Source organism: Spermophilus citellus (genome assembly GCF_964194105.1).
Source record: "Spermophilus citellus genome assembly, chromosome: 11".
Lineage (NCBI taxonomy): Eukaryota > Metazoa > Chordata > Mammalia > Rodentia > Sciuridae > Spermophilus > Spermophilus citellus.
In genome coordinates, this window is record NC_138192.1 from 95598167 (window position 1) to 95742345 (window position 144179).

General features: G+C 33.9%; 1 long non-coding RNA gene across 1 annotated transcript; it reads right to left on the reverse strand.

Moving 5' to 3' along the window:
• Nucleotides 1–17571: 17571 nt before the first annotated feature.
• LOC308631112 lies at nt 17572–88183 on the reverse strand. Its single transcript, XR_014018110.1, has 4 exons — nt 88130–88183; nt 87097–87121; nt 64774–64941; nt 17572–17940 (listed from the first exon to the last, which is right to left on the reverse strand). It is a non-coding gene; the product is annotated as an uncharacterized lncRNA (long non-coding RNA).
• Nucleotides 88184–144179: the final 55996 nt, after the last annotated feature.

Below are 144179 nucleotides of genomic sequence, written 5' to 3' on the forward strand. Positions count from 1 at the left end.
TATGTAATTTTGTATACCAATGAGGGTCTCCCTTCATTTCAATGCAATTTCCCTTTTCTCTCCCTTTCCCTCCCATCTCATGTCTCTGTTTAATGTTAATCTTTTCTTCCTGCTCTTCCTCCCTGCTCTGTTCATAGTAGCTCTCATTATATCAAAGAAGACATTTGGTATTTGTTTTTTAGGGATTGGCTAGCTTCACTAAGCATAATCTGCTCTAGTGCCATCCGTTTCCCTGCAAATTCTATGATTTTGTCATTTTTTATTGCTGCATAGTACTCCATTGTGTATAGATGCCACATTTTTTTTTATCCATTCATCTATTGAAGGGCATCTGGGTTGGTTCCGCAGTCTAGCTATTGTGAATTGTGCTGCTATGAACATCGATGTGGCAGTATCCCTGTAGCATGCTCTTTTAAGGTCTTCAGGGAATAGTCCGAGAAGAGCAATAGCAGAGTCAAATGGTGGTTCCATTGCCAGCTTTCCCAGGAATCTCCATACTGCTTTCCAAATTGGCCGCACCAATTTGCAGTCCCACCAGCAATGTACAAGTGTACCCTTTTCTCCACATCCTCGCCAGCACTTGTTGTTGTTTGACTTCATAGTGGCTGCCAATCTTACTGGAGTGAGATGGTATCTTAGGGTGGTTTTGATTTGCATTTCTCTGACTGCTAGAGATGGAGAGCATTTTTTCATGTACTTGTTGATTTATTGGATATCCTCCTCTGAGAAGTGTCTGTTCAGGTCCTTGGCCCATTTGTTGATTGGGTTATTTGTTATCTTATTGTCTAATTTTTTGAGTTCTTTGTATACTCTGGATATTAGGGCTCTATCTGAAGTGTGTGGAGTAAAAATTTGTTCCCAGGATGTAGGCTCCCTATTTACCTCTCTTATTGTTTCTCTTGCTGAGGAAAAACTTTTAAGTTTAATTAAGTCCCATTTGTTGATTCTTGTTATTAACTCTTGTGCTATGGGTGTCCTATTAAGGAATTTGGAGCCCGACCCCACAATATGTAGATCGAAGCCAACTTTTTCTTCTATCAGGCGCCATGTCTCTGATTTGATATCAAGCTCCTTGATCCATTTTGAGTTAACTTTTGTGCATGGCGAGAGAAAGGGATTCAGTTTCATTTTGTTGCATATGGATTTCCAGTTTTCCCAACACCATTTGTTGAAGATGCTATCCTTCCTCCATTGCATGCTTTTAGCCCCTTTATCAAATATAACATAGTAGTAACTTTGTGGATTAGTCTCTGTGTCCTCTATTCTATACCATTGGTCCACCCGTCTGTTTTGGTACCAGTACCATGCTGTTTTTGTCACTATTGCTCTGTAATATAGTTTGAAATCTGGTATCGCTATACCGCCTGATTCACACTTCCTGCTTAGAATTGCTTTTGCTATTCTGGGTCTTTTATTTTTCCATATGAATTTCATGATTGCTTTATCTATTTCTACAAGAAATGCCATTGGGATTTTGATTGGCATTGCATTAAACCTATAGAGAACTTTTGGTAATATCGCCATTTTGATAATGTTAGTTCTGCCTATCCATGAACAGGGTATATTTTTCCATCTTCTATGATCTTCTTCTACTTCTCTCTTTAGGGTTCTGTAGTTTTCATTGTATAAATCTTTCACCTCTTTTGTTAGGTTGATTCCCAAGTATTTTATTTTATTTTTTTTTTGAGGATATTGTGAATGGAGTGTTTTTTCTCATTTCTGTTTCAGAAGTTTTGTCGCTGATATACATAAATGCCTTTGATTTATGCATGTTGATTTTATATCCTGCCACTTTGCTGAATTCATTTATTAGTTCTAGTAGTTTCTTTGTAGACCCTTTTGGGTCTTCTAGGTATAGAATCATGTCATCTGCAAATAGTGAAAATTTAAGTTCTTCTTCTCCTATTTTTATGCCTTTAATTTCTTCATCTGTCTAATTGCTCTGGCCAGTGGTTCGAGAACTATATTGAATAGAAGTGGTGATAGAGGGCATCCCTGTCTTGTTCCGGATTTTAGAGGGAATGCCTTTAACTTTTGTCCATTCAGAATGATGGTAGCCTGAGGCTTAGCATAGATAGCTTTTACAATGTCAAGGTAAGTTCCTGTTATCCCTAGTTTTTCTAATGTTTTGAACATAAAGGGATGCTGTACTTTGTCGAATGCTTTCTCTGCGTCTATCGAGATGATCATATGGTTCTTATCTTTAAGTCTATTGATGTGGTGAATAACATTTATTGATTTCTGTATATTGAACCATCCTTGCATCCCAGGGATGAATCCTACTTGATCATGGTGCACAATTTTTTTGATGTGTTTTTGTATTCGATTCACCAGAATTTTATTGAGGATTTTTGCATCTAGGTTCATTAGAGATATTGGTCTGTAGTTTTCTTTCTTTGAGGTGTCTTTATCTGGTTTCGGAATCCGGGTAATGTTGGCCTCATAGAATGAATTTGGAAGAGCTCCCTCTTTTTCTATTTCCTGAAATAACTTGAAAAGTATTGGTATTAATTTTTCTTTAAAGGTTTTGTAAAACTCCGCTGTATACCCATCCGGTCCTGGGCTTTTCTTGGTTGGTAGTCTTTTGATGGCTTCTTCAATTTCATCCATTGATATTGGTCTGTTCAAATTGTGTGTATCCTCCTGACTCAGTCTGAGCAAATCATATGACTTAAGAAATTTATCGATGTCTTCACTATCTTCTATTTTATTGGAATATAGGTTTTCAAAATAATTTCTAATTGTCTTCTGTATTTCTGTAGCATCTGTTGTGATATTGCCTTTTTCATCCCGTATGTTAGTAATTTGAGTTCTCTCTCTTCTTCTCTTCGTTAGCATGGCTAAAGGTCTGTCGATCTTATTTATTTTTTCGAAGAACCAACTTTTACTTTTGTTAATTTTTTCAATAGTTTCTTTTGTTTCGATTTCATTGATTTCCACTCTGATTTTAATTATTTCTTGCCTTCTGCTACATTTGCTGTTGTTTTGCTCTTCCTTTTCTAGGGCTTTGAGATGAAGTATGAGCTCATTTATTTGTTGTTTTTTTCTTTTTTTGAGGAATGACTACCAGGCGATGAATTTTCCTCTTAAAACTGCTTTCATTGTGTCCCATAGATTCCGATATGTTGTGTCTGTATTTTCATTTATCTCTAAGAATTTTTTGATTTCCTCCTTTATGTTTTCTGTAACCCATTGATCATTCAGTAACATATTGTTCATTTTCCATGTGATGTAGGATTTTTCCTTCCTGCTTTTATCATTGATTTCCAGTTTCATTCCATTATGATCAGATAAAATGTATGGTATTATCTCCACCCCTTTATATTTACTGAGGGTTGCCCTTTGGCATAATATATGGTCTATTTTTGAGAAGGATCCATGTGCTGCTGAGAAAAAAAATATATCCATTTGATGATGGTTGATATATTCTATATATGTCAGTTAAGTCTAGGTTATTGATTGTGATATTGAGTTCTATAGTTTCTTTATTCAACTTTTGTTTGGAGGATCTGTCCAATGGTGAGAGAGGTGTGTTGAAGTCACCCATAATTATTGTGTTGTGGTCTATTTGATTCTTGAACTTGGTCTATTTGATTCTTGAACTTGAGGAGAATTTCTTTTATGAATGTCGCAGCACCATTATTTGGTGCATAAATATTGATAATTGTTATGTCTTGTTGGTGAATGGTTCATTTTAACAGTATATAATGACCTTCTTTATCCCTTTAATTAACTTAGTCTTGAAGTCGATTTTATTCGATATGAGGATGGCCACCCCTGCTTGCTTACGAGGACCGTGTGCGTGGTATATTTTTTCCCATCTTTTCACCTTCAGCCTGTGTATGTCTTTTCCAATCTGATGTGTCTCCTGGAGGGAGCATATTGTTGGATTTGTTTTTTTAATCCATGATACCAGCCTATGTCGCTTTGTTGGAGAGTTTAAGCCATTAACATTCAGAGTTACTATTGATATATGGTTTGTACTTCCATCCATGTTTGATTATTTATCCTTTTTTAAAAAAAATTTAGTTTGTTTCTCCATGATTATCTTTCCCCTCGCCCTCTGTCTTTACTGAGGCACTTTCCACTGATGGTTTTGGTTATTGTTTTTCATTTCTTCCTCATGTAGTGTTTTGCTCAAAATGCTTTGCAATGCTGGTTTTCTGGCTGAAAATTCTTTTAACGTTTGTTTATCATGAAAGATTTTTATTTCGTTGTCATACCTGAAGCTTAATTTTGCTGGATACAGAATTCTTGGTTGGCATCCATTGTCTTTCAGTGTTTGAAATACATTGTTCCATGACCTTCTTGCTTTCAGTGTCTGTGATGAAATATCCGTTGTTAACCTTATTGGTTTACCCCTGAATGTAATCTGTCTCCTTTCTCTTGTAGCTTTTAATATTTTCTCTTTGTTCTGTATATTGGATATCTTCATAACAATGTGTCTTGGCGTTGGTCTACTGTGATTTTGTTTGCTCGGTGTCCTGTATGCATCTTCAATTTGTATATCTGTTTCCTTTTTTATTTCTGGAAAGTTTTCTGTAATTATTTCATTCAGCAGGTTACTCATTCCCTTGGTTTGATTCTCTGTACCTTCTTCTATCCCGATGACTCGTAAGTTTGGTTTTTTTATGTTATCCCATAACTCTTGGATGTTTTTCTCGTGATTTTTTACCAGCCTTCCTGAGTTGGCTAGACTCTTTTCAAGGTGATATATTTTGTCTTCATTATCTGACGTTCTGGCTTCTACTTGCTCCACTCTGTTAGTGATACTCTCAATTGAGTTTTTAATTTGGTTTATCGTTTCCTTCATTTCTAGAATTATTGTGTGATTATTTTTTATAATCTCTATCTCCTGATAAAGATGCTTAACTTCTTCTTTTATCTGTTTATGTAATTCATTCTCAATGTGTTCCTTTGCTGCTTGAATTTGCTGTCTTGTATCCTCTTTAAGGTTCCATTCCATCTGTCTAAGGTGTTCCTTGAGTTCTATATATCACCATTTTTCTGATGACTCTAGGTCCTCCTGAATATTTAGGCTGTCCTGCATTGTTTGTACTCCTTTTCTTCCTTGCTTTTGAAGGTGCTCATGTTACTTCTTGTTCTGTTTGACTGCTGAGTTACTGTTTACTCCTATAAATTTATTTGATGCTTGGGAGGAAAGGTATTAGAAGGGAAGGGAAGAAGTCACTAAAGAGAATGATAGTAAGCAGGTAGAATTCAAGGAAGGGGGGATGAGAGAAATGAAATGACAAAAGAAGAAAATAATAGGAAATAAAAAAATTAAAAAAAATTTTTTAAAAAATAAAAAAAATTTAAAAAACTAAAATTAAAATTAGAAGAAAAAAAAATTGTAAAAAAATTTTAAAAAAACAGCAAGAAAGAAAAATGAAAATGAAAGAAAAACTGAAATCAAAAAAAAAGAGAAAAGAAAAAAAGGAAAAAAAACTAATAAATGAAGTCTTAGAGTTTGATTAACTTCTCTTCTGGTAGGTGGCGCTGTGCCCACCAGGCCAAGTTTCTCCTGTCTATTCGCGGGAACCAATCACTGTGCAGCAGCTCCTCCCAGACTGGGCGAGTCTCCAATCCTGTTTGCCTAGGGCCTCCTCTCGTGTCTAGTCACTTCCCACTTTTCCTCTAGCCAGGCCCCTCTCACGGGTGCCGCTCACCACAATACTGGCTACATGCCAGGTCTGCTGATCCCGGGAGCCCTGTTTTCATGAACGACTGGGCACACTCTTCCAGTTTGCCATTCCCTCAGACCCTAAGTTTGTAGAGCTTGGGGCTGAGAATCCCCAGCGAATTTTACTTGCCCTCCGGTAGCCACGCCCCCGGTAGCTGGTGCAAGAGACCTCAGCAGTCAGCCCTGGAGGGAGTGCTAGTTCTGCGCCGTGGGTCCCGCACCACCTCTGATTCCCTCGGGCTGGCTATCCTCATGGGAGAGCTGGGAGGGTCCCTTACGGGAGAGCTGGGAAGGGCCCTTAAGGTTTCCCCCATGTGTGGAGAGGGAAGGCTAGGGAATTACACACCTGTAGCCGCAGGTTTCAATGAAGTTATCTCCTCCGCCGCAGTCTGATGACGTCAGTTCTCTGCCATGGTGGTGTCTCTTGCAAATGGCGACAGTTCGTTTCCCTTTGCTGGGTGACCAATGCAACGTGTGGGTCTTTACTGTCTCTCCCAAGCCCCGTTTCAAACCTGTGGCCACTACCTATGAAGGCTCGGTAGGCATTTACCTCCGTAGGATCAGAAGAGCTGACCAGTTGTTTCAGCCGCATGGATTAGTGCTGAGTCACAGCTGTTTGTCTGTGGGAAGCAGTCAAACGGGATCTTGAATTCAGCAGATCCGGGCTCAGTGTGTGTTCTGAGAGGCCCAGACTTTTCGCCCCAGATCCACGTCAGCTCAGTATATTGCCTAGTGATCCTGAGCAAACAGATTTAGGTTATTTATGACTCCCTATGCCCGCACAGCTGAAGAGGTCAGAGACTTGATCTCTCCGCGCCCGCCGCCATGTTGGAATCTCTCCAATGACTTCTTAATTTTAGCCAGCAGTCAGAAGATAGGTTGATGATATCAGAACAATAAAATCTGGGCTCAGTAACAGATCGGACCCGCGGTTGCGGCTGCCACTGCTCACGGACTTGGAGGGATCTTGCCCTCTGGAGGAGTTGAGGGGGGGACGGGGCAGGGGAAAAAGGGGGAAAGGAGGAGAAGGAAAAGAAAGAAGCGGAAGGGAAGAAAAGGCAGAGAGGATGCTGCTGCTGCTGCTGCTGCTGCCGCCGAGAGCTTATTTTAGAGCTTTTAAATCCTTTTACTTTATAATCTTTGAATAAAGAACTGTATTTTTGAGTTTAGGCCCAATGACTAAAGCTCTATTTTACTTTCCTTAGTAAACACACAGAAACATGTATTTGCCTCTAATGAGGAATCACGTGGGCCTCTATAACAAATCTTTAAAGAACAGTGTTTTTAGAGTGCCTGTGCTGACTAATCCAGCACAGGAAATGTTCACACTCCTGAGTTACAAATCCAGACAATAAAGTCCCCAACCCTTTAGCATCTTCAGAACTTTTTTGAAAATGTAGCATAAGAAGGCCAATGTTTTGATAGAATGAATTTATAATTTCTTTAATGTATACAAATCTTCCCCAGGTACCTCCAGTTTTATTACATAAAAATGTATTTCTTCTATTTATTTTTTAAAATTATTCTTTGAAGTTGTATCTCAGGAGTTAGTCTGGGAAAGAATATCATGAATTTCCTTTGTGTCCTCATATCTTGGGCAGAAATATTAATTCCATACCCAGTACCCTTCATATTTCATTCAATTTCTTCTAACCTTTCCACTCTCAATTACAGAATCACATAATTGTATACAGAATCTGTACACAGAATCACGTATCCTAAATTAATATAACTCTCAAGAATGATCATTTCTGGGATATGGTATTTATTTCAAGACTTCATCAGGCCCTTGCCTTCTGAAAAGTACATTCCTTAATTTATTCTTGACTTTGAAATTCTCTTTTAGTGAGCTTTTCATCACTATGACTAAAATACCTGACAACTCAGAGGAAAAAAAAAAAGATTTATTTTGACTCCTGGTTTCAGAGGCTTCATTCCAATGTTGGTCAGCTCCTTTACTTTGGGTCTGAGGTGTGGCAGAGCATCCTGGTGGAAGGGTGTGGCTGAGGAGAGTTGCACAGCTCCTGGCGGGGGAGGTGGTAGGGACAAGATATAGTCCTGAGGGCTGACCATCAGGGACCTACTCCTTCCAACCATGCCCCACCTGATTCCACTTTCCACTTCCTTCAAGTAGTCCATTCAAAGTATTAATGTATCAGATGGATTCATCTCTGATGAGGTTAGAGCCCTTTTTAATGAATTTCCAAAAGTCTTACCTCTGGACTTTGCTTCATTGGGAATCAAGATTTCAAGTACATGAACCATTGGGGGACATTTCTCAAAAGTAAGGCCAACACTTCCTTCTTGGTATGTTTACCCCAATTCTATTGTTCCCCAAAAAATGTGTAATAATTATTTTCTAGTCACTATGGGTGTTAATTATCTCATTTACCTTCCCTTACTTCCAAGTATTCATTACATTTATCTATTGTATAACTTCAAAAATACTAGTTACTAAATGTTTGTTGAATGAATGAATTTGCCCAAAATAAGTGAGGAAAAACAAGGTTTATATATTGGTTTCTCTTTATATGCCTTTCTGGTTTGACTGAGCTTTCTAAAAATTAAGCATTCAAACCCTAGACAGCTCTGAAGTCATTAAATTTTTAAAGAGCTCAAGGTGAAGAAATGTCCAATCCCATGTAGATATTTTTATTATTTATCTTTAGTCACAAACTATTTCAAATTTAATGAAGGTATTTCTTTTTTTAAAAAAAATGATTCCTCACTAGGGAAAAAATGGTTAATGCATAACACACAGAAGCTCTAGCATCCACATAGAATATGAGTATGAAATATTTAGGATCAGATTTAGATTTTAAAATTCTAAGGTCACTTGTTAACTGTGCTACTGTGTTTCTTGAAATGTGTGGCTGTCATTTCTAATCTTTTTTCTCTAACTGAAAAAGCACAAAATTAATTGGGAAAAGCTTAGAATAAAATAACACAAGCTGATATTGAACTTTAGTATGAATAACACAACCAGATAGTATGGTAAAAAGCTGTTTGGGGCATATTTGATTCATTTAACATTTTTTATATGAGTCTAGAAATGACTGAGTTTTCTAGTTGTTGTGAAAATGATGATGGTTTTGAAAATTGTTGCATAAAGAAGTAGTGAGGATTTGAAAATACTTTCCAGAATTATTTTCTGCAAATTGACACATGATGCAGCAGCAGAAATAAATATTTTAGTTATTTATTGCTTTTTTACTGTGGTTTTTCTTCATAATAATGCTAAGAAATATCTACTACTTAAAGAAACAAATGATTATGAAAAGTTTAATTTGGATGTATTCATTCTGATGTAACTCAAGAAACATTAAATATTTTATCATGTCATTTTTATTTATGTTCATATTTTATAAGGTTACATGCTAACAAACACTTGAGAGTATTACGACACTAATGTATTTATCACCTGAAAATTTGAATCCTTTAACTGTCCAGGTTTAAGATATATACAAACTTTATTTTTAATAAGATAATAAGATATATATATATATATATATATATATATATATATATATATATATATATATCACAAATATACATAAATTTAATAAAATTATATATATATATATATATATATATATATATATATATATATATATATATATTTAAAGTATTTTAAAATCTATTTGAAAGTGATAAAGGTCACTCACAAAGCTGTGGTCTGGTGGTTCACAAGAGCCATCTTTTCTTTTTCCTTTTTTGGGGAGGGAGTTGCCAGGGACTGAACTCAGGGGCATTCAACCACTGAGCCACCTCCCCTGCTCTATTTTGTATTTTATTTAGAGACAGGGTCTCACTGAGTTGCTTAGTGCCTTGCCATTGCTTAGGCTAGCTTCGAACTTAAAATCCTGCTCTCTCAGCCAAACCACAGGGATCACAGGTGTGTACCACCACACCCAGCTCTTTTTCTTATATTTGAAAAAGGGTAGTATAAGCACTTGATTTTTAAAATAGAGAAATTAAGAGTACCAATATTAATCATAATAGACTATCCACATGCCAAATAATTAAAATAAAACATTTTTAGATTCATTTAGTCTGCTTGCCAATTGTATGTTTTTGTATGAGACTAATGTGTAAGTTTTGTATGCATAAATTCTTCTAAGAATAGTTCATCACTATGTTAATATGTTTGCAAATGATATCAGTTAAAAACATTAGCGATCCAGATATCATTTTAAATGAACTTTTTTTGTGGTAAAGGCTTTACTTGAAAATAAACTAGGAATATAGTGAGAGAGATTATACTTCTCAGACTTGCAAATTAAAAATATAAAGGCAGGAGTTGGAAGATGGCGGCGAAGGGAGTGCATCACCCCCATGCACCACGTCACTGTGCGAGAGAAAGATGAGGTGAAACAGCTGAAGGCTGTCTTGTTGGGAAATTCCAGCGAAATTGAGGTGCTCCAGAAGCTAGTAGAGGGATTTCCATCACGCGAGGTTCGGCTGCGGGGGCTCGGACACGGGCGATTTCTCTGCACAGAGGGTCGCATTGCCTGATCGGCGGATAGCTCTGCGGCTGGAGTCTGCAGCGCGTGCTGGGAAGCGGCAAGGTGCTGGAGTGGGGGTGCAGCGATGCGGATTCTGGGGGCTCCTGCCAGCGGTGTAATGGCCGTGCTTAGTGCTGAGTTCTGGCTTTGAGACAGAGGAGAGAAGCGGTCCAGTTCGGTTCTCGACACCAGTCGGACCACGGAGAAGGACAGTGGCCGGAATCTTGGAGAGCCGATGGAATCATCCCTGTTTTCTACTGATCTCAGCTCATTCAGCTACTGAACATGTGATTTCAGGCTGGCATTTGCCTGCGTCTCGCAGACAGATCGCTCAGGCTCAGGGCTCGAGAACCTGTGGAGAATACTCCTTGGGGCTCGCTCCTAGCAAAGCGTGCTCCTAGCTCTGAGAGGCTGGGTTCTGGTTCCCGCAGCTGCTTTGGCCCAGGGCTGGGGAACCCGCGGAGACTGCGTATTGAAGCCAGCTCCTAGTAGAGCGTGCATGGAGCTCGAAGCGGCTGGGTTCTGACCCCCGGAACAGTTTTGGCCCAGGGCTGGGGAACACGCAAGGTCTGCGTCTTTGAGCCTGCTCCCAGCAGAGCATGCACCGAGCTCGGAGAGCTTGCAGCGGCCGGGCTCTGGCTCCCAGAGCTGCTTTGGCCTAGGGCTGGGGAACCCGCGGAGATCGCTCCTTGGAGCCTGCTCGTAGCAGAGCGTGCACCGGGCTCGGAGAGGCCGGGTTCTGGCTCCCGCAGCGGCTTTGGCCCAGGGACGGGGACCCCGCAGTAACTGCTTCTCGGTCCGGGTCCTGCTGGGTGCAGTGGGGGCCAGAGGGGCAGAGGGGAGCTGCCGCCTGCGCCCAGAACAGGCCAAGTGACCTGCCGGCGTGGTATCACGACACCCCAACTGCAGCTGGGGCCGAAGAGAGTAGCCGCCTACACCTGGAACAGGACCAGCGACCCGACGGCGCGGTAGCCAAGTCACCCCATTTGGAGTAGGGGCTGTGTAGAACTGCCGTCTGAGCCTGCAAGGTAGGCAGACCTGCGACCCACTGGCAGGACAGGCCCGGTAGCCTGCCAGCGTGGTGGACACGTAGCACCGAGGCAGTCACGTCACACTGGTTGGAGTGGGGGTGGAGCAGAGCCGCCGCCCGTGTCCGGAAAAGGCCCAGCAACTGGTTGGAGAGGCAGTCAGGTAGCCCCATTTGGAGTGGGGGCTGAGCAGAACTGCCGCCCGAGCCAGCAAGGCAGGCAGACCTGCAACCCACAGGCAGAACAGGCCTAGAGGCCTGCCAGCGTGGTAGACACGTCACACATCACCACAATTGGAGTGGGGGCAGAGCAGAGCTGCCACCCGCGCCCGCAGGGTGGGCAGACCTGCGACCGACCAGCGTGGTAGACAGATCACCCTAATTAGAGGAGGAGCACAGCCACTACCCGCCCTGCAAGGGAGATTTTCCAACTATACAACAGCAATATAAATAAATAGGGGGAAAATTTCAAAAACACAACAGTTTCACCAAGCAGAAAGAGAAGCGAGCAGTATGAAAAGACAAGGAAAGAAAGGACCACAAGCAATGCAGGTCAACTCAACTTTAGAAGAGGTAATAGCTGCAACAGATGGAATGTCAGATAAAGAGTTCAGGATATACATGCTTCAGATGATCTGGAGTCTCAAGGAAGACATGAGACAGCAAAATCAGACAATTAAAGATCACTTTGACAAGGAACTACATAAACAAATCCAGGAAGCAAAAGATCAATTACACAGGGAGATAGAGGTAATGAAAAACAAACAAATAGAAATCCTAGAAATGCAGGAAGCAATAAACCAACTTAAAAACTCAATTGAGAATACTATCAGCAGAGTAGATCACTTAGAAGATAGAACATCAGACAATGAAGACAAAGTATTTCAACTTGAAAAGAACATAGAGAGCTCAGCAAGACTGCTAAGAAACCATGAGGAGAACATCCAAGAAATATGGGATAACATGAAAACACCAAACTTAAGAGTCATTGGGATACAGGAAGGCACAGATCTCCAAACCAAAGGAATAAACAATCTATTCAATGAAATAAACAACTTCCCAGACTTGAAGAATGAGACAGAATCCCAAATCCTAGAAGCCTACAAGACGCCAAATGTGCAAAATCATAAGAGATCCACACCTAGACACATTATAATGAAGATGCCCAACATACAGAATAAGGAGAGAATTTTAAAAGCTACAAGAGAAAGGAAGCAGATTACATTTAGGGGTAAACCAATCAGGATAACAGCTGATCTCTCAACACAGACTGAAAGCTAGAAGATCCTGGAATAACATATTTCAAACAATGAAAGAAAATGGGTTCCAACCAAGAATCGTGTATCAGGCGAAATTAAGCTTCAGGATGGAAGATGAAATTAAAACCTTCCACGATAAACTAAAGTTAAAAGAATTTGCAGCTAGAAAACCATCTGTTCAAAAAATCCTTGAAATTTGAAAATGAAAACCAACAGTGGGAGGTAGGACAGTAAAGGGGGGAAAGTAATCAAAGAGGAAAACAAATCAGGTTTAGTAACATTAATAAACAAATATGGCTGGAGGAACAAACCATATCTCAATAATAAGCCTAAATGTTAATGGCTTAAACTCACCAATTAAGAGACACAGGCTAGTTGAATGGATCACAAAACAAGACCCAACAATATGCTGCCTACAGGAGATGCATTTGATAGGAAAAGATATACATAGACTGAAGGTGAAAGGTTGGGAAAAATCATATCACTCATATGGACTACGGAAACAAGCAGGAGTGTCCATACTCACATCTAATAAAATAGATTTCAAGCCAAAGTTAATCAAAAGGGATAAAGAGGGACACTACATACTGCTCAAGGGAACCATATACCAACAAGACATAACAATCATAAATATATATGCCCCAAACAATGGTGCAGCTATGTTCATCAAGCAAACTCTTCTCAAGTTCAAGAGTCTAATAGACCACCATACAATAATCATGGGAGACTTCAACACATCTCTCTCACCACTGGACAGATCTACCAAACAAAAGTTAAATAAGGAAACTATAGAACTCAATAACACAATTAATAACCTAGACTTAATTGACATATATAGAATACACCACCCAACATCAAGCAGTTACACTTTTTTTTTCAGTAGCACATGGATCCTTCTCAAAATTAGATCATATATTATGTCACAGGGCAACTCTTAGACAATATAAAGGAGTAGAGATAATACCATGCATCTTACCTGGTCATAATGGAATGAAACTGAAAATCAATGATAAAAGAAGGAAGGAAAAATCAGGCATCACTTGGAGAATGAACAATAGGTTACTGAATGATCAATGGGTTTTAGAAGACATCAAGGAGGAAATTAAAAACTTCTTAGAGTTAAATGAAAACATAGACACAACATATCGGAATCTATGGGACACATTGAAAGCAGTTCTAAGAGGAAAATTCATTGCTTGGAGTTCATTCCTTAAAAAAAGAAAAAAACAACAAATAAATGATCTCATACTTCATCTCAAAATCCTAGAAAAAGAAGAGCAAAACAACAGCAAAAGAAGTAGAAGGCAAGAAATAATTAAAACCAGAGCTGAAATTAATGAAATCGAAACAAAAGAAACAATTGAAAAAATTGACAAAACTAAAAGTTGGTTCTTTGAAAAAAATAAATAAAATCGACAGACCCTTAGCCATGCTAACGAAGAGAAGAGAGAGAACTCAAATTACTAACATACGGGATGAAAAATGCAATATCACAACAGACACTTCAGAAATACAGAAGATAATCAGAAATTATTTTGAATCCTTATACTCCAATAAAATAGAAGATAGTGAAGGCATAGATAAATTTCTTAAGTCATATGATCTGCCCAGATTGAGTCAGGAGGATATAGACAACCTAAACAGACCAATAACAATAGAGGAAATAGAAGAAACCATCAAAAGACTACCAACTAAGAAAAGCCCAGGACCGGATGGGTATACAGCAGAGTTTTACAAAACCTTTAAAGAGGAACTAACACCAATACTTTTCAAGCTATTTCAGGAAATAGAAAAAGAGGGAGAACTTCCAAATACATTCTACGAGGCCAACATCACCCTGATACCTAAACCAGACAAAGACACTTCAAAGAAAGAAAACTACAGACCAATATCTCTAATGAACCTAGATGCAAAAATCCTCAATAAAATTCTGGCGAATCAGATTCAAAAACATATCAAAAAAATTATACACCATGATCAAGTAGGATTCATCCCTGGGATGCAAGGCTGGTTCAATATACGGAAATCAATAAATGTTATTCACCACATCAATAGACTTAAAAATAAGAACCATATGATCATCTCGATAGATGCAGAAAAAGCATTCGACAAAGTACAGCATCCCTTTATGTTCAAAACTCTAGAAAAATTAGGGATAACAGCATCATACCTCAACATTGTAAAAGCAATCTATAAGCCACAGGCCAGCATCATTCTGAATGGAGAAAAATTGAAGGCATTCCTTCTAAAATCTGGAACAACACAGGGATGCCCTCTCTCACCACTTCTGTTCAACATAGTCCTCGAAACACTGGCCAGAGCAATTAGACAGACGAAAGAAATTAAAGGCATAAAAATAGGAAAAGAAGAACTTAAATTATCACTATTTGCAGATGACATGATTTTATACCTACCAGACCCAAAATGGTCTACAAAGAAACTATTAGAGCTAATAAATTAATTCAGCAAAGTGGCAGGATATAAAATCAACACACATAAATCAAATGCATTCCTGTATATCAGCGACAAATCCTCTGAAACGGAAACGAGGACAACTACTCCATTCACTATATCCCCCCAAAAAATAAAATACTTGGGAATCAACCTAACAAAAGAGGTGAAAGACTTATACAATGAAAACTACAGAACCCTAAAGAGAGATATAGAAGAAGACCTTAGAAGATGGAAAAATATACCCTGTTCATGGATAGGCAGAACTAACATCATCAAAATGGCGATATTACCAAAAGTTCTCTATAAGTTCAATGCAATGCCAATCAAAATCCCAACAGCATTTCTCGTAGAAATAGATAAAAAATCATGAAATTTATATGGAATAATAAAAGACCCAGAATAGCAAGAACAACGCTAAGCAGGAAGTGTGAATCAGGCGGTATAGTGATACCAGACTTCAAACTATACTACAGAGCAATAGTAACAAAAACAGCATGGTACTGGTACCAAAACAGGTGGGTGGACCAATGGTACACAATAGAGGACACAGAGACTAATCCAGAAAGCTACAACTATCTTATATTTGATAAAGGGGCTAAAAGCATGCAATGGAGGAAGGATAGCATCTTCAACAAATGGTGCTGGGAAAATTGGAAATCCATTTGCATCAAAATGAAACTGAATCCCTTTCTCTCGCCATGCACAAAAGTTAACTCAAAATGGATCAAGGAGCTTGATATCAAATCAGAGACATGGCGTCTGATAGAAGAAAAAGTTTGCTATGATCTACATACTGCGGGGTCGGGCTCCAAATTCCTCAATAAGACACACATAGCACAAGAGTTAACAACTAGAATCAACAAATGGGACTTACTCAAACTAAAATGTTTCTTCTCAGCAAAAGAAACAATAAGAGAGGTAAACAGGGAGCCTACATCCTGGGAACAAATCTTTACTCCACACACTTCAGATAGAGCCCTAATATCCAGAGTATACAAAGAACTCAAAAAATTAGACAATAAGATAACAAATAACCCAATCAACAAATGGGCCAAGGACCTGAACAGACACTTCTCAGAGGAGGATATACAATAAATCAACAAGTACATAAAAAAATGCTCTCCATCTCTAGCAGTCAGAGAAATGCAAATCAAAACCACCCTAAGATACCATCTCACTCCAGTAAGATTGGCAGCCATTATGAAGTCAAACAACAACAAGTGCTGGCGAGGATGTGGAGAAAAGGGTACACTTGTACATTGCTGGTGGGACTGCAAATTGGTGCGGCCAATTTGGAAAGCAGTTTGGAGATTCCTGGGAAATATGGGAATGGAACCACCATTTGACCCTGCTATTGCCCTTCTGGGACTATTCCCTGAAGACCTTAAAAGAGCATGCTACAGGGATACTGCCACATTGATGTTCATAGCAGCACAATCCACAATAGCAAGACTGTGGAACCAACCTAGATGCCCTTTAAGGGCTGGGGATGTGGCTCAAGTGGTAGCGCGCTCGCCTGGCATGCGTGCGGCCAGGGTTCGATCCTCAGCACCACATACAAACAAAGATGTTGTGCCCGCCGAAAAACTAAAAAATAAAGATTAAAAAAATTCTCTCTCTCTCTCTCTCTCTCTCTCTCTCTCTGTCTCTCACTCTCTCTTTAAAAAAAAAAAAAGATGCCCTTCAATAGATGAATGGATAAAAAATGTGGCATTTATACACAATGGAGATTTACTCTGCATTAAAAAATGACAAAATCATAGAATTTGGAGGGAAATGGATGGCATTAGAGCAGATTATGCTAAGTGAAGCTAGCCAATCCTTAAAAAACAAATGCCAAATGACTTCTTTGATATAAGGGGAGTAACCAAGAACAGGGTAGGGAGGAAGAGCTTGAGAAGAAGATTAACATTAAACAGGGATGAGAGGTGGGAGGGAAAGGGAGAGAGAAGGGAAATTGCATGGAAATGGAAGGTGATCCTCAGGGTTATACAAAATTACATATAAGAGGAAATGAGGGGTAAGAGAAGAATAATACAAGTTTAAGAAATGATTTACAGTAGAGGGGGTAGAGAGAGAAGAGGGGAGGGGAGGGGAGGGGAGGGGATGGGGGATAGTAGAGAATAGGATAGACAGCAGAATACATCAGACACTAGAATGGCAATATGTAAATCAATGGAAGTGTAACTGATGTGATACAGCAATCTGTATACGGGGTAAAAATGGGAGTTCATAACCCACTTGAATCAAACTGTGAAATATGATATATTAAGAACTATGTAATGTTTTGAACGACCAACAATAAAAATAAATAAATAAATAAAAATAAAAATATAAAGGCTAGGACCAGTCTAGAGCATATTGGTTTTTCAGTATTATTTATTTATGTATCTATTTTTATATATAATTTCCGAATATATAAGTCAGGATATATGCTGGTTATCCACATTAGTAGATATAGCTGCTGAAATTGCTTGATGTCCATTCCCAGGATTATGCTACTCTATTATGTGTTTATATGAGAAGTGGAAAGTAGAAAAGAGGCGAAAAAAGAGGAAAAGAGGAGAGAAGCAAAGACAGAGGATGTTTAAGAACAATTTTAATACAAGAAAAATAAGCACTTTATTATTAATATTTTTGAAATATGATGCCTTTTTGGCACTTGGAAGCCTAAAACCACAATCATAACTGTGCTTAAAATTCTACAGTTCAAGCTGAGCTCAACTCTGTGTTTTTCTCTGGTGGTGTTCCCTGAGGTCACTCACAGAGCTGTGGTCTGATGATTCCCAGAGCCACTTGGCTCACTATGGTCTCAGTCTCATTCATATGTCTCACCAGGGAATGATTTCTCATGGCTCTTGGCTGAAAAACCTCTTCTTTCTTCCATGTCTTCTCCACATCAGAATCGCCAGACCCAGTGGCATGGATCTAGGATGGCAGCAAGGACACTGCAGGTCTCTTCAAATGTATTGTTCAAAAGTGACATAAAAGGATTTTCATACTCTAGGCATTCTGTAAAACACAGCAAAAATTTCAAAGAAATTAGAGAAATGCAGAACAAGAGAAGATAAGACTTCTGATAACAAATCTTATATCACTTAAAATATGAAAATTAAAAAAAATTCATTTTGGTTTTTACTTTACTTTCATGAAAGTATAATATTTTTATACCACATCGATTAATCTATGATGTGGCCATGTAGAATCACAAGGAAGGAAGATTTAGTTTATTTCCTAATAGGACGGGGTATTCCTCAAGTGAAGCAACTTCAAAAATCAAATTAGTCAATCTCTTTGTGCAGCATCGGATGTACTGATTGTATTTTTATATTGGGGTTTGGTGTAGTTTTCTACCTGTGAAATACCCAGAGGTGAGTAGCAATAGATAATTCCAATTCATTATAAGGGCTACTATGAAAAAAAAAACTTTTTGAAATGTAAAATAACTGTGACACACATGGCCAGAAATAGGGCAGCCTGGTATTCTACAAATACAATCTTATACATGTGTGGATATGTTTAGCATTCAATGTAATATGTATCTCAATTGGAAGGTAGCACTCCTAATGTTCCATTCCTGTGAGATCAGAGATATTATTTTTAAGATGCACTGGGATTGTCTTTCAAGGGAGATATAGTTTAAGTTTCTTTTTTTTTTTTAAAGAGAGTGAGAGAGGAGAGAGAGAGAGAGAGAGAGAGAGAGAGAATTTTTAATATTTATTTCTTAGTTCTCGGCGGACACAACATCTTTGTTGGTATGTGGTGCTGAGGATCGAACCCAGGCCGCACGCATGCCAGGCGAGCGCGCTACCGCTTGAGCCACATCCCCAGCCCCTAGTTTAAGTTTCTTAAACCAGCTATTTTCTTTCTTAATTTCTCATGTTTAACTCTTTTAACTCTGTTAAATTTTGAATTTGGCTTCCACTCAAAATCTTCATTCTTGAATTGGCTGCATCAGGTTTTGCAGATTTGCCCTGTGAGGCCAGAGTTGAGGAGCAAAACTCATTAGCAAAGCCCATTCACACAGTTATGTTCTCTCAAGTCATTTACACAGCATTTCATGCTTGATATTCAAAGCATTCAGTATTATGCTGTGTAATTACATCATTAAACACAATAAAGGTCTATGCCATAATGATGAGGGCAGTCCATTTTCTCAACAGTTACATTCCATTTGCACTGTTAAAAACTTTACCCTTCCAATTTTTTACCATGGTCATATTTTATAGACTGCATCAAATTTTTTGTTATTTTCACCTACTTCTATTTATAATTGTACTAATAACCTTAGCCTCGGTATGAATCATCTGTAATGATGACCTCAGTGCTGTATGTGAGTTTCCCCATGACCATTTTAATTTTTATAGGATAATTATACACTGTGAGTGTCTTCTTTGTTGTCAAGGCACCCTATAATTCAATAACCACAAACACTGTGAGGATCATGTAAAAAAATTAGGGTAGAACATTTAATGAAAATTTTATGATATATGATATTAATGAATTATGTTTCTGATTGTTTGCAATGTATGTTTTAAATATATGAAATATGAAAATATAAAAATCATGAACATGTGATAGCTATGAATGTTTTGTTTTATTTCATATAAGTTTTCTATCCAGGGTAAAAAACAAACAAACAAATAAACTAATACTAGAAATACTAATAATAGATACCTTTTCATGAGAATTTTTATGTCTACCATTTTTATCAGTTATCTATGCATTTGTTCATTTAACTTCTACTGAGTTATTATGTGTCTTGTTTCATAGATAACAGCCAGAATATTTAAATACATCAACAAAAGTCACAGAATTATTTAGTAATCAAAATTCAAGCCAATATCTTTTTGACTCTCAAGCCAAATATGTAAATCACTGTTATATTAAACTAATGAAATAACTCATTATACAAATTATCATCATCATCATCATCATCATCATCATCATCATCATGCTGGGGATTGAACCCAGGGCCTTATACAAGCAAGGCAAGCACTCTATCAAAATAATGAAAAAAAAATTACAACAGGAGGAAAGAAAAGACAGCAAAGAATGCTGCTGTATGAAATTGGGGCTTGAATATGCTACAGAATTTATAGCAAATCCAACTGGCTGGATTGTCAATAAGATACAAGCTGGTGATCTATAAGAAATGTACTGCAGTGGAGAGCTATCTTTTCTTTAGCTCTTTCTGGTGATTTTGACATAAGACCTCAATATATAGGCATGTCATGCCCACTTCTACAGAAATATACACATGAGTGCTAGAAAGAATAATGCCCCTTTGCCCTGACAAATATATATATATTTTTTTCAAAGTTCCCAGTCTTAGATCCTATGACTCTTTCAGGATACACAGCAACGGTGAATTACGATTGCAGATAGAATTAGATGGCTAAACAGCTGACTTTAATATAGAGAAATTTTGCAAAATATCTATGTAGCCCAAGGTAATCACAAGGATTCTTATATGGAAGGAAGAGGAAGGCAACAGGGGAGAGAGCGAGAAAGAGAAAGAGGGAGATAAAGAGAGAGGGACTGACTGGACTGGACATTCATAGTTTTGGAAATAAAAGGAAGCTACAAGCCAAGGAATGCAAGCAATCTCTACAAGGTGGAAGAGGTAAAGGCTCACTTCTCCATTAGGGCCTCCAAAAGGAATTCTGCCTTGCCAACTCCTGATTCTAGACCTATGTCAGCCCCATTTTAGATTCTGACCTCTAAAAGTGTAATAGCACATATTTTTTTTTTTTCTTTTCTGTTTTAAGCCAATAAGTTAATTCAGGTCATCTGATAGAGCAACAACATGGAATGAATACATCCCTTGCCCCCGGGACCATCCTCTTTCTAATCATCTACCCATATTTCCTCCAGTTCTTTAGAGATAACCAAACCAATTAGCCAATTCACAAATGTAAATCTAACTTCAGATATAATTCCCTCCACATCAAGGAATTAACTATGTATATTACTCAATTTTTCCCATATATCACTGCTATTATGGACCACCCTTAAGTTGGAAAATAGTGAGAAAACAGTCCATTGTCAACTCAAAGTGTCATATGGTGCCAAGTCTCTATAAACTTCATATGATTTCTTTCTCTTTTTCTACCAATATGCCAATGAAAAATTCTCAATGAATTCATAGATTTGGGCTGAGAAAACAGTATCACTGCAACAGAAGTAGATGGCATGGGTAGGAGAAATACCTATTTGTATAATTTATATAAGTCCCTGGGCATGTTCAGGTCAAGCCCTAATTAAAACATTTTCATCATTTAATGTCCCATTTCTGAATTTTTCACTTGACTGATTTAAAAATATCTAATTCATGTGGGGCACAGTGGCACATGACTATAATCTCAGCAATTTAGGAGGCTGAGACAAGAGGATCATAAGTTCAAGGCTTGCCTCAGCAAGTTAGCAAGCCCCTGTCTCAAATTAAAAAATAATTTTAAAAAAGGACTGAAGGATGTAGTTTAGTGGCAAAGCACCCCTGGGTTCAGTACCCAGAACAATGTCCAGTTCATAATGGTTAATTTCTGTTATGTGTTCACTTGGTGTTCCATGGGTAACTATTCTCTTTACTGGAACCAAGTATCCTACCAGTAGAGATTTTTCTAACAGTTCCTGATGCTCAAGAAACTTGTCATCAACTTGATAAGAATCCTTATTGAGATCCATTAGATTATCATAGCCTGAGTGGAAACATAGCTAATGTGAGATACCCAGACTGCTACAGAAACCTCTCATCTATGGCTACCATGCAAAAATCCAAGTCTTTTATGCCATGAAATAGATGGCCTTTCTAATAATGATCCATGCTTATATGGTGAGTCCAAAATTCAAAGAGTTCTGTCAACCACTGAGCCCTCACTTTATCTCAGAAAAGACATTCCAAAATAATGTAGTTCAATTGATCATAAAAATGTCATAATTGGAAGATTTCTGAAACTTTTTCAGATTTCTATCTCAGATTTTGCAACTCATTTCCCTTCAAGGGCATATAAAAGTACCTGTGTTTTTCTGCACATCAGATTCAATAAGCACAATGTCATCAATAAAGTGATTCAGTGTGATTTTTGCAAATGTTTGCAGAATGTCAGGTCAATCAAGATCCCTTTGGACTAAATTGTAACAGAGAGCCGAATTAGCTTATCCCTAGGGTAAGCTAGTGAGTGTGAACTGCTGTCCTTCCCATGTGAATGCATATTATTTTGGTCACCTTTCCTGAATAGGATTGACAAAATGTAGTCACCAGATGCATAGTCACATATCAAATTACAGAGGCTGTGATAGTATTTTCTAGTGTAGACATTACATAAACACAACATTATAATTGGATTTATCACTTGGTTACATTTTTGGGAGCCATCTGTCATTTATTATCCATCCATATTTTTTAGTGGTTATACTGGTCAACATAGCAGTCTCTGATGAGGACCATCACCCCTTGTCAAGTATCAGTTCTCCCTGTGATTTTGGGCAGTATGCAGTACTACTTCTGATTAAACAGAACTCAAAGAAAGTGGAGGAAGGAGATTGCAGGTACTCTCAAAATGTTGCATTTGACTTTACAACTAAAGTACATTTTTGTCTATATTACAGAAAACTCTATAATGACAATAACTATAGGTGTGGTCATTGTAACCACTATATTATCAGTGAATAGTTTTATACAAGAAATCAATTGAGCATGATCTTCCTATATCTTTGGTTTCATTATTATTTCAAAGTGTATATTCAATAGCTCTGAAAAAAATCTGTATATCCCTTTCTCTTTTTTCTGCATTAACTGTAGTACTTTGCCATAGGTCAATTTGAAGAATTAGTAAGAAATATTTCTTGCATATTCTTGCAGTGACATTTCAGAACCCACCTTAAAGGATACAAATTTTTCTCTTCAATTTCTGGCATCTAGATCTCAAAACTGATCCAGGCAGGTGTGGAAATTAGAAGAGGATTTCTCCATTTTGGTAGTTTATATCAGTCTTCTGCCCACTGGCTTTTGATATATTTTGATGATATAAGTCAAAAAATAAATTTATATATTGCCAACATACACAGTATCTTTTTGAATTTTTTATTTTTTTTAGTTGTAGGACACAATACCTTTATTTTATTTATTTACATGGTGCTGAGGATTGAACCCAGTGCCTCATGCATGCAAGATAAGTGCTCTACCACTGAGCCACAACCCCAACCCATACCCTGTATCTTGAACATCATATTCTGCTAGCCATTGCTTCAGGTTGACACTGATGAACCCTCTGGAGTTACTGACCTGTGAGGTAATTTTATTATTTCCACCCTGTTCTGTTATTATATCAGTAATATCTGACTTGTAGTCTGTGTGGCCACAGTAACCTCAACACTATGTGTATTCACATATGTCAGTCATGTAATTAATCCTCTACTCTTATTCTTGTTTGCAACATGCACACTAGAAAAGTGTTGTAGCTTTTTGTTAAATAAGTCATTTGTTTCTTTTTTTTTTTTACCTGCAATGATTAATATTTTTTTTATTGATTATTTATCGCATTACATAGTTCATGATATATCATCTTTCATACATTAGACTCAAATTGTGCTTTGAACTCCCATTTTCACCCCAAATACAGATTGCAGAATCACATCTGTTACATATTCGCATTTTTACAAAATGGCATATTAGTGACTGTTGTATTCTGCTACCTTTCCTATCCCCTACTATCCCCCCTCCCCTCCCCTCCCCTCCCATCTTCCCTCTCTACCTCCCCTGCTGTTGTTCAATTCTCTCCCTTTTTTTTTTCCCTCCCCCTTGCCCCTCATAACCTCTTATAATTTTATGTATCCTTGAAGGTCTCCTACCATTTCCATATGCTTTCCCTTCTCTCTCCGTTTCTCTCCCCCCATTCGTCTTTGTTTACTGTAGTCTTTTCCTCATGCTCTTTCTTCCTGTTCTGTTCTTAGTTTTTCTCTTTATATCAAAGCAGACATTTGGCATTTGTTTTTTAGGGCTTGGCTAGCTTCGCTTAGCATAATCTGCTCTAATGCCATCCATTTCCCCGCAAATTCTATGATTTTGTCATTTCTTAGTGCTGCATAATACTCCATTGTGTATAGATGCCACATTTTTTTTTATCCATTCATCAATTGAAGGGCATCTAGGTTGGTTCCACAGTCTAGCTATTGTGAATTGTGCCGCTATAATCATTGATGCAGCCGTATCCCTATAGTGCGCTCTTTTAAGGTCCTCAGGGAATAGTCCGAGAAGTGCGATAGCTGGGTCAAATGGTGGTTCCATTCCCAGCTTTCCCAGGAATCTCCATACTGCTTTCCAAATTGGCCTCACCATTTTGCAGTCCCACCAGCAGTGTACAAGTGTACCCTTTTCCCCACATCCCCGCCAACACTTGTTGTTGTTTGACTTCATAATGGCTGCCAATCTTACTGGAGTGAGATGGTATCTTAGGGTGGTTTTGATTTGCATTTCTCTGATTGCTAGAGATGGTGAGCATTTTTTCATGTACTTGTTGACTGATTGTATGTCCTCCTCTGAGAAGTGTCTGTTGAGGTCCTTGGCCCATTTGTTAATTGGGTTATTTGTTATCTTATTGTTTAATTTTTTGAGTTCTTTGTACATTCTGGATATTAGGGCTCTATCGGAGGTGTGGGAGGTAAAGATTTGTTCCCAGGATGTAGGCTTTCTATTTACCTCTTTTATTGTTTCTCTTGCTGAGAAAAAACTTTTTAGTTTAATTAAGTCCCATTTGTTTATTCTTGTTGTTAACTCTTGGGCTATGGGTGTCCTATTGAGGAATTTGGAGCCTGACCCCACAATTTGTAGATCGTAGCCAACTTTTTCTTCTATCAGACGCAGTGTCTCTGATTTGATACCTAGCTCCCTGATCCATTTTGAGTTAATTTTTGTGGATGGCGAGAGAAAGGGATTCAATTTCATTTTGTTGCATATGGATTTCCAGTTTTCCCAACACCATTTGTTGAAAATGCTATCCTTCCTCCATTGCATGCTTTTAGCCCCTTTATCAAATATAAGATAGTTGTAACTTTGTGGATTAGTCTCTGTGTCTTCTATTCTGTACCATGATAAACAAAAGCTAAAAGAATTTGCAGCAAGAAAACCAGCTCTGCAAAGCATTTTGAACAAAACACTACAAGAAGAGGATTTGATAAATAGTGCCCAAAACTAACAGCAGGAGGTATCTCAGTAAAGGGGGAGGAAAACAACCAAAAAGCAAAACTAGCCAAACTAAAATAAATAAATAAAGAAGCATGACTGGAAATACAAATCATATCTCAATTGTAACCTTAAATGTTAATGGCCTAAATTCACCAATCAAGAGACATAGGCTAGTAACCTGGATCAAAAAAACAAATCCAACAATATGCTGCCTTCAGGAGACTCATATGATAGGAAAAGATATACACAGGCTGAAGGTAAAAGGTTGGGAAAAATCATACCACTCATATGGCCCTCGGAAGCAAGCAGGAGTGGCCATACTCATATCGAATAAAATCAACTTCAAACCTAAGTTAATCAAGAAGGATAAAGAAGGTCACTATATACTGTTAAAAGGAACCATCCACCAACAAGACATAACAATCATCAATTTGTATGCACCAAACAATGGAGCTGCAACGTTCATAAAACAAACTCTCCTCAAGTTCAAGAGTCAAATAGACCACAACACAATAATTATGGGTGACTTCAACACACCGCTCTCGCCATTAGACAGATCCTCTAGACAAAAGCTGAATAAAGAAACTATAGAACTCAACAGCACAATCAATAACCTAGACTTAACCGACATATATAGAATATATCAACCATCATCAAGTGGATACACGTTCTTCTCAGCAGCACATGGATCCTACTCAAAGATAGACCATATATTATGCCATAAGGCAACTCTTAGTAATTATAAGGGTCATTTGTTTCTATAGACATATCGAATATCTTCCCACACCTTGTAGTATATTTATGAGGGGATTGACTTTTATTCTAGGTGAGATGTGAAGGTATTGGTGCAATTTTGATAAAGAAATTACACAAACTGAAACATTCACATTTATTTGTAAAGACCAAATAATTATCCCAGTCATATATCTAATGGGTCACAAAAATAATTGTAGCTATAGAAGCCAATAAATCCTAAAAGAACCCTGGTCATTCTAATGGCTAGACTTCAGGAAGATGAAAAGAACCCAAGAAATATGGCAAAAAAAAGAAAAGGTAAGAAAAAATCTGGAGAGTTTGATATCTTTAACAACAAAGTAAAAGAGATTATTCAAAAAGAAAAAAAAAATACTCACATGGTGAAAAGTAGCAGATAAAACAAGTAAAATAAAGACATATTAAAAGCCCCCATCATCTTTCTGACCTGATCATTTATTATCTACACTGACTACCTATCCTTTGCTATTCCTCCCTCCAATTAAGGGAACTCTAACTTCTGTAAGAGAAAATGGGTGCTCACAGCTCTGGCTGCTTCAGCCTAAGAGGGTGTGATGTGGGGCATGCACTTTCCTTTTAGTAATGTTTTCCTTTTACTAATGTTCAGGGTCATTTGATGGGTTTGTGGTAAAAGTATGGTTCAGAAAGAACAGATTATAAAGACATCTGGGAGGTGGGTGCTTTCTTCTGAGAGAAACAAGAAGACGTGAGTATTGGGATGAGATTTAATACAAAGTCAATGAACATAATAATGATGTTGAAAGAGAGAGACCAACATTTTTTTTCCACCATGAAGTACAAGAGCTAAGAAATTGTTTCAAAGACAAGCCAGTGAGGATATGGCCTCTATTTGGGAATATAATTCTTTAAGGATATTAGTAACATTGTCAGAATTTTCAGGAATGTAAACACAACACTTAGTTTTTATAATGTCACAGATGCTCCCATAAATTGTAGTTAAGATATCTAATGTCATTTGATTTTTATAAAATACTTTTCTATTAGCATTACATCTGTGTTTAGTAGATATCCCTTTAATTCTGTCCCTTAGGGTTAGATAAGTATACTAGCAAATACAGATTAAGTCTGTCTATATAGGTGGTTAGGCAGATTTGCAGGTCTTAAATTGACTAAGAAAATTTCTGAATCTGATAGTCTCTTTTGATATTTAATAGGCACTCCTCTCTAAGAATACTTTCATAGCCTCCAGTCTTACTTACTCTGTGGGGCTGATGTAAGTGTACAGCTTAAATTACATTGAAAGATCTATTATCTTTCCTTTTAAATGACAGGCATGGTTGTGCTTTCATTATAAGTTTCTTGCCTGGTGTTTAACATCAAGCTGGTTAATTTCAACTTGTTCCTATCTATTGTTAAGAGTCAGCTGAGTTTCCTCAGGGTATCACTCTTAGGAACTTGGGAGAAGCTCTGAGCAACTTTAGGGCCAATTTTCAGGATAGGTCAGGTCAGGATCTATATGACAATGTGTGGATTCCCTTGAAAGCATTAGGGATTTTTCCTCTCCAATGACCCTCCCCTTTGCAGCATGTGCACTGGTTGGGTTTTTGTTCTCCAGGGTCTCTTGAATTCCTCTGATTGGAAGGTCATGTGACCCAGAGTTTCAAATCCTTTAGAGAAATCCCCTCATTCCCTTGGTTTGAGCTGACATAAAATTGCAGGAGCCGGATATTGGCTCTTTTCCAACTTGGCTCTTTTATTTTCTTAAATTTAGCATATAAGTTTTGGTTGTAAACATAAGCAACCAAGTTTCACCCATGTTAAATTAGTATTACTGAGTTTTAACTTTAATATCTATAAGTTTACAGTTATTTACCCATTCTGTTTAATTGGGGTCAATATTAGTATTGGAAGCTAGCCTTACATCCTGTCTGTCCTATAGGTGGTGGCCTATTGTCTCAAATTAACTCAGGTTGTTATATTAGAAGTTGTTCTTATTCAAGACATTAACAGGTAATAGTTATAAAGCTTACAAGGAAAATACAAAATTAAATTAACATGAGTAAGAATATATTTATTTCATATAATACCTATGAAGAAAGAAACATAATCTTTATAATTTCAAATCTTTACTTCAGACTTTAATTTGAAGAACACCAGTTTGGTAAAATGCTTTTCTAAACCTTATATTTTGAAGATATGTAAACTTGGAAGACATGAATACATCTAGTATACAAAGAAGTCAGTAACACTACTGCAGTTACATTGGTGTTTTGTATTAACCAAGTTTAGCTTGTAAAAAAAAAAAAATTGGAATCTGTAGTATAGTCTAATACTCTAAAATAACAGTTTTTTTAAAAAAAAAATCAGAGTTATACAAGCCTTAATTGTTTTAAGACTAGTTTCTCTAAACAATAAAACTTAACAGACATAAGGAATTATCTTGATAGAAAAGAGCAGATTATTATTCAATTTGTTAATTGTAGTCAACTTAGATACAATTTTTTTTAACTTTATTCTCCACAGACCTTGTGCAACTTACTTAGACATTCTACAACTTTTTACTTTACCACACAAAAGAATTTCTCTCCCAGAAACATTTTCCTTTCTTTCTAATTTCCATGTTAAAATATATTTCCATTTTAATACCTTCTTATAACTCTTTCTTAGGTGTTGACCCTCTTTTTATTTTTCCTGTTTTTGTCTTTAAGACATAATTTTTGTTTGTTTGTTTGTTTGTTTGTATATTTTTATTTGGTTTTGTATTGTTTTTCTTTCAAGTTTCTCTTTCTTTTCTTCTCCTGCTTATAGCCAAATTCTATTGTTCTCACTTTCTGTATACATTGTAAAATATTGTTTTTTTAAAGTATGGTATTATTCACTTCTGTTTTGTTTAATAATATTCTTTCTGATCTACCTACAAGGAGATTTAATATTAGACAATGATTAAAATATGCCAAAAATAGTAACAGTATAATTGTATGGAGTAAAAACAATTGAATTTTATAAAATCCAATATTAGTAACATACCTGAATAATTTTAAGTTGGTTTGAGGTTTAACTTTGCTTGTTATGCTGTATCGCTATCTAATACATAATAATACATAGACAATTAGACATAGAAAAAATAGATGTATAGATAGAAAATTAAATTATGATTTCTATAATTTTGTATGAAAGCATTCTATTAGTACTTTTATCTTTGCATCAATTTCATTGTTGGTATATTGTATACTCAAAGATAACTTCCAGTGTCATGTAAATAAAACATATGTTTATAATTCTTTCTGTAGAGCAATTATTAATACATACTTTATGTTTATGTATTTTAATTCAAGTTTAAGGGAAAAATTGTCAACTTTCACAGAAAATTTTAAAAGAGGATATATGAATCTGAGGTGAAATAAATGTTATCTATTTATCTCCTAGATCTTAGCAATACTGAATTTGTACTTTTGTCATTTTCTTTTCTTTTTTTTTTTTTTTTTTTTTGTAAGCAGCAAAGAGGTGTTCATTGCGAGCTAGCTTGGTCTTCCATGAGCACACAGCAACTGGTGACGCTGAGAGGCCCTGAGCCCAGGGTTTGCAGCAGTTTTATACACTCTTTGGGGAAGGCAGGGACTTCACATACATCACAGCATCTCTTAGCAAATCATCACACACTGCGGAAAAATCATAAAACAACTCTAAAACCTGATTAGCACATTCACTGGCGGGAGTAAGTTGGGTAAGGGTGATTGGCTAGTAAAAGAGGGTGATTCCTTTGAACTGATTGGTTTAAGCCATGAGGCAAGTACATGCTGAACTACATGGTTTCCCAACATGTTATCAACCAACATAAACTGGGAGGGTCATCTGGCATCCCAGGTATTTCCCTCTCTCATGCTGATTGGTGGCTGCTAGGGGGTTGCTATGGGTTCCCATCTAGCCTGACTGAGTCAGGGATACCTGGTGCAGCAGATCTCTCCTGTTTTTTGTAGATAAGCAACTCAGCAGGGTGGGTATGTGCCTAGGAGTGCTCTGTGGGTCTTTCCAAGGCCAAGATTCAAGCCCCCTTACTTGGACAGGCTTTGCTCTGAGGTAGAGACTGGTTTTTCATTCCCCCCTTTGTCTGGAAACTTGGGAACCAATCATGGTTCCCTCAGTTGGGGACCTATTTGGGCAGGCTCTACATCTTGGTAAACAGTAACCCTCAGGGGACAGTCTTCAACTTCCGAGACTCACTCAAAATTGGCCTCTTAGATCCAACCTGACTCAATTTACCTGTCTACACTATTTCTGGCTTCATTCTCCCCTAATTTTAGGAACTCTTTATTGCTGACTTTTGTCATTTTCTAAAAAGATACGATTATATAACATACTTGACATTAGTAGACAATTAAAATATTTTAAGATGCCATGAAAGATTTCATGAAATGACAATGACCTTGTTTATAAGCTCTTTTCTAATTTAATCTTTATATTTTTGTTAAGTAAAATGGCTAGGTAACACAAGAAAACTCTCAGAACAATTTATTTCCCTGTTCTATTGACAGATTGTATAACTAGAATTTAGAAAACATGAAACCAATTTTTTAAGTACATCTTCAAGGCAAGTACCTCTGTCATGTCTATGATAATAGGGCACAATCACATTGAGGTCTTGCTGTTTTGTAAAGTGAAAACTATTATCTCAGCACTGTAATTTCATCACCTTAAGCTTGTGTTTAATTTAATATTCTCCCTAATGATCTGCAAAGGAGATATGCAAGAAGGAAACATTTCACTCCAAATATTTATATTCAAGTACACAGATATAGTACTTTTTAAAAAAATACCATAATACCATGAATAATAATTTCAAATGGAAAAAAAAACCCACAAAATCTCTATAACCTGTTTTTTTTTAAATGAAGGAATATCACTCAATGATTTCAATTTATTCTGTGACAGTGAGTAGACTAAATTACTATTGTATTACTTCTCTCAACTACTTAATTAAAGTAGGTTCCTCACCAACTCATGATTACAAGCTAGTGTTATATTTAAATATGAATGAGCAAGAATATTTATACTATAGAAGTTGAATGCAGCCCAAAGACTTGAGATGTGTTTGTTTCCTTCTAAGAGACTCAAAAAAGAGTGGGCAAGATAGGATATTTAGAGAAACTTAAATCATTAAGAATCTCTTCATACCATATGACAGAAAAAAAAAACAGAAAAGAAAGAAAGTCTCAAATCTCTGATACTCCATCTGTAGAATACAAGAATTGGCTGTTAGGCCTTCTTTGTTGGATATATGACAGTTTTGATTTGTCACTGATATTGATTGATTATGCATGAGAATGATATGAAAATTGTAAACCTTAATGATGAACTTTGCTGCCATTAGTCAGAGAAAAAGTATATATGTATTTTTCCACTGGCCTCTCTCACCTACATCAGAAGATTGAACAGAGGTATTTTACTTTAATTCCTTAGTCTCTAACCAAAAAGTGAGTAATAAGGAAGAGTAGACATTTATTCTCATTCATGTAAAATAGCTCAGGTAATAACCCAGAGGAAAAGAAAATGGAATTGGGGATCGTGAATATGTGGGAAATTTGTTCAAGATCAAGGAGAAAACGGTCTACTCCATTTTGATTCACCTTAAATTGATTACAACTAAGTCACATATTTTCTGTCATTTACAAAGGAGACTGGGAAGCGTAGCTTTCTGTCAAGAAATGACAAGAAGTGGGTTTGGTATACAGTTACTTTCTACCTAAGAGGACTAAATTATATCTGTCTAGGACTTCATAGAACACCATGGAAAGAGTAAGTCTGATTATTAGTTGCTCCATTATTTCACTAAATATTAAGGAAATAAATTCAATAAATCAAAACTTTATTTCAACTTTATCATCATCTAATTATACTTATTTTAATTATTCTGAATCACATTATAATTATTACCTGTATGTCTCCTTATAACTTTGCTTACTTTTTTACAAGGTGAGACATACATAGATAACTATGTACTTCATAGAGCTCTCTGTGTGCTAGGCATAGATCTAAGTCTGACTTTGCCCATTTAATCATAACAATCCTTTGATGTAGAGACTGTAATCACCTTCTGAATATAGACAAGGGAATGAGCAACAGAGAATTTAAATGATACCTATTACATGGACAATCGTGGATTCAAAACAAGGATGTTTTGCTCAAGAGTCTAAACCCTTAACTACCTTACTATAAGTCCAGGAAACTACTCACTTTTTTCTTTTTTTTTTTTCTTTTCAACATCCAGGGTTAATAATTGTAAATAAAATGATAAGGAATACTCCTTTGAATATTAAGCTTGGTGTATTTTAAAGAGATTTTAAAGACAACATTAATTTTAAACAGTGCTGCTTGTTAAATATATTGAAATACAGATTTCCTTAATGTTTTTGAAACAAAGTGCAAACTTTTTGTATTGCTGTCTGACTTCATTACACAGTAGTACTTTGTTCTCTCTTAGAAGATAATATATTATCATCACAGCTGGGTGATCCTGGCAAGTTTTAAGAGCATGACCAATTTTAGCAGAATTTGCAGGGGTTGGGCAGCACAGCTGGCAGGGTTCTCTAGCCCTGGGAATGAACCCACACTTATCCATAATCAGGACCCCAGTCCTATCATCTCTCCAGTTCTCAGGAAAAGACATTTGGAAGAAGTGAGAGATGATTACATGTCTTTCCCTCAGGAGTCACCTAGGGACTTCTGTCAGGCTACTTGTCTTATAAGAAAGAAGTACCTTTTTCAACCTGTCTTGAATCATCAAATAAGTTTTCTCCAATTTATCTTGACAAATGCATTCCCTTGCTGGGCTTTTTTTTTTTCTATCTTCAATATGCCTGTAGCAAAGCTAATTATTTTGAAGTTATAAATTTAAAAGATTGGAAGTAGGCGAATAATGACTTGTCTGAAGTTTCTACTGATGAAATAGTTTATTTTAAATTTAGATTTATTATAAATTATTATATAGGTTGAATTATTTTATTAAAATGACAGTTTATTCACACCTATTTTATGACCTTGTGATTGTCTATCATTATAAGGTCAACAATAATAAAAACTATGAATAACAATCATATTTGTTGTTATTATATGTCATGCAGTGTGCTAAGATAATTTAAAATATAGATCCTTTATACTCATATAACTGCTAGTATAGTTCTGATGAAAAGTCGATTTTGCCTTTGTTTATTTTCACTTTCAAGTAGTTATACTCCAATGCTTTCAAATAATACAGTCTCTATAAGAAATAAGTTATGGAGATGAAAACAAGATGGAACAAATATTTCAAACATAGAGAATATTTTTCTTTTAACTAAGAAATATGTAAAACTTTATCTCTGATGTCTTTAAAATAAAAAAAAACACAAATTACTTTCCTCTGCATAGCAACTACTTGAAAATAACATAAGCCATTCATTTATTTAAAAATGGTAAGTTCCCATTATAATCTTAATTATGATTATTCCTTTTGGATACTAACCAGGCTGAAATTAAAAAAAAAATAAGGTTGATAAAAGTTGATCAAAAAACAACCTTCCATCTTTCATCTTCCCTTCCTATCACTTCTTATTTTATGTAGATAAGAAACTTAGTTGTTAGCATTGTGTGCAAAATAAGAATAAATAAAGATATGAATTGAAATTCGAGAAACTCTTTTATGACTATTTTGCATGAACTTTATTAGGCAGGTTTAGCCTATCTAATTGTGTAGAGAATTGAATTTCTTACAGGGACAGGCATTTACATAAATGAATGAAGCAATATTCAGTAAGTCAAAAAATTATGCTATCATTTTATTATAGCAAATGACGGTGTCTAATTAAAGTGCCTTTTTTTAAATATTTTCATGGCTTTGAAAAACAGCAAGCAAAAATCCACTAGTGGTCAATAATTTGCTAACTTGGAATAAATGATTTGCTTTATTTTGTCCCTTATATTATAGTAAAAGAAGTTGTCATAGACTACCTTTCAGGTAATTAGTTCAAAAGTTGGACTTTGAAGCCAAGCTCATTGTTTTAATTCTAGCTTCAACATTGCCTGATATGTGACATCCAGCAACTTTACTGATGTTGTATATTTGAACAAGTTTATAAAGATGTTGTACGTTTCCTACTTAATAATGAGAACTTTCAAAATATTTATATCTCCTTAAAGATATTAGTAGCAACAAACACATTTTGAAAGAAAAAAATCCCTATTAGTTATATTGTTTAATTGTATAAATCATAAATTGATCATTCTAATTTGAAAAAAAAACAATTTTCTTTACAGAAAAAGGGGATAACAAATCTAAGTAATTACCATAATTAATTAAGTATGTAAGTGTGTAACTACAAATGCCTTTCCATAGTAGCTATATGTGTTCCTGTAATTGTGTTTGGGTTGACAGAAGTTATTAGGCTTAAGAAATTGGTCAGAAAACAGAAAAGGGTAGATAATTATTTTCATAACAATCTATTTGGACAAAGCTCATAATTATGGATTTTTATTTCTTAAATTAAAACCAGAAAGAAAACAATCAGTGATTTCAACTTTCAACAAAGCCTATAATTTAAAAATATGAAAAAAATATTTTATTCAAAGCAGTTCATTGTCACTATAGTAAGTAAACTTGCACAAATAATGTAACTAATAGTTAAGACTGAAAATTTGAGGCTATTTTCTAGTGTGCGTGATGAAATCAAATCATTTGATTTTAAATATGAAAGAAGATATTTATATGATTTAGTGGAAAGGAAAGTGCTACAAGACTTACTCCAAACAATACTGCCTTCATACATTTCAGTATTTACTCATAATGAAGCCATTTCTATGGAAATGAGACCATCACTTAGTAGTCTGTGCAATTGATTCATTCATAATAGTTCTTTGAGATCAATGATAACATTTTAATGAAAATTTTCAGGAACTTTCTTTGTCATAAGACCCAAAGGCAGCATGAAAAATCTTTACAGAGATATAACTCATCATGTTCTCAAGCAATATTCATATTTTAAAATCACATTAGCAAAATTTAAAGATGAATTTTTATATAAGTATTAGAAGCATTAATAATTGTAGATACCTCTTGGGAATCAATGTGTTTCTGCAATAATATATATTATAATATATATATAGTATACTCTACATAGTTAGGGTTTCAAAATCAGAGCCATAAGAAGATATAGATGGTTATTATCCACTTCATACTTCAGTTTTAAAAAACTCATTTGAAATGAACTGAAGAAGAAGATGTTTTTCTTATATATATATATATATATATATATATATATATATATACATATATTAATTTTTTAAATATTAAACACTAAATGTTTATGCAAATGGGGTTTTGTCAGGGAGAATTGGGTTTGAACTTGGCTTTATCACCTCTTAACAGGAAAATATTTCAGATTTTATTTTTCCATATTAAACTTTGTTTCACATGTAAAATGGGTCTGATTAAATATTCCCAATAGATTTATGTTTGGACATATGGATCTGAGGATTAAATGAGATAATAAATACAAAGTGCATACTGGAGTACAGAAAATACTCAATAAATAATTATGGTCATTAATATTTTTCTAGAGTGAACTAGGATATATGCATAGTCTTTTCAATCCAGAAAAGCAAATTGTAAAAAGTAAGAAAATTGCCAGCTCAAATTATCTTTATCATTCTGTCATACATTTTCATTAAGAAAAAAAATATAAAAATCATCTAATTCTCCTGCTCATTCATACCAAATAAATAACTTAAGAAAACATGTCAGAAAAAATTGATTTAGCAAAATCCTGTAAGAGACATTTTAATATAGAACATTGCATTCTCAACATTTTATTCTCCATGTCCTTTAGTTATTACATGTTTCATAGACACAAAAATGTTAAGTGTAGTTCTGTGGTGGAGTACTTGTCTACCAAATGTGATCACTGGATTTGATCCCCATCACAATAGGAAGAAAAACAGAAAAAAAGGAAGAAAAAGAGTGATTCCAATGAACATATCAAGTCATTTCTCTTATTCTTTCTGTTAGCATTCAGCAATAAGAATATACAGTTTGTATTAATGCTCCACTCTAATAGTGTGATAGTTCCTTGTGTCCATGTGTGTCTATGTTTTCCATTACAGAACTATAATGTGTAAAAAATATGAAGCTCATTCGTTTGAAACTAGATTTCTCAACCTCAACACCACCGACAGTTTAACACTTTAGGCCTCATAATCATTTTTTAGGGGTGAATTGACTTATACATCTTAAACTGTGCATCAACATCTCCAGCTTTCAAAAATAGACGTGCTTTGCATCCCTCCTCTTTGGTTGTGACAAATGAAACCTTCTTCAGCTATTTTCTATGTCCCCTGGGTGTTAAAATCATCTCTGGCTGTGAACCACTAGTCTGAATCAGGATCTTTATGAAACCAATAAATTGCAATTAGTTGACAAGCTGCTTTGAAAACATAAATCTCTCCCTACCTTTTTATTTTTCTTTCTATATATTTGTTAATGAAACCACAGATTTAATTTGTAACATTCCCCACCATATGAAACTTTGCAGATGGTCTTCCTGTGATATGAGCACATTTCTTTGCTGCTTCTATTTCCGCACTACCACTTGAGCCACGTCCCCAGCCCCTGGAGATTCTTGATAAGATTCTGTGGCAATTTTTTGGCAGGAGCACTTCAGAGTCATCACTATGTACTTCCATCAGGCAGTACATGTCAGTTTATTTCTACTTGGATGATATTAGATCATTGCTCAGAACCGGCATGTCATTCATGGTTACCAAATTCAGAAAATTTGATGTTACCATTTCTTTTTAAAATATGTGACCTTAATGTACACTTCTATATAAATTAATTTTCTTTCATCAACATTTTGGTTATCTTGAAGTACAGTTAATTTTTAAGAATGCAGGTCAATGCTGAAATTTTAGATTTTATTTAAAGATTTTCAAAATAGAAAGTAGGTTTAATAATATCTTCTGAAGAGACTGTTGGGAGTTGTGTTTTATTTGAATGTGTATCGTAAGGGTCCCTGTGTTGGAAGTGTGGTCATCACTATTGCAATTTTGGGAGATGATGAAATAGTGAAAAGTAGATCCTAGAGAGGAACAATTGGGTCAGTGGAGTCACTATTCTTAGGGGAGATCAATACTGGTCTCCTTGAGTAAGCTCATTGCTCTCTTGAGAGGGACTTATACATAGAGCAAGACTGGCTCCTTCTTATTTTCTGGATTCCGGTCTCATCTTGTGATCTCTCCCTCTCACAGGTCCTCCATCATCATGTTGCCATCTACCATGAGGCCCTCACCAGAGCTGAGCCATGCTGGCTGCATGCCCTTGAACCTGTGAGCTAAGTAAACTTTTTTTTTTCTTTACAATTACCAAGCCTTAGGTATTTTATTAGGGAGAATGGGATAACACTGTGATCAATGATATTTCTTCTCTTTTGAATTTCTATTGAATATATAACAAATGAATATATAAAATACATTCATTTTAATCTAACACAGTTATTCTTCTTATTGGCATTTATATTTACTGATCATGGACCAGGAGAAACTTTTTCAAGTGGGTATCTATATTCACTTGACATGAACACAGTAATATTTTTAACTTTCAAGCTGTCTGCTCTAGCTATATATGTACACTGTAGGCATAAGAAATTTTCATGCTATATGTGAAGTTGTATAATGTTATTTAGATGTAGTTTGATTCATAAAAATTTAATACTATAAACTGTGCAGAATTCACTAAAGATATTCAAAGAAAAGGTATAAGTAGTAAAGATAAAATTATATCATTAAATAAAATGGTATCATTAAAATATAATTAGATGAAGGCATACCTGAGGAAATAACTAAAAGATAGTAGTAACAAATAGAAAACACTAGCAATAGATTTCATTCCATGAATATATAAATTTTCATTGAATATTAACATTCTAAACATATTAAATAAATAAATTTACTTTAGATGGGATAAACAGGAAATATCCAATATATACTCGATACAAGTGATTCACTTCATATCTAAAGAATGTGTAGTTTGAAAATAAAATTTGGGGAAAAGATAAATGATGCAAATGTTATTCAAAACAAAACTGGATTGTATATGAATTATACATATAATAATATCAACATCAACACAAAGAATATTATCAGAGCTAATAAAGCAAAATTATACAATGAAAAATTAACCAAAGCTCCAAGAAGATATAACAATTCAAAATATATGTGCAATGAACAAAATACATGTAGCTAAAGAAAATAGACTAAAAGGAGCAATAGAAAATGCCATGATTTTAATTGGTGATGTCAGTACTCCTCTGAATAATCAATAGAACGAATAGACAAAAAATTAATAAGCATAGAGAAGACATAAAAGACACAATCTTTGTATTTTTTTTTCTTTTTGGTGATACTGGGGATTGAACCCAGCACCTTGTGCTTGTGAGACAAGCATTCTACCAACTGAACTATATCCCCAGCCTGACATACTTTTTAGAGATGATTGCCCTCAACAAGTAAAAAACTAATGATTTACATGAAACATTAACATAAATAATATTCAGGGTCATACAATATATATTTTTAAATATTATAAAATATTAAAATTGTACCTGATCTTTTCTTATACCATGATATAATTAATCTATATAGCAATAATAGAATTATATATGGAAAAAGCATAGGTACTTAGAATTTAAGAAACATATTTTTAGGACAGACAAGATAGCGGGTTACTAGGAAGTGGTTTTTCTCACAGCTTGGTGACTCGGGACTCAAATAGTGAAAAAAAACCTATTTCTCTGGGAGGTGAGTGAAAGAAAAAAAAATCACTAATACTCACTATCAGACAGAGAGCCTTGAGGACTGAGACAGTTTGGGTACATCAGAGAATGTTAAGGAAGAGAATTAGAGCTGAGCCTTGGGCTGGAGAGCGGGGTGGACACAAGTCTGAAAAGATCTGTAAGTGCTAGAATATCTTGGCCTGTAGAACCCCAGAATTGGAGGAGCAGCCCTCCCTGAGCCGACCCAGAGGTTATTCAGCTCTATAAACTGGCACTCAAAAGTAAAGATCTACCAGCAGTGCACAGGAAACTAAATAAAGAAACTATAGAACTAAAAAATACAATTGATAATTTAGATTTAACAAACACAAATACAATATTTCATCAATCAATGAATAAATACACTCCCTTCTCAGCAGCACATAAAATATTATCCAAAATAGACCACTTCTTTATCTACAAAACAACTCTTAGCAAATTCAAAAACATAGAGATAATACCTTGCATTCTATCAGATCATAATGAACTGAAATTAGAAATTAATGATAAAATAAAAATAGATGCTACTCTAACAACTAGAGATTAAATAATACACTATTAAACGACCAATAGAGAGCTTTAAAAATCAGGGATGAAATAAAATAACACTTAGAGGTAAATGAGAATAGTGAGACAACATATCATAATCTCTGGTACACTATGAAGGCAGTTCTAAGAGGAAAGTTTGTTTAATTGAGCTCATTCGTTAAAAGAACAGAAAATCATCATAAATAACCTAACATTATATCTCAAAACCCTAGAAAAAGAACAAACCAACACCCAAAGCAGAAGACAGGAATAATCAAAATCAGAGCCAAAATTAATAAAATTTAAACAAAAAAATTCAAAAATAATTAAAACAAAAAGGTGATTCCTTGAAAAAATAACCAAATTAATAAACCCTTAAAGAAGCTACTAAAAAAAGTGAGAAAAAGCCCATGATGAAAAAGAAAATATCACCACAGACATCACTGAAATATAGAAGAAAACCAGAACTTACTTTGAAAATCTATAGAAAATTTTGAAGACATTTAAAAGTTTCTAGAGACATATGACCTAACAAAATTGAATCAAGAGGACAAAGGAGGTAAATGAGAATAGTGAGACAACATATTTAAACTGATCAATTTTAAGCAAAGAAATTGAAGACACCATCAGAACCTTACCAACAAAGAAAAGCCCAGGACCAGATGAATTCTCAGCTGAGTTCTACAAGACCTTCAAAGAAGAACTTACACACATACTCCTCAAATTATTACATGAAAAGAAAAGGAGGGAACCCTTCAAAACTCATTATATGAAAAGAGTGTCACCCTGATTCCAAATTAAGGAAAGAAAACTTCAGACCAATATCCCTGATGAGCATTGACACAAAAATTTAAATAAAATACTGTCAAAATGCATTTCAATATGTACCAAAAAGATAGTGTACTAAGATCAAGTGGGGTTCATTCCAGGGATGAAAGGTTGGATCAGCATAGGGAAATCAATAAATACAATTGACCATATCAACAGACTTTTAAAAAGAATCACATTACTGACTCAATAGATTCGGAAAGACATTTGACAAAATTCAGCATCTATTCATGCTCAAAACGCTAGAATAACTCGTGTTAATAGGAACATACTTCAAAATTGTAAAAGATATATATGCTACATCCAAGGCCAATACCATTCTAAATGGAGAAGAATTGTAAGCATTTTATCTAGAAACTGGAACAAGATAGGGTGCCCTCCTTTACTACTCCTATTTAAAACAGTCCTTGAAACCTTAGCCAGAACAATTAGAAAAAAGAAATAAATTTATATGAATCAGAAAATAGGACCTCAAACTATCCCTACTTGATGATTACATAATTCTATATTTAGAGTACTCAAAAACTCTACTTATAAATCTTCTAGAAATAATAAACAAATTCATCAGATATGCAGGGTATAAAATCAACACCAATAAATCAATTGCATTCCTATACAGCAATAAATTATTAGCTGAAAGAGAAATCAGGAAACTATCCCATTCACAATGGCCTCAAAAAATAAAATAAAATACTTGAAATCAATCTGACAAAAGAGGTGAAAGGCCTCTATAATGAAAACTACAGAACACTAAAGAAAGAAATTGTAAAAGACCTCAGAAAATGTAAAGCTCTTACACGTATTTGCATAGGCAGAATTAGAATTGTCAAAATGGCCATATTACCAAAAGTGCTATGGAGATTTAATAAAAGCCATGTTGAAATACCAATGACATTCTCCATAGAAATAGAAAAAGCCATCAGGAAATTTATTTGAAAAAATAAGAGGCCCAGAATAGACACAGGGAATCTTAATGAGAAAACTGATGCAGAGGGCATCACAAAACCAGACTTCAGATTACACTACAGAGGTATAGTAACAAAAACAACAAGGTATTAGCACACACACACACACACACACACACACACACACACACACAAAACAGACATAAACACCAATGAAATAGAATAGAAGACACAGAGGAAAATTTACATAAATGCAATTATCTCATCCCAGACAAGGGTGCTATAAACATACATTGGAGAAAAGATAGCCTTTTCAACAAATGGTGCTGGAAAAACTAGAAATATATATGTAGTAGAATAAAATTAAACCCTATCTCTCACCATGCACAAAACTCAAGTCAAAGTGGATCAAGGACCTATGCATTAGACCAGAGACTCTGCACCTACTACAAGAAAAAGTAGGCCCAACTCTCCATCATGCCAGCTTAGGAACTGATTTCCTGAAAAAGATTTCTAAAGCACAAGAAGCAAAATCAAGAAACAATAAATGAGATGATATCAAACTAAAAAGCTTTTTCACAGCAAAGGAAACAATCAAGAAATTAAACAGAGATCCTAAAGAATGGAAGAAAATTTTTACTACCTGCACCTCAGATAGAGCATTAATCTCCCAATTTATATAAAGAACTCAAAAAACTTAACATCAAAAAAAAAATAACCAAATCAATAAATGGGCAAAGAAACTGAATAATAACTTCAAAGATGAAGAAATAACAAGTAGATTTTAAAAATGTTCAACTTCTCTAGCAATTAGAGAAATGCAGATTAAAATTACAATGAGATTCCATCTCTCTACAGTCAGAATCACAATTATCAAGAATACTAATAACAATAAATGTGGTACTCTCATATATTGCTGGTGGGACTGCAAATTAGTGCATCCACTCTGGAAAGCAGTATGGAGATTCCTTAGAAAACCTGGAATTCAACTACCATTTGACCCAGTTATTCCACTCCTTCGTCTATATCCAAAGAACATAAACTCAGCATTCTACTCTGATGTAGCCACACCAATTTTTATAGCAGCTCAACTCACAATAGCCTAGCTATGGAAAAACTTAGGTGTTCTTAAATGGATTAATGGATAAAGAAAATGTGGTATATATACCCAATGAAATATTATTCAGCCATAATGAAGAATAAAATTATGGCATTTGCTGGTAAATGGATAGAACTGGATAATGTTAAGTGAAATAAGCCAATCCTAAAAAAACAAAGGCCAAATGTTTTCTCCAATATGTGGATGCTGACCCACAACAAAGAGAGTGGGGAAAGGAAGAAGAGAAATCCATTGATAAGACAAAGGGGAATGAAGGGAAAGGCAGGAAGAGAGGAATAGTTAAGGATAATAGAATTAATCAGACATAAATTTTCTAGCCTTGTATTTGAATACATTACTAGGGTAAATCTGCATCTTGTACAACCATCAGAGAAGGATTCTGATGAGAATGAGTTATACTCTATGTAAATGTAATTTGCCAAAATACATTTTATTGTCATATATAACTAAAAAGAACAAATAAAAAATAAGAAGCATATTTATAAATAGCCTATCAGTCCAAAAAGAAACTAAAGAAGTAAGTAGAAGATATTTATAATGGAATAAAAATGTAAATACAAGCTGGAATTGAAATAAGAGGAAAAATTAGAGCACTAAATTTTGACAATAAAGAAGGGAGTCTAAAATCTGTTATCTAAGGTTTCTCCTTAAGAAACTGTTAAGTACAAATTAAATCCCCCAAAACAAAAGATATGTAATATAAAAAAGAGGGTGATGAATTAATGAAATTGAGGAGAGGAAATTAAGAGAAAGCTGATGAAAAAAAATAGATGCTTAAGACATTTATTTAAACAACACAACTCATCATATCAACAGACTAAAGAACACAATTGTATGATCACCTGAATAGATACATAAATGGCTTTGGCAAAGTTCAACATCTATGCATTATAAAATCTCAGCATGATATAAAAAAATAAAAAGGATATATAGAGAAAAGTTTAGTGTTTCTTAGTCTAATAAAGGGTATATACAAAAACCCTGAAGCTAATATTATTCTTTGTGGTGAAAGATGAAATTGTTTTTTGCTAAATCTAGAAGGATGCTAAGGTCTGTTTGTTCTGATAACACCCCTTTAGCATTATAATGATTTTCAGACTTACCCTTACAACCTACAATTACAAAACTTCCAGATGAAAATATTAGAGAATCTGTGAGTTTACATTAATAAAGACATGCTAAAAAATTCACAATCTATAAAGGAAAACAAGTTATAAATAGAACTGTATTAAAATAAAAAACTTCTATTTTGCAAAAAAAAAATGGTATTAAAAAATCATCGACAAATCTTAAAATAGGGGGAAAGTATTTGCAAATCACATATCTGCCAAAAGACACTTATCAAGATTATATAATTATTATAACTCAGAAATAAGGTAATTAATCGTACAATGAAAACTGATGGAAAACTTCAACAGACACTTGGCCAAATAATTATACAGATAGCAAACCAAGACCTGACAATGTCTTCAACATCATTAGACATTAAAAATTAAAAATAAAACCACAATTGGGTATTCTAAAACTTGTTAGAATGATAGAAAAATTTTAAATTGTAGCACTAAGTGTTGATGTAGGAGCAGAGCAACATGCTACATATTTTATTTCATGATCTTTCATTTCAAGCTTCTGTGTATACCTTTGAGAAAACTAAAATTTATGTTCAAACAAAATCCTGCAGGTGGATATTGATATAGGCCATGTGTTTAATCTCCAAAGGTGGAAACCACCCAAATATTATTTAAATTGATAATAACCAATTGTGTTAAATTATACAATGGAATATCGCTCAGTGATAAAGAAAAGCAAAAATGTTAATATATACAACATCTCTAAATGTGAGATGTTGTATGAAAGAAGGTAAATTCAAAAGGCTTCATTTTAACTATGATTCTAATTTATATGACATTCATGAAAAGACAAAATTATGTGTCCATAAATCAAATCTGTCTTTATCAGGGACTGGAGCTGCAGGATGATCACACTAAAAAACAGCAGATGAGAAACTGGAAGGACTGTTCTTTATCTTTTTTACAGTGTTGCATATTATCATAATCATTTTCAAAATCACAGAGGCCTATACTTAATGGAATAAATGTTACTTATATACATTATCCTCAATTATAAAAAATCAGAAGCAATTATTTCTGATTTTTTTAAAGAGATGAACAAATGATCATGTAGTACAATTTTTCATGTTCAAGAACTTTTAGTGCAAACAAATATCATTCATGCTTGTAATCCTATTATTAGAAATTAACATAGGAAAGGGGATCTGTTATGGTACCAGGGTAGAAGAATCAACAATGCCTGAATACTTGTATTTTTCTTAGCTAACTTTTCTCATGACCATGCCTTAAAACTAACAGTGTTTCACTCTTTTTAATCATAATATTTAACACAAGCCTTGAAAATTTTTGTATTAATAGGGAATGGACCATTGTTCTAAACAAAAAGAACTTGGAGAGAAAACAAAAGAAGGTATCTTTTATTCCCTTTATGTCTGGATTAGAATGCTTATGGTCAAGGCCATATATGTAATGCCTTCTCTAGTTGAGGTATTTTCCCCAAACTCTGCTTTCATAGCAAAGAAGTGAGAAAATAAATACTAGAGAGAAGATACTGCTTTGCACAAAGTTAACAGGAATCTATGTATATTTGCCATACATATTAACAAAAACAAAAAGAGAGTGCAACAGGAAGAGTTTGACAAATTACTCTGATTCATACATTTCCAAAGTCAAATGATAGGGAGAGACTTGGAGAAATAAGAGATTTCTTTAAATGATTTGGTGAAAATCAGTATGACAGGTCTCATTTGACAGACTGTGGGAGCTCTCCTCTTGTGTTCATCAGCTATGGTAGGGGTTAAGTTAAAAGGAAAGTATCAGGTTGAACTGGGGAGCTGGCCTTGAGCTCTAGAGAAAGAAATATTTGTCCTAAGGAACTTACTGTGTTGTTTTAAAGCAACAAAGAGCTCATTGCATTGTTTCCTTTGGACTATCACAAATGAGAGAGAGAGAGAGATAGACATAGATGATAACAGATAGATACATTATTGAAATAAAATAAAGAAAGGGAATTTCATAAAATACTGTGCTGAATGGATCCACTTTCAATTGCTCTTGAGTCTGGTGTGTGTTCCAGGGGTTGATAAACATGAAAAATAGGAATGGATTCATACATTCTGGTTTCCAGGTGTTTCTGTCCAATACAAGTCCCCAGAAGAAAATTAAAGGATAGTTAGAAGATGAGGTAATATTAAATATCCTCCCTCCTCCATTGAAAGGAGATGCTCAATTGACTATCTAGTCTGCCTACCTAATAACACACTTACTATCAAGCAGCCTTTTTCATGGTTTTCTTCTTTGGCTTGTGATAGCTACTCCTTCATCTTACCCCTTGCTTATTGTTATGGTTGAGATGTGTGATATCCTCCAAAAGCTCATGAATGACACAATTCAAGAAAGTTTTTAGGTAAAATTATTGGGTTATGAGAACCTTAACCTAACCAGTGAATTAGTCCCATGATAAGGATTAACTGAGTGATAATTATAGTCGGGTAAGGTGTGCCTGGATGAGGTGAGTAATTGGGGTGTGCCTCTGGGTTTTATATTATGTCAGTGGTGGGGTAAGTCTCTTTATCTTTCTTTAGCTCTCTCTCCCTCTCTCTTTTTCTCCTTCCTGGTGACATATTCCTATCTACTTTCCTCTGCCACACTATTCCCCCATAATATTCTGCCCTACCTCTGGCTCAGAGCAATGGAGTTGGTCATCTGTGAATCAAGACCTCTGAAACCATGAATCCAAAATAAAATTTTCCTCTTCTAAAATTATTCACATCATATCTTTTGTTCACAGCAGTGAAAAAGCTAAGTAAAACACACATCTTTAGGGGCTGGGGATGTGGCTCAAGCGGTAGCGCGCTCGCCTGGCGTGCATGCGGCCCGGGTTCGATCCTCAGCACCACATACCAACAAAGATGTTGTGTCCGCCGAGAACTAAAAAATAAATATTAAAAAAAATTCTCTCTCTCTCTCTCTCTCTCTCTCTCTCCTCTCTCACTCTCTCTTTAAAAAAAAAACAAAAAAACACACATCTTTAAAAATAGTTTTATCATTAAATTCTTCTCGTTTTAACCTTTTTGAATACATCATAGTCAGGATATCAAATGATTCAGATTATGACAGTATTATGGGTGGAGTGGAGGCAGATTAATTCAGAGATGGAGAAATCTGGAAAAATTAGAAGTTAAAAAATTCAGATAAAACAATTCTAAAAGGAACATACAGATATAATAAAAATCTAAGGAAGGTATAGACATTAACTACAAAAGAAGATAAGTATTTGAAATGAAAGGAATAAAAAATAAAAATGAAATGGTAAATTAAAGATTATTAAGGAACATGCAAGACAAAGTAAGCAAAACATTACACATTATTTTAAAAAATAAAATAGTCTCAGTACAAAATAAATAATACTATCAGATATTTAAAATTATTAGCTATCTTCCCATGCAATAAGAAAAAAAGGAGAACTCAATGCTTCAAGGTGATAATTTACAGACAAAAAGATACATTAAAGAAAATCTAGAACAGACAAAAAACAAAACTATACAAAAGGTTTTAAACAATTAAACTCAAGTCAAAGCTATAAATATATAAAAGGAGAAAGAAGGTAGTCTGAAAAATCTATTTATCATATGATTCCATTTATCTCACATTCTGGAAAAGGCAAAAATATAGAATGATAATCTTGATAATCAGATTAGTGGTTGCAAAGTTTCAGGGATAGGGGAATTTTAAATAGATGAATAACAAAGGATTTTTAAGTGCAGTGAATTATTTTGAATAATATTATAATTATGGATACATAACACTCTACATTTGTCAAAACCTATAGAATTTTACAGTATAAAAAATGAATCATAATATATGTAAATTTAAAATCATTTAAGTTGTTGGGTATACAAGAATGGAAAGTAGACTATGACAAACTAATCTAATTTTATTACAAATGTAGTAACCTCACTGAATGTAGAAAAATGCTGACCTAAGTAACTTGAGAAGTTGATGGAGACAGTAAAATGACAGGGAAAAGAAATTATATGTAAGTATCGTGTTCTAGATGGTAAAGTTCTTGACCATGGTGTGTAGTTTAAGAATATGAACACAATATTCATGCATACTTGTACTAAACAATTAAATCAATGGGTGGCAGATAAGTTTCTCGCTGTCAGTGATGGATTATAAAGTGAATAAGAGAAGCAAAGAGAGAATTTAAGGAAGATACATGTACTACCAAATTAGAGGTGGAGACAAAAATGTGAACCATTGTTAGATGAATATTTCCAAGTTGTTCCCTATGCATGTATGTACAGATATGTTTAAGTATAAAAGTCAGTACATATTTATTTATCTCATCGCTTACTCTGTTGAGAAATCATAGACTCAACAGCACTGCAGTAACAATAAGCACACTCATTACCTGGATCTTGATTTTTAATTTATTCTCCATTAAGATAAACCAGGCTCCTTGGAGAAAAAGGAAATGACCAATTCTAGGGTTGGAGCAAGGAAAACCACAAGATGAGTCTGGAGCATTTCATGATGCCAAAAAGAGAGTGAGTGCTAAAAGCAAAACAAAAATCAAACTATAGTAACATGTCCAAAGGAAGTGGTGTCAATGGGAAGAAGCTCTAGTATTTGAGAGGGAACAATCTGAGCACTATATTAGATGATATGGTAATGAAGTTTAATCAGAATTATAAAGTAAATATCCATTGTCCATACTGATATCAATAAATGATCAAACAAACAAACGAATGGAGGGAAGAGTCAAAACTCATGCTACATTTGAGTACATACTGTTTTGAACTCTAGTACTGCTTGGATCAGTAAAGAAGAAATCCAAATAAAATGAAATATGGTGTATGATATGGAGTTAGTTATACTCGTCATGTATTCATATATAAGGCTAGAAATAACATGTCAAAATACACTCTACTATCATGTATACCTAGAAAAAAACAAATTAAAAAATACAGTTGTATGACTGGGAGGAGTGAAGGTATGTCTCCCAACCTCAGAAGACTTGTTTGTACATTTGAATATTTTTTTTTCTTTTTTTCAGAAGTTTCTGTGAGGCATACATGAGAAATTCAAATTATAGTGAATGTGGTAAATGATAAAAGATGGGGAAAATAAAATGTGGAATGTAACTCCAACTCTTAAGTGTAGGTTATGCAGAGTGACTCCTTCTAAGGAGTAAAGTGTGAAATGGGTGAGGGGGGAAAGAGAAAATTAATGGTCGAGAAAATTTGCCAACACCTCAGCCAAGTGATAAAAGTCAGCAACAACAGTGATAAGCCATTATTAATAGCACATGCCCCAGATAGGACTTGATAAGAATGGCATGCAATCTCCATGATCTTCTTCCCCAAACCTTACTTAGTTTATTAATGGGGACACTATCACCTAATGAGGGTCATTCCACAAAATGCCTGAGCAATAACCTCTAAACTGGTTGAGGTCATGAAAAGTCTGAGACACTGTCAGTTATGGTTTAGATATGAGTGTCCCCTAAAAGCTTATGTGTGAGAAAATACCACAATATTCATAGGTGAAATGATTATGTTATGAATCTTAACCTAACCAGTGGGAATCCACTAATACGAATTAACTGGGTGGTAACTGTAGGAGGCATGTCGTTGAAGGCCTGCCTTCAGGGTTTATATTTTGTCTCTGGTGAGCACAGTTGTCTCTCTCTCTCTCTCTCTCTCCTTCTTGGTTTCATGTGTTGAGCTACTTTCTTCTTCCACAGAACACTTCCACCATGGTTGTTCTGCCTTATCTCTAACCCAGAGCCATGAAATTGGCATCCATAGACTGAGACCTCTGAAACTCTGAGTCTAAAATAAAATTTTCCTCCTCTGATTGTTCTTGTCAAGTCATTTGGTCACAGTGGTGAAAAATCTGACTAAAACACTGTCACAGTCCAGAGAAATCTCAGGAGACATGGTGATATGTGATATCCTGGATGGGATCCTAGAAGAGAAAACAGATCTAAATGTTAATTTTAAAATATTAACTATACCAGTGTAGGATATTAATAATGACAGTACTGAGGTTTGGATATATGGAAACTTATTATACAGTAATTCTGCAAGTATTCTAAAATACAAAGTATATTAAAAATATACCATAATATAATTATGTTATAACACAATATAAATATGTTCCCATTCCTACTTGCTAGAAATGTTTTTCCCCAAATTTCTACATTTGGAAAATGAAGCTCCATTCATAGCTCAATGACATACACAACATCACACAGTTTATAGTGTCTCACTGGGATTCAAAAAAAGTTATGTACAAATCCAGTGTCTGGTCTGTTTTCAGTAGTGTACTGTAAGTAAAGAGTTTGTGCCTTTGGAGACATCTCTTGTTTAAACAGAGTTTGAGTCCACAGCCACAATAAATATTTCGCATGAAACACTTAAAACCAGACTGTAAGATATGTAATAAGAGAAATAATAGCACTAGAAAGTTCTAAATTGATAAGAATCACCTATTTTGTGTTTGAGGATTATCACAGTTCATCAGCAAAAACAACAAGCCTTCTATATTTATTATACTTGAATACTCCCACAGAAGCATGAAGCAAGTAGTCAATTCTCAATATTATCAGAGTTGAATTCATATTGCAATTTACTTTGGTGTTTGTGCTTAGGTTATCAATTTATTCACCTTTATAATGTGAAAGAAACTATTTTTGACATCTTTGAATTGCTGTTTTTGAATTTTTAAATGCTTATAAAATTAAGAAGCCTTATGTTATTAGATTACTCTATACTTGCTTACCTTTCCATGAGAAAATGTAATTAAGGTGAGGTCTATGGATCATTGCAACTCTAATGCACTTAGAAATATTGCTAAATTTAAATACATGCCTTTTACTTTGACTTTTTAAAGAAAGAAACTCATTGATTAATGATGGTTGAAATTTCTTTTCCATCATAACACTCTAATTCCTGAAAGTTATAGCAGGTCAGAAAACATCTGAGTGATTTGTTCAGGAGTGCATTACTTTTATAAATACGTTAAGAAGGATTAATGTTCAATATAGTGCAAGAGTGTAGTGTGAGACTAAAGTGAAGCTTTCAATACTTCCTTCCCAAATTAGACTGAAAGGCAAAAACAGCAAATATTTGTATTTATGATGATGTTATGTTTTTTTTTTTTTTTTTTTTTTTGGTGGGAGGGTTCTACTGGGGATTGAATTCAGAGGCTTTCAACCACTGAGCCACATCTACACCCCTATTTTGTATTTTTGTAATTTATTTAGAGACAGGGTCTCACTGAGATGCTTAGCGTCTCAATTTTTCTGAGGCTGTCTTTGAATTCACAATCCTCCTGCTTCAGCCTGGTGAACTGCTGGGATTACAGGCCTGTGCCAAAGCACCAGGCTGATGATGTTATTCTTAATTTTGAGATATGTTTGAAATCAGTATTTCCTAATGAACATTTGTAAGTACATTAAGTTGCACTAGATGCCAACAAACTTGAATTTGAATCTCACACAGGCCTGCAATTATAAAAAAATATTTTATAGAATTTTGTAATCCTTTACACTTAAAAAGTAATTTTTTTACTCTACTAACTTAATAATACCAGTTAGTATCATATCAGTAAAACAGCTAATAAAAGGAAAATATGGAGAGAAAATAGTTCAAATATATGAATCTAACAAATAGTAGTATTTAAATTACTTTTCTTTGATCTGGCTAAGAAGTTGGAAGGTAGGCTTTTTCTAATGATATTCATAAGCATAAGGCACATAACACACATTTACAAAGTCTTCAGGTAAAATAGCTAAGTTCTGTCCCTTCTTGAGGCTAATTTATTAGCCCTTTACCTATGACAGTCACTGGCATTAACTTGCAAATGTACTTTCCTAACTGCTAAAAATAGTGAGAACAATTTATTCCTGGAATGATTTTGCATGCTGAGGATTCATTTAAATATCCATAATAACCGATTAGATAGACAAACAGATATGAACTAGCATAACCAACACTATATGTGTCCAGATATACTCAGAGATACTTCTTAAAGATTCTAAATAGAAAATGCTAAGAGTTCGATTATATGAATGGAGTTCTTTATAAAGAATGTTTCTAATTGATTTACATATAAAATTCCCATTAAATTTTGAAGAGCCAATACCCATTATTTGTCTTGTTATTTAAGCCATTAATTAATTGTGACCTCCATCTCAACATGATGATGTTCACAATGGCATATACTATTAATTATGCATGAGATTTGTTCAACACTCCCCTGAAAATGCTGAAAGTGTTTTAATCTCTAACTATATGAATAGTTTTTATCTAATGAATACTTCATAGGATTAAATATCTAAAAAAAAAACCCTCATGTGAGGAAATTCAATATTTTATAGAGGCCAAGTATTGTCTTAGGTTATCTTTCATTTGTATAATGAATACAGTTTGCAGAACTGTTTTACATTGTGTAATACATTTTAAAACGTGAGCTATGCTACTTCTATTTTAACAAATCAAACAAAAGCATAATAAAATGATTGAGGAAAGAAGTAAAAAAATTATCAGATTGAACAAGTCATATATAAGAAAACTTTTATTTATAAGGTAATGTAAAGGAAATCTTATTAAAATCCTTGGAGGCTGGATATTCTTATAAAATTTAGCTTTCCTATTTGAACTAATATGGATATAATTTTTTTAATTGCTGTTCATTTATTACTCTAATTCTAGAGCCTGATAGGAGCTATAGCCTAGTGTCAGTAAATATTCCTTTTCTTTTGTTTCATATTTTTTAAAAACTGTTCTTATTAATGCATTATAATTACATTTTGACTTTCAGGTCCAGGCATTTTGTTCCCCGATGTTATCCATGGAGAAGTAAAGCACAGTAGTACTTTCAAGTGACCACTATGTTCTACATGCCCACAAGGTGAGTAAGGAGAAAAACATCTGGAAATGGTATAAATAGCAAGCTGGGATTCTTTACCTAAGAGTTACAAAAAAGAGGTTGCATTTGTTAAGTTTGCACTCTGTATTAAGTTCTGCAGGATTAAAATATTTCTCTGTTCCATTTTGCAGTAGGTGTTTACACTTCAATACGACAAAGCTTTCAACTTTTCTACTCAGTGAGAGATATTAGTTGCAATCATTAAAACCAGCTGACCAAAAAAGCATTGCAGTTGTGGTTACTTGGCATTAACAAAATCTTTTCTTAAAAATTATAGGATGTGGACTATAATAGGTTTTTACTTAATCCTGTTATTACTGCTTTCACAGTTCTAATGTCTTCATTTTCTTAATAATTTAATATGATGTACTTTTTATTCTGCTGTTCTTTGTGATTTCTAAAGCTAATAATTGACACATTAGAGAGCTAGAAACTGAATTCTGTCTTAGCACTGCCAGTCCTTTGCTGGAATTGCTATATCACCAGTCAGGGGACTCAGAAAAAAAGTAAAACAAAGAAGCTTAAACAGCAACCTACAATTTATTATTCTTACAACACTTATTTAATATTATTTAAAAAGCCTGCATCTGAACTATAAGATTCAAAGTCATAAATGCAAAATCATATGGTTATTTTCTTAATCTATACATTTATTATAAGGCATTTATTTTATGTGTGTTCCCAGCACTGAAAGAGATTTTATGGAAAGTTTGGCATCCTCTCCTCTTTACAATTTTTATTAATTCTAGTATACACCCATTTCAGTGAGTAGTTAACTACAAAATAAAATCATGCCACAGTAATCAGATATAATGAAAACAATCAAACAAAAATAACAGAAAAACAATTGGAAGACCATCTATGATCAAAACCTATATGTTAATCATTACCACAGTTGTTTAAAGAGTTTATCTTCATTACCAAAGCTAACCTTTAACAAGAAGAAAACCACATTCTCTATTGTTTAAAATGATGAGCAAATGAATTCTTAGAACACATCGATAGCTTTTGAAGCTTCATTTTGAATGTTTCTGCATTTGAACATAAAAGTATATAGAGCATCCATAGACAATAGGTACAGTAAACTTGATGGCTACGTATCTCATTTGAAACATGAAGTACAACAAAATAAGAATAAATCATTAGAAGACACAAGACACAGTAGGAACATCAGAACGGGAAGAATAAAAGGGAATTGAGAAGACAAATGAAGAACCCAAAAACAGGAGGACTCCAAACAGCCAGCTGATAGGCAATGGAGCTGAAACCCCATTGCAAACTCATGCTTAGATAGATAACGCATCTCTGTGAGAAAATGTGAGAATATGAAGACCAACTTTCTTTAGATCAAAAGGGATAAAAACAGGCCATCCCAAAATATTCTTCTTCTGCACATTTCCAGATGGCTATTTAGAGGAGTTGCAGACACATGAATGTCTGAAAAGCTCTCCTTTCATTAAAAGACTTTTAAAATATATTTAATAAAGAGTGATGCCCATAGAAGCTTTTCTATCTGATATCCCTCTATTTTCCTAGAAAGTTCTGTTTGTACCAAAAAGAGAGTGGGAGTTTGAGAGCTGCCCCATACAGAAATCACAAGTGACTTTTTCTTTCTTTTTCTTCTTCTTTATATTGACCTTTTTATGGCTGTCACCTGTAAGCAAGACTTTACCTGGATAATAGGATGCCTTTGTTTTGTTCATTCATTTACATTTACCCTCACATGACTAGTCACTACCTCTCTCTGGGACCCCCAAGTTTCTTTTGATACAATATGCACTTTTCAATTATCCAGTTGTCCTTTGAATATTGTACTTAGGTTGCTTTATGCTAACAAATCTGTATGCTTCTTTCCCCTGTTAATCTGTCATTATCTGCTTATTTATACACTAACATTTTCAAACTTTCAAAGGGAAAACTTAAAATTTCTCTATATGGTTCAATTATCAAGAGATTCTGTTTTCTTGTGTCACTAAGTCTCCTAACAAGAATTTCTGCTATTTAATATGTTGGGCTTTATGATTTATTCTCCCAATGCCTCAGTGAATATCTTTCTGGCTAAGCCTTTGTAAATATTTTGCTCCTTAGACTAATTTATTGGATGCTATTTCCTGGATGAAATATAGTTAACATTTCTTTCTTTTTTTTTTTTTTTTTTTTTTTTTGTGTGTGTGTGTGTGTGTGTGGTGCTTGGATAGAATCCAAGTCCTTTTTCATGCAAGGCAAGCACTCTACCAACTGAGCTGTATCTGCAGCCCAGGATATTTAGCACCTTTGATACATTGTTTTTATGCAAGTTTAATCCAATTTGTATCAAGCAATGTATCAAAATTCTATAAGTTAAAGAAAAAATATAAATAACATTCATTATTTATGTTTCTGACAATATTTATAAATGATAGATTAGACAGATAAAATCAGTTTGCAACCAAAATCTTGAGAATCATTTCAGTCATAAACTTACAGAAAACTGATCCTAGAACTAATACCAACAAAATTATTTACATTCTTTATCATTCAAAATGAGAAATTGCCAGCTTTTATGTATCTTTGCATGATGATGATGATGATGATGATGATGATGATGATGATTCTTGCTTTTTAGTATTTGTCATATTGGAATTTTGATTTTGAAGTTCTACATAGACATAAATATTATTGCTTATTAAAATTAGCTGAGGGCCAGAATTAGAATTAATATTGCTTTTATATATTTTTTTAAAAATTAAACTAAAGGAGACACTTAGTTGTTAAATAAGATTATACAAATACAATGTGGGATATTTTGAGAAAAGGATTGTTAAAACATAGGATCACAGTTAAAAAATATTTGAGTAGGTCTTTAGAAGTAATATTTTACAGGGCACCCTCAAATAAGTCAAAACATGTTAAATCACTTTTACAAAAACTAGTTTATGGTTTTAGTACACTTGAGTGCATCTTTCCAGTTTCCTTAAATGTTAATGAAGCTACAGGGATAATATCGTATTTCATATAATTAATGCAGTATGGTGTATTGTGTAAATTTCCTTATTGTTGACAAATGAATGACACAAAATATTTCCCAATATAAAAGTCATAGATGATTTATAAAATTTATAGTAGCAAGGCATTTCTTCATGGCTTATTCCTCTTTATCAGTACTTAAGATAATACCTATCAATGTAATTTATAGGATGAAATCATTCTATTTCCAATTTAAATAATGCATTCTACTTGACATGATATATGCCAAACCAATTTATAAATTTTACTAGGTTTTAGTACTGCTTGTATGACAGAGTTAAAATATTATTTCTAGATGTCTTATCTAAAAAATTATCTAATCTATTGCTCTTTTCTTTCATAGTCAAGAGGAATAGTTAGGATTTGCCTCCAACATTCCTTTTTGAAATATGATGTGTTGATTTTTTTCAAAATAAATTATGGCCTGATAGTTTAGGACTCCTTAAAAACCAAATAATGATATAATTTAAATTATACTTTCTTTTTTTTTTGAAAATTGGATAATCCTTGTCCCCTGTCATCACTCTTGTGACTGAAATAATTGTCTGGAATGAGTGTCAGAGCTCAAGTTGACAGAAATCTGCAGGATGTTTGCTGATAAGCAAGATTTGGGAGCCACAGACTTGGAGGATAAAATTCACCTTGCAGGTTGCATTCTGAGCACCAAGTGTGGGCAATGAATGATTTTGCTGGTCTTTGTCATTGATTCTAGGAAAAAGAAAATGAATTATTTTAAAATGAGGTTTATTGCCTTTAACATGTGGATTTAAGAGAGAATAACACATTTTGAGGTTAGATTATAGTGGGGAAAAAATCATGGTGCTGGATTAAAATGTTCTGAAATCTTCAGGACCCCAGAAATGAAAGCAAAGTGAAGATTTGACATATTAGCATCCAAAATACTTTTAAAAATAGAAACCACTGAAATAAATAACCCAATTTTTTTATTTGTTCATTTTAGATATACTGACAGTAGAGTGTACTTTCACATATTATATACACATTAAGTATAACATTCTAATTAGGATCTCATTCTTGTGGTTGTACATGATGTGGAGTCTCACGGGTGGTGTATCCATACAGAGAAAAGTTATGCCCAATTAATTCTACTCTCTTTCTTATTCCCATCTCCACTCCCTTCCCTTTATGACCTTTTTTTTAAATATAATGAACTTATAGGTTTCCCTCCCCATCCTTATTGTGTGCTAGTTTCCCCATGTCAGAGAAAACATTCAACCTTTGTTTTGGGGGGAATTGGCTTATTTCATTTGGCATGATAATCTTCTTTTTCATCCACTTCCCAGCAAAAGGTATAAAGTCATTCTTTTCTGTCACTGAGCAATATTCCATTGTGTGTATATAACACACTTTCTTTATCTATTAATCTGTTGCAGGGATAGCTTAGCTATTATGAATTGTGCTGTATATATTGATATGGTTTTGTCACTAGAGTATGCTGATTTAAGTCCTTTGAGCATATACCAAGGAGTGGAAAAACTGGGTCAAATAGAGTTTCCATTCCACGTTTTCTGAGGATTCTCCATACTGTTTTTCATAGTGGTTGCACCAATTGGCAGTCCCATCAGCAATGTATGAATGTACCCTTTTCCTGACAGCCTCCCCAACATTTATCATTATTGTATTCTTGATAATTGCCATTCTGATTGGAGTGAGAAGGAATCTCAGTGGAGTTTTAATCTGCATTTCTCTGATTGCTAGAGAAGTTGAACATTTTTTTTCCATCTATTTGTTGACAATTCATATTTCTTCATCTGTGGCATGCCTGTTCAGTTCCTTTTCCCATTGATTGATTGGGTTATTTGTTTTGTTTTTTGTTTGTTTGTTTTAGGTGTTAGTTTCTTGAGTTCTTTATATACCCTGGAGATTAATGCTCTACCTAAGGTGCAGATGGCAAAGATTTTTTTTTTTTTTTAATGTAGGCTCTCTATTCTCATTCTTGATTGTTTCCTTTGTGGTGTGAAGAAGCTTTTCAGTTCAATACCATCACATTTATTGATTCTTCTTTTATTTATTGTGCTTGTTGAGGAATTCAGTTCCTAAGCCTACATAATGGAAAGTTTGCCCTAGTCCTTCTTCTAATAGATGCATGGTCTCTGGTCTAAGGCCTAGGTCCTTGATCCATTTTGAGTTGAGTTTTGTTCACAGTAAGAGATAGGTGCTCGATTTCATTCTGCTACATGTGAGTTTCCAGTTTTCCCAGCATCATTCATTGAAGAATCTATCTTTTCTACAACACATGTTTATTGCACCTTTGTCTAGGATGACATAATTGTATTTATGCGTGTTTGTCTCTCTGTTTTCTGTTCCATTGGTCTTCATGTCTGTTTTTGTGCTAATATCATGTTTTGTTTTGTTTAGCTTTTTTTTTTTTTTTTTTTGCTATTTTTAGTAGAATTTGAGGTCCGCTATTGTGATGCCTCCTGATTCACGTTTTTTTGATGAGGATTGTTTTGGCTATTGCTTCAGGTCTCTTATTTTTCCAAATGAATTTCAAGATTGCTTTTTCTATTTCTCTGAAGAATTTTATTAGAATCTGAACAGAAATAGCATTAAATTTGTATAGCATTTTTAGTTATGGCCATTTTTATAATATTAACTCTGCCTATGCAAGAACATGGGACATATTTCCATTTTCTGAGATCTTCTTTAATTTCTTTCTTTAGTGTTCTATAGTTTTCATTGTAGAGGTCTTTCACTTCTTTTGTTAGATTTATTCCCAAGTATTTTATTTTTTTGAGACTACTATGAATGGGATAGTTTTCCTACTTGTTTTTTCAGTTGATCCGTCCTTGTTATATCAGGACATATTTCAACCTTGTAAAAGCTATATATGTTAAACCCAAGGCCAGCATCATCAATCTAAATTGATAAAAACTGAAAGCATTCCCTATAAAAACTAGAATAAAACAAATATACCCTTTTTCACCACTTCTATTAGACATAGTTCTTAAAATTCTAGCCAGAACAATTAGACAAAATGAAAATAAATATATATGAATAGGAAAAGAAGAGCTCAAACTGTTTCTATTTGCTGAAGACAAGATTCTATATTTATGAGATCCCAAAAACTCCATTAGAAAACTTCTAAGACTCACAAATTAATTCAGTAAAGTATAAGGATATAAAATTAATACCTATAAATCAATTAAGTTGCTACACACCAATGATGAATCAACTGAAAGAGAAATTAGGAAAACTATCCCACTTACAATAGAGCTTAAAAAATATACTGAATTAGGGGCTGGGATTGTGGCTTAGCAGTAGAGTGCTTGCCTAGCATGTGTGAGGCCTTGGGTTTGATTCTCAGCACCACATAAAAACAAATAAATAGTATAAAGGAATAAAAATTACTCAGGTATATATTTCAAAATAAACTTATTAGTCATAAATATAAGTGCATTGAAACATATTCTAATCTTTCCCATGTTAACTTTATGAATGCTTCTTAAATTATAGATACAAAATTATTAAAATGATATAGTAACTTTCCACTGGATATTGTAGGTCATAATCTCCTCAAATGTATTTCTGGTACCTTTTTGATTTCTTTAATTGACTCCAATTACACCTATATTAAGTTTCTGAAGGTATCCACAAACTGTTAATATTTTCAGTCATTTTTCTCTTTCAGTTTTATTTCAGATAGTTTTTATTGCCCTGTGTTTAATATAATATCTTTAATTTTAATTTTTAAGTGTTTTTATTAGTTCATTATAGTTACCCATAGTAGTGGAGTTCATTTTGACATGTTTATGTATGCATGGAATATAATTTGTTCTGTTTCAGTCCCCAGTACTTCCACTTTCTCTTCTCCCCATTCTGTTCATTTGCCTCTAATCCTCTGGCCTTCCTTCTACTTACTTATTATTTTTTAAATGGTGCCTTATAGTTATACATAAAAGTGGAATTCACTTTTTTTATCTTCAAATATGTACATAGCTGGGCTGGGGATGTGGCTCAAGCGGTAGCGCGCTCACCTGGCATGCGTGCAGCCCGGGTTCGATCCTCAGCACCACGTACAAAGATGTTGTGTCCGCCGAAAACTAAAAAAATAAATAAATTTTAAAAAAATATGTATATAGCATAATTTGGTCATTTTTATTCCATAGTTCCTCCCTTTTCCCATTCTTCCTCCCTGGTCCTCAATCCTTTTCTCTTTTCCATTCATTTCTTTTCTAGTCTCATGGTTTCCCCACCTTGAACTTTTCACTTATTTCACTCTAGTTTACACTTAGGAGAGAAAATATTTCACCTTTCACTTTTTGAGTCTGGCTTATTTCACTTTCCATGATGTTCTTCAGTTCCATCCATTTGCCAGAAAATGTAAAACTTTATTGTGTATATATATAACAATTTCTTGATCTTTTCATATGGTGGTAGGCACAATGGCTATTGTAAATTGCACTGTTATGAACATTGATGTGTCTGTGTCACTATAATATGCTGATTTTAATTCTTTAGGATAAATGTCAAAAAGTGGGATAGTTGGGTCATATAGTGCACCCATACCCAGTCTTCCAGTAAATTCCATAACATTTTCTGGAGTCCTTATACTAATTTGCAGTCCTACCAACAATGTATGAGTGTACCTCTTTCCCCACATCCTAACCAGCATTTATTATTACTTATATTCTTGATCTTACCATTGTAGATGGAGTAAGGTAAAAATCTCAATGTTGTTTTGATTTGCATTCCCTTGATGTTGAACATTTTTTTTTTAAATTTGTTAGTAACTAGTATTTTTTGTTTTGTTTTGATAAATAACACTTTAGTTCTTTTCCTCATTTATTCATTGGGTAGACTTTTTTTTTTTGGATGGATTTATGGATGCTAAGTTTTTTGAGTCCTCTATAATATGAATCCATTGTTGAAGAAGTACCTGGCAAAGATTTTATCACATTCTATAGTCTCTCTATGCATGGTCTTATCTTACTCTTTTTATGTGAATAAGATTTTTAATTTGATATCTTCCCACTTATTGATTTGCCATTTTATATCTTGAGCTTTAGGGTCTTGTTAAAGATGTCAGTGCCTGCACCAATATATTTGAGTGTTAAGCCTGTGTTTTCTTCTAACAGTTGCAAAGTTTCTGTACTAATTCCTAAGTCTTTGATTCACTTTGACTTACCTTTTGTTCAAGGTAGAAAATAGGATCCAGTTTTATTCTTCTACATATGAATATCTAGTTTTCTCATCACTATTTATTTAAAAAGTTATATTTTCTTCAATGTATTTTTTGATTTGTAAAGAATTATTTGTGAAGGATCAGATGACAGTATCTCTGTGAGTCTGTCTCTGTGTCTTAATTTCTGTTTTGAAGCCAATACCATGCTGTTTTTTTTTTCACTATTTCTCCGTAGTATATTTGAGATCAGATATTGTAATGCCTCCAGAATTGTTTTTCTTGCTATTGGCTATTCTTTGTCTTTTATTTTTCAATATGAATCTCAGGACTCTTAATAGACCAGTAAGAAGAAATGAGATTGAAAGAACAATTAAAAATCTTCCAACAAGGAAAAATCCAGCATAATATAAATTCTCAGCCAAGGTATACTTGACTTTTAAAGAAGAACTAAGGGGAACCTCCCTCAAATTATTCCAAGAATTAGAAAGAGAACCTAATTTTATGAAGCCAATATCATCCTGCTACCAAAACCAGGAAAAGACACATTAAAGAGGAAACTACAGATCAGTACCCCGATAAAGAGAGGTGCAAAAATCCTTAATAAAATATTAACAAACTGCATTCAAAAACCATGACCAAGTCATTTTTATTCAAGGGATGCAAGTTGTATTCAACATAGATAAATCAGTCAATGTAACTCACCATATAAATAAAATTTAGTGTAGGAATCACATAAATACCCCAAAGGATGCAGAAAAAGTCCTTGACAAAACCAAGACCCATTCATACTAAAAACACTGAAGAAACTATGAATAGAAGAAAAATACCTTAATATTATAAAGAGTATATACGACAATATCAAAGTCAACATCATAATAAATGGAGAAAAACTGAAATCATTTCCTCTAAATAAGAAATAGGAGAAAAATTTCTACTCTCATCACTCCTATTAAACACAGTTTTTGAATTCTAGCCACAGAAATCGGGCAAAAGAAGGAAATTAAAGGGATAGAAACAGGCAAAGAGGAAGTTAAATTATCTCTATTTACTGATGACATGACCCTATATGAGGAATACCCCCAAAAAACTACATCAAGAACTTCTAGAGCTTATAAGCAAACTCAGCAAAGTAACACAATAAAATATCAACATAAAAAATCAAAAGCTCTTCTATACTTCAATAATAAATCTGATAAGAAATCAGGAAAACTTTTGTATTTACAGTGACCTAAAAAATAATAAAAAAAAAAACCTTGAAATAAATCTAAGCAAAGAAGTGAAAAACCTCTACAATGAAAACTATAGAATGCTGAAGAAAAAAAAATTGAAGAATAACTTGGAATATCAAAACCATTCATGTTCTTGGAAAGGAAGAATTAGTATTGTCAAAATATCTGTAAAACCAAAAGTGATACACAGATTCAATGAAATTCCCATCAAAATACAAATGACATGCTTCAGAGAACTAGAAAAAACAATGCTAAAATAAGAATATTCTTATGCTACCTGTTTTATTCTCATTCTCTGTTTATTCTCCTCTACTTAAGCTTTAATTGATTCACATTTCCTGTTGTTATTGCTTTTTTTTTTTTTCCTGGCAATGTTTGAATGCCAGATATTGTGAATTTTATTTTTGCAGATACTAGATATTTATGCATCATTGTAAATATTATTGAGCTTTGTTCTGGGATGTGTTTCAATTACTTGTTAATTGGAATCATTGCTTTTAAGATTTTCAGGCTGAACTGAAATGGTATTTGTCTAGAGCTTACTAATCTGAACTATTAGCTAAAAACCTCTCTGAGTACTCTTCCTAATCTCCAGTGAATTATGAGTTTTCCCAGTTGGAATAAAGGGAACAGGGTTCATTTCTGATACTCCGTGAACTTCATGTATCATTCTCTAAGCCTTTCAGTGATTCTTTCCCCACTGTAAGAAATTTTCTCACATACGTACTGTTTTCAGTTCTGTACTGGTTTTCCTAAAAGGGGCCTCTACAGATCCGAAGGGTGTGCACTCAACTCTTTCCTTGTAGTGTTCTCTTAGAATTTGGTTCTTAAGTTCTTCTCTTTTGTCCCAATGTCCTGGAAATTCTTTAGATATTATGATGCAGCATTTATCAGGTTCAACTCATGAATTTCCACTTTTAGATATTACTGTCCTTTGTGAGTGTTCATCTGTTTGAAAACCATTGTCTTTACATATTTTGTCCAGTGTGGGGATGTTTTCAACTAAAAGCATTTCACTCTTTGTTACTAAATACCCTAAATCTTTGCTTCAAATTGAAAATAAGATCAATAGAAAAGAGTAAAATCTTTGAGTTAGTCTTAAAAAATATATTGGCTATAGAAAAAATAAAAATAATGCATTATGAATTTGAAATACATTAACAATTTTGACAATTCAATAAAAATGGTGCGCATGTCAAAATGGTCAATAAACAAAGTTGGAGTGTAATATAGTGTTTTTTTTTTTATTTTTATGGAACATGTAGATGTTCCACTAATGTTAGACTTCACAAATGAATGGTGCATGCTTTTTTCTAGAAAGATTAAAATTAAAATAATCATAAGACCATTCATAAATTTTAAACTAAAGAAAAAAAGTGTAATAAGAAACACATAACCAGTGCAAAGGAATATTAACATACAAGGCCAAAAATAAAAATAGCACAGAAAGGCTAACATGGTGGGCTCAAATGTCTAATTGAAAAAAAAAAAATAGAATTAAGAAAAATTGAGAACTTTCTAGAAAATATGTCTGTAGATGAATGTCTAATAATAATAGTCAAGAAGATACTTTGTGGTTAAATTGGCAGGTCTTGATTATTGAGATTATCTCTCAAAATTTTACTTAATACACAATGTCAGAATATAAGGGAAAAGAGAAACTTTTTAAATTAAATTATTTATTTATTCTAATTTGTTACACATGATGGCAGAATGCAATTCATTTCATATTATACATATACAGCACAATTTCTCAAGTCACTGATTGTACACAAAGTATTTTCACACCATTCGTGTCTTCATATATATACTTCGGGTAATGATGTCTAACTCATTCCCCCATCATTTCTACCCCCTTTGCCCCCTCCTTTCCCCTCCCTCCCCTTTGCTCTATCTAAAGTTCCTCCCATACTCCCCTCTCATCACCATTATGAATCAGCATCCTCATATCAAAGAAAACATTCAGCTTTTGTTTTTTGGGGGATTGGCTTGCTTTACTTAGCATTATATTCTTCAACTTCATACGTTTAACTGCAAATGCAATGATTTTATTTTCTTTTGATGCTGAGTAATGTTTCATTGTGTATATATATCAAAGTTTCCCTATCCGTTCATCAAAAGAGGAATGTTTTTATATTTAATGTTTAAAAATAGTTTTGTTTCATTATCTTCACATTATTAACCTCTATTTAAGTTATATTCAGAAACCAATTATTTAGTTTTTATTTGCAATTTGACTTCTGCCTACAGCATTTAAAATTGGTCCAAGCCAACAAATGAATAGTGTTCCCAAGCATGTTCACTCTACAGGTATCTAATACTTTGTAAGCACTGTAAGCATCTTTGTTTTTATAACTCTAGAACAACAGCAACAACAACAATAAAAACCCTGCATAGTTCCTTTACTACATAAAGTTCTGGGATAAAAATTTCAAATTTAAAAGGGGGACAAATGTGTTTCTATAAAATAAAAGACCCTTTTGAATCTGTTTGAAATTTAAAATATTCCACATTTTTGGGGGGTGTGACCCATATTAGGACAAAGCACAAAACAGAAATCCAGAAAACAGCTTTCCTCCATATTCTAATGACGCATTCAACAGTTACTGAGACACCAAATATCTGAACCCAGAGGTCTGAGTGCCGAGCATTGAAATAGGAACAGCCCCTGCTGTGGACTGTTGGTTCTTATGACTTTAAATTTGGTAGGTCAATAATAAGTTCTAATTCAACTTTTACAGAATGCCATTTTATTTATGTAAGAGTGACTCTGATACAGCTTTAATATTTATCAACTTTTTGTCTGAGATTTTCAGAGAAGTTACTAACTATAAACGTAACTGACTTACAACTCTCTAAACCTAGGTATCAGTGACTTAAAGGTAGAAAAAAACAAAGATGAACAGAAGGAGGTATATATACATGAAATGGTAGAAAAATATTTACTTCTCATGACAGTGGAAATTTAGTATTGAACAAAGCAAAGTCACAGCCATCCTCAAGTAGTTTAGATTCTAGGAAAATTCATTGAACTCAAAACACATTAATAAGGATGTTATTCAATGATCTGCTTACTTCTTGAATTAAAATGGCTATATAACTCTATCTTGAAAATGTATTTTTTGTTTTGTATGGGTTTTCCTCACATGTAGCACTTCCAGTGAATACTGCTCTGATAATTGCTTCCATTAGACCAATTTAGAAACCATATACTTTATGTACAAATCAGAAAGGAAGCAAATTAGATTTGAATACATACTGTGCTAAGTTCTGTGGCTACATATGGAAATTAGAGAGTGTGGAGAACTGCTACCTTCTTTTGGATGCCATTGTCAGCTGCATGACTCTGCTAACAAAACAACAGCAGGAAGATCTGGCTTCCATCCTGAGCAACAGCAACACAGTAGTCCTTCACGGAATACAACCACAGGACAACATCGCTCTGTAAATATTTTTGGAAGCCACAGTTCATTTTCTTTCTCTGAAAGATAAAAGACATTTGTAGCTTTTCTTAAAAGTCAATTTATACTTGTTTTAGTCAGGTTTTTCACTGCTGTGACTAAAAGACCCGACCAGAACAATTGTAGAGGAGGAAAAGTTTATTTGGAGGATAACAGTTTCAGAGGTCTCAATCCATAGACAGCGGACTCCATTCCTCAGGGTCTAAGGTGAGACAGAACATCAGAGCAGAAGAGTGTGGCAGAGGGAAGCAGCTAACGTGATGATCAGAAAGCAGAGAGAGAGAGAGACTTCACTTGCCAGATATAAAGCCAAGCCCAAATTCCCACCTCCTCCATTCACACTCTACCACTTTAATTACTACTCAGTTACGAATCAGGGGATCTACTGATTGGGTCAAGACTCTTACAACCCAATCATTTTTCCTCTGAACCTTCTTGCATTGTCTTACGTGTGCTTTTGGGGGACACCTCACACACAAACCATAACAATACTTAGAAAATGAAGTTCAAACTTTGTAATGTGATTAAAGTAGGGCAAACATACACACACACACACACACACACACACACACAACAACAACAACAACAACAATAAAAACAACAGAAAAAAACCCACTGGTTAAATTATTTAGCTGTTTGCTCATAAACTGGGTTTCTATTTAGGATCAGTATTTTGTAGTTATTTTTTCATAATTCCTTTGCTTTGGTTCTATTGCACTTTTCTATTATCATTGAAACAAAAATAGGGTTCTGATAAGGCAATATCAACTTGAAAAAAAGGTTATTAAAAAAGGTTATTATTTATCTCATGAAAATCTGAGATCCTGCTTAGATAAAGTTTTACTTCATTTGAAATAGTATAAACTGACAGAAAATCATGCAAGAGTTTAAGGACCCTTAGAGAGCAAAAGAGTCTCAATGGTGTCTGAGCTCCTGTATTTAATTAAACCTGATATATACAATTACCTTTCCCTTTACTATAATTTGACTGCTGATCCCTTTCTTCGATTCCATAAGTAAATAATTATGTTTTTGTTTTAACTAATTCAAGTTAGGTTTTGTCCAATTTTTTACCAAAAATTTTTAAGGCATAATTAAAATTTTGCATTTTATGTTAAAGAAAAATAAAATAGTTTTGATGGTAAACTCTTTGATTCAGGAGAACACCATGATAATTATTTCTTCAGTTGTGGTAAGTTTAACAAGAGACCTACCCTATTAACAGATTTTTAAAAGTACAAAATAGTATTATTTGCTATAACCATTATGTTATACACCAGATCTCTAGAAATTACTCATTTTGTACAACTGAAAGTTTACATATGTTTATTAGCATTGTCCAGTTCCTCTCCCCTGAGAGGCCTTTGTCAAGCACCATTTTATTCTTTGCTTCTGTGAGTTTGACTCTTAGATACTTAATCCATATGAAATCATGGACCATTTGTCCTTCTGTGACTGGCTTATTAGCATAATATCCTCAAGGTGCATCCATTTTGTCTCATATTGATCTTGGAAATAAGGAAATGCACCTTGGTCAATTTTTAGCTTAAAAAGACTGTGAAGATACCATGAAGCATGCTTTGAAAAGAATATCATAGCAACAGGTTGACCAGTTCAATTTGACAAAGCAATCTAGTTGAGAGCAACAGAGTGACAAAGACAGTAGCAGCTGGGATAGAGAGCAGAGGGTGGACTTGGAAATATAGAAGTGATAGAATTCACGGGAATTGATGACAAATGAACTGTGCTGAAGAAAGAAGGTCGGGTGAAAAATGAATCAGATATTTTTGAGTTTTCAGTCATTGGAGCACAGAAAAATGACAATCTTAAGCATCAGTTCTCAGTTTGGAAAAGGGAAAGACTAATTTAGACAGATTAAATTAATTTTGTTTATGTTGTTATGAGGTTTCTAAATAGCAATAGGAATGTCCACTAGATTTATTTGGTTTTGGAAAATGAACCATCTTGGAATTTAAATTTTGGAATAGTTCTCCTTCTGTCTCTCTCTCTCTGTCTCTCTCTCTCTCTCTCTCTCTCTCTCTCTCTCTCTGTCACACACACACACACACACACACACACACATACTGGGAAGTAAACAAATTTGAAGCCTATGCAATCACCCTGAAATGTTACAGAATATGTGAAGTATGAGAGAACAAGGAGAGAACGTTGAATAACAACCACATATAAGGAACAAGCACAGTGTCCTCCTAGTCTATCCAGTATGTTAAGGAATAAGCCTGATATAGCAAACAAATATTATATGAGGTCATTCTCATATCTGCAGTCTAAACTAGACTCATAGAAACAGGGAGTAGAATGGTGGCTTCCAAGGTCTGGTAGGAGCAGGAAATAATGATTGCAATGTACTTACTGTCACTTATGAGATCAAGTATTTGGGATCTAATGTACAGCATCTTGACTTCAGCTAACAATATGGTAATTACATGTAAAATTTGCCGAGAAAGTATATGCTAGGATACACTACTATTACTAAAAATAATAATAATAATAATAATGGTAAAAAGATACCTTGAAGGTGATGAAATGTCTCTGATTTTGATAGTTATGACAGTTTCATGGCTTTTAAGATATCCCCAAATATATATATTTAACCTTGCTTAAAATGAAGCAATATTAAATAAATGATGGTCAGAACAGTAAAAACAAGACTCGGGTAATTTGTAAATTGAAGAGTAGTTTCACAAAGAAAGAAATGATTAACTGTGAAGACCACTAGATGCAAAAGTGATGCCCACGCTACTGAAAACAGGGCAGAGAAATGCAAACAGTCATGAAAAGGAGACACAGACTGCCAGTAGCACTGGCACTGGGTGGAGTGATGAAAGACCTCACTTTTGTCTTGGCTCTTCTTTTGTAGTATGATGTCTAATAAACCTCTTAACTTAATACTTGGTTGCTAATAAAATAAGAATGGCATAGATGAGTTTAAGACTCTCTACAACTTTAAACTCCCATGTTTCCTTTATTGTTTCTTCAAGATTTACAACAATACAGAATGGTGGCATTTATTTGAATGTTAAATTTTTATAACACATGCTAATAGATAGCTCCTTACTAGTTTATTTAGCAATAATTTTCTGTGCTTATTATGAGCTAGTCCATTGCCATATGGAAGGAATATAGCATGAAACAAAAGAAACTTCCTGTGCTTATATTACTTCAAAGTTGGTGTGAAAAAATGACAATAAGCCAATAATTACACAAAAACACCAAGGTAAATAATAGTGAAAATTAATTATAACATGATCTGCAGGGTCATAACAGGAAACAGTCTATTAATGGAATCAAGAATAAAGTGGCATTTGATTAGGTAACAGACGAGACAACAGCAAGATAATGGTACCGACACAGACAGAATGACTAATGGAATAGAATAGAAGACATAGAGACAAACCCCATTAATACAGTCATCTGACAATCAACAAAGGTGCTTAAAACATACATTAAAGAAAAACTAGTCTTTATAATAAATGGGACTGTGAAAACTGGATATTCGTGTGTGTAAAGAATGAAACTAGATCACTTTTGCTCTTCACAGAAGTCAATTCAAAATGGATTAAAGACCTAAAAATTAGACCAGAAAACTTGCAATTCTAGAATAATGTGGCTCAATATTCCAAATATTGGCACAACTATCAGCTTCCTTAAAATGACTTTTAAATTTCAATAAATAAAACTGTTATGGTTTAGATATGATGTGTCCCCCAAAAGCTCATGTGTGAGACAATGCAAGAAAGTTTAAAGGTGAAATGATTGGGTCATGAAAGAGGTTATGAGAATTTTAACCTAATCAGTGCATTAAGCTCTTAACAGGGATTAACTTGGTAGTAACCGTAGGAAGTGTCCGGAGGAAGTGGGTCACTGAGGGCATGCCTTTGGAATATATATTTTGTCCTTGTTGAACACAGCATGTACTCGCTCGTTCTCTCTCTCTCTCTCTCTCTCTCTCTCTCTCTATCTATCTCTTTCTCCTTCCTGGTGTGATGTCCTGACCAGATTTTCTCCACCACATTCTTCTGCCATGATGTTGTGCCTCAATGAAGCCAGCCCTTTATGGACAAAGACTCCTGTAAAATTGCATATTTTAGTTCTTTTGGTCATATCAAAGAAAAAGCTGAAAAAACAAAAACCAAGAATAAAAAAGTGGGATAGCATGAAATGACAAAGTTCCTGCACAGCACAGAAACCAAGAGCATGAAAAGAGAGCCTATCAGAATGGGAGAAGATCTTTGCTACCTGCTCTTCAGAAGGGAATTAATATACAGAATATATATAAACTCAAAAATATTAACACCAAAAAATAATAACTTGGTTAATAAATGGGCAAAAGAACCAAGGAGACACTTCTTGAAAGAAAAAATACAAATGGTCAACAAATGTATGAAAGTGGTTGAACATTAACAATTAGGAAAATGCAAAGCAAAACTACACTGAAATTCCATTTCATTCCAGTCAGAACGGCAATTATAAAGAGTAAAAATAATAAAAAATTTTGGCGGGGATATGGGCAAAAAAATTTCACTCATACATTGTGGATGGGACTACAAATTAGTACAAGCACTCTGGTAAGCAGTTTAGAGATTTCTCAAAAAATGGAAATGGAACCACCATATGAACCATCTATCCCACTCCTTGGTATATATCTAAAAGATCTCTATTCAGCATTACTACAGGGATGTAGCCACACTAAAAAAAAAAAAAAAAAAAAAGTGGTATGTATATGTAACTGAATTTTATTCAGTCTTAAATAAGAATGAAATTATGGTAATTGCTGGTAAATGGGAGGAATTAGAGAACATTATAAATTATATAAACCAGACCTTGAAAATCAAGGGTCAAAATGGTTTTTACTGATATGCAAACACTAAACTGAAACGAGGAAGAAGGAAGGTAGGAAGGGAGGGAGTCAGGGAGGAAGGAAGGAATGAAGGAAGGGAGGGAGAGAGGCAGGGAGGGAGGAAGAAAAAAGAAACAATTGGAGGAATCCCATGAAAACAGAAGAGAGGTACATAGGGTAGAGAAAGAGGATTGAATGGGAGGGAGGAGGGACAAGACAAAGCAGGAACAGGCCTCCAGGCATAGAGCCCAAGCTTGTGATCCCACCAGCTCAGGAGGTGGAGGTAAGAGGATACAAGTTCAAAGCCAGCCTCCGCAATTTAGCAAGGCACTAAGCAACTCAGTGAGACACTGTCTCTAATAAAATACAAAATAGGGCTGGTGATGTGGCTCAGTGGTTGAGTGCCCCTGAGTTCAATCCCGGGTACAAAAAAAAAAAAAAAAAAGGCAGGACCCATATGAATATACCACAGTAAATTTCACTTTTATGTATATACAAAAGGTACTGAATTAAAACAATAATAAATAAATGGAAGAAAAAGCTATAGAACTGAGGAAAGGGAACAAGGGGAGGGAGGAGTGCAGGGAAAGGGGAAGTAGTATGAACTGAATTGGAACAAATTTTATTTCATGTTTATAAAATAGTGTCAAAATGAACCATGATATTATGTATATTTATTATAAACTTTTCAAAAAGGCAATAAAAAACACAAACAAATAAAAAATATGGCTTAAACTAGTTGGGGGATATTCTGAAACAAGAACATGAGAAATATTCAGGCATGATTAAGTTTCTGTGTATATTCCTTGGTTTGTTACAAAGTTGTTAGAAGTCTTAATTTATTTAGTTGACAATACTGGGGATCCAATCCAGGAATGTAGCTCTACAGCTTACCTACAGTCCCAGCCTGGGAAAAGTTTTGTTGTTGTTCTTGGGTTTTTTTGTTTTTGTTTTTGTGTTTTGTGTGTGTGTTTCTTTTTTTAAAAGGAATAATGAGATCCAATCTTTATTTTAAAAAATTGCTTTACCTACTATATGTAATAAGGAAGATCTGGGGAAGGTAAATTAGATATTGAAAGAAGCACTATTAGGCTAGTGAAATCAAGGAGACAGGAAAAGATGGCATCTTAAGCTAATCAGAGTAGTGACGGTGAGAAAAGACAACTTCAGATACAAGTAGAAGAAAGGAAAAGAGGGGTCTAAGGGTGTAGCTCAGAGAGAGTACTTGCCTAGCACACACAAGGCCCTGGGTTCAATCCCTAACAAAATAATAATAATAATAATAATAATAATAATAATAATAATAATAATGAATAGCCAAACTTGATGATGTATTGGATCTGGAGAGTGTAGGAGAGAGAGGTGTAAATAATAACACATATTTCTATTTTGAACCACATGAAAAGTAGAAATGTCATTTACTTTGATTTGGAGTATTAGGAGTGGATCATATGTAGAACAGAAGATCATAAGTTCAGTTTTGAATACATTAAATTTGAAATGTTAATTGGACCTTGTCAAATTTGTTGCTTATCATTTTTTCTAAACTATATTACTTTGCATTTAAAAGTTCATATACCTTATTCTTTTATTGGATATTTTTTCATTTGTTTAATATCCTAAACTTTGAAAAGTTAACCTTATCTAATCAATAATTTAATATGCATTATGTTTAATGGATCAGCTTTCTCTTAATTTCACAAATTAAAAAGATGTGCTAAATATGTTCTCACAAATAAAGATACATAGTCTGATGCTCACAGTGGTAATGATTGTGAATTGATACTATGAGAATATTATTGGAAAAAAGTGTGGAATAATGCTTTTTTTGCTAACATCATTAAAAAATAAAATATTCTCACTTTTCAATCAAACATTATCTAGAATAGTTTTATATCATTTCATTAAATATAACTAAATTTACTTTAAAGGAATTCTCTCCATTCATATAATCTTTAGTAAGTCAAAATTCATACATAAATCTTAATATGTGTTGGATTTATCCTCACTAACAAAAGTGTCTTAGTTTTTCTATTTGTTAGTTTACTTAAGTTTTTAGTTTGTTGTTTTTTCTTTGCATATTATCAAAATTTTTAATCCAAATTTGGACAGAATTTGTTTTGAGTTTTTGCTTTGTTTTCTCCATGAGGTGAGAAGCTGTTTACTCAGTATAATACTTAAAAGTTCTGTTTTGTAGAATACACTGAAAACTGGCATGTACAAGCCTTAGGGTTTGTTTTGATTTCAACACTTGGTCTCTTGGTTGAAAGTCAAATAAAAACAAAATTAGATTTTTTTTATTATGTTGAGCTTTCTCAATCTTCTTTATCCTGAGTCTTATCCTACCTTGTCTGTGTGAATTTATGTTCCTTGAGAGCCAGAAGCTAAATTTTAAAAAGAAATAAAAATTTAATTGCTTTATTGTGTCTGTCTGTTTCAATTATCTTGAATCTCTACTATGTGTTGCTAGTTGAAGCAAAAAGCTATCACTTTTTCTGTTCCTTTTCTCACCTCTGCACCTCACATGAGTATTGAGATTGAAATAAACACCAACTAAGAAGAGCAGTTAATATAAAAGCTGAAATCCATGATGTGCCTTGCCTTAGTCAAGAAAATTACCGATGCATGACATTGCTACACTGGGACAATAAGAATGAAAGTGCATAGGGAAAACAAAGCAGCAGTGAAAAGCCAGAAGAGCGAAAATAAAATAAAATAAAAATTAAAAATGTCAAAGCAGATGAATATGCTGCCCCATTGTTTTATTGAAAGTAATCTGGTAAGATGAATTAAAGTGAAGCCAATGATAAATTGAAAATATGTAGGAAATCATATCATTCAGACAATATCCCCAAACCTGCATAAGTCACAAACTTCTGATGGGTTTTTTTCATTGACAAACACAATACTTTGAGGATTATTGATGACCTGATTTTGTGATCAAATAGAAATCGTTTTAAGTATAGAAAAAAAAAATTAAATGCAGATTGCCATTTTCCTAATAATTTAGTAGACAAAATTTCGCTTTTATTTTTCCAGTAAAATGTAAAGTAAAATTTCAGAGAGGGTCCAAGGTCATTCTTCCCTATAGAATAAAATGTCTTCTTTAAATTTTGACAGTATTAGGGGATGATGCTCAGGGGTAGAGTGCATGTGCAACAGCCTCTGTGTGATCCCTATCACCAATACAATGTAAACTCTACATAAATAGACTGTAGGATTTTTGGTAAACTGAGGAGATTGAAGTAATTTATACTTAATGCACTATGAAAAATGTATTTATGAGAGAAAATCTGTTTTCATTCTCCCAACATTCTGTGCTACTTCTCTCCAATATTAGGGGAAATAGGGTAATGTAACACTTTGAGGGTAATGTATAAATACCACAAAGTGACCTGCAGTGAGTGACACCCTTGTATAATTCCATGTTTTTCTGTGCAGATGATTCTAGCTAATAGAGTATGGCAAATAAATGGCTTTACACTGTCTTGCTTTGGTTACACTATGTGGCAAAAATAATGGTGTTAGGTTTCCCTGTATGCAAAGAACACATTATAGATGCTCTCTGCTGGCCTTGAGAATGCAAATTGTCATCCATAAGCTGCCTAAAGAGAGAGCCTTGTAGCAGGAAAATAACTACAGCAGGATTCTAGAAACTGGTGGTTGGCTTTAGCAAGCAACTGGTGAGAAAGTGGGCTCCTTGTTTTACAACTACAAGGAAATGAATTATATGTATGGAATGAACTTGAAAGTGTGTTCTTTTCTAGGACCTTCTTCAAAGAAAAACACAATCTGACCCTTGACTTCATTTTGTGAGGGCTCAGTAGAAGATTGACTTAAAAAGAGTCACATTCACAGAAGGAAAGAAAAGAACAATGATTGTCAGGAGGTGGGGGATGGAGAAAATGGGGAGTTGCTAAACACTGGTTACAAAATTTCCCTTATGGAAGATGAATAAGTTCAAGATATCTGTGATCCAACATGGTGCGTTTAGATATCAATACTATATTGTATACTTTAAGAATCCGTTAAGAAGGTAAATCTCATATTAGGTGGTTTTACCACAATAAGGTGTGGGGGAAATGTAAAGACAAAGAATTATCTTACCTTTATTGTAATTATTTGTAAAGAAACTTATATGTAATGTTTTAAGGTACTAAATTTGTGGTGATTTGTTATATAACAACAAAAAAATGCTCTCAAATTCAGAGAAAATAAGAAAAAGAGCATGGTTCTTCTAAGCAGTTATAAATTATGAAACTATTTATATGCTAGTTTTTTGTGTGTATGTGTGAATCTCCAATCACAGGGATAACAATGTATCATTGTTTTACTATACGCTAATATTGCTTAATCAAATTTATTGTTTTTATCTCTCAGAAAGATCACATTAAGTAGATTGGTGAGTTTCTTTTGATGGTCTTTTCACATTGGTTGTTAGTTCCCAAGGTCACTATAGATATGATTTTTTTTCTCTTAAGAAATAATGATATAGCTCATTTGGATGGTATGATATTTGGCTCACTGATATAAAAGATAAACAATCCTCCTGTATAATACATGCTGCCCTATCTGCAAACGTTAAGCGAAAAACAGTGCTTGATTATTAATTTTGACTTTGCAGAATCCCACACACTCTCTCCATAAGTGGGTATTATTTTTTCAAAGAATAAACATCTAGGTTTATAGACAACTGTGAAGCATATTTTATAACTAACTCTTAAAAAGACTTCTGTGATTATGACCAACAATGTTTAAAGTTCTTTGGTCTGTGCCTTGGTGAATAGTTGGAGGCACTCCAAAATCAGTGTGTACATGATTCTCACTTAGTTTTTCTTTGTTTTGCTGATGATTTACCACCTTGAACTCTTTTTTAAATTCCTTTATTGGTGCATATTAATTATACATAACTTTGGAATCCATTGTGACATACTTATACTTGCACATAATGTGATCAGTTTCATTCCTTAGTAGCACCTCTTCTCTGCTCCTTTTCTCTTTCCCTAACCCCATTCTTCTACCCCACTTTTGTTTGGTTTCCCTTCTATATTCATTAGATTCCCCCTCAAAGGGTTCCCCCTTTTATCTTTCTCAATTCCACATATGAGAGAAAACTTAGACTCCTTAACTTTCTGAGTCTGGTTTGTTTCACTTAGCATGATACTCTCCAGTTCCATCAATTTTCTGGTAAAGAACATAATTTCAACATTTTTATGGCTGAATAAACTTCCATTGTGTGTGTGTGAATACATAGATGGATGGATGGATAGATAGATAGATAGATAGATAGATAGATAGATAGATAGATAGATCTTACATTTTCTTTATCAATAAATATGGTGATGGACACACACTGGCTCCACAACTTGTCTATTGTGAATTGTGATATGATGAACATGGGTAATGCATGTCACTCTACAGTATGCTGATGTTAATACTTGTGGGCAAACACTAAGGAGCAGCAGAGCTAAGTCATATGGTGGTTTCATTCATAATCTTCTGCCACCTCTAACTGTAATTTGGTTTGGAGCCATGTAGTACAATTTGCTACTCACCAAAATAATCAAAAGGTTACAAAATTTATGGTTTCTTATTTAAAAGGAAGCCTGAATTTGTATCATTTTCTTTATGAAACTTTTTAATTTCATTTGAAATCCACTAAAATACTAAAGCCCAAAAGTTGATAATATTGATCCCTTGCATGCTAGGCATTCTATTATCTGATGGCAATGAAGAGATAAATAAACATAATATGACTACAACTCGAATCAAGCTACAATCCAACAAGGTAGATGTATGACAACCTAGATGTGTGAGTCAAAACAAATGACAGAGTAATGAATGCACAAACATTGGTAAATCAGTTTTTCAAGTAAACAGAAAAAGTGTAAATTCAGCAGAATTTAAAATGCAAATTACTTTTGATTGTTATCTTAGGGTATTAGATATTTATTAGAGAGAAGAGGAAGGGACATACATTTAACAATTAACAACCAAATGAGGCTATGGACTTAGCTGGTTTAGAAAACCATAAGCCAATATTTTGGGAAATGTATGTTGGAACCAGAATTTGAAAAAAATTTGAAGACTACATATCCTAAAGTCTATTAATGAACATATACTTCATGGAAAAAGAAGATTTGTTATGATGGAGCCAGCTCAAACTGACTTCCACTAGTTCAAAAGGAATGATTGGTTACATAGTTTTCCAGCTTTGAGTTCTGTGACATTACTTGGTAGCTTGAAATGGGCGATGATAAGAGTCTTTTTATTTGTTTATTTTATTCAAATTTTTAAAACTCTGTATGTGACAGAAGAATGCATTACCATTCTTATTACACATATAGAGCACATTTTTTCATATCTCTGGTTGTATACAAAGTATATTCACACCAATTTCTGTCTCCATAACTATACTTTGGATAATAATGTCCATCACATTCCACCATCATTTCTAACCCCAAGACACTGCCCTTCCCTTCCCACCCCTCTGCCCTATCTAGAGTTTCTCTATTCCTCCCATGCTCCCTCTCCCTAACACACTATGAATCAGCCTCCCTAAATCAGAGCAAATATTCGGCATTTGGTTTTGGGGGATTGGCTAACTTCACTTAGCATTATCTTCTCTAATTCCATCCATTTACCTGCAAATGCCATGATTTTATTCTCTTGTATTGCTGAGTAATATTCCATTGTGTATATATGCCACATTTTTTAATCCATTCATTTATTGAAGGACATCTAGGTTGGTTCCACAGTTTAGCTATTGTGAATTGTGCTGCTATAAACATTGATGTGGCTGTGTCCCTATAGTATGCTGTTTTAAGTCCTTTGGGTATAGACTGAGGAGAAGGATAGCTGGGTCAAATGGTGGTTCCATTCCTAATTTTCCAAGAAATCTTCATACTGCTTTCCATATTGGCTGCACCGATTTGCAGTACTACCAGCAGAGTATGAGTGTACCTTTTTCCTCACATCCCCTCCAATACTCATGATTGTTTGTATTCATAATAGCTGCCACTCTGACCAGTGGGATGAAATCTTACAGTAGTTTTTATTTGCATTTCTCTAATTGCTAGAGATCATGCACATTTTTTCAAATATTTTTTGATTGGTTTTCTATCACCTTCTGAGAAGTGTTTTCTCAAGGAAATTAGCAAATACTGCAAATCAGGAATTTTTACTTCTAGCAAGCCAGTTGTCAAACACCAGTATGCCAAAAAGGAAACAGAATGTGAAGATTTGGGGACAATGCATGTCAAATGAGGAAACAGTAAATGCATATGTAATCAACGAACATGATTTTTTTTCTAGAAAAATAATGTGGGTAAAATGCACTGAATAACGGTAAGATCAACAGAAACTGAGAACTAAAGATACAAAGGTAAACAGTAGTCACTTAACATGTCAGCATAATGCTGAAATCAGATGTATCTTGATATATCCATTCACTTGTTTATTTGGCATAGATATAATGATACTTATCATGCTAGCATAATTAAGATAAAAAATTAACTGACATATAGTCTTTTCATAAATAATCTATAATCTTTTTGAGAGCACATGAACTAAGGACCAGGTCATTTTCATGAACTGGCATCTTTGGGATGTTCAACTCTCCATTCTTCTCATTCTCCAGCTCCTTCTCCACCATGGTTAATTTAGAAAGTAATTTTGGTTTCTCAAATTAAATGACAAATCCTGCAAGTGCTAATACAATAAGAAAATACTAAAGAGAGACAAAATTCAGTGCCTTTTCCCACATGGATGTAAATTTCATGGGGGCAGTTCTTTTATTTGTGTTTTTCGAAAATAAAATGTGAAGCAGCTCAGGTCATGGCTACAAGGAAGCAGACAGCTCCACTCACCAAGGAAAAATTTATACTCCAAATATATGCCACCAAGAGGACTCACTTCCTCCAGCTACATCCTACCAGCCCAGAGTTACCACCCGGGTTATCCCTATCTGTGGATTACTTCAATGATTAGATTAAGGGTATCTTAATCCAATCTTTTCACCTTTAAAATTTCTTGGATTGTCTCACAGGTTAGATATTAGGGATAGCTTATATCCAAACCATAACCGTTTTGTTTCTAAAGCAGGAAAGGAAGAGAAAAAGGCATCCAATTGAGAAAAGAAAGGCCTGATATTATTTAGAAAAACTACCAACCATACATAGTAAGTGGTAGAAATGATATCTATGAAACAAGTAAATTAGAAAATATCTCAGATGACTATTGTAGCATTTTAGGATTAATTATCAACTTGCAGATGCAATTAAAGTATATCAAGACTAAATTATTATCTTCAAAATTTGGAGTGTTAGAAGGAAGATTATTATGTCCCCCAAATTTTCAGAGTAAAATCAAGCACATTATTAGTTCTTATCAAAAGTTTGTTATTCAGTGAGATAAAGTATATGGATAGATTATTCTGAAGCACGATGGATAGATAAATGGAGAAATATCAATGTGTTAATTGGGTGGTAACTCTGGCCTGGCTGGATGTAGCTGGAGGAAGTGAGTCACTGGGGGATATGTATTTGGAGTATGTAATTTTCCTCGGTGAGTGGAGCTCTCTCTGCTTCCTTGTAGCTATGACCTGAGCCGCTTCCCTCTTCCACACCCTTCTGCCATGATGTTCTGCCTCACCTTGAGCAATGGAGTACGCCATCTGTATACTGAGACCTCTGAAATCCTGAGCCCCAAATAAAATTTCCTCGACTAAAAATCATTCTGGTCAGGTCCTTTGGTAATAACAACAGAATAGCAGACTGAAACAAACTCTTATTTTGATATAAATTAAGAGTAAATTATGAGAATTGATAAAACAGATATAATTTTACACTAAGCAAGTTTGTCACACAAAATCTTTATTTCCCCTATATGTTTAATGTAGTAGAGAAAAAATTAATTCATTTTGCTCTAAATTTAATAGCAAATATAATGTGTAAGTATCATAAAAATGACATCATTATCCCTTTATTACAAAGAGAAATGATTACATCAAGTAAAGACTTAAACATAGGCTAACATACTTTAAAAGGAGAAAAATGTTTTTTTCTATCATTTAATATGTTAGTAATTTGAGACTCTCATATCATTACTTTGAAAAACTATTTTATAGTTTAAAATATATTAGGAAAATTGAAAAACTGGTTAAGAAAAGGAACATATTTTGTAACTCTGTCACCAGCTCATGTAATAAAACATTAAAGATGATTACAAATCATTTGAATTAGAACATATTGTAAAGATGTGTTTTAGCAGCAAGCAGGAAGAAATATTAATATTTTATTATCCAACTTCATTATCAAAAACATTGTAATGCTTTTACAATTTGGACAATATTGCATTTGATAACAAAAGCACAGACATATTTGATATATAAATGTGTTTGTTTCTTTTATAAATTACAGAAAGCTTCTTAAGTTCACATTACACATGATCATCAAAGTGACTTTTTTTAAAGAGAGAGAGAGAAAATTTTTAAATATTTATTTTTCAGTTTTTCAGTGGACACATCTTTATTTTTACGTGGTGCTGAGGATTGAACCCAGCGCCCTGCACATGCCAGGCGAGCACATTACCACTTGAGCCACATCCCCAGCCCCCAAAGTGACAATTTTGATGCATTGAATTATCTTCCCTCTACTTATTAATGAATCACTTTTATATACATCATACTCTAGTACATAAATAAAAAGTTGACTACTATAAAATGTAGATAATATGTATATGAATACACAATATACATCTGCATAAAATATATATACCTATGTACATAAATACAGATATATAGTCATCATCACTTAATGATGAGTATGCATTCTGAGAACTGCAATTATTAGGCAAATTTTGTCACCGTGTCTAATAACATACTTACATAAATGTAGATAGTATAACCTTCTATGCACATAAAATGCATAGTAAATGTCATCTTATGCAATACTGACCAAAATGCTACTATATAAAGCAATTACTCTGTGTGTGTGCACGCATGTGAATTTGAAAATATGAAAAAAAAGCTAGAATTTCTCAAAAGTAGCCCCTTTTAAAAAAGCAGATTTTTGAGAATTAAAGAATCAATACATATTAATAATTGAGTGACAAAAGCTCAATTGATAGGTCAAGCATTAAACATAATATATGGGAAAAGAATTAATGATCTAGGTAATAAACATTTGAAAAACTTTGTAAAATAAATCATACAGAGACTAAACAAAGGAGCTTATATAAGGAAGAATTTAAAAAGCTGACATATAACTCATTACAGTTCTATGTTCACTATAAAGAAAAGGCAAGAAATGAGAGAGAATATTGTTGGTTGGAAGTCTGAGGCTTGGAAAGAGAATGAGAATTACTGGGACCACAAGGATAACAGACTTGAAAGGAAAAAAAAATATAGATCTGCTAGTATAAGAAAGAGACTTCAGGGTCTGTTGCTCAAAGCTTGAGAAAGCAAAGTGATTTGTTTGTCATGAGAATATGGACAAGAATATGGACAGGATAAAACTACTCCTGATAAAGAGAACACTCCTGATCAATTCTGGAAAAGCTGATAGGAACTGGTAAAGAAAAAAAAAAAAAAAGGGAAACATACAATGGTGATCACTGGACTCTTGAGAATAGAAATTTGTGTATGTGATGTAAAATATTTCTTCCATATCGCTCCATTAATTTCTGTGATGATTCAAGGAAAGGTAATTTAATACTATTTTATTGGATGATGCCAAAACAAAGCCAGTACACATAAATAGCAGATTGGTGACATCTAGGTTAAATTTATTCTGAAATTACTTATAGAAAGTTGCCAAAATATGAACCTTATTTTGAAATTACTTATCCTAACTTGCAAAACTTAGATCTCTCTTATATTCAAACAATAAAGGAAGTAAAATCTTGGATGGAGTTTACGATTTTTTTTATCTTGGGTAATTATTACAAAACAAATTTTTATAACCCCTACAAAATCTTTACACTTTCCAGTGGTCATAGTCATGTTTTTAAAGTGACAGCACAAGCTCCACAATTAAAAAAAAAAAAAGATTCTGAGTCAGATAAATTGGTGAGGTTAAGGAGAAAACCCTAAATAAAATGGGTAGACCACCAGACATCTGGATGCTATTCTGAAATTACTCTGGTATTTTAACTACCTTGCCACACTTTGAATGAAGTATTCATCCTAGAGCTAAACTGGAATATCACATTAGGAGAGAAAAAAAACATTTGAAACTAGGAAAAATGGGAGTTCATAACCCACTTGATTCTAATGTAGGAAATATGATTTGTCAAGAGCTTTGTAATGTTGTGAACATCCAATAAAAAAAAAAAAAAGATGAGTCCCAGTATTCCTGGGAGTAGAATATAAAATTTAGCTGGAATTTGTGAAAACAAATATTATGAAAACCACATTATTTTTTGAGGGGTGCAATGTTATAGGGAGTATGTTTAACATGGAAAGTCAATGGTATGTGAGATTACAGGAGTAAATGTGTCTAAGTAATTCCTTTGTAAAGTAGCTGCTGAAAAATGCTATTCATCCTTGCCTAAGGGACATACAGTTTCTTAAGAAGTTAGGTTGAAGGAGGATGGGAGGTTCCTAACACATATCCTTTGGCTTCTACTGTGCTTCACTCACTGAGTTGAGATTGCCCTTAGCAATTATTTTAGAATATGGGCTATGGACCAAGTAAATGACAATCACCCAGGACAGGTTTTAAAATTTCATGTTCCTAGTGCCCATTCCAAGCCTGAGGATGTAAATTCTTAATAATATTTCTATGTGAAAGTTTAAGAAATTGGACCCCACTGTGGAGCTACTCTTCAGCAAGCTTTGAAAAAGCCAATAAAAATTATTTTCATCATAAACTACAGATATTTGTAGGATTTCCAGTATTAATACTAGAGAATAGAACTTACATTGTGGTTAGAAATCGCTTCTAATTTTAAAGAGGAAGGGTGCATAACAATAATCACCAGTTGCCCACAAGCAGAATGTCATAAAAGAAAGTACTGATGTTTCTTCTTGAATCTAAGCCCTGGAGATGCAAGAAAATTGCAGGGAAATGGGAGGAAGGGTGACGGACTCCAGAGCCATGTCACAGCCATGAAACACATGCAAAATCATCTTCCAGACCCATGAAAGAGGTCAAATGCATTCCAATGGGCCTTCTGTTACTTCTATTACTATCTGTAACTGCCTTTAAAGTGAACAGAATCAGATCCCTAAATATTTTTGTAATTTATATATTTAACCCCAAATCAATGCTAATTTAAGTAAAAGGAAGTTACTGGTAAAGCCAGTTTAACATGTTGACAGACATGTATAACAACTCAAAAATTCCACAGGAAAGAATAATTTTAAATTAGCACAAATTAAAAATCTTTATAGTTTTTGTTTTACTAAATCTGAGTACTTTATGTATTTAGGTCTGAATTGATTTGTTAGTTCTAAGTGTTGCTTGCAGAAAATCTAGAGTAATTTACCTATATTTGTTTTAAACATACATTTCCACAGGAACAAATATAGTACAGCTCTTTATATTACAGGCCTAAGGACAAAAAAGTGGTTAAAATGGAGCCCCACTAAGTAAGAACACCATTAATATAAAAGCAGAGAACTAAGTTAAACAACAGAACTATACTGATATAAGAAATTAATAAATTATTTTTCAAACCACACTTTTAAAATTCCCTTTTATGATTATCTACCTATGAAATTTATTTAGAAACATTTCAATAAAAATATGTATTAGCCTAAAAAATATAGGTATGCCTTCAATCACTTCAATTTTGAACAGAAGGATAGAAATGTTCAGACTTTATCTACACCAGAGCAATTAAATTGTATGTAGCCTTCTTAGGTATAAAACTCTTTTAAATATTCAAGACTTTACCAAAAGCATTCAATCTTAACCCTTTAATTATAATATTAGGTTTTCAAGAAGAATCAATTCATCGAGAATAGAAAGAAAAATATTACAGCATGAAAATCTTAAATGATATGACCAAACAGTACATATAAATTTGTTCTTATGTGACTAGATGTATATTACTCTAGAACAATTCTCTTCCAAGGAAGAAGCAGGAAAATGTGGATGTGATGATGGCAGCTAGAGTTTTTGGTACTATCCTTCTTGGATGTTTTATTAAAAATTTCTAGCTCGACTAATACAAATGAAGCAAATTGAGCAATACTATAGAAAATCCAGTGTCTTTTTTTTGGAACACAAATTGATTTGTAAAATGGTTTCTCAAATGTTTAAGTATTTAAACTTAATTGATGGTGGACAGATTTCTTTTCAAAAGTAAAGCTCTCATACATATGCCAAAGGGAATGTATACATATAGAACATCAATTTAAAAAAAAAATTCAAAAAAATCTAATTACTTTATGTATATGTAAAAATATTTGTACATGTTGACAATTATAGCTTCAAATTCGGTTAGTGTTTTCTTGCCACTTTTTAGATGCAACTTTAATTATGTCTGAACCACAAATAATCCCTGGCATATCTCTGTTCCAAAGATTTCTTTGTTTAAAAATGAGACTGTTTTTAACACAATAATCTGCTCCCTCAAAATGTGTAGTAATGTTATAACAAAAATTTTTTTTTATCTTCAATATTACACATTATGATAATATCTCATGTAATTGAGATAGAATGATTAATTTTGGTGGAATGTTTTTTTTGACTCATTAAGTGAATTTTATGAAAAAGAGAAAGATTATTGGAATTTTCTAATTTTCTATATGAATCATTTGACAACACTGCTTTAAAAGTGCAATCTTTTAATTTGTTTTACTTGAAGATGAAATTCAGGGCCTCATTCATGCATGTATGCATATGATGCAAGCCTCTATCATTGACTCTTAATGATGTGAGAATATTACTATTTCACAATTTGTGATAAATAGTTCATATGTAGAACAAAACTTGGATTAAAAGGGGTCTTCCAAATTTAAAACCATCATTTAATCTAAATGAAAAAAATATGCTACATTTATGAATGGAACATCACCTCTGCTACTATGATTGTTAAAAATTTATATCGATGCACAGTTGTAAATAATAATGGAAAATCATAATGTTTCATCAGTAAATTTGAGTTTCCTGATTTTATGTGTATTTTTAATGTGGTATAGTGTATCTTTTGATTCCTTATCATAATAATGGAACCATAGCTCCCCTGTGGATGTTGGATGTTTTGAATTTATTGACAGTAATCATCCACTGTTTTTAAAAACAGAAAATTATTGAACATACTCTATTTTAAGCACTTACTCCGAAGACTTATAGCAAAATTAAAAGGCATTACATAACAATAACATGAATACATAGTTGAAGATTCATTGCATAAAATAATTGCAAAATCCTTGCATCAGATTTCCAACAACATTCTATGCCATATTGGAAGGATGATCAGTCTCCATTTCCTGCATATATTTCAGATACAACTAACTCCTCTTGTTTGCTGTTGACTTGATCAATTCAAAGGGCTTCTAGTTTTCTGTAGAACTGTTTGATATGCCAAGTGGCCTATCTGGTAGCAGCATTAAATACTTCTTCCATCATGGCTCAAATCTAAAAGCAATTAGCCATTTGTAATTGTTCCAACCTGTGCACCTCAGTTTACCAGGCAGCCTTCTAGATAATGTAGAAACTAAAGAGATGGAGGAGAAAATTATAAATAGATAGAACTTTTTCAATATTAATAGAGAACACAGGAAGGTACTTTAATCATAGCCTTATGTGCCCTATGTGCCTGGAATATTCCTGCTGTGTGCCCACTGCCAGCACTGCCCAGAATTCCTTGAGGTTAGATTGGGGCCATGTAACTATTCTGGCCAAATGACTGTGAATATGTGTTACTTGGACAGAAGCATTGTAGAATAATTTTGTATCCTTCTTTCCTCCTTTCTGATGTAAACAACATTTTGAGGCCAGGAGAAAAACAAAATAAAAAAAACCCTGGAATCTATGAGTCATTCCATGGAAAAGAAAGAGCTAAGGTGAATCTTTGTCCAACCAGCCAAAGCAATGAAGTTTAAGTGAAAGCCTTGTGTATTAATTCCTGAGATTTGGAGTTTTTTTTAATTATTATAGTCTCAACTAATTTAATACTTCCTGACAGATACACTTCCCCTGACATTTATTAATGACATTTTTCAGGTTGTGTTCTAATTCTCCCTCAAGAAGAAGGTCTTCCTTGACTATTCAACCATATTGTATAAAATACTGCATATTAGGTTGTTGATTGCACTAGGCCCTGCTTGATGTTTCCCTACAGTAGGTTTCACAATATTGACTTAGATTTTATGGTATATGTTTACTTATTTATTATATGAGGTGTTTGATAGAAGTTTAGCTCACTGAGGACTGCTACCTTTTTAAACTGAATGGTAACAAGAATAGAACTGCATACTTAATAGATGATGGTACATAGATGCCGCAGTCCGCCTGCAGCAAAATAACTGGGGGGTGACGAGCAACTTGTGCACATTAATACAGCAGGAGTGGGAGCCGTTTATTGTAGGACAGGAGGGGTATATATACATTACACACAGCTTATCTTAATTAACATAAACTAGATACAGCAGTCAACCAATAAGGAATCTCCACACTTAATGGCTCCCTGGCATTACTTCACAAACCACTCCCTCTGGCAAAATGCCAGGCGCCATCCTGACTTGTTTACAGACCCTAAGACATAGAAGTAATTTCTAAATACCTGAAGAAATTCTTATTCCTTGAGGAGGATGGTGGTTAGCCTTGCAAAGTGAGATCTTACAGTAACTTTCTCAATTCAGCTAATTGCCATCAAAATTAGGGAGCATACCAAAATCTGTGTTGGATAAGATAAGGATATGGAGCAAAGGAACACACTGTCTGGACATAGGACCAGAATTGAAGAGAGGACACACCAAAATCAATGGATGCACAGGTGAGTACCAAAGGCATAAGCAGGTGAAGAACTTGTGAGGAGCAGCCTGGAAATTTGATGAAATTCTGTTTTCCCTGGACATTTAAGTTGCTGCTGTTGTTGTTGCCATGTCTTTTACTACATTATGGGAAAGTTTGGAGGAGGAATCTTTACTAGGATTACTAACATAAATAGCCATCTAATTTTATCAGTTTTAATAGTCATTCATTCATTTTTTATTCATTTATTCATTCAGAGATGGGATCTTTCTGTGTTTCCCAGGATGATCTCAAAATCCTGAGCTCAAGTGATTCTCCCACCTCAGCCTCCTAAATAAGTGGGTCTATAGCTGTGAGCTACTGTGCCCAGCTCAAATATTATATAGCAAAATTCAGTAAAATATGAGAATATTTCAAGATAAAACCATATGATTTTCTGTGTATCTTGCTAAATTTAAGATTTCCTAAGAACTATATTTAGCTTTTATCTTGAGCACTATGAGAGACTTAAATTTCAGAAGAAAATAAAAGGAGGGATTTAAAATTACTAGTATCAAATAATTAGGAATGAAACAACTAAAACAAAAATGAACAGGATTTTGTCATTTTTTGATATAAAGAGAGCAACTAAGAACAGAACAGGGAGGAAGAGCATGAGGAAAAGATTAACATTAAACAGAGACGAGTGGGGGGAGAGAAAGGGAGAGAGAAGGGAAAGCATATGGAAATGGTAGGAGACCCTCAATGTTACACAAAATTACATATAAGAGGTTGTGAGGGGAAGGGGGGGGGAACAAGGGAGAGAATTGAACAACAGCAGATGAGGTAGAGAGGGAAGATGGGAGGGGAGGGGAGGAGGGATAGTAGGGGATAGGAAAGGTAGCAGAATACAACAGTCACTAATATGCCATTATGTAAAAATGTGAGTGTGTAACCGATGTGATTCTGCAATTTGTATTTGGGGTAAAAATGGGAGTTCATAACCCACTTGAGTCAAATGTATGAAAGATGATATATCATGAGCTTTGTAATGTTTTGAACAACCAATAAAAAAAATGAACAGGAAAACTTGGTAACTCATTAGGTTATTATGGGTAAACTATTGGTCAATTTTCTTTCTACAGACTGTCCAGTGAGAGTATGAAGCAACTAATTCACAAAAACCATTACAATTTCTTTTTTTTTTAAATACTAAAAATTCTGATGCCGATTATGGCTCATTTTACATTCACTTCTGTACTCACAAAAATTTTTCATATCATATATCCAAATGAAAATTTGAATGGGATTTAAATTTTATGATAAATCAAGATTTTCAATTTGTTTACTCTGAGGCAATGTGAAGAAGCAAAAATGTCATCTTACTATAAAAAAGTACATGCACTTACTGTTTTGATTTCCTGTTAGTAAACACTTGATTAAATTAATCACTTTGTCTTTAATTCTTCAAATATATTTCAGAGGGTACTTCCACAATTCTCTTTCATGTCATTTTACAATATTATGATATAATGATAAAAATTTTTCTTTATTGCATTTTACTGCTAAAAGACAGTTGTGTATTTTGTGAGCTTTTAAAAAGCAACACTATTTCTTTCTATTGACACTATAAATTGATACATTATTTCTTCACAGAATCTACAAATATTTTTTAAAATCATTATAGACTAGCTAATTATTAACTAGCATGCTGAGATATATATGTGTAATTGTACCAACAAATAAATACTTTTATCAATGAGAAATGAAATAAAATGCCACCTTATCCATTTTTATTACTTTATAGAGACTGAAAGCTATTTAAATGAATGGATCAAAAATTTTATGATTTTATTGTATTTTTATACCTTTATGTGATTAATTAATTATTGTTTGTGTGGTGCTGAAGATCAAACACAGTGCTTCACACATGCTAGAAAGTCACCCCACTATTAAGCCACAACCACAGCCATAGATCAATTTTTTGAAGAAAATTTGTAAGTTGGTAGAAAACAGTTATAACTTCTTTTTATGCAAGCAAAACCATTAAAATATCTTATTTTTTTCTTTGTAAAACAGAAATATGTAATTCCACATACAAATAGGTAATTCCAATAACAAATGTTATTCATTTTTCTTAAAACATTTACAATGCTCTTAAAACCCATTTAAATAAAAAAAGTATTAACCACTACATTTCCTTAGGGAAATAAAAGAAGAAAAATCAGATGCATAATTCCTATAGCCAAGGATGATTCCCACATTTTGTAATCCATATTTGGATTATTGTGAGGTATTTGTAACATATACATTTGTTCTTCAACATACTTATCAACTATTGTATCACTATAATTTTTTAAATATTTCTGGATTTTTATCAAAATAATGATACAATTATCTATCTACATATTTCTAGAGGAACGAAACCACAGAAACATGAACGTAGGGCAGGCCCAAGATGGCTATAGTTAGAGTTCCTTGCTGAGGTTTCTGTGTGGCTATTTGTAGTGTGTAGTCAAAGTCATAAACACCCTAATTCAGCATATGTGCTCAAGGTCCTGAACACCTGCTTGTGAGCATCATGCTCTCACTTATGTAACCTGTTGGCAATGTGCCTTCTTTGTCTGGCCTGCATATAAAAAGGAAGGCCTTCAAATAGTTCTCATAGTAACAGGTACTTTATACACTTTCTTTTGCTTACAGTTCAATGCAATTCCATTTGTGCTTATTGCTTTGGTGATCATATACAAAAATTGTTGTCCAAATCAATTTCAAGAACTTTATCACAAAGCATTCCTCTAGTAGTTTTAGGCCTTACTTTTAAGTTTTTTTTTTTTTATTTTCAATTATGGATATACAAAAGAAATGCCTTTGTATTCCAAGTCTCCCTCACGTCCTGAGTGGGTGAAAGAAAGAGCTCTCCTTTAGAGGGATGGGCTGCTGAGAAATAAAAGCTAGGAACATAGCACTATTAAATAACCACAGGATACAGGAAAATAGTTTCAGAGTAGAGAAAGCAATGGGCCAAGCTGACCAGATGGGTGCAGCTTCTAACAAAGAAAGGAGCCCACATTTGCTATGTTTCTACTGGAATAGATCAAAGGGATTCCATAGAAAGTTCTTCTGAACACAGGGTAGAGTGGGGGCAGATTGCTAAAGCTCCATTTCCAGAGCTGTGCAGGTCATTTTTGGGCCAGGTAAGGGAGTTCATGTGTATCCGGCCATCTTAACAGCTGGATTACCTCTGTAAATTCCCAAATACCAGATTTCCCCCCTCAATGCCTTCAATGCTGAAAAGGTCCTCGCATATTTCAAGGGTGCCTTACCTCATGCAAAAAAATATATACAAACCCATGTTTATTATAGCCTTATTCACATCTGAAAAAAAAAAAAGGGATTGAGGCACCTGGTAAGAACTATAGAGCTCTCAGAACAAATATGGACAAACACCAGCAGAGATTCTAGAGGATTAAGGACAGGTCTCTAAGATGACCTCAGATCCATTACAGGCCTTAAAAAGACTTATTATTTGTTACAGGTGAAACCTGATGAGAGGTATAGAGGCCCTTGAAGCAGTTATTTAAAATCAAACAAACAACAACAAAAAAACCCTTTTCATTGAGATATAAATCTATTACCCCCCCAAAAAAAAGATTACTTGAAGACTTGAAAAGCATTTTTTTTTAAATGCAAATATTGAAGGAGATAACTTTCTCTCCTGCTTTCAGGCCCTGTGGAAAGATAAAGCCTAAATTCCATCAGCGCTTTGCTATAACTTACACTACCAACTCTTGTTCTAAAAATAGGAGAAGTTTTTTTCTCCTCCCAGAAGCAGCAGTAATAAGCCCAGATGGCCTAGTAACTTGGACCTCACCTATCTTAGGATGCTTTAATGCCTTTCCCCTGGCACACCCCAGTCTCTAATGAGTCTCCAGCCTTTTGTTTCAGTGCAGGTAAGTTCAGTGCATACTGGATTCCCTTCCCTATTGCATTGAATAAAATCTATTCTTACTACTTTAGTTGGTGTCCAGCCTAATTCATCTTGGACACTGGAATACTAATTTCAGACTTCAGGCACATTCACTATCTTTTCTAAACTGCATTAAAGAAACGGTCATTCTCTTGACTCATTCTCCTTCAGCAACAGAACAGAAATACCTTAAATAGAACTAGATCACTTAAGCTTATGTTTACATGATCTAATGTTTCTACTCATCATTGTATCATAAAAGGAAAAGAATACTTATTGCCAGCTAGCTGGGCTGGTGACCTATGCTGGATTCCCAAAATCTGGCAACCACAATAACTAAGAAAACAGGGAAAGAAGCATCAACACACAGAAATACCTTTGCTTGCAGGAATCAGGGATGGTTCTCGACCTTAAGGGTCCATTGGAAAGAGAGAGCAAGCCACCTGAAAATCTTCTGTTTATTGAGGGGAAAGACATTCAAGAAAGTTCAACCCAAATGAGGCAAGCAATTGGGTTTCAGGAGGGTGTAGCCCAGTCTCATTGGGTGATGCCCACTCCCAGAGCACTATTCCCCTGCGGAGGGGAAGAGAGATCCATGTGTTTCTATGCACAGCTGAAATCAGTCTCAACCTCTATTGCTGAAGGCTAAGGGTCTGTGCTCACTTCTGTGTGGCAGCTCCTGAAAAATACTGATTATTTCATAAATTATTTTTCTGAATTTCTTAGAAAGTTATTGTCACTGACGAAGTAACAACTGTACTTTCATACCACTTCTAACCTTATACTTCACAAAGGCTTTCTGAGCAGAATCAGAAGCATCTACTCAGAAGCAAAGTATACAGCTACTAAAACCTTATGAATGTCCCCAAACTTTTTGTCCTTACATTCAGTCTTTGTCCTCCCTCCTTCACTCTGTATCTTAGGGTTGTTGGTTCCTTGATTAGATGTTGTCCAGTTACCTTCAACAAAGACAAATGGTGCACAATTATAAACTAGCCAATTTTTTTTTTTTTTCCTTTTCTCCTCTACCTCAGGTGCTATCTCACCAAGTCTGGCTCCCTAAGAACAAATTCCCTGGAATTACTTTCCCAAGGCCACACAGATGCTGGCAATCAGGAACACAGTCTCCGCTCTGTTCTTCACTGTGGGTTGGCTCTTCCCAAACTCAGCATGGTCTCCTGCTTGATTTGTAACTTTCTCCACGACCCTTGTAACCAATTCACTGCATGATATTTTGCCTCTTAAAAAAAAAAAAAAATGTAAGGCTGTGTCTGTTTTCCTGGTTGAACCCTGATGAATACAAACCCCTGAAAATCACATTTAATGATGTGAGTGAGCAGTAGGACATAGTCAAAGGTGTCTTAAATTGTGAGACATGTCAATTCTTGTTTCAAAATAATGTCTCTGTCTACTGTTCCCCTACAATTATGAGATAAATATCCCTTTATATGCCATTTTAATAAAATGAACACAGTTAATTTTAGAGGACAATAATATAAAGTGAATCCATGTTTCTGTGATCACAGTTAAGCCTATGATAAATACTGTCATCTAAAATAGAAATGCTAATAACAACCATGACAATATGCAGTTATTAGATCCCCATCTGGGATTTCAAAAGTTCAAAATAGCAATGAAAACAATAGAAATATACATAGCCTAAACTGTCATTCTCTTACCTAAATCAATTTCTAATTCAGCTTCTAATTGAAGTTAATTGTTTTCAATTTTCCCCTCAGTGCAAACACACTTCTATAATCATTATTCATTCATACATATGTATAGTTACTCAAAGCCATGTGGAAAAATATTTATCACAGACAACCATGGTATTAATTCATACCTTATATCTTACTAGATGTAAAAATCTATTCTCTTATAAGGATTAATTTTCTTCATTTGTATGTAACAATTAATCAGATTTACAATTTATTAAAAATGAAGCCAAACCAAAAACTCAAAATTGCAAAATCTATATATTTTTCTTTCCAAAACATAATTTTCTATAACATATAGATTAGTATTCCTTAAAGTAGAGCCAGAGAATGATGATATGAAATAGAATTACTTGAAATATTTGCTAAAATTTTACATTCCTGATACCAAACATCTCTCTAGTATATCAGAATATCTGAAAGTGGGCCTTGGGAAATTTGTGAGTTCCTCCAGAAATTCTACACTGACACATATTACAGTTTGAGACTACTGATATAGACACATGGAATTAATTTATACAGTTCAAGTTCTGGCTCACTTTACAAAATAGCCCATGAATGTTTAAAAAATATCAATTTGCTTATATCAATGAGGTATTTCACTTAACAGAGGGAAGAGCAAGGAATTTTTAATAGTAACAGAAAATAAAGCCTAATTAGTGTGCATACCTGCCTCTAAAAATCAGATAAAAAATAGGGATAGAAAATAAAGTCCAAATGCAGAGCACAGATTGTGACAGAAAATTTCTATCCTCATAAAGAAACAGTATGTGAACGTACACTAAATAAGCTAACAAGGGCAATAATCAGAGAGAAGATTCTAACCTAGTGATTACATTAGCAGAGGCGGTTGCAAATTTTAGTGCTGGTTTTATTTATTGCTACATGAGTGCTATACAAAATGAGTTTCAACAGAAATAGAACTTGTTCTATGTCAGCTTTTAGTTTTTGAGTATTCAATGACCTCTCCAAATGGTGTTGAAAGTTTAAGTTTGACCATTTTTCCCAGGGTCACTTCTTAAGGGATTGATAAGAGTCACAGAAAAATTTTAAATTGTAAATTAGCATGCTGCAATATATTTGCAAACCAAATCAAAGTTCAGTTTATTTGCTGATGACTTAAAAAATGGAGGTATACTTAACAATGCTCACTCAAGCTTTATCTCAGGCTGCCACACCCATTCTTCTATTGTCATACTAAACTCCAGTAACATGGAACTAATTTCTGGAATGACCAACATTCTTTGAAGTGTACATTCATTTGCACAGGTATTTTTTAAGTGAAATTCTTTTCTCTCCTCCACCTAGAATTTTCAAGAAAGCAGCCTATCACAAAGTGGCTTTTGTAACACAGGGACCACAAGTAACATTATATTTTATCATTTTCCTTGGTGTATTTAAAGTGTCTTTTAAGAAAAATATTTGAGGTGCCATTTTGCACACAATAATGTTAACTTCTTATTTATTCTATTGTTAAAATAAAGATCTTTTCTTTCTCATTCTGTTTCACAATGCTCTCTAAACCAATCTAAAGACTTTCCCATTTGTGGAAAATGGTGAACAATTTCAGTTTCCTAAGGTCAGCAAAAATAGTACTTCATGACCACAAAGATGTGCTTTCCACAGAAGTAAATAATTTGACATATTATTTAAAATCTAATAAAAAAATAGGATGTAAGCTTTTGATGAAATATCAACAAGAAAGCCATAAAATTGGTGTATCATGGCAAGTCTTTTATCTTCCTGATAAAAGTGATTTTAATATTGCATTTTAACTTATGTGAATGAGAAAGATTTTTGAAACATGACAAACATTAGTAGTTACATATTAATTTGAAGAAATGGTATATTACATACCTGAGCTAAGTTGATTTGGTTACACTCATATAGATGGTGAAACACATTTTGAGAGCTTAGTAAAAAGCATAAAACTGTTGACTTTATATGTGAATCAAATAAGTTATATATAAATATTTTTAAATGTACAAGAAATTGACAGATTGAATTGGGTTGGCCAATGAAACAGCGTTATTTTTTGTTGGCCTGGAAAATTGTCCCAGTGAAAGATGTATAGAATATTAAACAAAGACTTTGCATTTAAACAAATAACTTAACAATCATGAGACTTTGTGGCATATTAATTTTATTTAGTTGTTTCTGATCACTTCCAGTCATGAAATGAACCTATGAAATTAATTTCTTTTTGATGCCCTCAAGCACTACATAGAGGATGATATTATAATGAATCGGTTTTTAAGTACAAGAATTTACTATTCAGGGCTGGAGTTGTGGTAGAGCGCTCTCCTTGTCCTGGGTTCGATCCTCAGCACCACATATAAACAAATAAATAAAATAAAGGTATTGTGTACAACTACAACTAAAAAATAAGTATTTTAAAAAAGAATTTACTATTCAATAAAAAATGCATAGTTGTAACAAAATAGTTTTACTACCATTTATGATATTTTATAATTATATATTTTATATATTAATTTATATATTTCTTATATTAATCTTAGGCCTAATTTTCCACAAGAATGTATAAAGGGGTTATGATAATTGACTTCACAAAATACCTACCATATATCAGTGAAGTATCCTTGGCTGATTTTTAACTGCACCAGTCAAATGTTCTCTTATAATAGATACTTTTCATTTGCAAGGACAGGACATTCTTAGTAAATAATTTTTCACCCCATTTGTACTGATTTCTAAGTGCCTAGTGTCACTCACATAGAGTGAGCTAAAGCAAAGAATGTCAAAACATTTTGGGATCATATAGACAGTTCTGTCCAAGTAGTAGTTTAAATCAGTTTTTTTTCCTTATTTTTCTTGAATAATATCTGACAAATACATACTCTATGAGGAATCAAGAAACTTTAAGAATATTAAGAACTATCAATTTAAAATAATGTCAATGTAACTTTTAATACTTACATTGTTTTTCAGTAAGTGTAAAGTGATGTAAGTTTATGTTCAGTTATTTTGTAATACTATTTTCTATAACTGTTCTAAAACTCAACCACTTTTGATTTTTAGCTAAAAGTCACATATTTTTATTAAAACAAAAACAAGAGATTGTAAATCTATACACATAATGAAAACAATTCCCCAATTTTTACCCAAATAGTAAAACTGGTATTTTTGTTTTTCACATGTCACATAGAGATAAAAAAAATCTAATTTTGTTGATGATCTTTTGTATGATAAACTTTTTAAAACCTTAAAACATCTGGCAAATATTTCCATATTTCTGTGGTTTTTAACCTAATTTAATCATCACATAGTATGATGTCTTGCATTTTTTTCTTTGTTATGTATTTTAAACTTGGAGGTGCTGATCTATCTATTGGTAAAGTATATTTTTAGACAGTATACCAAAAAAATATAATTTTTTCTGGGTTTTTTATGTACTATACTTGATAGGAACAAGGAAATTATTTTAAGCTTTATTCTTAGTATAACTTTTCCTTCTTTTATCATATCTTACTACTCTGAACAAATTAGACCTTTGGAATATAATCCACACAATTTTTTAACACATTCAGATATGAACAATGTCATTTTAATTTCTGAAACTGCATAATATTCACCACATTCAAAATATTAATCTGAAATCCACTTCAATGATCTCACTACCACCACCAGAATTTTAAATCCCAGGTAATTCTGAAGACCAGCATTGATGTAGTGAGTCCAGGTCTGTTTTTTCATTGCTACTAACTCCAACTCCTCCCTTACTTACAATGGGTTCAAGTATTCTTTCACCTTCCTCTTCCCTTAGTAATATAGGATGGGAGGAAAGAGCCCAAAGCCCTTTTACTTAGTTTATTAATTGTTGTTTCTTTATAACTTTTGAATACCTACTTTCATGTAGTGAGATAAACTTGGGCATCATTTAGTAAATTTCTCTAGGCATCCTGAGAAATATTCCTATAATACTATTTCAACAAACATGACTTGGAAGGAAAGTTATGCTTTCAAGAGTTTAAATATGACCATCATTAATAAAAAATATCATCAGTCACTACATAATTCCTGATTTTCCACTTGGGCTAGTGTATTTTACACTCTTATAAGAAATAACTGGTAAAGTTTGATAAGAATTCAGGCCAATAGTATCTCAGATTCTTGTCAAAATTTGACTTTTTACTTATTTTACTTTACACGCAAGCATTTCTGGCATAATTCAAGTTGGGAAGTATATGTGTAATATTAATATGTTACATTCTGAGTATGGTCTTTCTGCTCACAGTAATTTCAAATTAAATACCAGTCTATGGTTTTCTAATTTTTGTTTTAACCTCCCAACATGTGAAGGTTAGGCAACATGGCTCTGTAGGTAAGAGTAAGAACAAATGATGGAGTTAAACAGGAGGAGATCAATTCTGTCTTTGTATTAGACAGCTTTCTGTCATGGTAATGAAACACCAGAGGCAATCTGCCTGTAAAGAGAACATGGTTATTTGGGCTCATGGTTCTGGAGTTTTCATTTTAAGTTCAAGTGGCCCTTTTTCTTTGGGCCAATAATGAGGCCAGCGCATTATCCAGGACTGTATGACAAGATCAAACCACTTAAGTATAAGCCAGGAAGAAGTGGGAGAGGTACAGGGGTGAGAGAGGGGATTCTGCATTTCCTTTGGAAGGAATGTCCCCAATGACCATAGAAACCACACAATGCATATCCTTCTAATGGTCTACCAGCTCCCAGTTGTACCAATCTGGCAACCAAGTCTTTTGCTCACTTGTGAGGAACCCTGATTCAAAACACATCAATCACTTAAAGGAAATCAGTCAGCTACTCTGGCTTCAGTTATTATTGTGGGAAATGAATATATTACTCAAAGCTCATGTATTTGTTCTGAGATTTTTATAACATTTCATATGTGAATTTCATAAAATAATGTTAAAAATTTTAGATATTGTTCTATTTTCATTGTTACCTAAGAACATAACCTGAAATTATTGCTTTTAGAAACATATTAAGGATTTGTGTGTGTGTGTGTGTGTGTGTGTGTGTGTGTGTGTGCTGGGGATTGAACCCAGTGTCTTATAATGTGAGGCAAGCACTCTACCAACTAAGCCAGATACCCAGTCCATAGAAACACATTAAAAGAAATATGTCGACCCACAGGCGTCCTACTGAGAAACCTCTAGCAAAATTCAGCTGAAAGGAGACCTGCCTGGAACTAGTAAGTTTAATTGGAGGTGGCAGCGGGTCCCAGACGCCTGAACCTCGGCAACGCAGAGCTGGGACACAGTCCCGCCGGCTGCCGCCAAATGGCGGCAGTCCACACGTTGCGGTAAACAGAGAAGCGGGCGCTGTCTGCCTAGTCCCACGCCGGCGGTTCTGGGAACCGGCCCCAGCCGCTGGCTGCAGCGACCTTGGGGGCGGGCGCTACCTGCCTGGACGCATCCCGGTGGCTCGGTGAACTGGCCTTGGCCGCTGGTTGCAGCGACCTTGGGAGCGGGAGCTCCCTGCCTGGAACCAAGCCGGTGGCTCTGGGAAACGGCACGGCTGCTGGTTGCAGCGACCTAGGGAGCTGGCGCTACCTGCCTGGTCCCACGCTGCGGCTCGTTGAACCGGCCCCAGCCGCTGGTTGCAGCGACCTTGGGAGCGAGCGCTACCCGCCCGGACACACGCCGGCGGCTCGGTGAACCGGCCCCTGCCGCTGCCCATACGTTGCAGTGATTGTGGGAGCGGGCGCGGCCTGACTGGACCCGCGCTGGCGGCTCTGTGAACCTCCGCCAACAGCTGCTCACACGTTGCAGCCAGTTTAAGAGCGGGCACTGCCTGCCTGGGCCCCCGCCCATAGGGCTCTGTGAGTGGTCGTCAGCTGCCGCCAAACGCCCACTGCCCACACGTTGCAGCGACAGTGGGGACGGGCGCTGCCTGCCTGAGCCCGAGCCCGTCCAGCTCTGTAAATTGACACCAGCCGCAGACAGGCGGCCGCTGCCCACATGCTGCAGTGAGTGGGGGAGAGGGCACTGCCTATCCGGCTCCAGCAGGCCCAGATCTCTGAACCCCCTCTGGCGGTACAGGGCTCCAGACGACCACATCCAAACTGCCAGCCCAGAGCCACAAACGACCCCCGCCGGGCTAGGCAACAGGCCCCGCCCACAGGGCGAACAGCAGGAGTGGAGACCCGCCCAGTCCGGGTGGAAGATCTGCTGCACAGAAATTGAATCCCGACCACTGAGAGGAGGATCTTGGCCCGGTGGCCACAGCGCCATCTACTGGAAGAACAGTTAATCGCACTCTAGGGCTGCATTTATAAATTTTTTTTTTTCTTCTTTTTTTTTTTTTTTTTTTTTTTTTTTTTCTTTTTCTTGTTAATTTTTTTTAATTTAATTTTATTTTATCTTAATTTATTTTATTTTATTTTTTTTTATTTTTTTTATTAATTTTTTTATTATTAGTATTATTTTTTTTATTGTTACTGTCTTTTTTTAAATGATATTTTTAATCCATTTTATCTTATCTTATTTTATTCCATTTTTAAACTTCATCTCTCATTTCTATTACTATTATTTGTCCTTAAATTCTCTTTAATTCTCTATCCTTTTCTCTCTTTCCTTCTTTTCCTCTGTCTTTACATTTCTTTTCAATTTTCTTATTCCCCCTTCCTTGAATTCTACCTGCTTACTCTCATTCTCTTTAGTGACCTCCTCTCTTCCCTTCTAATACCTTTCATCCCAAGCATCAAATAAATTTATAGGAGTAAACACTAGCTCAACAGTCAAACAGAACAAGAAGCAATATGAGCAGCTTCAAAAGGCAAGGAAGAAAAGGAGTACAAACAATGCAGGATAGCCTAAATATTCAGGAGGACCTAGAGTCATCAGAAAAATGGTCATACAAAGAGCTCAAGGAACACCTTAGACAGATGGAATGGAACCTTAAAGAGGATATGAGACAGCAAATTCAAGCAGCGAAAGAACACATTGAGAATGTATTACATAAACAGATAAAAGAAGAAGTTAAGCATCTGTATCAGGAGATAGAGATTATAAAAAAGAATCAAACGATAATCTTAGAAGTGAAGGAAACTATAAACCAAATTAAAAACTCAAATGAGAGTATCACTAATAGAATGGAGCAAGTAGAAGCCAGAACTTCAGATAATGAAGACAAAATATATCATCTTGAAAAGAGTCTAGCCAACATTGATAGGACGGTTAAAAACCACGAGAGAAACATCCAAGAGGTATGGGACAACATAAAAAAACCAAATTTAAGAGTGATTGGGATAGAGGAAGGGATAGAGAGTCAAACCAAGGGAATGAGTAACCTGCTAAAAGAAATAATTACAGAAAACTTTCCAGAAATAAAAAAGGAAACAGATATACAAATTGAAGATGCATACAGGACACCGAGCACACAAAATCACAGTAGACCAACGCCAAGACACATTGTTATGAAGATATCAAATATACAGAACAAAGAGAAAATATTAAAAGCTGCAAGAGAAAAGAGACAGATTACATTCAGGGGTAAACAAATAAGATTAACAACGGATTTTTCATCACAGACGCTGAAAGCGAGAAGATCCTGGAACAACATATTTCAAACACTGAAAGACAATGGATGCCAACCAAGAATTCTGTATCCAGCAAAATTAAGCTTCAGGTACGACAACGAAATAAAAATCTTTCATGATAAACAAAAGCTAAAAGAATTTGTAGCCAGAAAACCAGCATTGCAAAGCATCTTGAACAAAACACTACACGAGGAAGAAGTGAATAACAATAACCAAAGCCAACAATGGGAAGTACCTCAATAAGGACAGATGGTGGGGGGAAAGCTAACCATGGAGAAACAAACTAAACTATAAAAAAAAAAAAAGAGATAAACAATCAAACATGGCTGGAAGTACAAAATATACATCAATAGTAACTCTAAATGTTAATGGTTTAAACTCTCCAATAAAGCGACATAGGCTGGTAACATGGATTAAAAAAACAAATCCAACAATATGCTGCCTCCAGGAGACACATCTGACTGGAAAAGACGTACACAGGCTGAAGGTGAAAGGTTGGGAAAAAATATATCATGCACACAGTCCTCGCAAGCAAGCAGGCGTGGCCATCCTCATATCGAATAAAATCGACTTCAAGACTAAATCAATCCAAAGGGATAAGGAAGGACATTATATACTGTTAAAAGGAACCATTCACCAACAAGATATAACAATTATCAATATTTATGCACCAAATAATGGTGCTGCGACGTTCATAAAACAAATTCTCCTCAAGTTCAAGAATCAAATAGACCACAACACAATAATTATGGGTGACTTCAACACACCTCTCTCACCATTGGACAGATCCTCCAAACAAAAGTTGAATAAAGAAACTATAGAACTCAATATCACAATTAATAACCTAGACTTAACTGACATATATAGAATATATCAACCATCTTCTAGTGTATATACGTTTTTCTCAGCAGCACATGGATCCTTCTCAAAAATAGACCATATATTATGCCATAGGGCAACCCTTAGTAAATATAAAGGTGTGGAGATAATACCATGCACTTTATCTGACCATAGTGGAATGAAACTGGTAATTAATGATAAAAGAAGGAAGGGAAAATCCTATATCACATGGAAAATGAACAATATGTTACTTAATGATCAATGGGTTACAGAAGACATAAAGGAGGAAATCAAGAAATTCCTAGAGATAAATGAAAACACAGATACAACTTATCGAAATCTATGGGACACAATGAAAGCAGTTTTAAGAGGGAAATTCATCTCCTGGAGGTCATTCCTCAGAAAAAAAAAAAAACCAACAAATAAATGAACTCACACTTCATCTCAAAGCCCTAGAAAAGGAAGAACAAAACAACAACAAATGCAGCAAAAGGCAAGAAATAATTAAAATCAGAGCAGAAATCAATGAAATTGAAACAAAAGAAACTATTGAAAAAATTAACAAAACTAAAAGTTGGTTCTTCGAAAAAATAAATAAGATTGACAGACCCTTAGCCATGCTAACGAAGAGAAGAAGAGAGAGAACTCAAATCACTAACATACGGGATGAAAAAGGCAATATCACAACAGATGCTACAGAAATACAGAAGATAATTAGAAATTATTTTGAAAACCTATATTCCTATAAAATTGAGGATAGTGAGGACATCGATAAATTTCTTAAGACATATGATTTGCCCAAACTGAGTCAGGAAGATACACACAATTTGAACAGACCAATATCAATGGATGAAATTGAAGAAGCCATCAAAAGACTACCAACCAAGAAAAGCCCAGGACCGGATGGGTATACAGCGGAGTTTTACAAAACCTTTAAAGAAGAATTAATACCAATACTTTTCAAGTTATTCCAGGAAATAGAAAAAGAGGGAGCTCTTCCAAACTCATTCTATGAGGCAAACATCACCCTGATTCCGAAACCAGACAAAGACACCTCAAAGAAAGAAAACTACAGACCAATATCTCTGATGAACCTAGATGCAAAAATCCTCAATAAAATAATGGCAAATCGGATACAAAGACACATTAAAAAAATAGTGCACCATGATCAAGTAGGATTCATCCCTGGGATGCAAGGATGGTTCAATATACGGAAATCAATAAATGTTATCCACCATATAAATAGACTTAAAGATAAGAACCATATGATCATCTCAATAGATGCAGAAAAGGCATTTGACAAAGTACAGCATCCCTTTATGTTCAAAACATTAGAAAAAATAGGGATAACGGGAACTTACCTCAACATTGTAAAAGCTATTTATGCTAAGCCTCAGGCTAGCATCATTCTGAATGGAGAAAAATTGAAGGCATTCCCTCTAAAATCTGGAACAAGACAAGGATGCCCGCTCTCACCACTTCTGTTCAACATAGTTCTAGAAACACTGGCCAGAGCAATTAGACAGACGAAAGAAATTAAAGGCATAAAAATTGGAAAAGAAGAACTTAAATTATCACTATTTGCAGATGACATGATTCTATACCTAGAAGACCCAAAAGGGTCTACAAAAAAACTACTAGAACTAATAAATGAATTCAGCAAAGTGGCAGGATATAAAATCAACACACATAAATCAAAGGCATTTCTGTATATCAGCGACAAAACTTCTGAAACGGAAATGAGGAAAAACACCCCATTCACAATATCCTCAAAAACAATAAAATACTTGGGAATCAACCTAACAAGAGAGGTGAAAGACCTATACAATGAAAACTACAGAACCCTAAAGAAAGAAATAGAAGAGGATCTTAGAAGATGGAAAAATATACCCTGTTCATGGATAGGCAGAACTAACATCATCAAAATGGCAATATTACCAAAAGTTCTCTATAGGTTTAATGCAATGCCAATCAAAATCCCAATGGCACTTCTTGTAGAAATAGATAAAGCAATCATGAAATTCATATGGAAAAATAAAAGACCCAGAATAGCAAAAGCAATACTAAGCAGGAAGAGTGAATCAGGCGGTATTGCAATACCAGACTTCAAATTATATTACAGAGCAATAGTAACAAAAACAGCATGGTACTGGTACCAAAACCGGCGGGTGGACCAATGGTACAGAATAGAGGACACAGAGACTAACCCACAAAGTTACAACTACCTAATATTTGATAAAGGGGCTAAAAGCAAGCAATGGAGGAAGGATAGCATCTTCAACAAATGGTGTTGGGAAAACTGGAAATCCATATGCAACAAAATGAAACTAAACCCTCTCCTCTCACCATGTACAAAAATTAACTCAAAATGGATCAAAGACCTTGATATCAAAACAGAGACTCTGCGTCTGATAGAAGAAAAAGTTGGCTCCGATCTACATATTGTAGGGTCAGGCCCCAAATTCCTTAATAGGACACCCATAGCACAAGAGTTAATAACAAGAATCAACAATTGGGACTTACTGAAACTAAAAAGTTTTTTCTCAGCAAGAGAAACAATAAGAGAGGTAAATAGGGAGCCTACATCCTGGGAACAAATTTTTACTCCTCACACTTCAGATAGAGCCCTAATATCCAGAGTATATAAAGAACTCAAAAAATTAGACAGCAAGATAACAAATCACCCAATCAACAAATGGGCCAAGGACCTAAACAGACACTTCTCAGAGGAGGACATACAATCAATCAACAAGTACATGAAAAAATGCTCACCATCTCTAGCAGTCAGAGAAATGCAAATCAAAACCACACTAAGATACCATCTCACTCCAGCAAGATTGGCAGCCATTATGAAGTCAAACAACAACAAATGCTGGAGAGGATGTGGGGAAAAGGGTACTCTTGTACATTGCTGGTGGGACTGCAAATTGGTTAGGCCACTTTGGAAAGCAGTATGGAGATTCCTGGGAAAGCTGGGAATGGAACCACCATTTGACCCTGCTATTGCCCTTCTCGGACTATTCCCTGAAGACCTTAAAAGAGCATGCTACAGGGACACTGCCACATCGATGTTCATAGCAGCACAATTCACAATAGCTAGACTGTGGAACCAACCCAGATGCCCTTCAATAGATGAATGGATTAAAAAAATGTGGCATCTATACACAATGGAGTACTATGCAGCAATAAAAAATGACAAAATCATAGAATTTTCAGGGAAATGGATGGCACTAGAGCAGATTATGCTTAGTGAAGCTAGCCAATCCTTAAAAAACAAATACAAAATGACTTCCTTGATATAATGAGAGCAATTAAGATTAGAGAAGGGAGGAAGAGCAGGAAGAAAAGACTAGCAATAAACAGAGACATGAAGGGGGAGGGAAAGGGAAAGAAAATGGGAATTACATGGAAATGGAGGGAGAGCCGCATTGTTATACAAAAATACATATAAGAGGCTGTGAGGGGAATGGGAAAATTAATAAGGAGAGAAATAAACTACAGTGGATGGGGTAGATAGAGAGGATGGGAGGGGAGGGGAGGGGAGGGGGGATAGTATAGGACAGGAAAGGTAGCAGAATACAACAGTTACTAATATGGCATTTTGTAAAAATGGGGATATTTAAATGATATGATTTTGAAATCTGCGTTGGGGGTAAATATGGGAGTTCATAACTCACTCAAAGCTTATGTAAGAAATATGCTATGTCAAGAGCTGTGTAATGTTTTGAACAACCAATAAAAAAAAAAAAAAAAAAAAAAAAAAAAAAAAAAAAAGAATTGTAATGCAAAAAAAAAAAAAAAAAAAAAAAAGAAATATGTCATGACCATTTGGCAAGATTTGCTAGATATAACACAATTTGCATATATTTATTTATATGTAAGATGTTATTCAAAACCCTTGTGCAACCATTAACTTTCCATCAATTTATTATATGTTAGGCTGCAATGTATTGTATTGTAGACTGAAGAATTCTAATATGTTTGATTTTGTTTTTTCTTTCTACATACATTTTCATTTATGTGTGTAGTATCATGCTGCACCCACATTTATTAAGACTATAAACAGCCAGCAATATGCAAGTTATTGTGATTCTTTTCTATAGTTTGATTTGTGGCTGGGAAATAGATGCCTATCCAATGAATACTTTTTTCATTATTTCTATTATTCAGAGGAGCAATGTGATTAATTATTACTAATGAAAAGGAAGTGAACATGTATCCTTTTGGAAGAATAGTATTAAGATATATGTCTTTTTCATGCTAGCATTTACTGTCACCTAAGGACAGAGAATTCTAAGGCTCTTTCTTGTCACAGAGCTGCAAAAGGGGAAAAGTCAGAAACCCTGAATTACAGCATGGATTGTCTCCAACAAAACCACTATAATACCTGGTGAGAATAACTTTCAAGAGGCAGAGAGAAGTCCAGGGATTTTTAGGTCATTTCCCGTGTTATTTCTGTTCACATTAGGACCAGGTTGAAGTTTTTAAGAGAGATGAATAGTTGTCTTGTTCATCTGAAGGAATCATGTAGGTCATGAAACATTTCCACTTTATATTTAGACATTTACATAATGTGCCTGTCATTTTGCAGGGAGCCATTCTCCATAAACCTTAGATGCCAGCTATGTTTGCAATAAGTAATCCTATCTGCCATAAGCAGCCCTTAGCTTGTGTTCATCTGATATCTATCTTCTATCTATGTATCTATCTGTCTGTATGTCTATCTGTCTATCTGATCTTTCTATTTCCCAAAGATCTGACCTGACATTCATGTTTATAAGAAGATTATTCTGGGGTTTCAGAATGTCTTTCTTCCATGAGCACTATTTGTGCCCCTCCAAGTAAAGGGAGTGAGTAAATGAATTGCATAGCTGAAGCTTTAATCATTTGTGTACCACAAATTATACTGTTCTTGCATTTAAATGTTAGTTCTGAATATGCAACATTTAATTAATAGGTGTTGGCTCATCATTAAATTTAAAATATGTTGAGAATGCTTGAAATTTTTTCTAATGCCATCTTGTTAATATGAAACCCCATAGGTAAATATAATTACCTGCACCACATTTTTATAAACATTCATGAATTAGCAAGATTTTCCTACCTCTTTCTTGCTTATATATCACAACTCAATTTTATCACATTTGAACAATTATTTTGTAGTTGAAAAGTTCATGGTAGCCAGTTTATGATAAATGATTTTTTAAAAATGATCATGACTATTTAAAAAATAGTCTAGCAAGTATTAATGTTTAATATTTTTTCATTCTTCTAAAATGTAAAGTAAGTTTGTATGCAACTAACATAATAAATGGCCTGAATAATCATTTATAGCATTTAATTTACTTTTTACAATATTCTTAGTTGTTTTTATTCCTGAGAGAGAGCAGTTCAAGGTATTTTTGTTATATAAGACACCTAAATTGTTGTACTAGTAAATACAATACAATGTGCATATTTTAATTCTGTATCATATGAAGATTATTTGTGTCACATTAGATAATTTTCTGTTTTTATTACTCTTAAATATTCTTCTTGATGCATTTTTAATATTTTTCCACTTATAATAAACTCATAGTGATAAAGCCTGTTGATTGAGTGATCTTTTTGCCAAATGACTTCTATTTAGTGCTTTTAAACTGAATAGTATTATATTTTTTTCTGTATATTTCTATAATTTCTTCTCTTTTAAGTGTCTTTTATTGTAACATAGATAAAGGACCCAAAATAATCATCTAATGTTTTCTTCTCATTGTAGTAATTAGCAATGTAAATTATTCCCAAGTAATTTCTTATATTCATGATAATATTGCAAACTGCATAAAGACTCTGAATAAAGGGTCAAAAATAGCATCTATCTTATTGTTTTGCATAAGACATAGAAAAAATAGAGAGACTAAAAATCCAAAGCATTTTGAACTTCATAATTATTCTTTTATTATTGTTAGCTATTAGGCAAGAAAATGCAATCACATCTTGAAACATAAGCTTTAATGTTATCCTTACATTGGGAGATAGGTGTAAGATTACTTAAATTTGCTTTGGAAGTTGAGGAAACTTTCCAAAAATTTAATCTTTTGTTGTCTAAGTTAGTAACACCTTTTATTTTATATCATGTTGCTAAATTTAATTAAATATTGTTTCAAAATTATTTTGGCAAAATTAAAAAAAAAACAGTAACTGAAATAGAAATCCTTATAATGTCTTTAAATAAGCAGTATATTTTTCCTTTGTACTATATATACAAAATGATAAGGATATTCCTGTCAAATATGCTCATGAAAGTCATCCAAGAATTACCATTTAATACACTGGAGCATGTTAGTTAACAGACCTAAAGCTAGAGGACTTCTGTGGAGTATACAGACCAGACGACACTCTGAAGGACTTCAAGACCTTGCATTGCTTCTTGACTCATATAAGAGATACATGTATTCATTCAAATATATATATGTAAACACACATGCACATATATAAACACACATACATATATACACACAAATTATTTTAGTCAGTTTTTTATATTACAGTTTAAAGAAAAACCTTCATCCTATATAAAACAGTTTGGCAATTATTTTGCTGAATTAAATTAGTTAATAAAATATATTCTCTAAACCACCCATCCATTTTATCTTCACAACAGACTATTCATCTAGGACCCTAACTAGTGCAAAGCCTCTCAGATCCAATAGGTTGACTTTGCCCTGTGTGATGCCATCTGTCAGAGAAATGGAGGCTACCACAGCTCCAGAGACCTACTGATTCCTGGCATTGTTACCTGTCTTTCTGCTTGAGGCTATAAATAGCAATTTCCTGTCCTCCTTGGCCTGTGGTGTTGCCATATGCTGCTACACTCAGAGAAGGCCAAAATAGCTACAGCCCAGCTATTGTTTATCAACACCCAACTGGCAAAGATGAGAATGAACCAGCAGTCACCCTGCAATAACACAATAGATTTTCAGGACATTCCATTCGTCTTTGCAGCTCTTTGCTACAGATGTCATGTATTTTCTAAATGAGTTTTAGGGTTTGAGTAGTATAGCAGCACAATTAGTTGACTATTCAACACTGGCTTACCCTTTCTTTCTTTATTAAACCACAAAATTTTAGAGGCAACCATCCTAAAGTGACTCTATTTCCAGCTCAAAAATAAATTTTCATTAGTTGAACTCCATTCTGGCAATACCACCCCCTCCACCAGTGATTACTTTAACCTTTGTTAAGGGACACTATTCCAATCAATTAGATGAAGGAGGAAGTCGAGAGGTATATTTCTAGAAAAGTTTTCCAGACTTACAAAAATGGATGCATACAGGGAGATACAGTCTCTCTTTGTACAATGAATGTTTGAATTCTATACAGTCAGCAAATAAAACCTGAAGGTGTGGCAGGGAGTTTAGTAGTGAAAGAAGAACCAGCCTGAAACTAATGGTAATGTCGAGATAGAAAGGTCTTATATTTGTAATACAATTGTTCAACCATAAATTTATCTCTTCAGACTGGGGCTAAAGCTCAGTGGTAAAGCACTGGTCTAATATGTGCAAAGTCCAGGGTTCTATCCCCAGAAACCAGAAAGGAAGGAAAGAAGGGAAGGAAGGAGAAAGGCAGGATCACTTTACTTCTGGGCTATTTCTGTAGGAAGATAATTCATTTTCCTTAAGTGCTGAAGAAGAAGGTATGGAAGTCTCTGTTGTGTTTGTTGATTGGTTTTTGGTTTACCTTCCTTTCTCTTTCATGATTACCCAATCAATCTCCATATCAAACAATTGATCTTCCTACACAGTTATGCTGATGAATGAAATTAGAATATTATGACAATGATAAGGGAGTATAAGCTCTTACCTTAAATATTTGAAACTCCATCCACAACCCATTGACTATGATAAGTGACAGGTTCTTTATATATGATTCCCAACCTTATATGCAAGTTGAGTGCAAAGAAATATCAATGAAAGTTACAAAAGTATCTTAGCAAGCTGATTTTGAAAAACGATCAAGGATCTTAATAATTGTTTTTACACTCTGTGAACAACTAGAATTCAGAGACATGGCCCAATATATATCCATTCATAATTTATTATTACTCTTATTAGAGTAGAATCTATGCTATTGCCATTCATTTTTTATTCTTCTTGGTTTCCTCAATAGAATGGACAATTCAGTCTGGAACACTCAGATTGGGTGGAGACCAAAGGTCACCTAAGTTTGTAAGGTGATATTAGCAATTGTAAATGAATACAACTTGGTGAATATAGAATCCCTTTTCCATAATTATTACCATCACCCCTCCCTTTAATATTCTTCCCACTGGAAAGAATAGACATTGTTTAATTTGTTCAATTATTTATTATGGCAGAAGAGTCTTAAATTTCTTTGTATAAATTTGTATAAGACATTTTGTATATGTTAACAGACAGTAGAATTGTTTTATCTCTCAGAAAAAGGCAGATGGATTGCAAGTTGAAAGCTACCTTCAGCAGCTTAGCAAGGCTCTGATCAACTTAGCAGGATCTTGTCTCAAAATAAAATATAAAATGGACTGGTGATGTTGCTCAATGGTTAAGCACTCCTGGGTTTAATACCAGGTATCCAAAGTGTGTGTGTGTGTGTGTGTGTGTGTGTGTGTGTGTGTGTGTGTATTGTTTTATCTCTTTCTTTGAAATGCAATATTTTCCTTGTTTATCTTCATTTAATTTTTATCTGAAGATTTGGATCTTCCTTCAAATTAAGATAACTAGATGACTTCCTTCTGTGGTTATTAGTATTATAATTAATCACCTGTGGCTACAGTCTCATATATCTGTTTCCTTTTTTTATATAAATAGAATCTCTTAGATGTGATCTTCACTTGTATACAAATTTTCAGCTTTTTTTTTTCCTTTTTGAGTCCTAAGCAGTGTGTTCTACTTTAGTCGTAGAGTTTTCTGTACTAATCAGTCTACTGTTTACTGCTTCAATCAAGGACTTGCATTTACCAATCATGTTTTTCATTTACATGTAATTACTCTTTATCATGAATTGATTTTTCTTCATAACTGCTTTCTCTATTTTTAAGGATGTTACATCTTCTTATATCTTTTAGGAAGTATAAAATAGAAATACTCATGCACTCTTTCCATACATGTGTCTATTTGAGGAAAGAAAAGAAGGTGAAAGTGGACAAAGGAACAAGTGATTGAGTTCTCTAAAATTTAAAGGTTTGTCTAGAATATGAAATAACTTTTATACATTTATAGGTCTGTGCTCTTTTGCTGTTTGCACATCTTCAAAGTAGTTCAGTTTCATTTTATGTAGGGAGCTGAAATATGATAGCTTTTACTTAGAAATCTATTCAACAAATACTGATTTGTTACTTACTGTGCACCTAGGACACTTCTAGGCCCTTGACATATGACACTGAAGAAGTCACCAAGAATCTCTAACTCTTGAAGCTTACTTGATAGAGCAAACCTATCCTTTAGAAATTCTCAAAGGAAAGAAATAGTCTGTACTATCTAATTACTCTCATACATATTTGTATACAGGGCAGGAGAGACTTAAATTTTCATTTAATATGACTAATAAGACGAAGGAACTATTAGGCTTAATTTCATTTAATTTAAATTTAAATGGCTACATGCAGCTAGTGTTTACATTCAGGACCACTTAGGTATAGAGGGGAAGAGACCCATGGTGAATTTTAAACATAGGAAAAAGTTCTTTTCAGATACTGAAGAATTCTGAGAGCAAAATAAGATTCAAAAGTGAGTTAGTAAACATCAGGATGGAAGAGGTTGTCTTTGGGTTGTAAAATCAGAAAACTATTCTGTCGGCATTTATTGTTATTGGTATTCTTGGTTATTGTCATCTTGACTGGAATGAGATGAAACCTCATGTAGTTTTTATTTGCATTTCCCTGATGGATAAAGGCATTGATTTTTTTTCCTGTGATTGTTGGTGGGAATGTAAATTAGTATGGCCAGTATGGAAATCAGCATGGAGTTTCCTCAAAAAAACTGAACAACACACACACACACACACACACAAAAAAAAAAAAAAAAAAAAAAAAAAAAAAAACAAGAGTAGAACGACCTTATGATCCAGCTTTATCACTTCAAAGAATTTATCCAAAAGAATTAAAATTATACCATATTTAGGGACACACACACATTTATCTCAGCACAATTCACAATAGCCAAGTTATGAAATCAGTCTAGTGTCTGTCAGGGAAAGAAAAGATAAAGAAAATGTGTATATACAGAGTTTATATAGAGTTTTTTATTCTGCCATAAAGCAGAATTAAATTATGTGCTTTGCAGGAAAATGGGTGGAACTGGAGAGCATCATGTTGAGTGAAATAAGCCAACAACATAAAAATAAGTATGGTATGTTTTCTCTCAGATGTGGAAGCTAGAGAGGGAGTAAAAAAAAAAAATCTCATATAAAAGTAGAAAAGAGACCATTAGGATAGAGGAAAGGAAGCAGGAGGAGGGAAGGGAGAAGGATAAAGGAATTACCAAATTATGTTATATGCGTGTATGAATATGCCACAATGAAACCCAATATGCTGTGCAGTTAATATGCACCTATAAATCTATTTTTAAAAAACTTTAAATGAAAAAAAATTTTAAAAAAGCCTCTCTGGGCTGTAGATGTTTTCAAACGTAGAAGCGAACTTGGAAGGTGTGAGGAACTAAAATGACTCTATAGTGGGGATGAAAGAATTTGATAGATTTATTAGAGGATCTGTGATGCAAAACAAATTTTCTCATCATAATATAGAAAATTATCTTGAATTTTCAGCAATAGTCCTCCTTTTCTGAAACATATTTACTTACTTATTTATTTATTATTAGTTGTTCAAAACATTACATAGTTCCTGACATATTATATTTCATACATTTGATTCAAGTGGATTATGAACTCCCATTTTTACCCCCTATATAGATTGCAGAATTACATCCCTTACACATCCACATTTTTACATATTGCCATACTAGTGTCTGTTGTATTCTGTTGCCTTTCCTATCCTCTACTATCCCCCCTCCCTATTTAAAAAAAAAAAAAAAAAAAAAAAACATTAAATTAGTTTTATTTAAGAAATTCCAACATTGACAACTCTTTTTTTCTTTTTGGTTGGGGGGGGTGGTGGGTGCCAGGGATTGAACTCAGGGCCTCTCAGTCACTGAGCCACATGACCAGCCTAATTTTTTTTATTATATTAGAGACAGGAACTCACTGAGTTACTTAGCGCCTGGCCATTGCTGAGGCTAGCTTTGAACTTGAGATCCTCCTGTCTCAGTCTCCTGCGCTAAGATAGATGTGTATCATGGCTCCTGGCCATTGACAACTCTTATAAAAATCTTCCAAACACAGGACACAGAACAATACAAATTTATTAAATGATAATTTGGAAATACAACATATGTGTATGAATACACATAAGTAGTGATTTTAATGATAATTTGGAAATACAATGTATGTGTAGTAGTGATATTTTTAATTGAAGAAGAAATTATTCATTTTGTCTACCATTTTTATTTTATATATGATGGCTGGTTAATTTATATAAGTGTTGAGAGTGTGAATTGAATCTGGGTTCATACAAACCATGTTCGCTTCTTTCTAAAACAATAATTTACAAATAGCATCTCTGTGTAATTGCTTAACCTTGAAAAACAATTTTCAGAAAGAATAGTGAATGGAAAGATATTTAAAATAAAATCCTACTAATTTAATTAGGTAGAATTTCTTGATATTTAGATTAAAGTTGAAATGCAAAAGAACATTTTTCTGTTTTTTGTGATATAATACATATATATATATATGTTTAGAGCTAAGTATATGTCTCATCTCTATATCAACTATATGTTAATACAGCATTTTCCAGTTTTGTATTTATTTCTGTATCTATGCTTATATGTATATATATATATATATATATATATATATATATATATATATATATACACACACACATATATATGTATCTGTACATGAAATTTATAGAGGATATATATACTTATATTCATATGTAGATATATATCTCTGTGTTTCTATGATGAACTTTTTTCTATAATCCATGGCTATGGAAAAAGTGCCTGATACTTAGCTTTCATCATAACCACATTCAAGGGTTGCTTGATGTAAAAGACACCATTCCCTCTTTGACTTCATCTTGTACAGGATTGTTACATAATTACAACAGTATTTAATAAATTTCACTTCTTTTATTAATGCATGACAAACAACAAAACCTGTGACTCCTGTAAAGAGTAGCTGCTCTCCCCTGACAACCACCATTAGGTGCGATCCGTGCCAGGTAAGGGCCCTAAGGCTGAAGGTTTGTCAACCATCTGGCTGTTGTGCTATTTACTTTCTAATCATCACAGTTATTTTCTTTATTGCCTTGAAAGGTGAATTGGTCACTTTCTTGATTTTGAAGTTTGATCATTTTTTTTTCAGAATATTTTTATACCTTAGGTTACTGAAGACAATATTTTTCAAAGCTTGTCAAATTTATTTTATTATGATGATGATAAAAAGCATAGAGTTTAATGCTTATATTGTAGGCAGTGGTGGTATCTGAATCTTGTTAAAAGTTTGTGTAATTTTTCAAATTTCTATAAAAATTGTGGTAACAAGAATGATAAAAAGGAATAGTTTCGTGGTTACAGAAAGCATGAGTGGGGTGCCAAAGAAGGCAAAAACTGTTTCCTTGATGCATGTAATTATGTTATGATGTTGACTCTGTCTAAACATAGATAGTATATAAAACTAACACATTATCTCTTGGGGTGCTGTCGTAATTTTTCTGGACATTTCTTCACTAAAATAATCCCTAATAACAATATAACTAGGATGCTGTTTTTCATCTGATTGCCTAATTTAGACCATTTCCACCCCAAGCTCTCTATTCCCTAGTGACTTCCAGCTTCTTCTGTTGATATCTTCATCCATGAAGGTAGGATTGTTTAAAACAACCCAGCCTGGTGACTATCTGCACAGCTTTTCTAGTCTGGGTATTGCAGCAATAAACACTTATGTTTTTATTTCACTGTTTATGGACTTATTATAATTATACACAAAAGTGATATTCTTTGTGGTATATTTGTGTATGCCAATAACATAATTTGATTCATTTCATTACCAGTTCCCCCACCTTTCTTTCTTCCTCTCCCTCACCTTGATCCCCTTTCTCTGCTCTATTTGTTTCTGTTCTAATTTTCCTGAAATCTCTTTTTTATTACTTTTTTATCTCAAGCTTCCACATATCAGAGAACACATAACAACCTTTGAATTTCTGAGTCTGATTTACTTCAGTTAGTATGATCTTCTCCAGTTCCATTCATTCACAGGCAAATAACATAATTTGGCTCTTCTTTATGGCTTAGTAAAATTCCATTATATGTGAACCACATTTTCTTTATCCAGTCATATATTGTGAATTGTGTTGCTATAAATATCCGTATACATGTATCACTGTAGTTTATTGGCTTTAGGTCTTTTGGATAAATACCTGGGGGTGGTTCAGCTTGGTCACATGGTTGTTCAATTGCTAGTTTTTTGAGGAATCTTCATACTCATTTACTGTCTCACCAATAGTGTTTCTTTCCAGGGTAAAGGAACATCCTAACTAGCATTAATTATTATTTATATTTTTTAGATGTGGATCATTCCAACTGAAGTGAAATGAAATATCAGAGTAGTCTTGATTCTCATTTCCCCAATTGCTGATGATATTGAACAATTTTTCATGTATTTGCTGACATCTGTATTTATTATTTTGAGAAATTTCTGTTTAATTCTTTTCCCATTTATTGATTGTATTATTTATTTTGGTGTTATTTGAGTTCTTTATATATTCTAGATATTAATCCTATATCAGGGAGTTACTTGAAATGGTAATATAGAACACTGATGAAGAAACGGAGGATGACGGTAGAAGATGGAATGTGCCTGCATGTTCTTGGATAGGTAGAATTTATGCTGTTAAAATTTCAGGATCACAAAAATCAATCTGTGTATTCAGTGCAATCCCCATCTAAATACCAATGACATTTTTCACAGAACAAGAAAATAAACAGTCCTAAAATGTGTAGGGAAGAATAAAAGACCCAGAATAGCAAAGCAGTTCCGAGCCATTAGAGAAGTTCTGGAGGAATCATGATGCCCTACTACAAATTACACTACAGAGCTATAGAAACAAAACAGTGTTGTATTGACATAAAGCCAGAACTACAGTATAATAGAGGAAAATCTACAAAAACACAGTGATGTAATTATTGACATAGGCACCTCAAAACACACTGGAGAAACAATAACCATTTACACAAATCATACTAGGGAAACTGAATATCCCTTTATAGAATAATGAAACTAGATCCCCATCTCTCACTCTTAACTCTGAGTTGACTAAAGACCTATGAATTAAACCAGAAACTTTGCACCTGCTAAAAGGAAACATAGGGTCAGCACTCTAACATATAGATGTAGGCAGCAACTAAACTTCCTCAATTTGACTCCTAAAGCTCAGTAAAAAAAAAAAATCAAGAATCAATAAATAGGATGGCATCAAATTAAAAATATTTTGCACAGTAGAAGAAATAATAAAGAGAGAGCGCACAGAATAGGAAAAAATATTCTGCAGACACTTAGTTCAGCTCTTTATCCCACAACTGACACCACAGCAGCTATGCATTTACATGACTGTTTGACTAAGTGGTTCCAAAGAGGAGAGTGAAAGGAAGGGAAGGGAGGGGATATGGGTATAAGAAGGACAGTACAATAAAACAGACATTATTACTTTATTTATATATATGTCTACATGATCAGCGTGATTCTACAACATGTACAATAATAAAAATTAGAAATTATACCCCATCTATGAATGATATACCAAAGTACATAAAACATTCTATTTTTATGCATAGGTAATTTAAACAAATTTTAAATATTTAAAAAAATACTTTTTATTACTTTTCTGGTTTTTAGATTTACACAAAAGTTACAAAAGCAGTACATATATTTAATTACATTTTTTCATTCAGTTTTGCTTAATGTTAAGATTTTATATTATCATAGTACAATTTGTCAAAACTGAGTATGATATTGGTTTATTACCATTAATTCTGAATATTTGGGGCAGGTGTTTCACAAATAATGCCATCTCTATTGTAGTACCCTGACCAAAATAGCATATTGTATTTTCTCCTTAGTTTCCTCTAGTCTGTAACTATTTCTTCAACTTTTGTTGTTTTTCATAGTCATTATTGTTTTAAAGATAGTTTGGCCAGTTATTTTGTAAAATTTAATTCAATCTGATTTTCTCTGATGATTATTTTCATCTCTAACCAGGGGTTACAGTTTTGGAGAAGAAGATCACAGAGATAAAGCACTCTTCTCATCATATCATATTGAGGAAACCTATTACTCAGTGAAGGTAGTGTTAAGTATGTCTGGTCCATTAACTCCAAAGGGATAATTTTTCCCTTCCTATTCTTCGTTGTTTAAAGTGAATCCCTGAAATTCAGTCTATATTCAAGGTGATGGTGTGGGTAGACATTTCATCTCCTGGAGAGGTGAATATCTACATATTTTTAAAATTATCTAAGGAAGACTTATTTTTCCTTCCCTTTATTTATTTAATAAACCCTTTATTTGTATCCCAAAGGGCTCATATATTTTAATATTTGGTGGTAACCAATTCTCTGATTACTTGCTCTTTGTTCTTTTTTCTTTGTTGATAGCAGTTAATATTATAGCTATATTTTTTATCATTTTGAGCAATGCTTTAGTTGTGTTTTGCAAAATTTTATATGATTTAAAATGTTAATTGATATAATTGTATAACCAAATTCTTTTGTGAGGTCTTTTCTCACTTATGTGACCACTTACCAATGCTTCTTTTAATTGTAAAAATTAAGGGGATTTTTCAGATAACATTTCAGTATTAATTTATAGTTTAATTCCATTGTGATCAGAAAGAATCCTCTTTCAAATCTTTAAAATACATTGAGGCTTATTTTATGACCCAGAATATGGTTCATTTTGTTGATACTTCCACATATGCATGAAGAAGAATGTCAAGTGAGATATAGAACAAGTATCTTAAATGTCAAGGAAGTCAAATAAAAAATCACTATTTTATAACTCTTTTATAACCTGAGTTTTTTTCTGACTGTTTTGCTAATGACAAATAGGGAAGTATTATTTTCTTATTGTAAATTTTAAAATTAAAGTAAGCATATTAAGTTGAATTTAAAAATTAAAATATTCATAATATTAAATTAAATAGTATAAAAGAGTACACTGCACTTGCATTAGATCTACTTTTCCTGACAATTCTGTCAGATTTTTCTTCATACATTTCAATTTTTGTTTTATTTTATTTTATCAATGTTTTAGGCTTCACAGTGCTCACATGTAACTTTTCAATATGTACTCTTAACTTCATGTATAAATTTACATTATCCCTCATAGCACTTTGTAATAGTTTTTAATGCATATTCATGATATGTATAAAATATATTTAAGTATTAAATTGTTTGATAATAATATATAACTACATTATAAACTCTAGAGTTTATTATTATTTAGTCAGTTATCTGTAAAATATTTTTAAATAAATATACTTATTATATTTACCCATACTTTGCATTTTTGTACCCTTTATTCTTACTCCCTCTGGCCATTTTTTAAATCACTTATTTATCTGATTTTCAGCAGCTTTATTTTTACATGATAGTCTGTTTTACAACTTTGTGTGGTTTTCTTTAAATCTTCACTCTACTTGCAATATAGCTTTCAACATATTTTAAAATTTCTAGCCATGATTTTGATAAGTAGTTTGGTATTTTTCCCATAGAATATTCTAATTATGTTATACTTTACTGCTTAATATTCCACCAGTTATGGAAGTTTTAGTCATTTGAATTTAATCTTTTCCTCATCATGCCTTACTTTGCAAAAATTCTATTGCTATGCCTCTGAGTATTTTTTCTTTAGTGTTTAATTTTCTTATATATGTATTTTTATTTTAGATAATATCTATGTCATCTCCAGAAGCTCCATTGACATTTTTATAGTTCCTTTGTATCTGTGATATTTTTATAAAACTTATTATATTTGCTTCTTGGCCTTCCCTTAACTTTCCATGATCTCACCATTTCTAGGTTATTTCTATTTTTTGCTATGAGTTTTACTCTTAATGTCTTTTAGATCGCTACGTGTTTACATACTGGCAATTTTTAAATTGGTATCTATTCTTGTAATTTTTCACTGTTGGCTGTAGGATTTTGTCATGGCACTTTAATGAATACTGAGCTTTGTCTGAATATGTTTTTAAGCAGTTTGTCCATTGTTTGAAATAGTGGCTCTAGAGCAGCCTTATTTGGAGCTAATTTTACTTCTCTCTAAAGCAAATAGATGAAGACTCTACTCGGTGCTTTAGGTATTTCAAGTTCTCTGCCTGATAGAAACACAAATTATTCCCATCCCTCAAAAATGTTCACCCTAGTTACAGCTTCCTGATGTGAAATGTGCCCTTTCTCACATGGGACCATCAGTGCCAAGCCTGTACCTTTAGTAAAACTTTCTGGAAGTTTTCTGGACCTCTCACTTTCTGTGTAGCACTGTCCTTTTTATTATTTTACCCTGCAAATTCTCAGTAATCTTGAATTCTGATCTCTTCCAGCTCAATTCTGGTGAGTCTGATGGCTGTATTCAGTTCTTACCTGCACTATGGCCTGGAATCTTCCTCCAGATAATAACCTACAAAGCATCTACTTTGTTTCCTTCTCTCAGCTATCATTTTTATGTAGTTTCTGTTGTCTAAAATTGGAAAAGCTTTGTTTGATAGACTTTATCTAGCTTGCTATTTGTTCATACAGAGAAACTAATTCCTGTAGCAATTAATCATGCATAGATGGAAACAAAAGTTGTATCCAAACCTTCATTTTCTAATAAGTGGATTATTTAGAAATGTATAAAAATGTAATTGCAAATTCATCTCCCAAGACAAATCAGAAAGACAACACAAAATTAAAATTCTTAAAAATTAAATATTATGTCATATTGTATTAGAGTGTTTATCACTTTTATTTACATTAAGTAAATATTTTTAATTAACACCTTTTCACTATAATTTGGTTAAAGCAAGCTAGCCATAATTAAAAAATACAGATCCCATGTAGACAGTTTTCTTAATAATTTAGTTTACTTATATTCTCTCAAAATTAATTTGGGGTACAGGACCATAAGGGATATTGCAAATGTATGTATTTCTAGAAACTGCATTAGTCTTTTAATACATTACTTCTGGATGACAAACAACAAAATCATTTTTAAAAATTCATAACAGGCTGGAGATATAATTAAGATGGTAGAGTGCTTGGCTTGAATGCACAAGGCCCTGGGTTCAATCTCCAGCACTACAAAAAAAAAATTAATAACATCCAATAAAATGGAAAACTTTTATTTGTGATTTGCAGTTCTAAGTGGTTTTTAACATGTTGAAGGATGTAATAAAGGTATATCTTTTCAAGATGCTTTGTATGGATTTAAAATAATCTGTTTTCATTCTAAATAATTATTTTACACCCAAAAGTATACACAAAACTAGCTATTTGAAAAAAAAAAATCCTTGAAGAAATTTTCCAATTCCAGTTTGTTAAGTAATAACTTTCTAAAATTTGTTTAGGGATTTAAAAATACACAATATTATGAGCATGCCACATGATTGAATGTAATCTATCACATCTTAAGAGATATGAAAGCTTCTTTGGTGTGCATTTATAAGGAAGAAATTCAGGAATATTATACTGTCAGCCATGGCACATTCCAAAATGATCTCTAAGTATTTTGGAGAGATGAGATTGCAATGAAGTCTTTTGAAAAAAATTATTCTCCATAGTACAATGTTAACAAATACACCAGTGTGAGGAGTAAAATGAATTCAAGAATTTAAAATTTGTTTTATTGGTATTGTCTTTATGTTTAAGAGTGGGAGTAATAGGGTCTTCCTGCTACAAAAAGCCTGATGAAAGTGTCCTTGTGGCAGCCTGCCCCGAAGATTAGAGATGACAGGCATGAAGGTGAAATGCTTGTGCTCCTGGAAGGAGTACTGTCTCTGCTTCTCATGCAGGGAGGACTCTTTCTACCGCTGTGTTTCCAAATTGTCATTTCTACCACTAGTCTTCTCAAAAACTAAACACTATATTCCTTGGAGTTATGAAAATAGAATTCTTTACACAGGGAGTTTGAGAAAATTTTTTGTTGAGATTCAAGGAACAATAACTACAACATAACATATTTCATTTTTGCAGGAGGCTCAAGAAATGTACTACACTGTCACAATGTATAGTAGCAAAATTACTTATTATTTTTAAAGGTTTACCAAAACTTTGGAAGGGAAACATACATGCAATAGAACTGCAGTTTGTGGAGAAAAAAAGAAACAATGTGTATACAACTTCTCAGTCACAGTCTTTTTAGGATCACCTTTGTGTTGCCTCTTCATGGGATGCAGGAGGAAAACACATTTCTCATAACGGTGTTCCAGCAGGCAGGGCATAGCTAGACACTCAAAATAGGTCCCTCTTTTGGTTATCAGAAATAAGACAAAATGGGGCTGGGTTTGTGGCTCAGTGATAGAGCACTTGCCTAGTATGTGTGAGGTACTGGATTTGATCCTCATCACCATATAAAAATAAATATATAAAATAAAGGTATTGTGTGTATTAAAAAAAAATCTTTAAAAAATTGAAAGAAGATAAAGTGCTAAATTTTTCATTACATATTTCTATATCAAAACCTGATTGTTATTATATAAAATAATTATAAACAAAAATGTATCTTTTATTTAACCAATATTTTTTGTCAATATTATCATGTCATCTCAAAATTAGAAAGTGCTAGATATTTAAGATTCAGACTATCTAAGAATTCTCCTATAGACATAGACCTGGAAGGACACACAAGGGAGATAATGTCTTATGAACCTTTTTACTCTCCTTCTTATAATATGGTTTTATACCAACTTTGAAATAAAAGCATAATTCTGGTGAATTGATTTGAAAGCTATAAGTCCACAAATGCTGTTTTTACCAAAGCAAGGGAATTCTAATTTTCCAAGGATAAAAGTAAACTGAGATGACTCTAGTCCCTTTTCTTTAAAGACCAATATGGAATTGCAGTATGATTTTTTTCCTTCTGTGACAAATACAAGGGAAATGGAAGAAGCAAATGAAATGGTTACAACTCTGAAGTATCGAACATAGGCTATGGTATTGTTAATTTTATTTGCTTTTTAGACTCTTTCTCATTACAAAATAGATGTTCCTGTGGAAAAAGAAAACTCTCTGCAAAGTCAGTTGATGATAATGAATTACTGTATTTCACAGATGTTTTCACTTTAAAATGGAATATTATGATGGTGCTAAAACTTTTTACCACCATTACTGTAATTTGCATGCCATTACTGGTGATGTTTATATTTTGAAAAGTTGAAATGTTTCTGAGCTCATCATAACCTCCTACTAATGATTCTCAGTACATCTGTGGAAAACCAACATCTAGGCAGTTTTCTCCAGCTCAATCATCTTTGATGAGTTTGTACTGCCTTCCAAAATGTTCTACTAGGATTTTCTATGTACAGTACTTAAAGATTCTGCTTTATGTATGCAAAATCTGAAACTCAAATGGAAGGTAGCAAATCAAAATTATGTGACAACATATGAATAGACTTCTATCCTGGCATCTGTTTTAATAAAAGCTTTTTAGTGGACTTATCCTATATTTTCAGGATATCTAAATCACTTTAATTTTGGATTCATAGAGAACTGCTGCATTGTTTGCAAACAATTAAGTGAATTAGATTTAATTCAGGGTCTGAGGTTTAGACAAAACACAAATGCTACAGGTGCCAGTAAAAGCAGTTTCTAAAGAAAATTATTTCTATGTAAAATAGTTTAGGTAAGGAAATCATCAGTAAAACTTACATAAAAGTTAAAGATTTCAGTAACAATAATTAACATGGGTATTTAAAAAAAAAAGAATAACCACAAACTGGAAAACAGTGCTTTCAATACATGGTTTCATTATCCATTATCCTCCAAGTAAACACACTTGTCAAATGTCTCTGAACTGTTCTGAATCAAACTATGTCTCTTCAGTTTCCTAGTTTCCAAATAATCACAAAAATATCTTCATCATTAACCACATACCTATTAGTAATGCCTGAATTATCCAAGCAGTATCTCACGTTATGTAGCATTTTTTCAGTAAATTAAGTTTCCATTGCACCAGCCTTCTACTTTGGTATGTTGTAAGTGTGAACTTTATTAGCTGAAAGCAAAATAAAAACATTAGCCTACACAAGTTAAAAGTGAATTATTTTTGGGTAAAAGAGGTTCAGAGGAAGCAAGTCCAGAGCTAGTATGGCACTTTCCCAACAGCATGAGGGATCCAACATCCCATCTACTTGCTCTATGCCCAGGATATTGCTAATATGAGGTGAGTGTGTGTGTGTGTGTGTGTGTGTGTGTGTGTGTGTGTGTGTGTGTGTGACTTTCTCTATCCATTCATATGTGGTTAGATATTTAGTAGATATCTAGGTCATTACCTCAACTTGGCTAATTCTCAATAGTGCTACAATGAACTTAGGGTTACTAATATCCCTTTGACATCCTGATTTTAATCATTTGGATAAATTCCCAGAAGTGATATTCCTGGATCACACAGTAATTCTATTCTTAATATTTATAGAAAGCTCTGTACACTTTTTCATAATATCTTTCCCATTTTTCATTTCCATCAGGAATATATACAGATTTCAATTGCTACACATCTTTGCCAACACTGATTTATTTTTTATTTTTCATATAATAACCATCCTGACAGGTGTGAGGAAATGTTTCACTGTGGTTTTGGTTTAGATTTACATTTACCTGATGATTTGTGATACTGAATATTTTTTAAGTATGTGTTAAGTATTAGTATGTCTCTTTTGGAAAAATATTTTTCAAAATCCCCAACCTAGTTTTAAATTATTAGTGTTTTATTTTTTTTAACTGTGCAGCTATAGAATTTATTTATATATATTGAACATTAACCCCTTATAATGCATATGTGGTTTGCAAACTTATTTTCACAACATACAGTTGGTTGTTTCCTCTTGTTTAAGATCAGCTGACCATATAGGTATTAATATATTTCTGGACTTTTTCTGTTCCATTGGTCTGTATGCCTGTCTTTCTGTTAGTATCAAAGTTTGTAATTGAAAATCAGAAGGTGTTATGTCTCCGCTATTGTTCTTCTTCATGAAGATTAATTTTCCTATCCATGATTGTTTTTCTTTCTATAGGAATTTATTTTTTTTTTCTGTATAAACTGCCACTGTGGTTTTGATAGGGGTTGTTTTGCTACTGTAGATCATTTTGAAATGTCTGGACATTTTAACAGTAACAGTAATCATGAACATAAGACGTCTTTGCATTTGGTTGCATCTTGTTTATTAGTTTCTTTCATCAATGTTTTTTGGGTTTTTGGTTATATAGGCATGTCACCTTTATACTGAGTTTATTTCTAGGCATTCTTTTCCTTTTGGTAAGTTATAAAATTATTGGTTTTAAATTTTTTGGATTGTTTTTAGTTTAAACACAATTAGTTTGTATGTTCATTTTGTATCCCACTACTTTACTGAAATTGTGTGGTAGTTTTAACAGTCTCTTTTGTTGTTTTTAAATGGAGTCTTTAGGGAATTTATATATAAAATCTTGCTGTGAACAAATAGGTACAATTTCAGTTCTTTCTTTCTGATTTTAATGACTTTTATTTCTTTCCTTGCCTAATTTTTCTGGCCTAAGATTGTGGCTTCATTTTCCTGAACTATGTTGAAGTGGTGAGAGTGAAGTTCCTTGTCTGTTTCTGATATTATAAGAAAACTTTTAGCTTTTCACCATTCAGTGGAATTGTTATATATGACCTTTACTATGGTAAGGTACATTCCTTCTATACTTAATACACTGAAATTTTTATTGTGAAAGGATGTTGAATTTCAGGCTTTTTCTGGATCTTTCGAGATGATTGTGTGTGTTTTTTACAATTAATCCAATTAGCATAGTACATTACATTAAATGATTGGCTATATTGAGCTATCATGGCCTCCTAGGAATAAATCCCACTTGGCTATATTGTATAATTCTCTTACTGTGCTGTTGAGTTTATTTTACAAGTATTTTGTGAAGTATTTTTGGATCTGTATTCATCAGCGATTTTGGTCTAGTTTTATCTTCTTGTGGTATTTGGCACTGTTATGATTTCTTTTTTTTTTTACATCTTCTAATTTATTTACCTTGTAAGGTGAAAACAGAGAGCTGGAACAATAGGGAAATAACTTATTGTTTAATATTTAATTAATTAAGGTTATCCTTTTGGTGTGTAAAGATAAAGGTGGAGGAAGCTTCATTATCATGTTCATAAAATTGGCCTCTGTTATGATTTTCATGTTAAGTTTTCTTTCTAATATTGTCTTGAGATTCTTATCTTGAGAATGGTCATAAACACAAACCCTAACCCTGTTCAGAATTTTAGGGTAGAGAAATAATATATTTTAATCAGAAAATTAAGCATTTTAAAAGAACAATGAAAGTGGTTATGAAACACAAAATGATCTGGGAATCCTTGGGTAACCTACCACTCTAGACACTGATTGAGAACCATGTACAAATATCAAGGGTCATAGGTAGAAAAAATCAGGGGTCTCTAAGATTTGGGGTATTGACTGAAGAATTTTGGTGATATTATTAAAGACCTTTATATCTAGAGCTATTTTATGTGGTGGATGAATTTAAGCCTCACCTAAACTGTTGATACACATGAGGTAAGAGAGGCTCTGTATAGTGCAGACATATTCCTCTTTTGTCAATAACTAATCTTAAAATCATTTATCATCTATTTTTATTTGGGTAGAGAATTCCTTGATGCATAAGGCTTAATGCTCTGGAAAGGTTTTATACATGTTGGGACAGCTGTTTGTTGGCCTCTAGGAGTTCGCTTTTGTGCACTGGTGCAGTAATGCTTGTGCCAAGTCTTGAGAAACAAGGGTAATTTCCAAGAGGATAAGAATAAGAGAGGCTCATTTTACCTGCAGCTTAGGAAAGGCAAGGTTCTAGTTAGGTATGTATAGGTACTGGGAAATCAAGAGGCCATTTGGTCCTTAGTTATTTATAGGCAACACAAAATGTAAATAATGAAGTTCCTCGCTATGGAACTACAGTAAAATTTTATGATTTTGTTACTTAATATATAATACATATTTGGATTTAAATTAAAGTATAGGTCTCCAAATTTATTATTAGGCCTAGCTGTATTGGTGCCTGGCTTAAGCAATATAATGTTCTATTTAGATAAACTGGAATCATAAAGATATGTTTGTAAATGTGGTCTCTGTTGAAAGAAGAAGTTAGGCTTAACAATACTGGTGGATGTGATGTCAAATTCCAGGTTAATTCTAGAATGCATTGATAACACAGTGGGCTCTAAATGAGAGCTGAACATATGCAAGTTTCCTATAGGGTGGCAGATCCAGCACTGTGATTGAGTTAAAAGGCATACTGTGATCTCTATAGTGCAGAAATAGCTATTAGAGGTTGGGTAAAAAAGCCAAAGAATGAGAGGTGTATTTGGGTTATGTGTAGCAATGGTCAAAAAGCATTGTTTTGTATCAGAAGGAGAATTGTAGGTGGTTGGAAAGAGAATTCTGATTGTCAGCAGTACTAAAGGGATGCAGATAATACGATGGCTTCTAGTAATACAGATTTCTTTTACATCTAGTAGATCTTTAGGATTATGAGATACAACACTCTTTGTCTAATGTGAATGAACCAATATTTTCCATTCACTTGACAAATATTTTGGCCACAATCATATACAATTGGAAGGTCATTTGTGTAGTTTCTGCAGTGAAAATATTTGTCCTATTGTAGAACACCTGGAGTAGTTGAGCAGAGTGTATTTAACTAGGGGTTGGGGTGTAAGGGGTGTTTGATCACATTCATGGGGCTATTAATGACAGGCAAATTACTTCATTTCAGTTGTGTGTTGGTTTAAAATCACTCATGCTCTGATATGATGCCATCCAATTCATTTAATACAAAGATTAAATACATTTTGTTCATAATCCAGGCCTGGTGGCAAGCTGGCCTCAGATAATTTAGAAGGAATGCCCAGCAGTTCGCCATGCGGCGGGGGGTGGGGGGGTGCAATTGTGGGCCAAAAGGGTGTGGTTGGAATATTCTCCAGTCTGCATCTGTAGCCGATACAGCAGCCAATAAGCATCTTCACCACCCAAACAACAAATAAAAATACTGTTATCCATAGCCACAGAAAACATTTGCATTGTAATGATGTACATACCTTGATCTTTGAAGACAATACTTATACAATCCCTGGAAGATTGAGAGGTTGAGTACCAAGGTCCAGGGAATGCAGTGTTTTCTCCCAATTTATATTTCATATCTGAAATATAAATCCAGGTTCTTGTGCCTTATATTGGTAAAAAGTGTTCATTATAGGGTCTCATAGGCCCATATTCATGTGTAGCTGGCATCTACCATATGCAATTCATTTTTGCCTGTAATAGTACACAATTTTTCCACTTCTGAAGCAATGGTTTCCACCTCCTCTAAAATATCAGGGGAAACTAGGGCTAAGTAGACATTGCATTTTCCCAGTAAATATAGTTAGGGCATACAGCCAGGGACCTTCCAGTTCCCCATAATAATAATATTCAGGCAGTAAGTGATTGGGTTTTTGAGATTTTCTAACTATGGTAAAAAGACCATAACTAATAATTCTCATATCTGGTGGCCAGTGAATATTGGTGAGATGTGGAGCGAGAATTACAATCAAGAATTTATGAACATAAGGTGAGGTCTTATTTCCATGTGATTATTGATATATAATGTCCATCTGCTTTAAATAAAATTATGCCACCCAAAACCATCAGTAGAGGCAGTGTGGGAGGTTTGGTATAATTACCAGGCTGTGTGTGAAATCCGGTTGAACAAGATTCAGGGGGATGAGAGCCTGGGTGAGATGGTGTTCCAATTAGGGCATCACCTGCTCCCTAATAATTTAAATAATTGATAGTTCCATAGGCCATTGCATTGTTCCATCAGCTTGCCATCTGAGGGAAATAGGGCAGATTGAAGTTCCAAAATATGCTTTATTTTAGTACTTTTGGACTGTCTGAACAAAAATGTAGGAGGTCCTCTGACCAAAATTAACAATTTGCAGAATTTCATAAGGAAAAAATATAGACTTTGTCAGACCAGCAATGGTCCATGTGGCTGTTGCATAGCTTGTGGAAAAAGCCCACAGGAGTCCTCTGAAGTCAGTCATAGCAAGGGGACACATGGTAACTTTAGTGGCAACTGTTAGCTCTCTATATATTCTGTATGCTATGTGACTAAAGACATCTCCAGGAATCTTTCCCCAGCAAAACATCCAATGTTTCGGGACAAAGTTTACAGTTAATTGAAATGATTTTAGGTGAGAAAAGAATCAAGGGATCCTTCCAATCCAACCACTTTACCAGGGCTGAGAGGCCTAATGTAAGTGTATTCTGCCAATAATTATCACGTACCAGGAGTTTGTTTTGTTTTGTGTTCTGCTGAGGTCGCATCAACCAATTTGGCAAAAATGTCTGCAGTGCTATTAAAGTGGATCTCAGGCATATCACAATTGGAATGTGTGGAGAAAGACTACACAAAAATATGCAGTGTGCTTGTAGCTAGCTCCATTCAGATGTGGGAGCCCCATGGTGACCTCTCTTTGATATTTGAAAGCTATTTGTTTCTGTTGCCCAGATCATACAGTTAGCCCATGAAATGTCCCCCAAGAATCAGTGAAAGTTTTGAATTCATAAAGGCCAAGTGTTTGGGCATGTTTAAGAGTCATGGTCTGAGTTCCTCCCCTATTGCAATGTCTGAGTCCCAAAGAGGTCCCAAAAGCTTTCCAGCTGGCCTCATTGTATGCAACTGCAGTCAGTGAAGTATATTGATCCTCTTTGCATGTCAGACAGCTGATCCAGGGGCTTCCCATCTACTCAGAGAGAAGGTGGTCTAGGTGCTGTCATCTCTACCTCAAAGATGGTAGGCAAAAGACAGGAATGAAGGAAGCCACATCTTCCTGTAGTTCAGGCAGACCCTTTGTATCAGCCTTTGCCTTTTCTAAAAAATACTGTTTCCATTTTAAAAGGGAGGCACCCATGGCCTTTTGAGTTTTTCCTGGGAAACATCTCCCATGCAGGATACCCCAGGAAATTGTGAATATAGAATCACCATGTGGAGGGCAGTGGGACCCTCTGCCTCTGATAGAGCACAGTAGGGCAGCAAAAACTTGCATCATAGTGAGGTATACTGGGAGGTTTGTGGCAGTTGCCTGAATCTCATGGGTAATCAGTACTTTTCATAGGGTGTCTACGATCTCCAGAAGGCATCCTTTGGACTGGTCAGAAAATCTAATGGAAGTCAGACCCAGAGGGCAGGAAAGGCAGGGTCTGTCAAACTACTTATTAAGCCAATCTTAATTTTCCATCTCCCAGTGATAGGAACTGAATCTCTGTGTCAGGGTAAGTATGTTCAAGGAGTAACTTTAAATGTATAATGAAATGTTGCCAAAAGGAGAAAAGACTCAAGAGATGTTACAGTTGGATCCTCGAGGAGGGTGGATTGTAAGTAAATGATGTTCTAATGGAGTGGGGAATTTCTCCACCCTTAGCCCACCAGATAACCCCCATGAATTTTACTGAGATAGAAGGACCCCGTATTTTACTTTACTTTTTTAACCGGTCTTATTCCTGTAAATGTTGAGTTAGAGTGTTAAGTCTTGTTGTACTGTCTCTCTAGAAGGACCCTTTCATGTGTATGATGCCAGAACTTGCAGCATTTGAATTTTAATTGTTGGAAATCTTGTTGGCAAATGTCATGGGCAATTACAAATCTGTTCAGGTCTCCTGTAGAGAGATAAGTGAAAGTATATTGGGCTTCCTCAAAGGTGAATACAAATTGGTTTTGGAAATCTACTAAAATTGGAATAGAATAAACATATTGGCCAGTTCTATTGTTATAAAATGAGAAACAAGTGCCTTTTGGATATTTTCAATTGATTCAACAATGGTAAGAATGGAGGCATTGGTGCATGGCACTTGGGCATTTCAATTATGGTAATCTATAGTTACTCTCCTTCCGTTTGTAGTGGCTTTTAATACAGGCCAGATTGGTTGGTTGAAGGGAAAACTAGTGGAGACAATAACCCCTTCTTGTAAAATATCATTAATTACTGTTCATAGCCCTTCTGTACCTTTTTAGTTCATATTGTGGTATATTTACTACCTTGATTGGAGCTGACAACTGGGTGGGATCCCATTCGGCTTTTGCCACCAGCAATGCCATGGATTTAATTTTGTTCCAGCTGGAGTGGTGGTGAGCCAATTCATCCATCCCTGTAATGGGAAAAGAGAGTGCCAACAGAACCACCACCATTGGGAGTTTTAAAAACATTTCCAATTTTTGCAGAAATTAAGATGTGTTTTCCTTGAATAATTTTCCTACACAGCCCTGTAGAGAGGATGGGGTGCCTTTGAGATATAAATTCTGATTTCCTAGGATAATGAAAATATAAGCTCCAGTTTCAAACAGGGCTAAGAATCCTTGGGGTTATGAAACCCCTTATGTAACCCCACTTGCCACTTATGAAACCCCAGTGTTGTAAGGGAGCTATCCCTGAATGACAGGATAAAGCCCAGGTGGAAGCCAAACCCCTATAGCAGGGGGTTTAATGGTCTCCACTCCCAAAGCTCACAGAAGGAGTTTAGCTCCCCCTGTTCTTTGAAAAAGATTGCCACCAAGAATTGGCCACCTGTAGAAGGGACCACAGAACTGTACTTATGTAAGTGTACCTTTTACCTTGTGACATTGAAAGTCATGTTGGTCTGCGATTAATTCACCTAGAATGTTCACAGCACTTAACTGCCAACGTGGTGTCTGTTTCCGGGAATCTCTTGAGGAATATTTCTCATTGAGAAGACTTTTGTAAGAGGGGACAATCAAGTTATATCATCCCTTACACTGGGTGACTCCTCAGTATTGTAGAATTTAAAATTTGGGTTGAGAGTCCATCATAAACCACATCTTCTAATATTCCCTATAAGGTATGAGTAGTATCTATCAAAATTAACAGTATGGTTCTATTTTTTTAAGGAATGTCTGTGAGAGCATATGATTTATGTGAGTATTTTTTTTTTTATTTTGGAATTACCCAGGTTGATAGTACTTGATTTCTGAAATCAATGAGCTCATATTCTATGAGGTCAATGATATACATGCAAATATAAAGAACCAAGCCTGTAGCACTAAGAGAGTCACATAGTTTTTCTAGAATATTGGAGAAAATAGTTGAGTCTACCTTAAAGCAAAGTAAAGGACAGTTTAGAGAAAGCTGATTGACATTTTGTACATCAGTATTTTGATGATAATCCTAATGATCAATAGAGTGTATCCTATTTTTTTTATTTTTTTCATAATTACAGTTTAATTTTTATTGTATAATCTATAATAATCATAATAATGAACACATTTAGTTTCTAAATGAATGACTGTGATCTCACTCATCAGAATAATGCTCTACCCTCCGAAGCCTGCATTCTTTCATGATTTGTCATTGAGCTTGCTGCTGCTGTGAAGTTGGTCAAATATTTTCCCAAACATCCTCCTTGATAGTTTTGTTGGATCTTTAGAGTCTTTACTATTTTTTAACATCAAGAAGCAAAACAATCTCCTAACCATATATTTATGTATTTATTAACTTATAGAATTTAGAAAAATCAGAAGATGAAGCTTTATCAGTTCACAGAGAAAGTGAGGACTGTGAGATGTCAGTATGTATATTAGAAAGTATTTTCCTATGTTTAACATATTACTTGTCCCATACTAGATTCATGATATGTTTTTTTTAATAATGAGGAAATTCTTTTCTTGTAATGGTAAAGCATATTTTCATATATTTAAGTAAGAGGGATGTGTTACATTTCTATTGAAATTGAGATAAGGATATCAAGAATTTATTTTGTGGCTTAAAGTTGAATAGGTTCGATTAAGATTGGGAGAAGTAATTTCACCAAACATACTCAGAACTCTAAGGTATAAGAAATTTTTAATGGGAAGATAAATTAATAAATGTTAGTGAATGCAGAGAAAAATTAAAATTCTTCATATTTCTGGGTTGTATTTTCATGATATTTATCCTTAGCCAATATCACATGCATAATGTTCGTTTGTCATTATAATTTTCCATTAAGAAAATGAAAAGTGCCAATATATGCACTTTCTACATGATTATATAACACTCATAATGGAAATTAACAAGAAATTTCACTTATTCTTGTGTCAACATTTTTCAAAATTGGACTCATCACACTATGACCTCTTTGGCATGCTTATAACTTGCATTCTCATAAATCTGACTTCATTACTTTCTGTAAAATCTTGAGGAAATTTTCAGAAGTTATATACAAAATTTATTACAAGTTTATCTAAGGAATACAATAATAATCATTGAAATCATGGCTCTATTAGAATTGTATTTTTTAAAAGGAAGGAACATATCTTCTCCAAAAATATGTGCCTCAAGTGTTTATCAATTGGACACCATATCATTGAGTATAATGAAACATATAAAGCTTTTGGAAAAAAAGTTTTGACTGACAGGAAAGCATTTTATACATAAATCTGACACTAACATTGAGTATATCAAGAGTTTTGACTGACAGGTTGACAACTGAACTATTCAACCTTATTTTGTGTTACTTTGTAACATTTCCAAATTGAATAAAGGATTTCAGGATTCTAATCTCTACCTAAATTGAGTTTAAGTTTTGGCCATTGTTTTAGTTTGGTTGGAATTTGAGTAAGATAGTCAATTAAAATCGAATGTCAAGAAAAAAATGCCTTGATCTACCTAGTCTTGGAAACTTAATTTTAATATTTTTGACATTTTCAGTTTCGGAATAATTAAACTATGGAATAAGCTCTCAAAGCAACAAAAATAACTGCCAGGTAAATAAGTAAGAATTATTATACCATATAGATTTTTCAATATAATTATTTATTTTTATGATTTATTAAGTGGTAAGCTCATTTTAGTTACAGTTCAGATTTTAGTTACCTAAATTATAAAAATATGAAAAAAATGAGTTGCAACAGCAATTATCTATTTTTTAGTGGGGTAGGTAGTATTGGCTCTCAGGCTTGAACCCAGGGCCTTACCCATGCTATCAAGCACTCTGCAACTGAGTTATACCCCTAGATCAAAATTAAATTATTTCTAATATTGTGAATTCTTTTATGGAGTCACTTTCACTTTAAATTTAGTTTTATTACTGATAGAATGAGACTGTTTTATTTTATATTCAACTATGCTCCAGAAAAACAATACATGTTATATGATATATGTCAAAGTAACTTTATAATAATCAATAATCAAACACTGCAAAAACCTTCAAAACAGTGATTTCATTTTAAACAACAAGCATGGTTTAATTTGGAATAAATAAATAGACTCATATGAATCTTTTATAATAACATTATAATCCATTTGTAGCAAAACTTGGAATAATAAATGTTGTTTGAAAGAAAAAAAAAGATAAAAGGAATGAAGTTCCTCTACAAAATAAGAAGCCAAACATAAAATTGCTTTTCAAAGTACTAAGATACCATTTTTAAAGTTTTATTTGGAAAAAAATACAATGGAAAAACATTTCAATGATATGTATGTGTGTGTGTATGTGTGTGTGTGTGTGTGTGTGTGTGTTCAAAAAAGTAACATTTATTATCCCTTCATCCAGCACTCATGAAAGTGGAATTTACTGCAAAAGAGCTAGAGAATATCAGATACTCTGCATCGTATAAGATTAAATTCACCTGTGCGTAGTAATAAGCCCTAAATAACAATGGCTTATTTTTTAAAAGTTGACTTGGGATCTATCTCTGTGCAATTCTATTACTGGTCAACCCAGAAATTCTTTAAAACACTTTGAGAAACTAATAATATCGGCTCAAATTTTCTAAGCATTCTTCCTTGCAGCAATCACGTTCCCTCTCACCATCCCCATGGTTTAACTCTGATGGGCACATATTTTATAATTGCTCTTCTTGAATTTTGGTCTCAGACCTTGCAAATATGAACATGGAGAATGTTTGCTCAAAAACATAACTCCTGAAAAAGCAAAAACAAAACTCATAAAGCACCAGCAAATTATAAATATTACCAGGAATCTTATTACAAGGAACCTATCCTGGATCTTTGGTTATGTACAAAAGGGACTCCTTAAATTATTGTTAAATAAATGAATAATTTTTTATCTTAATGCATACACCAATATGCATGCACAGCCAACCCATGACTACAAAAAATTGATGAGAAAGAAAGTACTAGCAGCCAAATAAAAGAATAGTTATTATCACTAATGTACATAAAATATTGTATCACTGCAGTGTATATTTCAATAATGCTAAAGGAGGTGATTTTAAATGTCCTCACCACGAAACATAAGTATGCAAGTAATGGATATGTTAATATACTTGATTTAGTCATCCCTACAATGTATACACATGTCAAAACAATAGACCTATTCAAAAGGAGTAGGATAAGAAGACCTTGTGATTAATTGAATTCTTATACAGGTTTGTTCAGCACAGATATACTTGCACATCCAGGAAAATACTGATTGGGGGAAAAGCTCAGGGTTTGATTCCCTCCATTCCCTCTATCTTGCCACAGATATGGCATTGACTGTATTTTATGGCCACAGTTGCCTCTCTTCCAGGATCCAAGGGTATTTTACCTTTCTTGAATACAGTACTTTTCATTTTTCCCTTCAGGTCAGGCATGATATTAGTATCCCTCTGCTACTTATTCCCCAGGAGAGTTTGTCACTCCTCTGTTCTCTTTAACTCTGTCTACACCTCTGCAAATAGACACTTCATTGAATGCTTCTCAAGCCCCGGAAGGATGATGATCTCTACATCTTCCTAAGAGTAGTCTGAAAATTTATTCACATATGTATTTTCTTAAGTACTTACTGATGCCATGATTTCTTATATGTTTCACTTCTCTTTCTAATAACTATTCAAATAATGCCTCTTTTCCTTTGTGCAGTAAAGTAATTGGTTATGTAATTTTTAATAGAAATCTAAAAATATACAAAAATTTATCAATATCTCTTGGGAGTGATAGGGAGAAAATCATGCACTGCTACAAAAATAATTTTTTTCTTTAACACTATTTCACATCAATAGATATGGAAATATATTTGGGGTTCATTTTGTCTTTGAGTTCCAAATTTTTTCCACATGGATATTCATGATAAATTGGTTTTGCGTTAATTAAAAAAATGTATTTTTAAGAGTATTAGAAGTTTAAAGTAGGAATTTCAGTGGATCAATTATTTACATGTAGACCATTAAATAAGGTTATTAAATAATTGCTACTACATTGAATTTTAACAATTCTACCTTATATAATATATACTAAGAAATATTCAAAACTCAACAATGAATAGGAATATATCACATTGGACTAAGTAAAGTAAATACTCATGAAGTGAACTAATAGGAGTTTTTAAAAAGCTGAAATGAATGGATCATATCTGTTAAGAGATTGCTCTTCAGAAATGTTGATGTCAGACAAAGCAGATTCATGTGCTTTTCTTTGATAAAAATCCTTTGGAATGGAACAGAGCAAAGAGCTCTTCTGGCTTAAGAGACACGGAAACTGATGGTTGGATTGTAGAATCATTCCTGTGAAAGATTGTCTTCCAGCCATTTCAATCATAGTCCCTAAATGCTGCACTGGAGAGCTTCTAGAACCCAGTGCTCTCAATATACAGCTGGCATAGAAATCAACCCAAGTACTAAATGCACTTTGCACAGTAATCCTTGTGGATCTTAGACGTCAATACTGACTCAATGGGTCTAGAACGTGAATTCGGATTTTGAATTTCTGAAAAATCAAAACTTGCAATGCTGTTGGCCTGTGGATCATTCTTTGAGTAGTAAAGACATGGAGCATCTGTTAAAAAAAAAAAAAAAATCTAGAGCAACTCATTAGAATGTTGACTTTAGAGCATTGGTTAGGGTTTGGAACTGGAATGTCCCCTAAAACTCGTGTCTTGAAGCCTTGGTCCCCAGTGCAGCAGTGTCTTGACGTGGGACTTTGGGGGAATAATTGAATCATGAGAGCTATGATCTTGTCAGTGGATTAAACCACTGATAGCTGAATGAACTCCTGGACATGGTTGAAACTATAGGCCGACGGAGGATTGATGGAGGAAGCAGGTCACAGAGTGTGAGTCCTTAGGAACTATATTTTGTCCCTGGCCCCTTCCTTTCCCTTCTCTGTCTGCTTCCAGGCTGCCATGAGCTGATACGCTGTCCTCCACCACATACTTCCACCATGATGTTGTGCCTCACCTCAGGCCCATAACAATGGAACATGAAATATCTGAAACCATGAGCTCCCCTACACCCCCCTCCCAATTTTTTCCCTCCCCTTTGTTAGTTTTAGTATTTGTATGAGTGATGAAAAGTTAACACAACATTTGTTGGTAGACTTGTAATCCCTACTGGATTAAATCCAGGAAAACTCTACCACTGAGTTACGGCTCCAGAAATTTTTATTTTTTATTTTGAATCAGGATCTCACTAAGTAGCTTAGGGCCTAACTTGCTGATCCTGGCCTCTAACTTGTTATCCTCCTGCCTTAGCCTCCAAAGTTGTTGGGATTATAGACAAGTGGTAGGAAAGATTTAGTTTTAAAAATAAGTACACAGATCTTTCTATTTCTACCTATTTTCCCTCAATGTGGATGGTTAGGCCTCAGATTATGTGACTAAAATTTAAAGGTTAATTATTTTTTTGGTATTATCTGATTTTTTGTTTTTTAGTTGTAGTTGAACACAATACCTTTATTTTCTTTATTTATTTTTATGTGGTGCTGAGGATCGATCCCAGCACCTCCCACATGCTAGGCAAGTGTTCTACCTCTGAGCCACAACCCCAGCTCCTATCTGAATTTTTACTCATACACTCAAAGATATACTCATACCAATAGCTCAAACAGACCAGAAAATTTGCATATCCCAGAAAGCAGAATTTACATACTCTTTTGCAAAAAAAAAAAATTAGGCATTAGTTTTCAGGAGTCACACTACATAAATTATAATTCTGGAAATCTCAGAGAGTCCTGTACAATTTTAACACTCATATATTTAGATATAGCTAAACATCAAGAATACCTTAAGGAATATATAAACAAAATAAATACAGACTAGTTTTTCACAGCTATAAAAAAAACTATTTTTATTTTTCTTAACATATAAATATTGGTTCCTCAATTACTGATGAAAAAATAATACACATATTGGAAACTAGCATATCTATTAATTGATAATATTTCCTATCTAATTATTACTATCATGTCTTTTGTTTTAATGATGCATAAAAATACACATCCATGGTGTGGTGGGGGGTGATCACAAAAAAAGCTAGTGTTTTCCTAAAGGAATTAGAACAATTGAATGCAACTAAATTGTGATTAACAAAACTATCCATTGTATATCTCTGGCACAGTTATTCATACCATGAGAAACAATGATTGATTGGAGTATCTAGTACTTTATTTTGTGTCTAGCACTATTTTAGGTACTGGTAATTCAAAAGTATATAAACAAGTTTCTGCTATTGTAGATCTATACTCTAGTGTGAGAGGCAAAAAATAAGCAAAAAAAATAGGTTATATTACATTTTGTATTTTGAAAATTGTTATAAAAATACAATTAGCAAAAGCAAATAGAAAAATGCAGGAGTCATTATTGTTTTGAGATCGTGAAAACTGTATAAATAAGAGAATGGCATGGGGGAGAGGGATATGTAAGGATCCAAAGTAAAGTTATCCAAGGGAGACTGAGTAGAAGTGGAGGGTTCAGAACAAAAAAGAAAGAAAAGCCAGTGTGAATGGGGAAGAAGGACTCCAGAGGAGTTCTATGATGTCTTCAGGCTATAATCAATATTTTGCCTTTACTCTAAGAATATTGAACTGTTTTAAAGGACCACTTGCCTTTTTGTGTGGAACAAAATGAAGAGGAAAAACATGGTATTGAGGAAGCAAGTTAAAAAACTAAGCATAAAGATTAGATGAATAATGCAAGAGAAAGGCTTGCTTTTTAAAAGGTGATAGTGTTTTAGAGTAGGCCAACAGGCTAAATGGGGATTGTTGAGAAATAATCAGGAATAAGATATTTTGAAAAGCTTGCTGATTTGATTTTTCACTATGAAGGAAAAGAAAATTGGCGATTTTTCATAAATCCATACCTAAAAAATAAAACCCTTTTATTGTTTCTTTTAGTTATATATGGCAATAAGATATGAAATTACATAATTATAAAAGTATAGAATATAAATTGTTCCTAGTACTTCCCCTTACTCTCGCATCTGCCCTCCCCTGTTCCCTTCCCTCTACTCTATTGGTCTTTCTGCTATTTATTTATATTTGAGTTTTTTTGTTTGTTTTAATTAGTATCTTGTAAAAGTAAGTATATGATGGTGGGATTCACTGTGGTATATTCATAAATGTACATAGGAAAGTTGGGTCAGATTCATGGCACTGACTTTCCTTATCCCATCTCTCCTCTCTCTTCTCCCTTCTCTTCATTCTTCTTTGTATACTCATCTGATCTTACTTCTATTCCTTTTTTGTTATCTTTGCTCTCTTATTTTGGATTAGCTTCTATGTATCGGAGAAAACGTTAGACCTTTGATTTTGGGGGGACTCTCTTATTTTACTTAGCATGATAGTCTCCAGTTCCACGGAGACATTCCTCTTTATAGCTGAGTAATACTCCATTGTGTATATATATATATACAACATTTCTTTCTCCATTCATCTGTTGAAGGGCATGTATATTGGCTACATAGCTTGGCTATTGTGAATTGTGCTCATATAAACACTGATGTGGCTGTGTCACTGGCATGTAGTTTTAATAAGTAAAAACATAAATTATCATATAAGTTATGTACCTTTGTTATTTAATACATCTATCGTTTAATTTTATCTATACAAATTATATATGTTGGAAAATGTTTACACACTAAACTTCAAGAATATATGGAAAGGATTTCAATTGATCATTTTCATTAGAATAAGAAGTGTCAAGTCAAAATTAGTAAATTAAAAATACTAAGGTTGATAAGTAATTTCATATTCAATTCTCTGTTATAAATATAGTTTAGAAATTTAATACACAAATGCTATCTTTTATCACAGGCTCTTTTTTGAGTTTTTATTTGTTATTTTTAGTTATACATGACAATAGAATGTATTTTGACATATTATTCATACATGGAGTATAACTTTCCATTCTTGTGATTGTACATAATGTGGAGTTACACTGGTCATGAGTTCATATATAAATATAGGAAAGTAATATCTGATTCATCCTACTGTCTTTTTTATTCCCATTCTCCCTACCTTTCTTCATTTTCCTTTGTCTAATCCAAAGTACTTCTATTCTTCCCTACTCCCATCATCTTCACATCAGAGAGAACATTTGGCCTTTGGTTTTTTGGTATTGGCTTACTTCACTTAGCATGACAGTCCAGTTCCATCCATTTACTGGCAAATGCCATGATTTTGTTCTTCTTTATGGTTGAGTAACATTCCATTGTGTGTACATACCATATTTTCGTTATACATTCATTGGTTGAAGGGCATCTAGGTTGGTTCCATAGTGTAGCTATTGTGAATTGAGCTGCTATAAGCACTGATGAGTCTGTATCACTAAAATATACTGATTTTAAGGCCTTTGGATATACACCAAGGCATTTTATTACTGGTTCAACTGATGGTTCCATGCTAACTTTTCTGAGGAATCTCCATATTGCTTTCCAGAGTGATTGAAAAAGATACAAAATTTGTTGGTAATTTTTTTGTGATTCTCTAAAATATATGTTTAGTTTATTTTCCAAAAATCTCTTATTGAAGTAGGACTATATAAGTGCCACTAGGGAAAAGATGTTATACAGTATGTAGGCATATAAACAGAAAGATAGATACACATAAAAACAGAGACAGGGAAAGAGAGAGGGTGAGAGAGAGAGAGAGAGAGAGAGAGAGAGAGAGAGAGAGAGAGGGAGGGAGAGGGAGAGAGAACAAGCCCCTGAGAAAGATACATTTTCTGTTATCAAAAAAAAATACAAAGTATAAGATTTTACAAAAATGAAACAAAATTTTTGTTGTATCTTTAGGTATAGTAGTATATTGTTTAAAGTTGCATTTGTAATGCCTTATGTGGAACTTGGCATTTGTAACTTTTCACTTCATGTACATTGTTCAATATAACTAACCATATGTAATTCTTTCTATTTTGATTAAATTAATATTAATAAAATAAGAAATTCCCTTCCTTCAATATGATAACAAAATTATAAGTTCTACCAGTGACTACAACACTGAGTACCAGAGGGCTGCATTGTAAAGATTCTGTTAAGACCACAGCATCCCTAAAACACAGTGAATTTATAGTTGAACTAAATGCTTAATTTGTCTTGACAATAATTGTTTTGAGAAAATTTCCCAATTTAATTCTAGAAAGAAGAGAATAAACTTATTCAATTTAAAAAAGATTGCTCACTCTAACCAGTTCTCATATATTTGCTGACCGTAGCTCTCAGAAGAGTATAAGTTCAAAGGAGAATTAATCCATTGTTCAAAATTGAACAAGTTGTGAAAAAGCTCAAAAATAATAAAGAATAAGAAGATTTTGATTAGCACAAATATGCTGACTTAATTAAAATTGTTAAAAACGTTTATGATTTAGAAATTCTTATGAAAATCTATAATTAAAATGTAATTATTTGCATTCTATAAGACATTTATTAAAACTGTCTCTTGGGACTTTTGAAGATGGTGGGCCAAAGGGAGGCACCATTCTGTGCTGCTCTGTGACCTGGGATTCAAGTAGTAAGGTCCCTGCTTAGCATCTGGATGGCCAACTTAAGTGACGGCTGCCATTTTAAGAAATATTTTGCTTTCCCATACAAAGGCATTTCTGAGAAAGGCTCACCACTCCCTCATACCAACCACACCTTTCACTTCTTGCAATAGGACCTGCCCGGGTCTAATCCCTGAGCCTGCCCCATAAAAGTTCCGAACCCCAAGCCTATTTTGCCTCTCTCTATGAAGAGATGGCCTTTATTTGTCAACTCTGACAAATAAACTCTCATGTGTATCTCTAACTGGTCTCCGTCTTTCATGTCTTGGTCGCCAGTCTCCTGATTCCTGGCTTTCCTTTTACAAGTAGTAGGGCACAGCTGTTCCCATGCAGAAATCATAGCAGGTGTACTTTCACAGGGCTCCATGTCTCAGCATCAGAGCAGGACCTCAACTACTTGCCTACAAAGAACTCCCAGGTGCCAGAGGCTGTGCCAGAGAGGGTGCCAGCACCTGTGCTCGGTCCCTGGCCACACATAAGCACAGAACAACCATGACACTGCACACCACAGAGCTCATCTTTGAGTATATCATCCAAAGCCATTGCCTGGCTCATTCACCCTACACGACACCCCATTGCTAAAAGCAGCCACCTCCATCTTTGGTTACCTTTGTCACTATCTTTTTTGGGGGCAACTCCAAGTTTATTAGAATCCATGGACAGCATAGCAGATGAAATTACAGAGAAGAAGTTTGGGATGTACATAATTAAAATGTTCTGTGAATTAAAGGATGACATAAGAGAACAAATGCAGACAGCAAAAGATCATTTTGACAAGGAATTACATAAACAAATACAGGAAGCAAAAGATTATTTCAATAAGGAGATAGAGGTTGTAAAGAAATATCAAACAGAAATCATTGAAATGAAAGAAATAATAAACCAAATGAAAAGTTTAATTGAAAGATCATCAATAGATTAGACCACTTAGAAGACAGGACCTCAGACAATGAAGACAAAATATATAATCTTGAAAGTAATGTAGGCCACACAGTGAACACAGTAAGAATAAATCAGTAGAACATTCAAAAATTATGGGACAGCATAAAAGGGCCAAATTTAAGAGTTAGAGATAGATGAAAACATAGTGTTCCAAAACAAAGGTACAAACAATGTTTTCTATGAAATAATTTCAGACATTTTTTCAAAAATGAAGAACAAATTGGAAAACCAAATTCAAGAGGCTTACAGGATGCCAAATGTACAAAATCACAACAGATCCACACCAAGGCATATTTTAATGCAAATGCCTAACATACAGAATAAGGAGAGAATATTAAATACCACAGGAGAAAGGAATCAGATTACATTTAGGGGGAGACCAATTAGGTTATGTGCAGATTTTTAAACGCACACACTGAAAGCTATAACATCCTGGAACAACATATATCAAGCTCTAAAATAAAATGGATGCCAACCAAGAATCTTGTATCCAGCAACATTAAGCTTTAGACTTGATGATTAAATAAAAACCTCCCATGAAAAAAAAAGCTAAAAGAATTTATAGCTACAAAACCTACACTACAAAACATGCTTGGCAAAATATTCCATGAAGAAGAAATGAAAACAATAATGAAAATCAACAGAGGGAGGTATTACACTAAAGGAAAAACTAATAAAAGGAGAAACCAAGTCAAGTTAAATAACAAAAATAAGCAAAAATAGCTATGTATACAGATCATGGCTCAATAATAAATCTAAATGTTAATGGCCTAAACTCACCAATCAAAAGACATAAGCTAGCTGACTGTAAAAAAAAAAAAAAAAAAAAAAAAAACACCAAAGCCCAACAATATGCTGCCTCCAAGAGACTCATTTCATTGGGATAGACATCCACAGACTGAAGGTGAAGGGGTTGGGAAAAATCATACCATTCACGTGAACTGCTGAAGCAAACAGGGATTTCCATCCTTTTATCAAATAAAGTAGACTTTAAGCTAAAGCTAATGAAAAGAGATAAGGATCAATATTTCAAACTGCTTAAGGGAACCATACATTAACACGACATAACAGTTATAAATAAATGTGCCCCAAACAATGGAGCATCTACATTCATCAAACAAACTCTTCTCAAGTTCAAGATTCAAAAAGACCATAACACAATAATTCTAGGTGACTTTAACACGCTTTTGTCACCACTGGATAAACCTTCCAAACAAAAGCTAAAATAGTAAACTATAGAACTCAATAATACAATCAATAACATACACTTAACTGACATATATAGAGTGTATTATCCATCAACAAGCGAATACACTTTCTTCTCAGCAGCACATGGATCCTTCTCTAAAATAGACCACCTATTATGCCACAAAGAAAATCTTAGTAAACATAAAAAAGTAGAGATGATACCCTGCATTCTATCAGACCACAATGGAATGAAATTAGAAGTCAAACATAAAATAAAAAATAAAAGATACTTTAACACTTGGAGACTAAATAATATGTTATTGAATGAACAATGGGTTGCAAAAGATATCAAGGAGGATATTAAAATATTCTTAGAGGTAGATGAGAAAACTGATACAACATATCAAAATCTCTGGGACACTAAGTACTAAGTACTAAGAGGAAAGTTCATTGCATGGAGTTCACTCTTTAAAAGAAGAAAAAGTCAACTAACAAATGACTTAACACTGCCCTAGAAAAAAGAAGAGCAAACCAACAACAAAAGCAGTAGTTGAAATTAAAATCAGAGTTGAATTCAATGAAATTGAAACAAAAGAAACAATTGAAAAATTTGACCAAACAAGCTGGTTCTTCAAAAATAAATAAAATTGACAACCTCTTAGCCATGCTAATGAGAAGGAGAGAGGAAACTCAAAATACTAATATTCATGATGGAAAAGGAAGTATCACTAAAGAAATACATACTATAATTAGACGTTTTTGTTAACTTATTCTCCAATAAAATAGATAATATCAAAGGCATGGACAAATTTCTAGAGTCATATGATTTGCCCAAATTGAATCAGGTTGATATACATACACAATTTAAACAGACCAATTTCAAGCAATGAAATACAAGATGATATCAGAAGCCTACCAAACAAGAAAAGTCCAGGATATATGGGTACACAGCTGAGTTCTACAAGACCTATAACAAGAACTAACACCTATACTCTTCAAAATATTTCATGAGATGGAAAAAGAGGGAACATTTCCAAATTAATTCTATGAGGCCAATACCACCCTGATTCCAATACCAGGCAAAGACACATCAAAGAAAGAAAACTTCAGACCAATATCTCTAATGAAGATAGATGCAAAAATTCTCAATAAAATACTGGCAAAATCAAATACAAAAACATCAAAAAAATAGTGTATTATGATCAAGTGGGGATCATCCCAGGGATACAAGTTTTGTTCAATATATGGAAATCAATAAATGTGATTTATCGCATCAATTGACTTAAAGATAAGAATCATATAATCATCTCAACAGATGCAGAAAAAGCTTTTGGCAAAATAGAGCACAACTTCATGTTCAAAACACCAGAAACACAGGGATAATAGGAACATATCTCAACATTGTATTAACTATGTATGCTAAGCCCCAGGCCAACATCATTCTAAATGGAGAAAAGTTGAAAGCATTACCTCTAAAAACTGGAAAAAGACAGGGATGGCCTATTTATTTATTTATTTATTTATTTATTTATATAGATGGGCAGTGTTCCTTTATTTTATTCATTTGTTCATTCATTCATTCATTTTAATAGATGGGCAACGTTCTTTTATTTCATTTCTTTATTTCTTTATTTATGTATGTATTGCTGAGGATCAAACCTTATTGCCTCACATATACCAGGCAAGAACTCTGCCACTGACCTACAGCCCCAGCCCAAGGTGCACTCTTTCATCACTTCTATTTAACATAGTTCTTCAAACTCTAGCCAGAGTAATTAGACAGATAAAATAAATTAAAGGGATATGGATAGGAAAAGAAGAACTCAAACTATCACTATTTGCCAACAACATGATTGGACCCAAAAAATTCCCCTGGAAAACTTCTATAACTAAATGAATTCAGCAAAGTACCAGGATATAAAATCAACAACCATAAATCAAAGGCATTACTGTACATCAGTGACAAATCCTTTGAAAGAGAAACTAGGAAAAACACCCTGTTTACAATAGCCTCAAAAAATAAAATAAATTAAAATAAAATACTTGGGGATCAACTTAATGAAAGACATGAAAGACCTCTACAATGAAAACTTATAGAACACTAAAGATAGAAATTAAAAAAGACCCAAGAAGACGGAAAGATCTCCCTTAGTTTTGGATAGTCAGAATTAATATTGTAAAAATAACCATACTACCAAAGGCATGATGCAGATTTAATACAATACCAATCAAAATCCCAATGACATTCCTCATAGCAATAGAAAGAGCAATCATGGGATTCATCTGGAAAAATAAGAGACCCAGAATAGCCAGAAATAAGAGACCCAGAATCCTTAGCAAGAAGAGTGAAGCAGGTTAATCACTATACCAGAACATAAACTATGCTACAGGGCAATAGTATCAAAAACAGCTTGGTATTGGCACCAAAGTAGGCTTGTAGACCAATGGTACAGAATAGAGGATTCAGAGACTAACCCACATAATTACAGTTATCTTACATTAGAGAAAGACACCGAAAACATATATTGTAGAAAAGTTAGCCTGTTCAACAAATGGTGCTGGGAAAACCAGAAATCCATATGGAACAAAATTAAATTAAAACCCTATCTCTCACCATGCACAAATCTCAAATCAAAGTGGATCAAGGACCTAGGAATTAAACCAGAGACCTTGTATCTAATAGAAGAAAAAGTAAGCTCAAATTTCCCTCATGTCGGATTAGGTCCCTACTTCCATAATAAGACTCCTACAACACAAGAATTAAAACCAAGAATCAATAAATGGGTTGGATTCAAACTGAAAAGCTTCTTCTCAGCAAAGGAAACAATCAGTGAGGTGTAAAGAGAGCCTACAGAATGGTAGCAAATTTTTACTACACACTCATCAAATAGAGCACTAATCTCTAGGATATATAAAGAATTCAAAAAACTAAACACACACACACAAAAAAAAACAAATAACACAATAAATAAATGGGTTAAGGAATTGAACAGACACTTCTCAGAAGATAATATACAAGCAATCAACAAATATATTTTTAAAAAGTTCCACATCTGTAGAAATTATAGAAATTCAAATGAAAACTATGATTTCATCTCACACCAGTCAGAATGGAAGCTATTAAGAATACAAACAACAAGTGGCTAGGATGTGTGGGAAAATGCTCACCCATTCATTGCTGGTGGAACTGCAAATTAATGCAGCAAAT